This window comes from Mus musculus, chromosome 13, assembly GCF_000001635.26.
Source record: "Mus musculus strain C57BL/6J chromosome 13, GRCm38.p6 C57BL/6J".
NCBI lineage: Eukaryota > Metazoa > Chordata > Mammalia > Rodentia > Muridae > Mus > Mus musculus.
Window position 1 is genome coordinate 16,140,155 of NC_000079.6, and position 125,920 is coordinate 16,266,074.

The 125,920-nt window shown below is 38.8% G+C and overlaps 1 long non-coding RNA gene across 3 annotated transcripts; it reads right to left on the reverse strand.

Annotated features, from left to right (window-relative positions):
• Positions 1–11,406: 11,406 nt before the first annotated feature.
• Positions 11,407–121,195, reverse strand: Gm31711. Of its 3 annotated transcripts, XR_382099.2 has the most exons (9): positions 120,933–121,195; positions 116,234–116,406; positions 102,425–102,498; positions 97,471–97,529; positions 83,669–83,748; positions 78,105–78,176; positions 73,308–74,225; positions 71,647–71,726; positions 11,407–11,669 (listed from the first exon to the last, which is right to left on the reverse strand). It is a non-coding gene; the product is annotated as a predicted gene, 31711 (long non-coding RNA). The 3 variants fall into 3 exon arrangements; XR_382100.2 differs by lacking the exons at positions 11,407–11,669; positions 71,647–71,726; positions 116,234–116,406 and having other exon boundaries at positions 73,925–74,225; XR_873146.1 differs by lacking the exons at positions 11,407–11,669; positions 71,647–71,726; positions 97,471–97,529 and having other exon boundaries at positions 73,925–74,225.
• Between the last annotated feature and the right edge of the window lie 4,725 nt (positions 121,196–125,920).

Here is a 125,920-nt window from a genome sequence, read left to right on the forward strand (position 1 = left end):
ACTTGATTCTGAACAATAATAAAAACATCCAAACTGTGGATTCAGATTAAATGAAATCTAGATATAAGTTCATGTTTAAAAGTATTTGTATCCAAAAGAGAATTGAAAAGATAATGAACTCCTGGGGTATATGGTTTTACACCTAGACTTAGTGGCTTTGCACAGGACACCCATTTTACTTTCCATTTCTCATGAGCCAGGAGTTCAGAGTTTGGGGTTGGTGGTCCTAGCTCACTGTTTCTCTGCCCCTGAGATTATTGTAAAGGTGTTAGGGAGGGCTCAATGCCATCCCAAAGCTTCACTGGTATTCGGAGGATTGGTTTCCAAACATTTCATTCCTGTGGCTCATTCCTGTTTCTTGCTATTTAGTTTCTCTTTGGTAATGGACCACCCAAATTGTCCCAGGGCTGAAAATATATTGTAGATGCAAGCACTGAAACTGAGAAAGTCTCCCAAAAGCCTGAGTAGCTTCTTCATATTACAGGGCAGAGTTCTACAGGGTTATAGGACAAGGCAAAGCTGGCAAATACAGAAGTGGATGCTCACAGTCAGCTATTGGGTGGATCACAGGGCCCTCAATGGAGGAGCTAGAGAAAGTAGCCAAGGAGCTAAAGGGGTCTGCAACCCTATAGCTGGAACAACAATATGAACTAACCAGTACCCCCCCCCCCCAGAGCTTGTGTCTCTAGCTGCATACATAGCAGAAGATGGCCTAGTAGGCCATCATTAGGAAGAGAGGCCCCTTTGTCTTGCAAACTTTATATGCCCCAGTATAGGGGAACGCCAGGGCCAAGAAGTGGGAATGAGTGGGTAGGGGAGCAGGGCGGGGGAGGGGGGCGGTATAGGGGACTTTCGGGATAACATTTGAAATGTAAGTGAATAAAATATCTAATAAAAAATTGAAAAAAATAAGACAAGGCAAGCAGAGGCCACAGGGCCTTATAAACTGCTCTTATAATTCACAGCACTACACTATTTTAATCTGTTAATTAAAAATTCTATGAACAATTAAAAAGATGACTACATTTGAAAACAAATGTGATAATGTATTTATCGACACATTTAAAAATTGTCCCATGGCATATACAAGTAAAAATTACAAAAAATTGAGGGAATAAACAAATTAAGTAGAAGGAAGGAGAATTTTGTCACCCTTTTGACTTTTTAGCATCGATTTTATTTATGTGTATGGGTGGTTTTTTATTTTGTGAATGAATATCTATGCACCATATGTGTGTCTTGTACCTGAGGAGGCCAGAAGAATATGTCAGGTTCTCTGGGAGTGGAATTGCAGATAGTTGTGAGCTGTCCTGGGGGTGCTAGAAATAAAACCCAGGTCCTCTGGAAGAGCGGTCAGTACTCATATCTGGTGAGTCATTTTTCCAGCTCCTTTATCATCATTTATATAACACAGAATTGTAGGAAATCTTCCACCAGCTCTTCGAGAATTGAATCCTGTTATCCAGATTTGATGTATATGTGGAAAAACCACAGGTTTCAAATTGTTCAGTATCTCTTTAGAACCTCATTTTCGAGGTTTGGGGCATTCCATTACACATTTGTGTTCACGGAGTTGATACATCAAATCTCTCCTTAATTATGCTCTGGATCTGTTGTGTGACCTTTTTAAAATGACTTTCCCGTCACCTATCTACTCCTGAGAAAATCAAGTTCTGATGTATCTATCCCTTTATGGCTCATGGTTTCTGTCACATTCAACACTGCTAAATACAAAGCCACAAATATCTATTCCTCAATTTTCTTTCTAAGTGTTTAATTCTTGCAATTAGGTCTTTGATCTATATTAAAACTATTTCTGCATATTCTGTGAAGAAAGTGAAGAAACAGGATTTGATTTTGTTTTGGTTTTAATTGCATATAGCTTTGTCTGCATCATTTGTTGAAAACCTCTGTTCTTTTTCTGTTGAATGATGCCAATGTTCTTTACGAAAGTAAGTTGGCCACAGGCATATGGATTCTTGAGGGTAACCTCAGTTATGTTCCACAGCCTTTTCTATTCACCCATGTCAGTACCGTATTGTCTCAATTCCCAGTGCTCTGTAGTCAGAGAGACTACAATCACTGGTTTTTAAAGTTCAGAGCGAGCTCTCCCATGTTCTTTACCTGTTTGCAGATTGTCTTGGGTATTCTGGGACTGTAAAATGTCCATGTGAATTTTAGAATCAGCTTCTGGATTTCTACAAATAAGTCTACCAGGATTATGTTAAATCTAGAGGTCATCTGTGTGGGAATTGCTGTCTCACCAGTGTTTTTTAATCATGGAACAGTGATGTTTTCCCATTTCCTTCAGTCTCTACTTTCCTCCAGCAGAAAATGTTATTTTGCAAAGCAGGTTACAGCAGATTGCAAGGGCTCCTTTCATCCCTCACAGTGATTCTTTGCCTGGATCGACATGTGGTTGTGGCAAGGGATAAGGGATGGGATCTTGTGAAAGAGCTGTCAGGTCTATCTATTACTTTGCCATGTGTGGGAAACCTCCTCTCTGAGACTAGATGCAGGGTAGAAGCTACTTATGCAGATAGTAAAGCTGAAGCCAAGTTAATGTCACCTAGAAAATAGGAGAAGACTCCTGGGACCTAATAGACACAGAATATTTATGTGAACAAAAGTATCACACTTTTAACTTGTTTCAACCACTATTACCTTCCCAATTCTCCTAAACAGCCCTGATGTATACAGTTGTATACAGTACATAGATGTACATAGTATTCATGTACTTCGAGTTTGAAATACATGGCTTTTCCGGTTTATTTACTTCAGATATATTTTAGGGTTTTGTGCCTGAGGAAGACAGTCACACAAATAGCAAGCACTTGGACTTGGGAAAAATCACTCACGTTGTTGTGCCTTACTCACTCAGAAAGGAATGGTCAGAACTTGGTTTTAATGTGAAGTAGCACTTCTTTAAAGAAAACTGCATAGTTTCCACTTTCTATAATACTCTAAGGGTTTTTCTTCCCTCCTTATACATATTTGGTTTCTAAAAATTGCTTCCATCCTGATATTCTTTCTGTAACAATATGCATTTTTCTCTATCTATTCTGAGTGTCTAGCAAATTCCTTCAATTTGACTGTCCACTCACTAATTGAACATGGGAAGTCCATCTATCTTCTGAAAATGGCTTCTGGTTAAGGAAATATATTCTAGAATTGGAATTGTCCGTGCTATACACTGTCCAGAACTTTTTGAGTCAGCTCTGAATGTGGTTCCTCTGCAGTTATTGGTTCTGACAAGTTTTTTTTTTTTTTCAGGGAAGGAAAAGTCTGATGGCATCTAGTATTTCCATAATGGATCATTAAAGGAGATAGTGCCTCTCACCTAATAAAGGACAGGAATGAATACCCAAACAGAATGAGTCTTCTAGACAATTGTCATTCAGAAAATATGTAGTAACCAGACCTTGACTTTCTTGGTAGATAGAGAAGTATAAACAAGTAGTTACAATTTAAGTCTCAATATTTAGTTGTTAGTGGAATCCTGTCTATTTAACAGATTGGACTCAGATGATTGCTACCGTTTTCCACGTAGGAAGAAATTATGTATGATTCCCTTACTGGTTGCAAAGCCTATTCTTCTTTCTAATTGAGAGCATTAATTAGCCATTTCATCTCGACAGCAAAGCTTTGGAACAATGCTTTTATCCGAGATCCCTTAAACACCAAAAATCACAAATAAAAAAATACTTTAAATAATAATTGTGACATCCCATTATAAGAATCCTATGACATTTTAAGACATTTTCTAATGTGTAATAAGAATATTTAAAAGGTAATAAGAATTTTGTGCAGAGATTATTATAGAACCCACTTTGAGATACTGTGCTACGAGCTAGAGTTACTACATGATACACGAGGCTAAGAAGTTATTGATAAACTAGGCCTTCTGGTTCTCAGCCCACAGACAACTGTCTTCTTCTTTTTTTGTTCCTATAGATAGCAGAGAAAGGAAGTGCTGATGTATCTGCCTCTTCTTACAAGGATATGGGATCCATCATCCGCTAAGCTAAGACAGGAATCCAAAGCAGGAAGATTGTGGTAGGAATTGAAGCAGAGGGAATGGAGGCATGCTGCTTATGGACTTGCTCTTCAGGGCTTGGTTAGCTTATTTTCTTGTACAACACCAATCTTTTCAGTGGTTGCACCATGCTCAGTGAGTTGGGCCTCCTCATACCAATCATTAATTAAAAAAAAATAATGCCCCACAGACTTGGCTATAGGGCAGTGTGATGGGAGGCAGTTCCACAATTGAGATTCTCTCTTCCAAGATATGTCTAGGTTTATGTTACAATGAGAAATAAAATACCAACCAGCTCAATTGACTCCTTGTTAACTTGGTATGCAAATACATGAAACATGAGTGCATAGCACACAAACACATGGCACACGAACATATAGCTATTAAACATTCCTTTATTGTTTGTAGCCAACATACCATGTTAACAAATTAATGTAAAACATAATATAATATTAAAAATCCAAGTTTTTAAAAATTTCAAATGCTTTAAAATTCAGTTATTTAAAATATCCAAAATCCAAAAATCTAGTCTCTGAACTGTGGTCGATTGTCTAAAAAATAAAAAAGTTCCATACTTTATTCCAAGAAAAAAGAACCAGAGTATAGAAAAAAGAACCAGAGTATAGTCATAATCAAATCAAAGCAATGCCAAAATTTAAGAGTGCACATGTTCAGGACTTGACATTTTGGATCCATTCATGAGTCTTTGGACTCTAGAGTACCTGGCATTAGCTGCTGCTGTTTTTGATGGTCATACTACAGTTCTGGCATTTCCAATCTCCTGGAGTCTATACTACATATCACAGTCGATAGAATAGACTTACTTATTTTGGCTCAAACCTCAACTTTTCTCCATTTCCACTTCCAACGAAGGCTATACTTTCACCAATCACCTCTTTTGCCTCTCATAGTGCTAAGCATCAGCACCATGACTCCGTCATGTATCCCAAACTGGAATGATATGAAACACTGCTATAGTTTATCATGTTTAGTTGCCTGTATGAGCTGCAGCCTTAGTCCCCTCTGTACCACGGCTTCTGTTTGATGACCTTGATCAAATGTTTCCCAGAAGATTTTGCCTCAATGATGCTGGTCTCTTCTTAATCACAGCTGATTTATTAGCCTTAGCCAACAAGCTCAAGTGTCCCAGTAAAGCAAAGGTTTTGCTTTACTAGTGTTTTCTTGTTAATCACAGCCAATTCTTCAGCTGATCTGACAACATGATTCTTAATTCTCATGTATCACAACGGCACTGATCCTCCTGAAGGGCCTCTGAAACTCTACAGTCAGACATTCATCATGTCTACTGTTGCTCTCAGCATTATCTTCCATGTTCCCACAATCGCTCATTAAAGTTTCTAACTGAAAATTTCAAATGTTACCTATAATCCCCCCCATACAGTCATGTTTGTCATTTCTGCTGCCAATTTCTATTTGACTTTGCTTTCTGTCACTGTGATAAAACATCACAACCAAGAACAACTCGGGGAGTAAAGGGTAAATGTAGTTTCCAGCGTATAGTCTACTGTCAGGGGAATCTGAGACAGGAAAATCAGGAGGATCCTGCAGCAGGAACTGAAGCAGACAGCAGGTAGGAATGCTGCTTCCTGTTTTGACCCTCATGAATTGCTTACTTCCCCTGTTGTTCTTACACCAGCCTAGGGATACTTGCTCAGGACATATATCAATGCCAACTATTAGTTAAGAAAATTTGTCATAGACTTGAGTAGAAGTCAACATTATGTTAGCAGTTCCTCACTGAGCATCCCTCTTCTTGGGTATGTCTAGATTTGTGTCAAGTTAAAACAAAACAAAACAAAACAAAACAAAACAAAACAAAACAAAACAAAAACAAAACAAAAACCAAAACCAAAACCAAACGAACAGCATGTCATGCTTATCCTCTGGGGTAAAAGGCACCCCAAGTTCTCAGTTGCCGGGCCATACTGATTGCTTCTAAGATCTCTTCTTAATTTAGAATGAACTTTCAGTCACATACCTAGGGTTTGGGGTACTTAGAAAAGCCCTTTGGCATAGTCTTCTTTAAGACACCCTTTGAGACCATACACAAATGCCTATAGACTGCTTGTCTCTTCCCAACTTCCAGATTTTTCTGGTTTTTATGTTTCTGTCACTATTTTCTAGTGTTTTTTAAACCTCCTCTGAGGACTTGACAATAATCAAGGACAAGCAGTATGTTTCTGACAAGATAACAGGTACGCCTCCATGCTGTGCAAAGCCCTTGACTAAAGTGAATCCAGAATTTGGGAGTGTATGAATGAATGTCCTAGAGAAGCTGCAGAGAACAAAAGCAAGTTAACATCTGACAAAATTAGTCCTTGACACACTGTTTATTTAACTACTTATACTCGAAAATATGCAGATGAAGCCCCTGCAGCTTGAAAAACTTGAGTCACCTCAGAAGCTCACTAGACTTCTTAGCAGACTTATTCTTCATCTGTCTTCAGAGCCCTGACTGCTTCCAGTAGGCTACACTGCCTTCCCACTAATTCCTTCCTCTATTGCTAAAGCAGCCTAGCTTCCCAAAGGAACTTGCTTTATTCTGTGTTTGAATAATCTTAGCTCCTACTGGCTTAGGCTGTCAGCAGCAAAGACCTCATCTTCCCTTACATACAAAGCAGATCCCATGGGTAATTCCTGGCACAGAATCCTGGCTAGTGTGGTCATGGCCTGGACCAGAAGGGAAATACTCTAATTCTTATATGAAATTCATCAGCTGTTAAGTATGTCCAATTTTTCCCCTAATAGTCTCATTAGGGATCTGGAACCTGTCTTCAAAAAGGCAACATCATTCACTACTGGCTTTTTGAGGGATTACAGTATACATAGAATGGGAATGATGGCCAATTGTGGTCACATTCTCAATTTAAGGAGGAAAGAAGAAAACTAAGCCCTGGGTCTGTTTTCTTAAGATAAGAGAATTCTAAGAATTGGTTTGTTTAATTATATTTTTTATAGTTCCAAATTCAACATTTGCATTAACATAACAATTCAGAGTAAAGTCAAAACATTTAAATTACATTTCTATGTAATACAGGAAGGGTCTGTCATGTGTGCTAAAACAGGAAAGAGAATGAATGGAGTGTTCTAGTGATTTCTTCAGGTGTATTTCTGGCAGAGAGTTTGGTATGGCAATAATGCTAGAAAAAATAGTTTGTAGTCACATAAATTTTGTTGTTTTAATAGTGGAGGTCCAGTGATGGGTAGAGGAGGCGATGATTTAGTGGAGAGCAAATGAAGTGCTGAGTGCATGTTTATTGTTGATATGAGCATGGCCATGTCAAAGATCAAGGGTCGCAGACCCATGGGAATGGCAAGGCCTTCAGAGAGTCAAAGATGCAAAAACTACTGCCTGATCTGCCTGAATACAGATGGTCACAGTGTGTGTATAAAGTTTCAATACAGCTTTCTCCTCTCAGAAGACTTCAACCTCATACTGCTCCATCACAAGGACTCCCTACTGAGAGGAGGTAACCTGTCTCCTCCTTCAGCTGTGTATAATGAACAGCTGAGTGTCCAGACTGTTGAGAAACTACTTACTGCTGGTGCATCTTCATCAAAGCCCATATCACCACTGATCCCCAATTTTTCTGTACGTCTGTCAATTCATTCTGTTGCCCTAGTCAGGCCAACCTCAACATTGTGCAGGTTGCCAAATAATATTATCTGTTTTTAGCTTTTCAAAGAAGAAATAATAAATACAATGTTTGTAGTGAAAGTATATGGGAAGGATGGAACTACAATGGAAATTAGGACTTAGTTGTAAATGGCTTTAATGGAGCTGAAAGATGAATGGGTCCTAGTACATATACAGTACTCAGTACACAGTCCATTTATCTTAGTAATTTTAGTCTTTCTTGTGGCTAAGTAAATCATGTAACTTATGTCATTTCTATTGTTGCTTCTAACTGAGGTGGTAAGAAGCTAGTAAACTTCTTTCTTTCCATCAGTAGTGACAGAGGATGTGACAAGGATGTGACTTAGGCACCACAAGGATGGATCTTAACTTACCAATTGAAGGTGATCATAGAGCTTGAATCAGATTTATTTTAACCCACAACAAGCACCTTTTACTATATAGGCCATTAAATTTTTCAGACTTGACATCTGAAGCAGCTAGTGTTAATTACACTAATGAATCTGTATCTTGAAATCAGAAAAACTGTTACAGATAAAACTAAAAGAGATGGAGGGTGGTGTTGACAATGAACAAAAACGGTGAATGATGACTCTGGTCTATTAGCATGAGAAAATGACAATGGCTATAACATTGACCAGCATAGATGGAAATGAGAGGCAGAAAGAAGGTGGTGTTCAATTTGTAGTGCCTGAGGAACATCAATCAAGTGTGAGAGGGATTAATATAAGGGAGGCATTGCAGCAATGATGGCTGAAGAAGAATGTGCATTTTCTGTAATGTAAATATCAGCCATAAATTGCCTACTTGATATTAGCAGGGATATCATGACTTATATGAATTCACAGTGCGTTGAATTATGGGTGAGAAATGACTCTATATAGACATATCCATTTTTGTATCTGTCTACCTACCTACTTGTCTATCTAATCTATTTATACCTATCAATCTATGTATCTATGTATCTATATCTATCTATCTATCTATCTATCTATCTATCTATCTATCTATGTATCTATATCTATCTATCTATCTATCTAATCAATAATAATTAAAGAAGAGGTTATACATTTGAAAGGAAGAGGAGCAGGTCACATGAGGAGTTGGAGTGGGGAGTGGGTGGAATGGAAATGGTGCACATATAGAGCCAATGTCAGTAGTCCTCATTTTCAGTGGTCAGTCACCACATCGTTCTTCCAGAGCAAGTGGAGTGAGATAAGAAGAGGCTCAAAGAGAACGGTCTGCGGGTGAAATGTGCAGAAATAATGTCCTCCAAGCAAAGCGGAAGAGGTAGGTATGAAAGGGAAACCAGGATGATGTCGTGATGATGTCAAGGGAGGATAAAAGTTAGCTCAAGATCGACAGCAATGCCATATACTAAAAACAGTATTTTCTACAAGATAAGTAACAGCCCTAAACTGCTTGTTTGGTACTAACCATGGCATCATGACTAATGTGAATTAATTTGTTAGAATATAATGTCATATGTAAAGATTAAAGGAAAAGGTGACATTGTTTTTGAAGAATATAAGTAGCCGTTTAGTTTTGTCAGATGTCTATGGGGTAAATTCTTATTATAGGTATGTTTGAATGAGAATATATTTTAACAATGTTATAAAATACACTGTGTGTATTGTGATATACAAATATACATACTCAGTGTATATTAACACATGTGCTAATACACAAATATATATTTACTACTCAGTACATATTACATATGACTATTTTCTAGTCTTTCTTGTAGTTAAAATGATCATATAACTTAGGATACTTTTATTGCTACTTTTGACTTGCATTAGTTACTATCTAAAATGGCATATATATATATATATATATATATATATATATATAGACTAGGCCTATATCTAATATATCTCTATACCTCAATCATAATCAAAGAAGATGTTACAAGTTTTAGAGGTGGTGGGGTGGGTCACATGGGAAGTTGGACAGAGGAATGGGAGAGGTTGAAAGCACTGACATATAACATTCTCAAAAAATTAAATAATTTCTTTTATTGAACATTTCAATAAAATAATTTCAGAGGCATATCTGGGAAAGCATATTTGAATCTTAGAAATAAACAATACACATTTTTAAAAGACCAAACTTATCTAAGGGCCTGGGGAAGGATAAATACCAGTATTATGATTTAAGGAATAGTTCACTTCCTGAATCTAAAGAGGTCTTCCCAGAGGACATGGCACTGGTTTTGCATTTAAGAAGACAAGAGGAAGCCAGGTGTGGTGGATCAACACACCTTTAATCCCAGCACTCAGGAGGCAGAGGCAGACGGATTTCTGAGTTTGAGGCCAGCCTGGTTTACAAACTGAGTTCCCAAGGCTATACCGAGAAACCTTGTCTCAAAAAACAAAACAAAACAAAACAAAACAAAACAAAACAAAACAAAGCAAAAAAGACAAGAGGAAAATGAAGGTTGAAGACTGTAAAGGGTAGCAAATAGGTCACAAACAGGAAGAGGCAGAGGCTCAGTATGCATGGCATGTTCTGCACTATGAATTAATATCCAAGTTGTGGTCCATGTAAGTAGTGACCTGGGGGAATTTTTAACAGGATGGTTCATATGTCAGTTAGCTCTCGATCATTATGCAAGACATAATGATCAAGTGACTTAGCAAATGACCTTATACATAGACTTTTATTTCCGCTCAGTTTCAGAGGTCTCACCTTAGGATTGGCCTGGCTACTTTTATGCTTGTGGCGAGGCAGCAATCACAGCAGCATTACACATCTGTGCAAACTGGCCTCACTTCATGACTGGAAAGTGAGAGGAAGTAAAGGCTAAAATTTCTACCACCTTCCAACAGCTGGGGACTGCACCTTTAACATCATGATCCTTTAACAACATTCCAGATCAAAACTGTAGTCAATTCTTAAGTCTATACATCTATAAACACTAGACACGGAATGGGTGTGAGATCAGATGTGTAGGCCAGGGAGGTGTGCATAGAGCAAGCCGTGACTGTGAGGATGAGGCCCTTATCTCTAACATAAGGCACATGTGGAGGCTTTTGAACATAGGGATAAAGATGGAAGGATGGTGTTGGAGGAATTTCTCCAGAAGATATATTGAGATTCCACTGAAAGTCAAAATGGTAGATATAGAGCTAAGAATTAGAGGACTATCGCAAGTGTCAAGAGTTTAGTTCCCCAAATCCTCACTCTGTGGCCGTAATATTGGGGCTGGGATATGAATAGATTAATAGCATCTAGGCTATTGGTCAAGGTTGAGAAACCTTATGTAAGTAGGTGGGGACAATAAGAGCTAGTTAATCATCTGGCTAGAAATACAGCCACACTTGTTTTGAAGGTGCTATTTTGGAAAAGGTAGGAAGTCCAAATGGAAACATGCAGTTGGAAGGCACAGTCATGGGACGGAGTTATACAGGTTAATTGCATTAGGGCTGTACACAAAGTACAGAGATGAGATGGGCAATGAACACTCAGAAAATGAAAAGCAAAGACAGAAGACTCAGGCTTGTGGGGTTACTATATCTAAGGGCTGGAGAGGAGAGTGCTGTTGCTTAAAGAAATGGTTGGCCAAAGAGAAGGACACAGAATGGGCAAACTTTCAGGGAGATTTTTGCTTAAGGGTAAATGGCAACATTGCCCAAGTACTGGAGAGACTCCCAAGCAGAAAAAAAGCCTCCTCGAATCTTTATTTTTAGAGGCCCAGTTTCTGGGCATTAGCAGAGATAGATTGCTAAGGGTCAGGACTGCCGTGTGCTTCTTTCTGGAAATGGCCTTCTGGAGATGATGAGGGGTGACCTTCAAAGCGTTTCCCCACAGAAAACTGCCTGATCTGCTGTGAAACAGTTGGATACAAAGTCCTTGGCCGGGAGCTTCTGGGGAGCCAAGCAGATGGCAGTGCTGATTCCTGCAGCTGCAAACAGCTTCATTTCACTTTGTTTCCAGGAGCCAGAGGAGTCTGGAATGGTAACAGCTGTCTACCTGTAGGGACACAAATGAAATCCAGGCTATCAAACCCTTGTATGCAGAGTAGTGACTTAGCAGTTGTCCAAGAGCTTTCTGGGGTACCAAGGAGCTATCAAAAGACCTTCATGTTCTATACATGGTGGGGGTTTTCACTCATTCAAAATAAAGCGACCCTTCACAAGCAAAAGACATAAAAAAAGACTCTTGGTTTGATTTCCCTTCCTTCCTTCCTTCCTTCCTTCCTTCCTTCCTTCCTTCCTTCCTTCCTTCTGTCCTTTCCTCCCTCCCTCCCTTCATTTTTTCCTTCCTTCTTGTTTTCAATATTGGTTTGTTTTATTGTGTGCATGTATGCATGAATGCACACATAAGAGCTACACATGAATATATGTGCCACATGTATATGGGAGTCAGAGAATACCTTTTGCCATCTTTCATGTAGGTCCAGGGTCTTGAACTCAGGTTGCTATATAATTTGGAGATTTCTATTTGAAGAACTGCCCAGAAATATATTTTTATTTTTGCTAGAAATCTATAGCTGGATGCATGGACTTTCCAGGAAGGTGTGTTCAACATTAACTTGAGGCATTGCCAATCCCAAGTCCTGCCCAGGCTGGTGTAGGATTCCTATAAATATTTGAGGCAAACAACTGCTTGTGAGAATTAGTTGGTTTGCATGTAATGCTACAGGAGATGGAAGACAAGTTAGACGTTAGATAACAGATGCAGAAGTTATTTTACTCTAGAGTTCACTCTTAAATGAACCATTTTCTGTCAGAAGCTAGATTGAAAATAATTTCTGCTTATTCCCAGTAGTCCCTTCTATAAAAAGAAAAAAAAAAAGCACAGAGTTAGTCTTGACCCTCTGAAATCGATCTCAGCAACTTCTCTGAAATTATTCCCAGCATTGAGATAAGTAATGGGATTTAGAGGATCCAGGAGATCTTCCTTCGGGACATTTAATTTTTAATTTTTACTCTGAGCAATGGGTATCATTTGTAGGAATTAATGCACTGTGAGTGCTTGTAGAATGGATAGCATGGAACATGCCCTGGCCTCCATTGGCTATTCTATATCCAAAGCACACAGCATATAATGACTTAACACTGACAACAGCTTAACATGTCTTATCATGAGATTATGTGTGTTCCTTCTGCTCTGTGTGGTGGTATTACTTGCAGAGCCCTGGACTCACTGAGGTAATCAGCTGAGGTTAGAATGTTTAAGATTTATCCATTTATATTTTGATTCACCTTACCTGGGTGACTCTCTAAGAGCTAGAGGTGAACTATTCTCTCTCTCTCTCTCTCTCTCTCTCTCTCTCTCTCTCTCTCTCTCACACACACACACACACACACACACACACACCCTCAGTATTATTATACTTCTTTCACTATGTCTCAGACTCCAAGATGAAAGGTCCTTAAATTGGCCCAGTGCCCGTTTATCAAATTACATGAAAAAACTATCCAAATTGAAGCAAAAGCATAAGTGAAACAACTACTGACAGACAACCCCCAAATACCCCTCTCATTAGGTTGAAACACATAGGAAGTATTTTTGATGAGTTAGTCTACAAAACAACAACTATTAGTAAATTAAGAAAGAGTATCCTGTTTCTATATACTTTCCAGTGGCCTAAATAAATACTGATTGGATGTGGGACTTGAACTTTTCTCCTGTTTGTTTCCTATATCTGAAAACAAAAGAAGCTTCCAGCCCTGCTTTTGGGTAATAATTGATAGAATTTGTTGGTATGCTTGGAAACATGTATGGTGAAACAGAGTAATAATAATTAAAGTTAAAGGGGTCGGGACCACACAGGACTCTGCTGCTGGAGCTATGGGTAGAGTCAGAGAGATGTATTCACTCTATAGAGATAGCCCCTGGTCAGGATAACTTTAATGACTCTATAGCCCCCCCCCTTTTTAACAAAAAAACTATGCACTTAATTTTATTTGTATGATTATTTTGCCCATATGTATGTATGATCTTGTCTCTGTTGCACACAGAAGTAAAAAATGGAGTTACAGATGGATGTAAACCATCATGTGGGTTCTGGGAACCAAACCCAGGTCTTTTGAAAGAGTAGTCAGTGCTCTTAACACTAAGCTCTTTATCCAGCTCCAACATGGGCTCATACTAAAATTCATGAATAATTTTGGCCATTGTCAATATTTGAGGTTCCAGTTTGACAGCCAACATTTAGAAAGATGGAAATCTCAGCAAAGAATACAATTCTATTATTATTATTATTATTAATCTTTTTTATTAGATATTTTCTTTATTTAAAATTCAAATGCTATCCCCTTTCCTGGTTTACCCTCCAAAAAACTCCTATCCTATCACCCCTCCCCCTGCTTACCAACCCACCCACTCCCACTTCCTGGCCCTGCATTCCCCTAAACTGGGGCATAGAACCTTCACAGGACCAAGGGCCACTCTTCCCATTGATGACTGACTAGGCCATCCTCTGCTACCTATGCAGCTAGAGCCATGAGTCCCACCTTGTATTTTCTTTGGTTGGTGGTTTAGTCTAAAGGCAGAGTAGGGTCACCAGCATGGTCACAATATTTCCCATAATGCAAATCTCTTTCTGGAGGTTAAGGTGTGCTGTGGTTGAATGGGATTTATTCTCCAGAGACTAGAATGAGGGAAGTATTTTCCTTAATATGACAGTGCTGAAGTGGTGGAATCTGAAAGAGATAATGGTTATGTTGTTGGACAACACTGCTCTCTGGAATAATTACTGTAATTCCTCCAAGACTCCAATCAGTCCCAGTAAGAGAGAATGCTTTTAAAATATGATTCACATTCATAACTAGCATCTTTCTGTCCCTTTGTTACCTGTATCATCATTGATTTCACTCTTTTATACACACAATGATGCCATCTACAATATTATAAAGCCCAGGAATCTATTCCTGTGCCTAAACTAAACAAAAACTAATTTAATTTTCAGCCTCTAAAACAGTTAATTAAAGACACTCACTTTATTTTGGACAATTCAGCCTCTGTTATTTTGTTGTAACCATAGAAAATGAATTACTGTTGGTGAAGAAGAAGTGACAGGCACCGTAGCTGGGCTCCAATTACTTCCTGGAGTTCCTGGCAATGTTAAGAAAGGGGAGGCTATAGGAGTTCAACCATATCCCAAATGGATATGAAATCATGTAATACCATTGAAAAATATTCACACACATAGCAACATGGAAGACAAAGACATACCAGAAATTTACCCTTGTCTAGGCCTCTAAGCATTTGAGACAATGTGTGTGTGTGTGTGTGTGTGTGTGTGTAGGGGGAAGTGTGGCAATGTGCCCAGCTGGCATTTGATTGTTCATGTGCCAGGTGAGCAAGATACTGAACAGGTGGAGGTTTGGGTACCTGGTGGGCGTGATTCTTATTCTATCATCTCAACTTAACATGGAAGTTTCTTTTCCAGAATCTCAGAGCATCATCAATAAAAGTGGGTGAACCTTTACTAATTTCTTCTTAAGGGAGTGATTTAGGAATGATAAGCAAGGAATCACACAATACCACACATCCTACTTGGCATATACTGTGGCTCTTTTCTATGAATAAAACTCCTTTCCTACTACTGTGTCCAATGCTTAAAGATGTTTGAACTTTGTTTTTCCAACTAAATGAAACCAAGCTGCCATTCTGTGCTGGATTTAAATCTTTTCTCTCTCTGATGACTCTTGACTTTTACTTTTACAAGAACTCCCTTCCCTTAAATATAAAAATATATATTTATGACCACTGTCTTGATATTGGCTAGATGCTGGGTTTTGTTTTTTGTTTGTTCGTTTGTTTTTGATGGTCTGCTCTATACCCCCAACCTGATCCAATTATTATATCTTACTAAACATGCCAATTCACAAATATGTTTCGTACAGATTTACTTTGCATTCACTTTCTTGCATGGCTTGTTTTGAACTCTCTTTTCAGGCCTAGAAATAGCAAGAATGACTGTATTGTATCATTTGAGAACTGAAGAGCCAACTCAACCAGTGCAACAGTGTGGCCAGAGACATGAGATGATGTTAAGTATTAAAATATTGGAACTTTTAGGGTGCCATAGCCTCATACCTTGGCTTGAAACAGAGGAGAGATTCCAAAGACACACGGGGAACCCGTTGACAACAAAATGGAGAAACAGATGCGCTTTTCCCCACATAGGTGTGAGAAAATGTGTAGAGTAGGCATGGCATAGATTTCATTCCCAAACTTTATAACCATCTTATATCTTCTGCTCAGCAAACCATAGCCACACCACATGTCATTTAGGTAACCTCAGGAGCTTACTGGGGTTGCAAAGGAGAATATGGTTAACCCTAAGCAGAAAGTTCTGGCTTCAATCTCCCAGCGAGTCCTGTCTTCTCACCATTTATTCCTACTGAAAAGGAACTGCTCCAAGGAGAGTGTACAAACTCACAGAAAACTCACAGTCACTAAGTCCAACCAAAGATTAAGTTGTGTTTAAAATAAGAGTAGTCCACTACATAATTATGTAACTGAGTTTTATATCAGAAGTATTCAATGGCCATCCATAGTGCAGTGGGAAAGCATAATTATGGTCAAATTATAGTGTGTGTATATATTTTAGTTCAGCATTCAAGATCCCAAAGAATGCTCCTGGATAATTTTTGTCAGTGTTATTATATGTTGTTTATAGAGTATCTAGTCACAGTAACAATAAATAGCTGGCTGACTTCTAATGAAAGCAACTATGTACAGAAAGCCAGGAAATAACCACATGAGCTGGGGTGGATTTCATATTCTAGTACATGGCATTACATGATACACTAACAGATAAGAGAATGTATTGATCATCATTTATTTCAAGCTTAACAACCAGGAGTAGAAGACAAATTACATGAACATTTTGAAGGTGCAATCTGGAACACCAGCCAAGTAGATCTCCTTTCCAAAAGGATTATTCTGCCCGTTGATTCTATTTTATCCTCCTTTAGAAACTGCTTATTCATTTTTCAAACAGTGAGATCCTTTAGGTTGCTATGTGAGTTTTTGTCAGTATACCACTGACCACAAAAGGCTGCTCCCTAAATTCCAGTGGCTTACCTCAACCAAGACATAATCCTTGTTTACACAATACCCACTGTGTGTCATGTGGGGTGGTCTTCATTCTGGGATGACATTGTCTTGAGCACACAGCCAGAGAAGACTCACTCTCCCTTGAGATGAAAGTGTGGTGGGTCTCATAACGTACCCACCACAACTGGTCATGTGGGTCTAACTTAGCTATCACAGAGGTATGTTATCATAGGAAGCACATGAAATATTTTTGAATACTATGCCCTATGGTTTGGATATGATCTTCATGTCCATCAGGGATTCACTCTAATTGGAAACTTGATCCCGCATTGCTGTTATTGGGAGAGAGTGGCTATGGGGGATTTGATGTAGCCCTATCCCCAGGCCTATGCTGTTCCACTTAGATGTCAACCTCTGGAAACACAAGCTAAAGAAACCTCTTTTCTTCATGAGAAGCCTGTTGAGCATTTTCATCACAAAAGTTGCCCGACACAATCTATGATTGCCACATTTGTCATCTATTTGTAAGTTCTCATTTCTGATGTGAGAGAGGTGCTGAGTGAAATATAGTGTATGCAGGTCACAGAACTGGAAGCTGAAGGAACAGTGAGAAGACAGAGATACTACAGCAACACCAACACAGAATAGTAGGAATGGAAAGCAAATATATGAAAAAGTCCATATAACCCAGACATCAAGGAGGGTAGCGGGGTCCTATGAAGTTTGGATTTAAGGGTTGGGTTTGTTCTTCAAATCATTTGAGGAAAACCACTTAGGCTTTGCTTCATCATGCTGCCTTTGCCTATTTAACAGTGTAAGGCTAATGGCTTCATTTTGTCTCTTTCGGGGCTCGGGCTCTGAACCCAGGTCTGGAAATCCTTGATGTGCTCATTTGCCACACAGCTGCATCTTTACCTTAAAAATGATACAGCTAAGCAGAATCCAACATCATTTTTCAAGGTGGGTCCATTCCAAATGTCTGTCTTGGTTAGTGGCATTTACTTAATCAGGTTCTAAGGTTAGACCGCTCTTTAGCAGAGTCCCCTGTTTACTAACACTAAGGTCCCCTACATCCACGGTTTTTATACTGTTTATTTGACTGGCAGGTTGATTTGATTAGTGGAGCATATCTTTCTTTTGATGCTCTTCTTTACATCTTCTACTGTTGGAAGACATACCCTCATCAGCTTAGCAGCAGAAGACTCTAGAAACTGCAGCGTTTAGCTGTAGTCTGTTCTGCCTGACATTGGCAGATTGGCCTTCATCTAGTCCTGCATTTAATGCCTCTAGGACTGTTCAAAATCACATATAGTGCTCTCCGTAGTCCTCCCTAGTCACCATTCACATGTTATGACTACTTGTGTCCCATCTTGTATAGTGCACTGAATTTCTTATTTTTCCTGACTCTGCAGGCTATGTGAATTGTTCATCTTGGTATATTTAATACCCATTAGCCATGTATTTCATATACTGTGAAACCTTAATGAATGTATTTTTCATAGACAAAGGCAGGTGTTCTGTAGATATTAAATGAAGCAGGAATGGACCAGGGATAAAAATACTTCTAGGACCCAAATCCTGAGCTAGGGAAGTTCAACATGCTTTTATGTTTGAATGATGCAGATATTAAATCTATGTGGTGCAGAGCAGTGAAAGTTGGTTAATTTAGTACCTTAGCCTGGTTACCTTCACTGTGAGATTTTATTGCTCCTATAATTGAATAAATGCAGTTAAGTGTTTTATATACAGATATCCAGACTATCACAAACATCTAATGTATTGCATGTGTAGTACAAATGGAACACTCATTCCTTTCCTTATTCTAAATAAAGTATTGTAGTTTTCTTCCCATAAGTTTTGGTAATATCATGAAGACATTGCCTTTTGGCATTTTTGTGTACTCCACAGACTCTACTTGCTGCATTCATTTCTCTTTTATTCACTGTGGAGTTTTTAAATTAGGAATGCAAGTTAGTCAAAGCCCTCTCTTTCTTCCTTCCTTCCTTCCTTCTGCCCTTTCTCTCTCTCTCTCTCTCTTTCTCTCTTCCCACTCTAGATTTTATATGCTCCTCCTGACCCTCCCATCCACCCTATGACTGTTCCAAATCCCATTCCTCTTCCCCAACCCCCACCCTCTACCCTCTACCCCACCCCTCTACCCTACCTTACCTCTAAACATCCTGGGGCTTTTAGTCTCTTGAGGATTACGTGTATCATCTCTGATTAAACACAGACCCAGCAGTCCTCTGCTGTATATGTATTGAGGGCCTCATATCTGCTGGTGTATGCTCCCTGTTTGGTGGTCCAGTGTTTGAGAGATCTCGGGGTTCCAGATTGATTGAGACTGCTGATTCACCTACAGGATAGCCCTCCTCCTCAGCTTCTTTCAGCTCTTCCCTAATTCAACCACAGGGGTCAACAGCTTCTGTCCACTGGTTGGGTGCAAATATCTGCATCTGACTCTTTTAACTTCTTGTTGGGTCTTCTGGAGTACAGTCATGCTGGGTCCCTTTTTGTGAGAACTCAATAGCATCAGTAATATTGACAGGCCTTGGGACCTCCCCTTAAGCTGGATCCCACTTTGGGCTGTCGCTGGACCTTTTTTCCCTCAAGCTTTTCTCCCTTTCCATCCCTGTAGTTCTTTCAGACAGGAATAATTATGGGTGAGAGTTTTAACTGTGAGATGGCACCCCCCCCCCATTTGATGCCCTATCTTCCTGCTGGAGGTGGGCTCTTTAAGTTCTATCTCCCTACTGCCAGGGCATTTCATCTAAGGTCCCTCCCTTTGAGTCCTGAGAGTAACTCACCTCTCAGGTCTCTGGTGCATTCTGAAGGGTCCCTCCAACCTCCTACCTCCTGAGGTTACCTGTTTCCATTCTTTCTGCCGGCCCTCAGGGCTTCAGCCCTTTTCTCTCACCCAATACCTCTCTTGCCCCCAACACCATCCACATTGCCTCCTAGGTCCCTCCCTCCCACCCCACTTGTTAATCCTTTCTTCTCCCTTCCAAGTGAGACTTGGGCCCTTTACCTTGTTCACCTTTTTTTGAGTTCTGTAGACTGTATATTGGATATTCTATACTTTTTTTCTAATAACCACTTATTAGTGAGTACATACCATGCATGTCTTTTTGGGTCTGCATTATCTCACTCAGGATGATATTTTCAAGTTACATCCATTTGTCAAAGCATTTCATGAACTCAGTGTTTTTAATAGGTGGGTAGTACTATATTGTGTAAATGTAGCACATTTTCTGTATCCTTTCCTCTGTTGAGGGACTTTTGGGTTCTTTCCAGATTTTGGCTATTATAAATAAGGCTGCCATGAACATAGTAGAGCATGTGTCCTTATTACATGTTGGAGCATCTCTGGGTATATGCCCAGGAATGGTATTGCTGGGTGTTCAGGTAGTACTATGTCCAATTTTCTGAGAAATTGCCAAACTTATTTCCAGAGTGGTTATACCAGCTTGCAAAACCACCAGCAATGGAGGAGTCTTCTTTCTCCACATCCTTGCTAGCATCTACTGTCACCTGAGTTTTTGATCTTAGTCATTCAGACTGGTGTGAGGTGGAATCTCAGGATTGTTTTGATTTGTATTTCCCTGATGACTAAGAATGTTGAACATTTCTCGTAATAGATTAGTAGTATTCAACTGCATAAATGAACCACATTTTCTATATTTATTCTTCTGCACATGGGACATCTTGGTTGTTTCCAGCTTCTGGCTATCACAAATAAGGCTGCTATGAACATAGTGGGACATGTGCCCCTTGGCATGGTGGAGCATCTTTTGGGTATATTTTCAAGAGTGGTTGTACTGGCTGGTTTTATGTGTCAACTGGACACTGGCTGGAGTTATCATCGAGAAAGGAGCTTCAGCTGGGGAAGTGCCTCCATGAGATCCATCTGTGGGGCATTTTCTCAGTTAGTGATCAAGGGGGGAGGACTCCTTGTGGGCAGTACCATCTCTGGACTGGTAGTCTTGAGTTCTATAAGAGAGCAGGCTGAGCAAGCCAAGGGAAGCAAGCCAGTAAGAAACATCCCTCCATGGTCTCTGCATCAGCTCCTGCTTCCTGACCTTCTTGAGTTCCAGTCCTGACTTTCTTGGTGATGAACAGCAGTATGGAAGTGTAAGCCGAATAAATCCTTTCCTCCACAACTTGCTTCTTGGTCATGATGTTTGTGCAGGAATAGAAACCCCGACTAAGATAGTGGTATTGCTTGGTCATCAGGGAGATCTATTTACAATTTTCTGAGGAACATCCAGACTGATTTCTCCAGTGGCTGTACCAGTTTGCAATCCAACCAACAATGGAAGAATGTTCCCCTTTCTCTACATCCTTGCCAACATGTGTTGTTACCTGATCTTAGCCATCCTGATTGGTGTAAGGTGGAATCTCAGGGTCAATTTGATTTGTATTTCTATGATCACTAAGGACTTTGAATGTTTCTTTAGGTGCTTCTCAGCCATTTGAGATTCCTCTGTTGTGAATTCTAGGTTTAGTTCTATACCCCATTTTTTTGATTGGGTTGTTTGGAGTTTTTGGTCAGCTTCTTGAGTTCTTTATATGTTTAGGATATTAGCCCTCTATCAGATGTGGGGTTAGTGAAGAATTTTTTCCCAATCTGTAGGTTGTCGATTTGTCTTATTGACTATGCCATTTGCCTTACAGAAGCTTTCCAGTTTCATGAGGTCCCATTTATCTACTCTTGATCTAAGAGCATGAACCACTGGAGTTCTGTTTAGGAAAATTTCCCCTGTACCAATGAGTTTAAGGCTCTGTCCCACTTTCTCTTCTTCTAGATTCTGTGTATCTGGCCGTGAGCTTTGTTCAAGGTGACAAATATAAGTCTATTTTCATTTTTTCTACATACAAACAGTCAGTTAGACCAGCATCATTTATTGAAGATGGTTTCTTTTTTCCATTGTATATTTTTGGCTTCATTGTCAAAGATCAAGTGTCTATAAGTGTAGGTTTTATTTCTGGGTCTTCAATTCTATTCAATTGATTGACACGTCTGTCTCTCTATCAATACCATGCAGAGTTTTTCTTTCTTTCTTTGTTTTGTTTTGTTTTTTTATCACTATTGCTCTGTAGTAAAGCTTGAGGTGAGGGATGGTGACTCTCCCAGCTGTTCTTTTATTGTTAAGAATTGTTTTCACTATCTGGGTTTTTTACCTTTCCAGATGAATTTGAGAAGTTGTTTGTCAGCTTGAGATGTTGTCTGGTAGAATATTTGGGTATCCTATGTATACTATCATATCATCTGCAAATAGTGAAATCTTTATTTCTTCTTTGCCAATTTGTATCCCCTTGATCTCTTTTTGTTGTCTTATTGTTCTAGCTAGCACTTCGAGTAGTACATTGAACAGATAAGGGGAGAGTGGGCATCTTTGTCTTGTTCTGATTTTAGTGGGATTGCTTCAAGTATCTCTCCATTTAATTTGATATTGGCTGTTGGTTTGCAGTAAATTGCTTTATTATGTTTAGGTGTGGGACTTTTTGATCTCTCCAATACTTTTAACATGAAGGGGTGTTGTATTTTGTTAAATGCTTTTTCTGTATCTAAGGAGATGATCTAGGTGATTTTTTTCTTTGTGTTTGTATAGTGGATTATGTTAATGGGTTTTTGTATATTGAACCAACCTTGCATCCCTGGTATGAAGCCTTCTTGATCATGGTGAATGATGGCTTTGATGTGTTCTTGGATTTGGTTTGCAAGACTTTTATTGGGTATTTTTGCATCGATATTCATAAGTGAGTTTGTTCTGAAGTTCTCTTTTTTGGTTGGGTCCTTGTGTGGTTTAGGTATCAGAGTAATTGTGGCTTCATAGAATGAATTAGGTAGTGTTCCTTCTTTTTTGTTTTATGGAATACTTGAGGAATATTGGTATCAGGCCTTCTGTGAAAGTCTGGTAGAATTCTACACTAAATCTATCAGGCCCTGGGCTTTTGTTGGTTGGGAGGTTTTGATTGACTTCTATTTTCTTATGGGATAAGGGTCTGTTTAGATAGTTTAGCGACTCTTGATTTAACTTTGGTATGTGGTATCTGTCCTGAAAACATCCATTTCATCTAGATTTTTCAGTTTTGTTCTATATAGGCTTTTATAGAAGGATGTGATTATTTGAATTTCTTGTGTTTCTTTTGTAATGTTTCCCTTTGCATTTTTGATATTGTTAATTTGGGTACTGCCTGTGGGCCATTTTCTTAGTTTAGCCAGTATCTTGTTGATCCTGCTTTTGGTTTTGTTGATTCTTTATATTATTCTCTTTGTTTCTATTTGGTTGTTTTCAGCACTGACTATTTTCTGCCTTCTACTCCTCTTGGGTAAGTTTGTTTCTTTTTGTTCTAGAGCTCTGAGGTGTCCTGTTAAATTGTTAACTTGGTCAGAGAAAAAGAAAGAAAGACTTCCTGGAATTTAATTAAAATGTTGATACACCATACCCAAATTTATGGGACACAATGAAAGCAGTGCTAAGAGGAAAATTCATAGCACTAAGGGCCCTGGTAAAGAAACAGGAGAGATCTTACACTAATAACTTAACAGCCAAATCTGTTCTGTAGCTCTCCTCTCTTTTGTTGTTCTTGCTATTTTCAATCTCTGTTCCTTTAGATAAAATAAGCCAAGGTAACAGAGAAAGCCCCAAATCATGTACGAGGCTCACATGTGCTAAGTATGAATGCACATATGAAAATGCTTAGAAGCAATCATCAGAACTTTAATGTTGCATACCCAACAAATGAACATTAGCAGAACAAATGTGATCAAGACCTTTCCTACAAGAAAACTCCCATGTGAAGAGAACCATCAGAGTGCCCACTTTCACTTTCCAGATTTTGTTACCCAGGATCAGTCATACTCTGAATATATTAAGTAGAAAACTATAGTAATAAGAGTTGTATGCTTTTAAGAAAAATTACGTTGAAACGTTATTGTAATGCTTCTACTTACTATTAGTCATTGATATTGGAATGTGACTTCCCCTAATTTACAGCTTATACTGTATCATAGATGGAGTATACTTCTGTTCAGGTCTAGCTACAGCTCCTAGCATCTACTGAAGCCTATAATTAATTTGAGGAGCAGATCATGGTAAAGTATTTTCTGTAATAATACCAAAAGAAGAGAAAGCATATGAACTGGTCAGTGGTATGTTGTCCATGAAGAGAGAACCAGGTCCTGGATCTGGAGCCTCTGCTTTGGCCGTACTCAGCCTTACCTGAAGATAGCTCTGTGACCTTCAGCCACATAGTTATCTGTAGTTCTCTGTTGTCTTTTAAGAACTATAACAGTTGCTTCCACACTTTGTTGTTCTATTTCAATCTGGACATACACAAAAAATACTTAGGTCAGATGGCCCCAAGATAATATGATGATTGTTTTGTGTGCTACTGTCGCATCAGAAATATAAAGGGCAACTTAAACTATTAGTATTGTAACATTCAAAATTCAAGAAGTGTTGATCACAAATTAGAGCTTCTAATTAATATATCTCATACTGTCCTAGCTTCTGAATGGATCACTTTAAATTTAGAATAATCAGAGAATAGGCAGAAAGAAAGAACTGGAAATATGTAAGAATGGAAGATGATAGTCATGTGAATTATTATGAAGTATATTTCAAATTGATGCTCCCTGGTTAAGAAAGAAAAAGTGCTCTGATAATATAAATGTGGGAAAAGTGAGAAAGCTGAATATTTCCCTTGTCTTAGAGTTGGGGGTGATAGTAATATTTCTAAAGGTTTTACACATTTTAAAAACATTATTTCATCATTGAATTCTTTAAATGCAGGAACGTTTATTCTGTTGACGGATATATCCCACACACTAGCATACAACACATCTCAGTAAGTGTGGCTGTGTCCATTCCAAAAGAATATATTGAGACACGTTGAGAAGTAGTATACTTTGATTTCTTTTAGAAACCTATGCTTTACAAATGAGCTTAGTGTCTCACTAAGCCCTATTCTGGGTAGATTTTGTTCTGTCTGGTGCATCATAGGGTATGGGGGAGGGAGGGTGTGGGGAGTGGCATTGGGCTAAGGGGTTGACTGTGTTTTGGAAGTAGGAGGTAGATTTTGAAAGACAAGTGTCTAGAAGGCAAATATTATCTGTGGTGTTTTCAGCAGACATGGTTGTCATCTGAAGTGCTGAGCAATCAAAAAGGATTCGTGCGCAATGATGTCCAACTTATTTCATTTTCTCCTTGCAGTGGCGATCTGATCAGTCGCATCCGTAAAAACTGCAGGCACCTGGTAGCATGAAGAGGAACCCTCCAAAGATGGTGAATCAATGCCACCAAAGCAGATCTCACGATCAAGGCAGCAGACTTGTTCTCAGCAGCAACAGCAAAATTCCCCACTTGTAATTTACCTTGTTCGCTTCAGGATGTAGAACATGGAAAGAAAACAAATCATTGCCCTCACTCACGAGCTCCCTGCTTATCTGACATCAGTTACACACTGCAAACACTCTTTTACCCCCTGCCTGCTGACTCCCATTAGTTCACAATGTAATTTCACAGCCAGTGCTTGGGGAACTTTCTGGAAGCATTTTAGGCTGAAATAGTGAAGTAGAGGGTGGCATGGGTCTGCTTAATTTCAGAATATTGAAGTGTTGGAATTACAGTGCGATGACAGGATTCATCAGAAGGATTTATTTCTTTGGGCCAGTGGCCTAATGAATTGGAAAATATTTTCCTATGTCTTCTCCTTCAGCTCTAAATTAAAGTGACACTTTTTATTAAAAAATGTCATTTTTACATATTAATATATGAATTATGGTACAGTACACATGACAGTAATGTCATCTGGGTGAAGCATGTAGTGATCTCTTGCATTGATTTTCATTTCACTTACAAGTGAGACCATAGAATGAAGAAGTATCTATGGAAAGCTTTATTATGTGTCTATGTTATCCAAATACACAGTGTAAATGCACAGGGATTTTATGTGACGGCTCATATATACATCTGCCTAGACTGCAAGGATATAATTGCCTAACGTGTACTGTTTTGTAGAACAAAGAAAGGAGTAAAATAAAACCAAGTCCATGTTTTGTTTCAGGCTCACAGTACTAAGACTTCACCAAAAGGCATATTTAATAGAGCTTGCTGGGCAGCTTAAGTTAGCTTTGGTTTTGGTCCAGTCAAAGAATGATGTGGAAAAGGGCATCTACCTTCCTTCTGAGATGCATTTGGGAGTTTTTCTAGATATTCTCGGTATACTCTAACAGAATGCTACAGCTGCAGAACCTACATCCATCTGCAGTTAAATGACCTTGTTAAGTGTACAAGTCCCCTCAATAAACAAAACTATTATGCTGTGGCAAACATAAACTCTAAGTTACCTGATGGTACTAAAATAACACCAGAATTAAAGATAGAAGCCAATCCGGAGAGGGAAAGAAAGGGTGTAGATTGTGGTTGGTGGGGAAGTAGGGAAGATCTGGGAGGAGCTGGTGGAGGAGGGAAAACTATAGCCAGAATATATTGTATAAAAAAGTATTTTCAAATAGTCTACAAAAGAGAATAATTAGTTGATAAAAAGAAACTAGTTGAGTGATAACTTAATATAGATTAATACTGAATTATATATACAACATATGAATGTTTACATATATGTTTACTAAATTACTCCTATAACCATTTTATATCTATGTATCTATGCTCATTTAGCTCAATTTTATGGATTTAGAAAAAAACAGTTCAGAATTAGACATTAAGAATAGGATTAATATAAAGAAGAAAATGTTATTTCTTTACCTCTATTGAATGCATATATGGTAATATTTCACTAACATCAATGATACAAATTTCATTAACAAAAGCAATAAAATCAGTGGTACATATATGATGAATGTTAATCAATCCAAAACTCAACTAAATTATTATAAAATGGATGACTGATATTTTGAAATTAATCAAAGCACTAATGAGTGATCTTTAGTTTTCACTGTTCTTAGTATATTTAGGTTGCTGCAATAAAGTATTGTAATTGGGGTAGTTTACAAATCACATAAATTTATTTCTCATAGACTAAGAAATCTAAGCTCAAGGCAGCTATAGATTCGGTGTCTGACAAGGGCCTGCTTTGGTGGGCAGCAGTCTCAGCTTTCCATGGCTGAGTGAATGGATTCTCTGGGGTTTCTTTTATAAAGACATGATGGCAGTTGAGAGTATCCTTATAAGAAAGCTATATTAGTGAATGAATTCACCTTCCACACTTCCTGGCTACTACTAGTTCTGTCACCTCAGAATAAGGTTTCAGCATGGATTTTGGAAGGACAAAAACATGTAGACTATAATATATTTCAAACTACCAAGCCTTCAAGCTATCTGTAACCTTTGTCATCCCCGATCCTTCATCTGCATCCGTCCACCGAATATGGTGCTTGTCATCTGAAACTTACTATGATTGCAAAATTCCCCACTTTGACTCTTTGAGCCCGCCACAAATCTACTGTCCCAGTGCCATTTGTAAAGTTGGAGACATCAGTTCCTTCACAGTTAGTATAATGATAACCTTCTATCAGCTCCCATGTCCAACAGTTCCTCAAAGTCCAAAAAAAAAAAAAAATGCTCAAGTCCTAAGTCTATACCAGCATGGTGGCTTGAATAGGAATGGCTGCCAGGCTAATATATATGAATGCCTGGTCATTAGGCACTGGTGCTACTTGACAAGGGTTAGGAAGTATATAGCTATTGCACCAGCAAATAACAAAGGAAAAGACACATTGTAAGCAGAGAAATCCATGTTAACTATCCTGAGTGGGTGGACAACAGTGCTTGTGAGGAAGAGGGAGACAAGAGCTCTGGGAGAAAGGGTGGAACGAAGATTGCTGGTGCAATAGATTTCCCAACCTGGGATGTTAACCAAGGCAGCAAGGAGACATGGGAATAAAAGGGTGTAATAGCAACACAACAGATAAATAATAATTAGTGCTACTCAGCCACAGCGTTGGCAAGGAGTGGAGAGGGAAGGATGCCTGTGATGGTTTCTGGTTGTCTCCATGCTGTGAAGAGACACTATGAGCGTGGCAACTCTTATAAAGGAAAACACTTAAATGAGGTTTAATTACTGCTTCAGGTGTCTAGTCCATTATCATCATGGTGTGAAACATGGTGACATTCAGGCAGGCATGGTAATGGAAGTAGCTGAGAATCCTGCATCCAGATCAGTAGGCAACAAGAAGATCAAGAAACTAGGCCTGGCTTGAACATTTGAAACCTCAAAGCTCACCCCCAGTGATACACTTACTCCAATCAAGCCACACCTACTCCATGTAGCAGCATTCGCTCATTTTCTTAGGTTCCTAATCATGCATCTATTATACTATATTTTCATTCCTAACTAAACAAATATGCCCAGAGCACTGAGCATATTTGGAAGGGAGGAAAGTAATAGAAATGCTTACTTCATTACGTAGCATTCCACAGGTGTCTGAGTGAAGAAATGATCTAATGAGTGGTCTTTTAGCTTTTTTTTAGATTTTTTTTTGAGATGGTAATGGTGGTGAGAGAAATATGGTATGTAATAAATACAGCTTTTGTTGCTTGTTTGTTTGATTGATTAGTACACGAGTCTAAGGAAACAGTATCATCCAGATACAACAGGACTGTTGTACATGTGAATTCAAAGAAATCATGTTAGCACGCATAGCACCTACACAGTTTCACACCGGACAAGGTCTCATCATTGAGAAGGGGAAGTGGATACAGGTTCCTGTCCCAAACCAAGAAGTTACCTCCAATTGCAAAGGAAAAATTAATTTTCTTCAGCAGAGTATTACTGAGTGTATTAAACACACTTAAGGGCAGGTCCCTTGTGCAGGAGTAAGTGCCAAAGCAAAACAAAATGCTATTTTATAGATATTTTGTCTCACATTGCTTTGTATGAGCATGTTTTATTTTATTACTTTTTGTCTTGCTGGTTATTTGCTTGTACATTATGGTTTCCAACTTTCTGGGTTTTGTGGGTTTTGCTAGTGTGTGTTTCTTGAGTTTTATCTTTTTAAAATTGTGTGTGTGTGCTTTTGTAAAGAGAGAAAGAAAGAAAGGTCATGGAGTTGGGTGGATGAGGAGGTGGAAAGGATCTGGGAGGAGTAGAGTCAGGGATAGAAACTATGATCAGAATATGTTGTATGAATTTTTTTTCAGCTAAAAGAAGAGAAAGATCTTGGAGCTGGAGAGATACCTCAGTGGGTGAAATGCTTGATTTGCAACACTGAGGAGCAGAACCCAGTTCTCAGAACCCCCTTAAAAATGTCCCAAGTGGTGGCTTGCACTTGCAGTGTCACTGTAGGAAGACAGGACGCTACTTAAGGAGCATCGCTCACTATCCCAAGCTTCTCACTGACTTCCTGGCTACTGAGAGAGCTGTTTCACAAAATGTTTGATGTTACCTGGGGAACAATACTGAAGGTTGTTCTTTCTGCATCCACCATGCTCCCAAATACACACAGACATACACAGACACAGACATACACAGACACTGACACACACACACACACACACACACACACACACACACACACACACACACGACCTTATCCATTTTTGTCAGATGTTGATTCACATACACAACACACACATAGCTTAAAAATTTATAAGATACAATTTGCAAAACACATGAAACTGAAGAAGAACGAAGACCAAAGTGTGGACACTTTGCCCCTTCTTAGAATTGGAAGCAATCTCCCATGGAAGGAGTTACAGAGACAAAGTTTGGAGCTGAGACGAAAGGATGGACCATCTAGAGACTGCCATATCCAGGGATCCATCCCATAATTAGCCTCCAAACGATGACACCATTGCATACACTAGCAAGCGTTGGCTGAAAGGACCCTGATATAGCTGTCTCTTATGAGACTAGGCCGGGGCCTAGCAAACACATAAGTGGATGCTCACAGTCAGCTATTGGATGGAGCACAGGGCCCCCAATGGAGGAGCTAGAGAAAGTATCCAAGGAGCTAAAGAGATCTGCAACCCTGTAGGTGCATCAACAATATGAACTAACCAGTACCCCGGAGCTCTTGACTCTAGCTGCATATGTATCAAAAGATGGCCTAGTCGGCCATCACTGGAAAGAGAGGCCCATTGGACACGCAAACTTTATATGCCCCAGTACAGGGGAATGCCAGGGCAAAAAAAAAAAAAAAAAATGGGAATGGATGGGTAGGGAAGTAGGGAGGAGGGTATGGGGGTCTTTTGGGATAGCATTCTAAATGTAATTGAGGAAAATACGTAATAATAAAAAATATTAAAAAAAGAAAAAAATTTATTACTTCATTTTATCTTATTTTATTATTCTATGTGTATGGGTGTTTTCTTGGCATTTATATTTATGTACAAGCTGTGTGACTTATGCCCACAGAGGCCAGAATAGGGTATCCTCTGGAACTGGAGGTGTGGGCTGCCACATGCTGAAAATTTAGCCTGGTTTCTTTGGAATCACAGCCATTGTTCTTAATTGTTGGACTATCTCTCCAGCCTCTCTCTCTCTACATACATTCAAAATTTTGTAGAATATGCTTTCATCATATTCATGCTCTTTCCTAACTCTTCCTAAATCCTTGGCCTTTCTCTTTTCACCCAACTTTATGCTCCCAATTTAAATTGCTCACAAAGTTTTGGATGTGTGGCCTGTGGCTAGAATGTGACAGGCTTATTAGGGCTTCATTCATAGAGAGCCCTGGCCCTTCCTCTCTTAACAGCTTACATTGATTCTTGTTTCTTTGCTTATTTCTTTGCTTTAGAGAGGCTCTCTCTACATTGCCCTGGCTGTCCTGGCTCTCATGTAGACCAGGCTGGCCTTGAAGAGACAGAGATTTGCCTGACTTTGCCTCCTGAGTGCTCGGATTAAAGGTGTGTGCCCCCAAGCCCAGCCTGATGGTGATTTTTAATCAGATCAGTGAACCATTGGCTTCTTTTCTTATGTTCTTCATGAGTCTCTTTTTTTTCTCTTTGGTATTTGTTTTTAATAAATTCATTAATAAATACTGTATTTACCTAATTTTCATGATTTGGACCCTTCCTTCAACTTCTGCTGTGCTGTCCAGCTCCTAACCCCTTCAAACCTTGTTGTGATCACCAAGACCAATTGCTACTTACTAGGTTCCTATCTGCTCTTCCCCTTTTGTTAACCCTCTATTTTTTTTCTACCGTGCTCCTCACTAACACTATTTGTTAAAATCCTCTTGTTACTTAGTGCTACCTCCCATTATCTTTCCATTTTCTCTCTTCATTCCACTCTCTCTTACAAGACAGTGCACCCCTGCCTCTCCTGTGCTCTTTAGCTGGAAGAGTCCACTGAAATCTGTGTCCTTCAACCTCAACAAACCTCACTAGATCATACATACAACGTTTTTAACTTCTCAGAACTTACATATGCACTATTGAGGTCGAGTATGGCTTCTCAATGGAGAATATTCATGGTTAGCGTCCAAAAGACAATATCAACTGATAACTTAATATGATGAGTTAATTCACAGGATTAAACAAATGATTGTCTCATGTTTTATTTTAACGAAACATTCCCCCCCCTGTGGTAGCAATATCACCATAGATTTTTATGGCTTACACAAGAGGCATTTATTCCTCATAGCTCTGGAAGCAGGGAAGCCAGCTTCAGACTGATAAGAAGGCCATTTCAGTTTATAAAAGTCTGGTTTCTGTTTGTATTTTTATATGGCAGAAGGGAAGAAACAGAGTGAAGCCAGTACTCTTCTGTTTCTCTTCATAAAAACCGAAACCCCACTCTTCAGAGCTCATAATCTAAGCCCTTCCCAATGTCCCAATACAAGCACCAGCTCCCTGGAGATTATATTTCATCATGAGGGTTTAGGGTAGGCACAATTGTTAAGACCATGACAGGTTATTTTTTCCATTGGTTCACATACCTAATCTGAATACAAAACATGGACTTTCAACCACTTTAGTCAGTAGCATCCTTCTGCTTGGTCTTCAGAGCACGGTATATAAACTAGTCTATAGATATGGCCAGATATGGATTGACTTTTTTTTTTTTTCCCGAGACAGGGTTTCTCTGTATAGTCCTGGCTGTCCTGGAACTCACTCTGTAGACCAGGCTGGCCTCGCACTCAGAAATCTGTCTGCCTCTGCCTCCCAAGTGCTGGGATTAAAGGTGTGTGCCACCACCGCCCAGCATTGATCGACTTTTATATCTTCAAATTAAGTTTAAAATTTAAAAACAATCCATCTTCATGTACATATCCAATTTTTTATGAAAATTTTATTGAAAATTCTGTTCTCTTTCTAGTATATGTTCTTGGAATCCTTGTCAGAAATTAGTTTGCTGTGTGCTTGTAGAATTAGTTCTAGGTCTTCTATTATACTCCATTGTTCTCTGAGTTGATTCCTATCTCCAGGGCATGGTGCCTTGTTTAGGACAGTCCTGTAGCATGTTGAGACCAGAAATGGTGATGTTATCAGATTTGTTCCTTTACTCAAGAGTATTTTGACTTATATGGAGTATATTTTGTGGCCCAATATGAATTTTCTGTGTTGTTTTTATGTCTGTAGAGATTGGTATTTTTGAAGTGTATTGTAGTAAATTTGCAGACACTTGTGCTGTAGCAGTACTGTGCTAGTACTGTTCTAGTCAAGAAACACACCCATCTTTCTATCATCATGTGTGTCTTCAGTTCCTTTCATTATCATTTTATGATTTTCAGTATCAATCAATTTCTATATATACTATTTATTTTGTACCTCTCATGAATAGGAATATATTTGTACTTTTGTTCACAGGAAGTTTGTAATTGATTCATAAAAAACATCAGTGATATTTGCACACAAGTTTGTATTTTCAAATTCTCTAAATTCATTTAAGAATTCTAACAGTCAGTATATATAGGTTCTCTGTATCTAGACCCAGAGTATCTCCAAATAGATGCTTTAAATTCCTCTGTTGCTATTTGCAAATTTATCTTTCTTTTTCTTAATTGTTCTGGGTGAGACTACAATTTAGGGCTGGAAACTTCCCTATCTCTTGTTCTCGGTAGCTTGGCAGGTTGTGAATCTCAGTGTTAATTACTTTAAACTAAAAAGCTACACTCAAGAAAACAAATAACCTTAATAAAAAGGAGGCATAAAATGAAAGTTTTTAAAAGATAAAACTGGAATGGCTGAGAAACACTAAAGAACAGTTCAACATCCTTGGCCACCAGAGAAATGAAAATTAAAATTACTTTGAGATTTTTGTCTTAACTCAGTCAGAATAGTTAAGATCAAAATCAAAACAAGCAAAACAAAACCAAAAAACGAAGAGCAGCAGATGTTGAGGAAGATGAAGGAAAGGGAACACTTACTCGTTGCTGGTGGGAATAGAAACTGGTAGAGCCACTGTAAGAATTAGTGTGGATGATCCTCAAGTGGCTGAAAATATATCACCGATCGGATCCAGCTATAGCATTATTGGGCAGGTTTATTCACTTCTAATTTCCTATAAACATGATCCAAAGATCTTCAACTACAGGGTGATAAAGATGGTACAATTTGTTCCACTCAGTAATGGATAAATTCATTGGATAAATGAGAGACAAGCATTGTACTGCCAGAAACTCAGCACAGAGGAGAAAGATACTGTGTCATATATGGCCACAGAAATCAGTCCTGAGACTAGAGTGAAGATCCAGTACACTCTAATGGAAGCTCCAACCTGACACATCAAGAAGATAAGGTAGCCCTTGCTCCCTGTAAATCGGTTGTATGAACAATTTTATGGACTAGCAAAACTTGAGATCTACTTTTCAGAGTAAAAGAGGAACTGCATTTTGTATCCTCGATAAGGAAAGTTGTTTGGCTGTAGGACCTCCTTACTGGGTGCAAACTGAGATGCGAACTGGTAGTTAGGTCAAAGGCTGTTTGGTTTTACTAGATTGTACTTGTCAATCTTCCTAATGCTGAGACACTTTAATACAGTTCCTTTTGTTGTGGTGAACCCCAACAATAGGTTTGTTACATTGAGACTCTTAATTGTAATTTTGCTATTGTTATGAGTTGTAATGTAAATATCTATTATCTGATATGAAATTTCCAAAGGGTTTGCAACCCACATGTTGACAACCACTGCACTAATTAGTAAAAGCCAATAAAATTTGACTTTTCTTTCAGGTTTTACATCACATACACTCAGCTCCTTGAAATGAATAGTATTTTTACTAACTGTTGAAAAATTCATGCCAATCATATGATATATTTTGATTATATACCGCCACCCCCCCTATTTTCTTCCAGATCCAACTATCCTCTCCCAACTTCATACCCTCTATTTATTATTATTTGAAGTAATCCACTGAGTCCAATTTGTGTTATCTATGTTCTCCTGGGCTTGAGGCCATCCATTGGAGTTTAATTGACCTGTCAAGAATCATACTTTTAAGGAAAACTGACTCTTCCTCTTCCAGCAGATTTCTCTGAGCTTCCTCCCCCTGACTACACGCTAGAATGTTTATTTGCTTGCATTTGCTCTGGTTCAGTGAAGGCAGCCACAGCTGCTATGAACTCATGAGTACAATGTTCCTGTCTTGTCCAGATGAAGTTCTTTCACCCTAGACCTCCTTGACTTCTGGCTCTTGCAGTCTTTCCATTTTGTCTTCTGAAATGCTCCCTGAACTTTGGGAAAGAGGAAGAGATGTAGATAGCCAATTTATGTCTAAAACCAATTCTCTACACTTTGGTCAGTTGTGAGTTTTTATGTTAACTGTTTCCCATGGCACAAAGAAACTTCTCTGATACATTTTGAGATCTATGAGTATAGAGATGGGAATGTTGAAGAAAATTTGATACTATGTTAATCTATCAAAATAATTGTAGTAAACCTATTTTGGGTTCCTATGAGATTCTCAGTCACCATTTCTTGACCAGATTTACCACATCAGGCATGCATTTCCACCTGTGGAATAGGTCTTAAAAATTCAACTCAAAACACGTTACTCCCAAAAGAAAGTGTCTAACTATTGCTTCAATGGGTATATCTTTCCCTGATGTTTGTAGCTTATAGGGCTCACCACTGTGTAATACTTTATCAGCAGCATAGAACCTTCTCATGGTGTGAAAGCTAGCAAGGTATGGGATAACGCCTCTTGAGCTGTTGGTCAAGGTTGTTGAGACCCACCAAACATTACAGAACATTGCCAATGGTCTTGGTTGTCCAGTAGAAGTTGATGGTAAGACCATATTGTTGAAGATAGCACACACTTTGGTGAGAGCATGGAGAAATCAAGTTTTTAGACACCCACAGATTTCCTCTTTCATGCCTATTCAACTCACTTGGAAGTCTGGAAGCTATGTCTCAAGACTTTTAAGAGTGAATCACACTGAAGTCAGGGGCAGGGATGGTGGGGAGGATTCAGGAATGGTTTTCTGGTCTTGGTTCTGCATGTAACAAGCTTTAGTGATCTCACAATTTTATGACAAAGTCTTTAAAACAAGTACATTTTTAAGTAGAATATATTTTCATCTGCCCTAGAATAGTCCTAGAAAAGAGGGAGGGAATTCTCCAGGGTCTGCTGTGTGATGCTTCTTCTCCCTCAGCCATATTCCCCTATATGATTAGTTTAACTTTAGCCCAATTGTAGATCTCCACATACTCATGAACGGGACTAACAGGGCTGTGAACTCTAGTAAAAGCTTTGTTTTCTTACAGCTTCCGTCCAATCCTTCTTGATGTTTTCCATTGAGTGCCACTTCCATAGCATGGTAAGAAGACACTGACATTGTTGACACTTAGAAAAATCTACTTTCAGCCACTTTCTCTACTTTCACACTAAACTTGGAATCAGCTTTAAAGCACTACGCATCTCCATAAATTGAGTTTTACTTTATGGTCTCTGCTGGCAGCAGGAGACACAGATTCTGCCCTTTAAACTTTCTCTTTCTATGCATTCAAAATTGCTAGTGCTTCCTAAAATTGTAGCATCTTCTAGTTCCCTTTTTAAAAAAATTCCCTCTGTTATGGTAGAATGTTTTCTTAAGCATTTTTGAAGATGGGTTGAGCCATACCTGCTCTACCCAGGTATCCTTAGGTTTCCTCACCCTACCTACTCCTTTTCCTGCTTCTGCCAATTGTTCAGCCTACCTCTGACTCCTGGGCATCTGGAATTGAGTGAAAGGGTTCAGTCTTCACTTTCAGATAGGCTCCAGTCCTTGGAGTATGAGTCATTGTTCACTCTCCTCTGTCTGGAGACCTGTCCAGCTGGCAGGAGTGACAAATCCTCTTGTCTCTCACAGACCACCTCCATGTCTAAGTCTGTACTTCCAGAAGCCCATTGCTTAGATTACAGGATAAAAGAGTTAGAGGGATTAGAAAAAAATCACAATGCTTTGCATTCTTCTAGACTCACCTTGGAAAAATGACTTCTATTCTCTACTGAAACCTTGCTGTTCTCTTTTTATAGACCCCCTGGGCTGATTCAGAATGGCTAGATACTGCTTAGCAGGCTCTGTGGAGGCTGCCTAATCTAGTACATCCCTCTGGAATGTAGCTGCACTTAAAACATCGTTAGAGTAAGCTTAAGACTTTAGCTAAGTTTTAGACAACCGGAAACACTCCATTCCATAATCTGTTGTGATGGCCAAGAACCAGATGTCTCTCTGTAGGGCATTTCATGAGCCACTGGCCTTCCTACTTGATTGAAATAAGACTAAGCAACATTCAAGGAGTTAGCAATCTCTCTTACAGAACATTTTCTCTTTCTCCTTCCAAAGAGCTGAGTAAAACACTGGAAAAGAATGACCTGTGGTTTCAGGGAGGGAAGAGGCAATTTTGAGTCAGCAAAGTAAAAAAGCCACTGGCAGCTGTTCTACCACTATAGCTAGCTGTTTGAGACTCTCCTTCATGTTTTCTGAGGCAGCAAGTATCCATTCTTACCATAAAAATATCTATTCTATGTGGGTTCCAGAAAAATCTAAACGCTGTTAATGTTATACAAAGAACAACAATAAATGTTATAATTCGACTGTCATAGAATTGGAGAAATAAAATTAAAGGACAATATTCTTTAAATTTACTTTTTAAAGTTTTTACTTGTATTTTTAAATTAAAATATAAATTTTCATTTTCTCCTTTACCTCTCTCCACCCCAATACATTTCACGCACCCACTTCTTGATCCCTTTTAAATCATTACCTATTTTCTTTAGTTATTATATAAATATCTTGCTTGATCACTTAATGTTACTTATATACATAAGATTTTTAGTGCTGATTACTTAATATTAGATAGTTAATTAGGGGGCTCTTCCCTGGGGAAGACCATTTTTCTCCCTTTCAGAATCACTTTGTTGTTTGTTGTAAAAGAAAAAAAAATACATCTTTAGAATTCTAAATGTTGTAGTCTTTCAGAAAATAAAGCCAATCCAGTAGTCTGTGCAGTCAATTTCATCTCTATCTTCAGAGGAACAGTATTCACAAGACACAGCATTGGTTTAGGAACTGTGTTAGTTAACTTGTTATTATCACTGTAACACAATGCCCAGGAGAAGCAGTTTAAGTTGGAAGAATTTATTTTGACCCATGGCTTTAAATGTTTCAGCCCATGGTCCTTTGGCTCCATTTATTTGAACCAGGAGTGAAGCTTCACACCATGGGAGGAAGGGGGCTACAAAATAAAGTTGCTCATCTTGAGGCAGCCAGGAGACATAGTGCATGCCACAGGAAGAACAGGGCAAGACAAAGTCTAAAGGACATGACCTATTTGTTCCAGTTGTACCTGTCTCCTGATGTTCCCAGTACTTACCAAAAAGGTGCTACCTATTGGAGATTTATACCTTTAATATGTAAGCTTGTGGGGACATTTCCTATTTGAAACATAACAGACAAAAATAGGTGGTCAATAAATATTATGCATTGGGTAAGTTCATTGCTGTAGTTGAGGAAGAAATTTGTTAAAATACATTGGCACTCCATTTCATAGCTTTTGTGAATAGAGCAGCAATGAATGGAGCTTATCAAGTGTCTCTCTCTCTCTCTCCTTCCTTCCTTCCTTCCTTCCTTCCTTCCTTCCTTCCTTCCTTCCTTCCTTCCTTCCTCCCTCCCTCCCTCCCTCCCCCCTCCCTCCCCCCTCCCTCCCTCCCTCCCTCCCTCTTTCTTTCTTTCTTTCTTTCTTTCTTTCTTTCTTTCTTTCTTTCTTTCTTTCTTTCTTTCTTTCTTCTTTCTTTCTTTCTTTCTTCGTTGAGAAATCTCACTCTAGGATGCATTGAAATTTACTCTAGCAAACAATGGACTCAAACTCATAGCTATTGTCCTACTAGAGTCTCTTAAATTTTGGATCACTAATGTTAGCCACCATCATTAAAATGCTATTTTAAATTTTATTTTGTAGCGGTTGTAATCTTGAATACCTTTGTTTGTAGAAATGGAATATATGGCCTGTTTTATTTTGTCTGGTGAAAATATCACAATTCTTTGTGTTCATTTTAAGGTCAATATCGGTAATCTAACTCTGAGAGACTATTAAGTCATTTTACAATTTGTGAAAAGTGAAGACTTGAAAACGAGGTAAAAAGCTCAGGAGTTTTTTTTGTTTGTTTGTTTTGTTTTGTTTTGTTTTTTTGTTTTTTGTTTTTATCCCCAAGACAGGGTTTCTCTGTATGGCTGTCCTGGAAATCACTCTGTAGACCAGGCTGGCCTCGAACTCAGAAATCTGCCTGCCTCTGCTCCGCTCCCCCCCTCCCCCCCGAGTGCAGGGATTAAAGGCCTGTTCCACCCTGCCTGGCTAGGAGTTATTATATATTCATCAGCATCATTTATTTTCTCAAAACTTAGAACTTATAATCTGAATCTTTCTTAGAGATTAGAGATTTAAATATTGCATGCAGTGGGTTAAATTCAGATGAGTGCAAGTTCTTCTTACTCAGAACAAAAGGTGACTGTAAGAAATGATGGGAAAAGTCGGCTTGATGACTGGGCTTGATCCTGGGACTATTCTCAGGAAGATCAATTTAGGGAAGATGCAGAGGCCTTAAGAATGTAGCAATTGATTCCATGAAAGAGGAGCAGCCCTTGGAAAATTTTCATACATGCATCCAGTAATAGTAGTGTCTTTCCTAGTACTTGACTCACTCAGAATGAAGCATTGAGTAGCAAAAATCATAATAACAAAAATGATCCCAAGTTTCATAAGCCAATCTCACTAATATTTCCAGTTGTAAAAGTGTTAGAATTCTTAAACTTTTAAACACTCATAAATTCAAGAAAAATGAGCGTAAGATTTCTACGGAATATTTTAAGTGAATACCAAATGTTAGTAGAATGTTTTTCTAGAACTGCATGAGTCACGTGACCTGGAACTCCAGAGAGAATTTCAGAACCAGTCCACCTACTTGCCTGCAGCCACACCACTCATTGCATCAGTCATGGAAACTTTGTGGAGTCCTGGAAACTGGAGCTACAGACCCCCAGAACCAGTATTTTCGTTGGTCAGGGATTCTACCCACAGCTCAGATTAGAGAAGTATGTCTGTGACTCCAAGTAGCAACTTATAGAGCCAGCACACCTGCCTCTCCTCCAGCTATCCCACCCACAACACTGCTCTGAGGATGTGTGGGGTCCCACAACACAGAACCCAGGTAAGAAACCGGGCATCATGTAGGGAACCCAGAGCCAGTCTACCATGCCACCCTCCAGGATGCTCTAGGACCATATGGCATCCTGCACATGGAATCCCACATAGGGACTCCAAAAGTGTTTTCCACCACGTCCACTTCTATACTAGTATGATGTAGCATTATGAGTTCTTCTCCCACCAAGCACAGCCTGTTCCACGACTGAACTCAAAGCACCATTCAGCTGATTCACAGCCCATACACCCACAGGTTAGGGTAACAGTAAAGATTCATACACCCACTCCACAAACACGAAGTCATCCGTATCAAGAAACCCTACCCCAGGTGTCTAGTTCCTATCACAAAAATACAACATGAATAACCAAGGTACACTGTCTTCTCTAGAAACTAGCACATCCATCATGGTATTCCCTGAGAAAAGCAATTTAGTTTATATAAACAATGGTTTCAAATACTAATTATAAACACAAAGAGGATATGAATAACTGTATGAGTAAATACCATGAAAGCGCAGTTGAATTAAACAGTGAAAACAATCCAAGATATGAAAATAGATTTAGAAAAAAATTAAAGTTCTTTACTTATTCTAGCTACTAATCCTCTGGAGAGTTTTAGCTGGTAGAGAGGTTTTGTTCCGTTCTGTAGGTTGCTTCTTTTTCTTGAGTTATGACTTTCTTTTCTGTGGAAAAACATTTTAGTTCTGTGAGGTCCCATTTATAAATTGTTAGTACTGATGCTTGTGCTATTGGGTGGCCTGTTCAGATAGTCCTTGCTTGTGACAATGAGTTTAAGCAGATTCCATATTTTCTCCTCTATCAGAGTTAAGGTACCATGATTTTTTATTTATTTATTTTTTATACTTTTTATTAGGTATTTTCCTCATTTACATTTCCAATGCTATCCCAAAAGTCCCCCATACCCTCCCACCCACTCCCCTACCCACCCACTCCCACTTTTTGGCCCTGGCATTCCCCTGTACTGGGGCATATAAAGTTTGCAAGTCCAATGGGCCTCTCTTTCCAGTGATGGCTGACTAAGCCATCTTTTGATACATATGCAGCTAGAGTCAAGAGCTCCAGGGCACTGGTTAGTTCATAATGTTGTTCTACTTATAGGGTTGCAGATCCCTTTAGCTCCTTGGCTACTTTCTCTAGCTCCTCCATTGGGGGCCCTGTGATCCATCCATTAGCTGACTGTGAGCATCCACTTCTGTGTTTGCTAGGCCCCGGCATAGTCTCACAAGAGACAGCTACATCTGGGTCCTTTCAGCAAAATCTTGCGAGTATATGCAATTGTGTCACTGTTTGGAAGCTGGTTATGGGATGGAACCCTGGGTATGCAGGCTCTAGATGGTCCATCCTTTTGACACAGCTCCAAACTTTGTCTCTGTAACTCTTTCCATGGGTGTTTTGTTCCCAATTCTAAGAAGGGGCAAAGTGTCCACACTTTGGTCTTTGTTCTTCTTGAGTTTCATGCATTTAGCAAATTGTATCTTTTATCTTGGGTATCCTAAGTTTCTGGGCTAATATCCACTTATCAGTGAGTAGATATTGTGTGAATTCCTTTGTGATTGGGTTACCTCACTCAGGATGATACCCTCCAGGTCTATCCATTTGCCTAGGAATTTCATAAATTCATTCTTTTTAATAGGTGAGTAGTACTCCATTGTGTAAAGGTACCACATTTTCTGTATCCATTCCTCTGTTGAGGGGCATCTGGGTTCTTTCCAGCTTCTGGATATTATAAATAAGGCTGCTATGAACATAGTGGAGCATGTGTCCTTACCGGTTGGAACATCTTATGGATATATGCCCAGGAGAAGTACTGCAGGATCTTCCAGTAGTACTATATCCAGTTTTCTGAGGAACCACCAGACTGATTTCCAGAGTGGTTGTACAAGCTTGCAATCCCACCAGCAATGGAGGAGTGTTCCTCTTTCTCCACATCCTTGCCAGCATCTGCTGTCACCTGAATTTTTGATCTTAGCCATTCTGACTGGTGTGAGGTGCAATCTCAGGGTTGGGTACCATGATTTTTGTTGAGGTCCTTTATTCATTTGGAGTTGAGTTTTGAGCAGGGTGACAGATAAGGATCCAGTTTCATTCTTTTATATTTAATTTGGTGAGCACCATTTAGTGAAAACCCTATCTTTTCTCCAATGTGTATCACTGCTTATGCATCCACTCCTGTGGTAAAACATTATGATCCAGGAAACTTATAAAAGGTAGTATATTTTATATAAGTTTCCAAAGAATTAAAGTCCATAAGATGATGAAAGGGTGGAATCATTTAGCAGTCATGATGGCTGTAGTAAGTACCAAGCTGACAGTCTCCTTTAGAACCACACACAGGAAAGAGAGGGAGAGGGAGGGGAAGAAGAAAGGGGGAGGGAAGAGGGAGGGGGAGGGGGAGGGGGAGGGGAGCAGAACTAGGAGAGAATAAGTATATGTACTAGGAATGGCTTCAAATCCCACCTCAAGTGACATACATCCTCTAACAAGGCCATAGCTACTAAACTTCCCCTGGCTACTTGGGATCTGTGTTCAAATACTTGAGCCTATGAATGACATTCTCACTCGAACCATCACAGCTTCTTTGTCAAAAGTCAAGTAGCTATAAGAATATGTCTTTCTATGTGGTTCCTCAATTCTATTTCACTGATCAAAAATATGATTTTTTCTTTTTATTTATTTCACTCTTATACAATACACATTGACCAATTTCTTCTTCCTCAACTCCTCTGAGCACCCAGAACTTATGTCAGTACCATGCTGCTTTTATGACTCTTGCTTTGTAACATAACTTGAAATCTAGCAATGTGATAATCCTAGAATTTTCATTTTTGTTGTTATTCAGGATTGCTTTGGCTGTTATTTATTTTGTGATTCAATATTAAATATAAGATAATATATTCAATTTCTGTGAATAATTTTATTGTTATTTAGATGGATATTGTTTGAATCTATACATTGCTTTTGGTAGAATGGCCTTTTTTTTAACAATATTAATCTTGCCAATCCATGAACCTGGGAGGTATTTCTGTCTTCTAGTATCTTCTTCAATTTATTTTTGAGTGTGTTAAGGTTTTCATTGTGTAAGTCTTTCACTTTTGATTTTATTTTATGTATTTTTATTCCTAAATATTTTTATGTAACTGGTATTATTCCCTTGATTTCTTTATATCTATTTGCTGTTTGTATATGGGAAAGTTCATTATTTATATGTGCTGATTTGGTATTCTGCTACTTTATTTAATGTATTTACCAGCCGTAGGAATGATCTTTGGGATCTTTTAAGTACAGAATCATATAATCCACAAATAAATAAACTTTGGCTTATTTCTTGCTAATTTGTACCTACTTTGTCTTACAGGAAAACAGTTTTTTCATTCCAATCTGTTTTTAAAACATTCTCAAAATTTTTATTTAATATGCATGGAAGATGCCTGTAAGTCTTTGTACTACATATATGCCTGGTTACAACAGAGGCCTGGAGAAGGCATTGGAACCTATGGAACTGGAGTCACAGGTAGTTGTGGAGAACTACATGGATGCTGGGAACCGAACCGGAGTTATATGGAAGAACAGCCTGTGCTCTTCACTGCTGAGCCATTTCTCTCTGTCTCTCTGTCACTGTGTGTATCTCTCTGTCTCTCTCTGTCCGTATGTCTGTCTGTCTGTCTGTCTCTGTCTCTCTGTACCTCTGTGTCTCTGTCTCTGTCTCTCTCTCTCTCTCTCTCTCTCTCTCTCTCTGTGTGTGTGTGTGTGTGTGTGTTCAGGTTACATAGTGAATATAAAGGCCTAAAGTGGACACAGAGAGTATATTTGATCACTCTGAAAAGCCAAATTTGGAAGTTTGTATATGGGAAACCAGTCTTAAGACTGGTTGTTGGAAGTCTTCTTTAGATTCTGCTCCTAGAGTCCATCTGCATGGTCAGTTTAGCTGACACTCAAAACTGAGTGAGCTTTAGAAATGATAGCTGTGGTGACAAAAACAAAAAAACAGTGGACAGGACTGTGTCCATATAGAGAGACAGGTGTGCAAACATAATAATTTGAACAAACTAACAGTGGAATGGAGCAGAGCAAAGTTGGTGAGTCAGTTAGATGTTCTCATGGTGAAGGTGTTGCAATTCCTCTTCACTCTGTTATGATTGATGAGTGCTCAGGCCTAGTGTTCCCGATATGATTTTATTGTCACCATGTCCACATGCAATCCTGAATTTCATAAATTCATTAAGTAACAACCTCTTTGCTTTCAGAAATAAGTTATGTATCAGCCAGCTCCACATGGGTGTTAGTGGACAAATGATGACTGTCTTAGTTAATTTTCTGCTGCTATAATAAAACACCCTAAGTAACTAAAGCAACTTATAGAAGAAAGTTTATTTTGATATAAAGTCTCAGAAGGCTAAAGTCCACAATGGCAAGGACATTATGTCAACAGGTGGCAGACATTGTGGCAGAGTAGTAAGTAGAGATATTTCTTCTTGAATAGCAAATAGAAGTGGAAACAGACTTTTAATATCAACCCCTGGTGACATACTTTCTGCAGCAAGGTCATACATCCTAAACCCCCTTAAATAATACAAAACTTGGGACCAAGTATTAAAAAGACACTATCCACTTGAGGACATTCTCTTTTAAATCACTACATTGTTGTTAACACATCCATCAAAGTGCAGAGTCATCTATTTCTGCATTTGCACTCAAGGTGGGGTCAAATGCTACTTGTAAAGTGGAGTCTCTTAGGGCAAGGCATAGTCTGAAAACCTCTGCTTTATGCAATACGGAATAACTTAGAGCAGGATACTGCCTGATGTCAACGGTTAAATGTTAACATTGAAGAAGAGTAGAAGAGAGACATATGGAAACTGTTTATGCTTGTAAATTTTGTCCAAAGCTTCCTCTAACATATTTTAAGTTTTGCACAAAGATTTTTTATGTGTAGTAAGCTATATCCTAACATCTTTCTTCCTCTTATGAGCAGCTGGGTCTAAGCCAACCAGGAACGGTCAACTTCAATAAGACAGTCAAAAACTGAACTCAATTGGCCTGATTTTGTATCTCTGTTATGCTTTCTGTAAATCATTTCCTTCTCTTAGGTTTTAAATAGCTGATGGTATATTATAATTGTAAACTTAATAGAATCTAGAATCATTTAGGAAGAAACTAGAATTATTTGGAAAGAGAATCTAAAGGAGAGATTGTTTACAAATTGGGTTGGCCTGTGGGCAAGTCTGTCAGAGACTGTCTTAATTAGGTTAATTGTTGTGGGAAAACCCAGATCACTATGGGAGGTATCATTCCCCAGGTAGGGGATCCTGAACCGTACGTATATGACTGGAGAAATTAAACTGGACATATATAATCAAGCAAAAAGTGAGTTTATTATGAGTTTATTTCTTAATGAGTTTATTTCTCTCTGTTCTTTACTATTGATATGATGTGACTAGCTGCTTTAAATTTCTGCCATCTTGAGTTCCCCACAATAATGGAGTGTATCCTGGAATTGAGAGATAAAATAAGTTTCTACCATGAGTTTATTTTTATTAAATATTTTATAACAGCAACAGAAGTGGAACTAGCATGATGTAGATATAGAGAGTAAGGATCTTACCGCAACAAACTCGCCTATTTGCTTATAATGACTTAAACTATTTTTGTGGAAGGAATATAAAAGCATTTGGTACTTGGGCTTGAAAAGCAGTTGAATGCTGTGAACAAAGCTTAATGAGTGGATTCTTAAGTGGGAGTGTGGAAGATAAGAATACAGGAAGAAACACAGACAGTTGAGACTAAGGGGACAGAAAGGAACAAAGACTACCAGGAAGAGAGGCTATTTTTGAGTTATTTCATGCTATTTTATTAGGAGTATGTATACTGATCCTTCTGAGGCTTAAGAAATAGCTGCGATTGTTAGAGACAAGCATCACTGGAGTGCAGCCACCTGTGCTTCATTGGGACAAGAAGAAAGTATTTTCATAGTGTCAGCGTGTAGAAGTTGATACAGCTGTGGTCAAAGAAGCCAGACTTAACCACCTTGAAACGGCAGAAAAATTTAGCAATGTATATATTTCCCATGTAATACTGGTTTGGAAGGCATGGATTTTACAAGATTGAGCGATATCCTGGATAGTTTATTATCAAACTTTATGTAAATTAGGGGGACTCTCAACTGAGAAAAGTCCCTCCTTAGATTTTCCTATATACAAGTCTATACTGTACTTTTGAAATGAATGATTGATGTTATGTGAGCACAGCTCACATTGGTTGTCCAATGATCCTTAATGCTATAGCAAGTTTATGGTAAAAGGTGAGCTGAGTAAGTCTCTAGGAGCAAGCCAGTGGGCAGAGTTTCTCCATGGCTTGTTTCAGTTCACAACTGACCGTGGCGGGTTTTTTTGTTGTTGTTTTTTTTTTGATTTGTTTTGTTTTTGTTTTTGTTTTTGTTTTATAAAACTCAAAAATGATATTGGTAACAGGGGTCTCACTTTTCTGAACTTTAATAAAAAATATCCTTGATATTTTGCTATAACTCTGAAATTTGATTTTGGTTGTGATAGTTATAGTACATTAGAAAATAAAGTTAAGTACTTCTTCATTATCATACTAAGAACCCCTGGAGTTGTATTTTTTTAATTTTTAAACAATAAAACTATTTTGAACATCTTTCAGACCTAGAGTAGAATGTAAAATGCTGCTTGCCTTTCTTCGCTATTCTGTAATGTGGCTTCAGCCTGAACCAGAAAGGACCCACCACAAAACCCTGATGACTACAGCAGAGGGGCTTGAGTAAAATTGGTGAGGCATAAAAATTTATTATTTGAATATTATACAATTTTCAACCTTGAATATGAAAGTAAGCACGTGGACATGCTAAAATCAGTAATAATTTATAAAAACATAAAATTACAAAATAAACCACAAAATCTTTTTTCTTTAAATTCAATTACAGTGAAGCAATTAAAGGAAATGACTGTATCTAAATGTACTGCCTTCTTCCCCATGTGGATCTCTGCCAAAGACACCATCTTCCCTCTACATAAACTCCAGAAATATGTCAGGTTTAGAGAACACCTTGAGTTTATTCTGAAGCAATTATGGTATTATTTCTAAGTAAATTGTGTAGAATGAAAAAAATGAGAAAGTAAAATGCTGTGCAATGAGTCAAATACATGTAGACTTAGCTATTACTAATGAATTTGATTACAGATGTCAGCCAATCTTGACACTGATCCCACCCCTCAATTTTAGTGCATGGGAGTGGAATAGAGGCTGGGAGGATGGAGAGGGACAAAGGTGATGGAGTAAGTGAAGCTGGAACAAACAAACCAAATCAGAGAGAGTATTGTTCTAAGTTAACGATAATAACAATAGCACACACATAGGAAACAACACAGCACATGTTTCCTGGCTCTACATCAAAGAAATGGGGATTTTAAGTGTTAAGAAAACTAAAGTCCCTGGCCTATGTATACATACAGATGTGCTCAGTATATTGTGGTTCTGCCCGTTTCTTTATTTTGCTTCGTTTGGACAAAGGCACAAAGCTTTTGTAAATAGTATGCATTGGTACAAGGCAATACACACCCTGCATCAGATACAAGTCTAAGTATTCCTATGAAGGCTTGTATGGTATAGAAGAAAATGAATTAGTCCAATTCTTTAATCATCTTTCATGTTATTGCTAAGTGTGATGGTTAACTCTTGTCTAACTATTCAATGTATGTATGGACCTGAGCGCTGGTCTTGTTGGCCTTAATATTTGTCATGCCCGCTCCTAGTAATCTCCATTCCCCTCTCCTTCACCTCTGAGTGAATGGGGGCCATCCTGGGTGTCCCCTATCCTGGCAGTTCAAGTCTCTGCAAGACTAGGCACATCCTCTTCCACTGAGGCCAGACAAGGCAGCCCAGCTAGAAGAACATATCCCATGTACAGGCAACAGCTTTTGTGATAGCCCCCATTCCATTTGTTTAGGACCCACATGAAGACCAAGCTGCAAATCTGCTACATATGTGCAGGGAGGCTTAGGCCCAGCCTGTGTATGTTCTTTGGTTCAGACTCTGAGAGTCCCACAGGTCTAGCTTAGTTGTCTCTTTTGGTCTTCCTGTGCAGTTCCTATCCACTTCAGGCCCTGCAATCCTTCCTCCTATTCTTCCAAAGAGTCCCCAAGCTCTATCAACTGTTTGGCTGTGGGTATCTGCATCTGGCTGATTCAGCAGCTGGGTGGAGCATCTTAGAAGATGGCCATGTTAGATTCCTGTCTGCAAGCATAACAGATTATCATTGATAGTGTCAGGGATTGGTGCTTGTCCATGGGATGGGTCTCAAGTTGGGTTGGTTACTGCTTGGCCCAGTCCTCAGTCTCTGCTCCTTGCTCTGTCCCTGCCTTTCTTGTAGACAGAATAAACTTTGGGTTAAAAGTTTTGTGTGTGTCTTGGTGTCCTTATAACGCCACTGGGTTCCTACCTGGCTTCAGGAGGTGGCCTCTTCAGGTTCCATATCACCAATGCTGTGAGTCACAGCTAAGGTCACCCCCATTGATTCCCAGGTACTTCCCTTATTCATGGTCTCCATCTCATCATGGATATGACCCCCACCTCCTTACCCCAATCACTTGTAGATTTCTATTTATTCTCATTGCCACCTGGCCATCTCTCCTGTCCCTCGACAACCTGATTATGAACCTTCTTATTCTTCTCTTCCCCATTCCCTCTCTTACCCAGTTCTCTCCCTGTAGTTGAAACTTTTTCAAAGCCTACATTTAGTAATGGTTCTTAAACACTAACATCCTTTCTAACTCACCACATACCAGAGGTAGTGGGAAAGAAAGTTTATTATGATATGGGGGAAGAGAACCTGTATAGAAATGGCTCTTTGGAACAAATCCCATCTGCCTTGTCAGGAAATGAGCAGTTCAGGTCACCAGTCAACCGAGGCAGTTCAATCCACTCACAAACACTTCATAGATATACCAGCAGTACAGTTTAGTAGTGTTGGGATAGCAGCATTGGTGGCACAACTTAACAGGAACAGCAAGACCTCAGCTGAATTGGCGTGAGGCAGCAGGAGGAGTTTGGGTCAGCAGGGATGCCAGGAGATGTTCTCTGCTGTGCCTCTCTCAATAAGGTGAAAATCATCGAAGATGCAGGAAGCATTATAGAGCTAACTCTACCAGCAACCCCCTCACAGTATGTTGAGTCTTATTTATACTTTCTCCAAACATCATGTGTCTTCCAGGGGTCTTGTCTCACCATGTGTCTTGCCTCAGGACATGAGTCTGACTTAGCAAAACTCCACGTGAATCTGTATCAGCTGACATCACTCTGCCAACCACCCCCAGCCATGGAGTCAGCAAGAAGCGGCCAGCACACCACCAGAAGTTTTTGGTATGTTTCTCTCTGTGGAGTACCAACATTTGAGCAAGCGTCTTTGTAGGATGGTGGAGCATCTTTTAGGTATATGCCTAGGAGTGGTATAGCTGGGTCTTGAAGTAGAATTATCCCCACTTTTCTGAGAAACTGATTGATTTTGAAATGATTGTACAAGTTTGCATTCAATGGAGGAGTGTTCCCCTTGCTCTATATCCTCACCAGCATGTGGTATCACTTGAGACTTATTTTAGCCATTCTGACCAGTGTAGGATGGAATCCCAGAGTTGCTTTGGTTTGTGTTTTCATGATGACTAAGGATATTGAACATTTCTTTTAAGTGCTTCTTAGCTTCAATAAAGATTCCTCCATGGAAAATTCTCTGTTTAGTTCTGTACCCCATTTTTAATTGGGCTATTTGGGTTGTTGGTGTCTAATTTCTTGAGTTCTTTATAAATTTCGTACATAAGCCCTTTGTCAGATGTCAGGTTAGTGAAGATTCTTTCCCAATCTGTAGATTGGTGTGTTGTCCTACGGACAGTGTCCTTTGCCATACAGAAGCTTTGCAGTTTCATAAAGTCACATTTATCAAATGTTGATCTTAGAGCCTGAGCCATTAATGTTCTCTTCAGGAACTCGTCTCCTGTAACAATGCATTCAAGGATACTTCCCACTTTCTCTTCTTTGAGATTTAGTGTATCCAGTTTTACATTTAGGACCTTAGTCCACTTGGACTTGAGTTTTGTACAGGGTTATATATACGTATATATATGTGTGTGTGTGTGTGTGTGTATTTATATTTATGGATCTATTTATATTTGTCTGCATGTCGACTTTCAATTAGACCAGCACCATTTGTTGAAGATGTTTTCTTTTTTTCCATTGCATGTACATAGGTCTGTGGTTTTTTTCCCCCCCCCCAGGTCTTCATATTAAGTCCATTGATCAATGTGTCTTTTTCTGTATCAATATCATGCAGTTTTTAAAACTATTGCTCTGTAGTATAGCTTGAAATCAGGGATGGTGATTCCTCCCGAAGTTCTTTTATTGTTCAAGATCGTTTTAGCTATATTGTTCTTTCAAAATCTCTAAAAGATTGTGTTGCAATTTTGATGGGGATTACATTGAATCTGGAGATTGCTTTTGGTAAGATGGCAAATTTCACTATGTTAATCGTACTTGTCCATGAGCATGGGAGATATTTCCATTTTCTGATATCTCATTCAGTTTCTTTCTTCAAAGACTTGAATTTCTTCTCATACAGATATTTTACTTGTTTGGTTAGAGTTACACTTGTAGCTATTGTAAAGGGTGTTGTTACCCTAGTTTCTTTCTTGACCCACTCATTAGTTTTATAAAGGAGGGCTACTGATTTCTTTGAGTTAATTTTGTATTCAGCCACTTTGTTGAAGATGTTTATCATCTGTAGGAGTTCTCTGGTAGAGTTTCTGGGATCACTTATATATACTATCATATCATACACAAATAGTGACTTCTTCCTTTCCAATGCACGCTTCCTTTATCTCCTGTAGTTATTGCTCTGCCTAGAATGTCAAGTTCTATACAAAATAGATAGGGAAAGAGTAGGCAGCCTTGTCTTGTTCCCTGATTTTAGTGGGATTGTTTTAAGTTTCTCTCCATTTAATTTAATGCTGGCTACTAGCTTGCTGTATATTGATTTTATTATATTTAGATATGTTCCTTGTATCGCTGATCTTTCTAATAGTTTTAACATGAAGGGGTGTTAGATTTTGTCAAAGGCCTTTTCAGCATCTAATGAAATGATTGTGTTAGTTTTTTTCTTTCAGTTTGTTTATATAGTGGATTACGTTGATGGACTTTGATATATTGAACTATCTCTACATCTCTAGATGATGTTTTTGATATGTTCCTGGATTCAGTTTGCAAGTATTTTATTGAGTATTTTTGCATCAATATTCTTAAGAGAAATCAGTCTGAAGTTCTTTTCTTTTTTGAGTCTTTGTGTGGTTTAGGTATCAGGCTCACTTTGGCTTCATAGAATGAATTTGGCAATGTAGAACCCACTTTATAATTACAGGGAAATCTAGAAAATTTCCAGCCTACACAAACTGGAAAGATGATGGGAAAATGCTTTCTCTAGCTGGTTAGCTTGGTTTTGCCTGGGCACTTGGAGGGCATGGTGAAGTGAAGCTATATTGTTGCCAGAATGTGACACTGTTTAACTTCAAAGACAGTTATTAGAGAAAACCAAATATAACATAATGGAATGCACTTGATTGGTTGTTGGAACATAAAAAAGTTTCTAAAAGGTGATCACATAGAATCATGGATAAGGACTGAGTGATTAGACAAACATGGTCCCACCCTTAGAGTTCATGACTCAGAAGGAGAAAGTTTAACTCAATCAGAAAACTCCCAGGGGGATAAAAACATGATGGGACCTCACCTCAGGGTGCTGGCCAGAGATGAGGTCTGGAACCAATTTAAGGATCTACTTTTGGAGACATAGCATTTAGGCTGAAGGTCATTAAATGTTAGCCAGTTGAAGGGATGACAAAAAGTATAACATGCAAGAGTTTTCACAAGAGAAAAGCAGTTGGCCTAGTTAGAATTTTGTAAGAAGTTTGATTGGTTTAGAAAATATGAGGCAAGAAGTAGCACAAGATGAAGCTAAATAGGCTAAGAGAACATAGTGGAGAAATATGACTTGACACTGTTTCTGAATGTTCCAAGGTTTTGAAGAGGAAGAGGACCTGGTCAAACTCCCGTTTCACCAGAATCATAGGCACATGGTTACGAAACGGAAAATGTAGGGAGAAAAATAATTTCCAAGTGAGGAGGTGGTGGTCTGCTAGTTCAGAGCAAATACAAAAATATGGATTACAAAAAAACCAAGCAACCAGATCTACCTTATCAGTTAAATATCGTGTGTCAATGGTATAGATAAAAGTCCAACTTCAGCTTACACATGGAGAGCCACATATGTCTTAAATATTCAAATCTTTTTGAGGAACTATGACACTGGAAACATGTACTTAGCTCCAGACTTCCGAAGGCATTAATTTTCACAAATGAGGTCATATACTGTGATCCACCTCCTATCCTAGAATGTATTTAAGTGATGGGGAAATGAACTTGTTTGGCTTATAAAATTCAAGCAAATGGTTTAAACTTGCAATATAGTGACAAATTTATAGGCGGTTTTGATGTTGTGTTCTCTTGGTGTTAGACTGGATTTTAAATAATTTATTTTTCCAGACACTAATATTTCTTCCAGAACCATAACAACAATTAATAAAGTTAGACAGGCTGTAAAAATGTATATTTTGTAGGGGATTGGAGGCAGGGGAGCTAACTTTCTTTCTATTTATCTAAATGGTTTTGTAGCTGAAGGAATGTCCCATGGAATATACATAAGAAAGCCTGATACAGGGGAATCCTGAGTGAAAGAATAATAAAGCAGTTGGCAGCTGGAGGGCCTAACAGGCTGGTCCCAAATCTTCTGTTAATACTAAAGTGCTGGTGTGCACGGCCCTAGCTTTCTCACATGTTTCTCTACCTCATGCTCCACAGCTTGCTCTTAGGACACGAACATGTGATACAAAGTCCAGAAAAGAGCAAAATGAAACATATCACAAATTTCCATAGAGAAGAAAGCAAGAGTTTTTGCTAGATTGAAAGGTTTTCTAAATCCCTGCTCCCAGGCTGGGTGGATCCTGGATCAGAGGAAATAAGAAGAAGCTGGAGTCTAGCAGGGAAGTCCCATTCACAGCATGTCATGCAGTTCTAAGAGTATGTACCATACAAGGGACATATTCAGAGTCATGATCAGCTATTTATACTTTTCAGAACAATTGCTTATCACCAAAGTCTCCAAATATCTATGTCTGTTCTCCTTCTACCTCCATTTGATTCCTCTAGTAGAATTCAGGGGAGAAGATAGGTATAATTCTGGGCCTGTCATTGCCTGTAGTGCCCAGTTTGTTACCAGGGCTGTGCTCAGGCTAAACACTAGCAGTGTGTAATGTCCACAAACAGGCCTGGCTGCAGGATATACCCTCCTGTTCACTGCATATTCAGCCCCTTCCTATTCTTTTCTTCAGCTCTCTTTGCTATATTTAAAAAAAAATTCAGATGTCAATGAGAGCCTGCTGTAAACTTCATAGTGACACATATAAGTGTGTGTAATGTGTAATGCGCCCATTCCTCAGGTTATCATGCAATATCGCCCCTTATGTCCTTTTCAGAGTCTTATATATTTGCTCTCTGGAGGTAGTTTGAGAACACAAAGTAGAGGGAGTGGTTTTCATTTGTAAGAAATATCATTGATACATAGTGGTGCGATGCTTCTTCATGTTCTCCTACTATAACCTGGCTATCCACAATCCTACATAGAGAAGTGGTGATTGCACAAAATCATGGTAAACTCGGTGTTGGTTAACTCTAAATGTTGTAATTCACATTTACAGCATCCTGCACACTTCTAAATACTTCACAGTTCTATAAACATTTAACCCTTGTAACATCACTGTTGTGTGGTATGCTTGTCTCATGCTTTTGAGGTAAAAGGCTTTGCTCCACAGCATATAAATATCAGAGGCAGAGCAGCCAGGTAACCATGAAATGGGACTTCTGGCCCTAGAGCCAGTATTTTCACTTGCTACAGTGTAGTCTGAATATACATACCCAGAGCTATAACCTATTGATTAAGATGGAAAGACTGCCTTTCACCATTTTCTCCTGAAAAAGGCATTAATTACTGTTTTGTGATAAGTTCTAATAATCTATTTTTCCATTTATACTGTATAAGTATGAGTTACTTATTTACAGGGTAGAGAGAAAAGGATGAACAGAACACAGAAAGGAAGGCAGAAGATCACAATTAGTAGTCCTAATTTATGGAAGTCAGAGGTCCCATAGCTGTAGCTCTGTCTAAACCACAGTGGCCCAGAGGGCTTGTTATAATGTAGTTTAATTATCTTACTTGGAGTTGCTGCTACTTCATTGGATCTGTGGTGGGACCCCAAAGACCTGTCTCCCTAACTAGTACATAGGACATGCTGGTTCTGTAATACTGGCTCAAGAGGTTGCCTGTCACTTTTAAACCTATGACAAGAATCTTCTGGATAGAACCCTACTAGCAGCCACTGCTTCTCTTCCTTCCACTGGGTTCCTAGGTTGTTTTTTTAATTATTATTATTAATTATATTATTATTATTATTATTATTATTATTAATGTGTAAATATGAGGTTTCTGAAGAAGATGAGTCTGTTGTGAGTTCTGAAACTTGTCCAAGAGCACTTAAACAGTTTGTTCTCAATGTGTCTTTTTCATTTTTTTAAATTTTTAAAAATTTATTTATTTATTTATTGATTTATTTACTCTTTAGGACAAGCTGAGTCTGAATGCTTTTAACAAGAATTCAGTGCTTTCTTTTTCTTTCCTTGAGTTTCAGATTCCTTGGTAAATGTTGAACTGAGCTATGGATCCACTTGCATTCTTCCAAGCTTTTGCAAATGAGTCTTGCAACTTAGTTCTTCATCTCATTAATCTTGGTGTTAAATGGGATTTATCTTTCCAAAAAAAAACTAACAGGAAAATTTCTCAACTTTATGTCTCTCCCATAACCTCCATCTAAAGTATTGCAGAAGGAAGAATTAGATAATAAATCCATACAAGAAGTAGTTCAAAGATGAAATCTCCCTCATGTTTTTCTTTAGGTCATACAACCATGACCTGCAAAGAACCCTTTCTAGTCAGATAGTCTTCGAGCTACTAGCCAGTTAGTTTCTTATTGATATCACATTGAATTTTATACAATACATTATACGGGTGAGTGCTCCTTCTAAACTGCTTCACTACCGTTTAACTAGACCAGTGTTTCTGTGTGGTAACATTGTCCTGCTTGTGGCTTACATGTGAACACCTCTTGCAAAGAAAAATTGAGAATATACTGCTTCCTCAGAATATTGATGATGAAGAATGGAAGACAAAGTTGAACATTCCAGCTTCACAAATTGGGTTCCTTCTCTTGTAGTCAGAAGCCCCAGGAGACTGGGGCAGAGTGGCAAGCCATGAAGTGTTGATGCTCAGCTATCCTACACAATTTCTTTGGAACATATTCTTCACAGCCTATGGTTTAGTTTCCTTTTCCTTTTCAGGTTCATTTCATGTATAGTGGATAATTATCTTTAAGGGGGAAATTAAGACTTCTTACAAAAGAGAACTTTAGAAATTTATAGAGATCTTTCAATCATAGAAAAATTAACACTGTCCCACACTATCGTTTGTGAAAATGAAAACTTCTGATCATGTGGCAGCATAAAGCCTTCATGACTTGTACATCAAACTGAGAGATATTAGGGCTGGTGTCATACAGCAAAGTGCTTCAGAGTACACTGCAGTCAATTACCTGCACATTTGACTGTATCCTCAGGAAAGCCTTTGTTGGCAGTTTGAATATGCTTGGACCATGGGAAGTGGCACTATTAGGAGGTGTGGCCTTCCTGGAGGTGGTGTAGCCTTGTTAGAGGGAGTGTGGAGGTAGGGCTTTGAGATCTCACATACACACTCAAGTCTGTTCAGTATGATCCTCCTCCTAGCTACCTAATGAAGAGAATCTCCTCCTAGCTCCCTTTGGATCAAGACATAAAACTCTGCTCCTCCAGCACCAAGTCTGACTGCATACTGCCATACTTCCAGCCATGATGATAATGAACTAAACTTCTGAAACTCTAAACTAATCTCAATTAAATGTGTGCCTTTATAAGGGTTGCCTTGGTCATTAATATCTTTTCACAGCAATGAAACCCTAAGACAGACTTAAAGGTCAAAATATTTCAAGTTTATTTGTCAGTCTGTATGTGAGCACCTGCTGCAAGTTTTATGTTATGGTAATCACTATTGGAGCACAGAAAAAATAAAATAGTTGTTTATATCCCTTAAGATTCTTGCCAGCTATACCACTCTTGGGTATATACCCAAAGGATTGTAATTGCTGTTATATCCCTAATAAACACAAATTGGAAACAGCTTAGATTCAGATGGATTGGTGAAACTATATAGTGTGAGAGACCTTGGAACACTTAATCCTAAGTGGGATGCTTTTAGAAAACATCTTTACTCAAGGCTCAGGGATCTGATGTGGAAGAGGACACAGGAAAGTTGTAAGAACCAGAGGTTATGGTGATTCCAGTGCAATGTGTCCAGCAGACACATCAGGACTGATGTACATAGACTCATAGACACTGTGGCACACAAGCTCTACACGATGTACATAGCTCTACATGATGCACATAGACTCATAGACACTGTGGCACACAAGCTCTACAGGAGTTCAAGGCAGATGGCGTGCCAAGTCTAAGAGGAAGAATTGAATATTGGGTATCACCTCTAAACAAGAAGCTATTTGCCATTGATACCCACTGGCAAAATGAAAAATCAGTTTTCTCCAGTGGGTTTTCATTGGGTATATCAACCATAATCTGGGGCAAGTCCTATGCCCTGGAGTTGTTTGCTAACAGCAACAGCAGCAGCAGCAGCTACTCAACTGCCTGGCTTTTTTTGTAGAATTTTTGTTTATTGGGGGAATTTCTTTTGCCTTATTGGTATTCTGCTTGTTATTTATTTATTTATTTATTTATTTATTTATTTATACTTTTGTGCTTTTGTAAGTTCTTTTTAAGAGAGAAAGAACATAAAGTTGGGTGGGTAGCAAAATGGGCAGGATGTAGGAAGTATTGGAGGTGGAAAAACATGATCAAAATATATTGTCTGAAAATTATTTTAAACTCTTGTAATTTAAAAAACGTATAATATAATTAAAAACAATAGTACAATAATAGACATCAGGGCTAGAATAGTTCCCAAGCTATAACAGAAAAGAATGAAGGAGAGAGGCTTTATTTCAATTTCGATGTTGGCTTAGTTTCTGTTTTGGCAGGAAGGAGGGAAATAGATTGAAACTGGAAGACAAATATATGCACTTTAGTCAAAATTGCATGGCTTGTGTTGTGACAAGAGTCTCTAGCCTGGCACCACCAAAATGTATTGGAGAGGAATGAAGACAAAAACCAAGTAGATAAGATGGTGTTAATTAATGGAGTCTGAATAACTGCAGCTGAATACCAGACTCAGCATTTGAATTTCCACAGGCAAAAGGAGTTACTACAGAATTCTCAGCCAGGAGATGACAAGATGAAAACTGCTTTAGGAAATAAATTAAGGAATGATATTTGATATGGGCTGGAGATTGAGAGGGCAGTCAGAGCAGATGCGGTGTTTGGTTCTCTGTTACTAAGAATTTGGTTGCTGTAAAGGCTGTTAAAAAGCATAGAGTGTTCCTCCTCTGCCTGTATTTTATATTGTGGGTGCCCTGTCCTTTTATTATCTAGGGTTTCTATTGCTAAAATAAACACAGTGACCAAAAGCAACTTGGGGAGAAAAGGAAATAAAATAACAAACAGGTAGTTGCATTGAGATTTGGTTCATAAACAAAGTCATGCATGGGGCTGTATAATACTGATGCTTCCATATTATAGTCAATCATCATAGGGAATTAGGGAAGGAACTCAAGCTCGGCTGGAATCTGGAGGCAGGAGCTGATGCAGAGGCCATGGAGGGATACTGCTTACTAGTTAGCTCTCCATGACTTGCTCAGTCTGCTCTCTTATCCACCCAGGACCAGCAGGCCGGGGATGGAAAAGTGTACAATGAGCTGGGCCCTCCCACGTCATCATTAATCAAGAAAAATACACCACAGTCGTTTCCACAAGACAATCTGATGGAGGCATTCTCTCCACTGAGCTTAACTCCTCCCAAATGACCTTGACTTAAATTGACATAACATTAGCCAGTATAGGTTCTCCTCCTTCCAGCTCTCCATGTGGCTGAGGATTCTTTATCAGCTTTCTTTGTCTGTAGCCTCCTTGCCTATTTTCCACTCTTGACTTCTCCATTCATGCCAGAGTTGCTTTGAGTCTTTCCATTTCTTCACATTCTCCAGTTTCATGACCACAGTCAGAACCATTGTCAAATGCATCCTATATTCATTGTTTATTCCTTATATATGGCTGGCTACTCTTGTCTGCATTTCCATTTGCTTCCTCGTCCTGCCTGCCTGAGAATATCAAGCACCTTAAAATTAATGTCTAAATCAACAATGGCAGTCCAAGCCAGCCTCCGCCTCTGCTGTCCTTCTTTCTGCATTAAGATATACTCAGTTTTAGGAGATTAACATCTCAAACCTTTAATTAAGGTAAATTTTCTTTTTCTCATTTGTAAAATCACAAATCTAACTAACTTTCTACATTTCCATGCCCAATCATCGTCAAGAGTTGTGGATCCTAGTTCCTTTTAATTAAATGTGATGTCTATACATATATGTAATTCTAATCTTCAGTCATTCATACTTGACTCCTTGACATGGCTAACAAAGTATCTCTTTAACCTCTCCCTTCTTGGCCTCAAAACATTTCCAACAGAACCTTGGGGCAAGTCTTTTTAGAAATTTAGGTGATAGTTTCGATACCTTAGTATTATACAGCCCCATGCATGACTTTATTTATGAACCAAATCTCTATGTAGTTACCTCTTATTCCCTTGCTTTGTTTCTTGACATGAAGTCACGTTTCTCTTTCATGATATATGTTTATACATATCTACTTTTCTCCATGAAGATTTTACAGAAGCTTCTAGTAGGATAACATTGACTTTCAGGAGCCCTGGGGTAGGTATGTATTTTAGCTTGATTCTGTAATCCTTGTGTGTAAGTTTCATTGGATAATTTGATTACTTGTCAAGCTTCATGGAGTCAGGAAGGTGTTTTGCTACCTTTGCTGTGCTGTTCCTGTGCTCAGCACTGACAGTATCGTGGCGGAAAAGAAAAGGATCCAAAGATCAGTTCAAAGAAAATCTAATGAAATGTCTTTACTTGGAAATACACAGAATCACAGAAAGTGCAGGCTGAAAATTGAGACAATTGGAGCAAGTGAGTCAGCACAGCCATTGTTTTGAGCAGACTAGAGGAGTTATAGGGTCTTTGAACTCTGATTTGGTGAATAGGTAATTTGTGAGGATGTAATATGGTTGGCGTTAGGTAAGAGAATATCTTTCCTTAAAACCTCCACAATAGTCAGTGTTACTATTTCAGCAATATTATTTATTCCTTTGCCATATGTGGCTTAACAGAACTCTAGTTTTCTGAAATAAACAAAACCAAAGATTCTGCTTCATTCTCTTCTCCAGAACTTTTATTTTGTGTAGGAGGAAATAATGTTAGCCTAAGTGGCTTATTTCAAAACATATGTGTGCAAATGTGATTCTCTCTCCTCTGCCTTGCTGCTCTGGCTTACTGGAACCGAGGCGACCTCGGCCTGACACAGCCCAAGGTCTGGTTTGTGTGATAGTAATGTTCTCTGACTATACAAGGCAAACGTAGGCAAGGCTCCTGCTCCCTAGTTATTCAGGAGCCTGTGTAATTTTCAAATCTTTTGTGTTACTGGTAATGATTTGGCAATCCAAACAATTTGATTTAAAAACTATCCCAGGCCATCTTACCCTTGTTAGCCTTATAGACGGAATACCCAAACCCAAACAAACAAAAAACCCAAATCAAACCAATCAATCTACCAACCAAGCAAACAAACAAAACAAACAAAACAAGCAAACAAACAAAACACTGCATGAGGAATGTCTTGCAGGCCAGTTAGATATGAATATAAATAGAAGATGTTATGTCATAGAGGAAGAAGATCAGGAATTTGCACAATTATAAGTCTCTGTATTCTGGACTGAGTTACTATTTCCAAGATTCTCAATATAGCTTCCTTAAACAAGAGGTATTACAGTATCCAAGTCACAAGGTGGTAATTTTACAACACATGGCAAAAATTGGTTAAGTTATCAAAATGCTTTACAAAGATAAAGTAATATATCTTTAAATTTGTCCAGTAGCTCTCCTGGCATTATCTACAACCTAACAGCAGTAGGGCTTGGAAATAGAACATTAGTGATGACTCAGTTTTTGAGGATAAACACGTGCGTCTCTATTAAAAATGTTGAATTTTCAGCGCGACTACAGGCTCTTGAGAAAACAATGCAGAGTGACAGCACGTTTTAGAGATTTTTGTCACTTAAAGATGAAATAATAATTAGAAATAGTAAAAAAAAAGGGGGGGGGCAACCAGAAATAAATGCGACAGTTTTCATTGAATAAGAATCATCTGGAACATAGGCTTAAATGACTCAGAGCCCCACAGTGATTAAATCTTCTCTACTACTCCCCATTTGTGAGTAAATGCTAATTATCTCTTTGTACATGTTCTCTGAAGTGGCATAATCATTAAACTACCAAATGAGGTTTCACAAACAAACAACCAGAGAAGTGACCCCCTAAAAGAGCTTGAGGAGAGGAAGTTGAACAGGTGTAACCACAACAGCTATGAGAAGAGGCTCATGACACAGAAACTAGTTCCCCAGCACATTCCTGAGGAAGACACAAAGTGATGTTCACCGTAACATTGTTTGGAAATTATGATAAAAATAGTTTCTCTAGTTTCCTGTGTCAAACCTCATATTCAAGGTAAAAATAAACTTTTTAAAGCAAGGATAACAACTGAATGGAACATGATTAGAAAGTAAGGGCTGGCCTCTGCGTGTAACCATGGGATGCTTCCCGTGGTTATTTTTCTTTCACATGCAGAGTAATATTGCCTTATAGACTTAAAAAAAATCCTTAAACTTTTAAAACAAACAAGCAAGCAAGCAAAGAAGAAACATAAGTCCACACAAAACCATGAAAGATGGTAGATGTAAGGGAGAGAAGGCTGTGACAGTTCTACCTGATGGCCCGTTGACTCTGACTGGAAGCTTCTGTGAAATCTCCTCTAGTGGCAAGGAAGCCACTGGCTGGGGTTTGGAGTTCTCCCAATTTCATGCAAAGTTGTATGGCTTTTAACTATTTTCTGTCACTGGATTTTTAAAATAATAATTCTTTGAGAAAAGGGTTTGAGTCTCAAGGGCAAAATGAGACACGACTACACATTCTGTAAAACCATGTGTCCTCCTTGGGAGCTATGGGGGGGGGGGTCTAGTTGGTTGATATTGTTCTTCCTGTGGGGTTGCAAACTCATTGAGCTCCTTCAGTCCTTTCTCAAGCTCCTCCATTAGAGATCCTGTGCTCAGCCCAATGGTTAGCTAAGAACATCCACCTCCATATTTCTCAGGCTCTGGCAGAGCATCTCCAGGAAACAGCTATACCCGGCTCCTGTCAGCAAGCAGTTCTTGGCATCAACAATAGTATCTGGGTTTGGTGACTGTATATGGGATGGATCCCCAGGTGGGGCAATCTCTGGATGGCCTTTCCTTCAGTCTCTGCTCTATACTTTGTCTACATATTTCTTCCCATGAGTATTTTGTTCCCTCTTCTAAGAAGGACCGAAGTACCCACACTTTGGTCTTCCTTCTTCTTAAGCTTCGTGTGGTCTGTGAAATGTATCTTGGGCACTCCAAGCTAAATCACCAACCAAAGAGGACACACGGAGGGACCCAGACCTCCAGACGCATATGTAGCAGAGGATGGCTTTGTCACACACCAGTGGAAAGAGAGGCCCTTGGTCCTGCGAAGACTCAGTGCCTCAGTGTAGGGAAATACCAGGACTGGGAGGTGGGAGTGGGTGAATGAATGGGTGAACACCCTCATAGAAGCGGGGGGGGGGGTGATGATGTTCTGATGTTCGACTTTTTCTGGGTGGGGGGGGATGGGGACCAGGAAAGGGATAAAATTTGAAATGTAAATAAAGAAAATATCCAATGAAAAAATTATATGTCCTATCTATAATGTTAAAGATGATACATTGTATTTCAGCAGAGGTAAGATGAGAACCCAGCCTTTAGACTCTCTGCCTTTTTGCCTTTTTCTGCCTTCAGGAAATAAGCACTCATGCTATAAGAAGGCATGCTTAAACAGTGATGTCTTGGTTCATCTCCCACAAGTGTAATAAAGAGGGAGAAAGAAACCAAGCATGCTGAGAAAGAGTGTTAGAGTGGCTGCTACAGTAGAAATGCTCTGTTCCGGGCTGTAGTTACAGGCTCAGCTACACCTTTCCAAGAACACATTGAATTTTATGAAGAACCTCTTTTCCAGTTTCAGAACCAGGGGTAGACTGTTTTGTTGGTAAAGTAGACTTTTGACAAAATACTCAGATATCACATAGCTCGCCTTTAATAACAGATAACTTTTAGTACATGGTATCAGGAAGAAAATCAAACCCTTCTCCCAGTTTAATACTCCATAGAACAGTTTGTAGCTCCCTTCATAGTTTTCTGTTGCAGTGATTCACAGAGGCCCAACAAATGGCCTGTGGACGCTGAATGAAGCCAGGGCTTATCTTCCGCAGTGAGGGGGATAATCTAGAAAGGCCACATGAAAGGTGCTCATATGGAATTTTACAGAGTTGCTCCATTATCTCTGAGAAACTGTAGACCTTGAACATGATCTCAATGTGTTCCTTTGGATGTTCTTCCAAAGTCTAGCACAGGAAATCTTTGCTATGTAGCCTTTACCTTCAGGTCTTGAATAGTATAGACATTATTTGGATTCTGTTAATGGAGGGTTTCATTTAGATCATCAGAACATTAAACCAATTATGAGGTCAAAGCTAGCTAGCTAGTGTTGTGAGAATATTCTGCAGTATTTCTGTCAATGGAAGTTGAAGCACAGTAGCCTTAAACAGACTAAAAAGCACTGTCTGTTCCAATGATGAGTTGGAGTAGGGCAAATTCAGCATTTACAACAGGCCATTTTGGAAACAATATGCTTTTTGATGCCATGACTGCTTTCTATTAAGTCTCCTGTTCATTAGTCTATTTTGTATCAGACTAGATTTCTTTTCACTGTTTTATTGAACTCCTTACATCTTTACATCTCACTTTCCTAACAGCCACCTCAGGAAGTCATTCATTGCTGAGATTCAGGAATGACTACATCGGATCACTAATTAGACATCCTGGGAAACAAATGAGGAACAGACCGTGAAGGCAAGCCTGCTCTGGCAGGAGTGGTGGAAGGTTTCCGGCTCCATTCTCTTATTCTCTGTGCTGAGTTCTTTCCCTGTCGCTGCTTCAGTAAGGAGGGAGCAACTTAAACAAGATCTAACGTTTACTTGAAACCAATAGTTTACAGTAAAGGGTTCCTAGGATAAATGCAGGCTTACTGGTAAATATTGGTTTAATCTTCGGGGAAAATTAAAAGCTTGTGGTTTTGGACTGACGGCAGAAAGCAAATGCAAGAGGGCTATGTAGAGGTTGCTAAAATCCCTCCTTTCTTCCAGCTCCAGGCAAGAGAAGCAGGATGCACTCCCTCATTTTCTTCCAAGGAAGGAATTATCCCAAACCTAGGAGGCCCGAGGAAAACTCCATCAGCCTTTCTCAATGGTTTCCTTAGAGCTGCTACATTCTAAGCTTTCCTCCTAACTTACCCACCCAAGGGCCTATTAGAATAGAAATCATGGTAATTTGCATTACTGCATGTGGAGACTGTGTCTTATAAACTAAACATAATAGTATGCTGTGTGGCTCCAGTTATTGCCGAGTTATAGTTCACTTGGGCATGTTTAGCTCAAGAGTGTTAAGTTGCTTTCTTTCACATATACTTTCGCTGGAGCTTTTAAAAACCTTTTTACTGATCATGGCTTGCAAATTATGCTTGTCTTGTTCAATTCTCCTATCATAAATAAGAGCTGTGTTTCCTATCAGCATCTGATTTGTTCTCCTGTTGCTCTTTTCCACTTTCTTTCTCTGGAGTACAGTCACTTCGTTAGAACAAGTGCAAACAAGAACATTGGTTCTGCTAAAGGCTTATTTTTTTTTTTTGGAAAAATTTTAATTAGGTATTTTCTTCATTTACATTTCAAATGCTATCCCAAAAGTCCCCCAGACACTCCCCCCCACTCCCCTACCTACCCACTCCCACTTCTTGGCCCTGGCATTCCCCACACTGAGGCATATAAAGTTTGCTAGACCAAGGGGCCTCTCCTCCCAATGATGGCCGACTAGGCCATCTTCTGATATATATGCAGCTAGAGACATGAGCTCTGGGGGTACTGGTTAGTTCATATTGTTGCTCCACCTATAGGGTTGCAGACTCCTTTAGCTCCTCCATTGGGGGCCCTGTGTTCCATCCAATAGCTGAATGTGAGCATCCACTTCTGTGTTTGCCAGGCCCTGGAATAGCCTCACAAGGCACATTTTTAAAAATGGGGTTCTCCTTTGAGGACCTAGAAGCAAGGGACATCTGCCCACCAAGGCCCCTTCTTTGTCCCTTGCTTTCTCCTACCTCAGACAAGTATAGTAGAACAGTGCCATCAGAGATGGGCACATAGACAGAGCCAGTGCTAAGATCTGGCCTTGGAGGTTAGATCTTCCTTTCCTGAAGCTATGCTTTTACCCAGTGAGAAGTGTTGCGAAACCAGTATGGTACAGGGCTGCATTGCAGGCTGTGGTTTTCCTTTCAGGATGATCTATCCGGATTCCACCATGCGTGAGAGGTCAAGCTAAGTGCTCTGCCTGGCTTGTGCTGCTTCTGCATGGATACAATGCAAAGATAGGAACTAAGCAGATATCCACGCCGAGGGTAAAGGATAGACTAGTGTCAGAAACCATGAAGAAGTGAAGAGTAGTCAAAGCCAACTTAGAACAATCTTAGCGATTCCTCTGCCACTGGAAGGTGGGAGTAGGGTTATTTGGTAGAACAAAAATATTTGTGTCATGTTTCCTGTGTACAAATTGTTCTGAATGTGGAGTCTTTCTTCTCTACAGCCCTTTGTTCTTTCAACTCTGTTATTTTTGTATGTAAATAAACTCACTCACATTACAGTTTCATAGGCGTTAGAGTACAAAAACGAACTATTTCCTTAATCATTCCACTTTTGCTCTCCCTCTGTCTCCATCTTCCTCTTCCCAACACCCTTCAAAACAAAACAATGACCACAATGGAAAACAATAACAAAAAACCTTCATACTATATCACAGAGAAACTATACCACAGAGAAAGCAGTACATCTCACTTTTTCCTGTTCAATTTTGACAATAAATAAAGTTATAAAAGAAGATTTAGTTGGGCAGTGGTGGCACACGCCTTTAATCCCAGCACTTGGGAGGCAGAGGCAGGCAGATTTCTGAGTTCAAGGCTAGCCTGGTCTACAAAGTGAGTTGCAGGACAGCCAGAGCTACACACACACACACACACACACACACACACACACACACACACCCTATCTTGAAAAACAAATAAACAAACAAAAAAACAAACAAGCAAGCAAACAAAAAGTAAAAGATTTGTCTCCCCAAAACTCTTCATAGCAAACAGCTTGGTTTTGTTAAAGAGGAAACCTTTGTGACCAGTACACAAATGTAGACAGAAAGGTAGATGTGCAGAGGTTATAATTCTGGGACATAAGGTGTTGTACAGGATATATAGCTGTTGTACAGGATGTATACCTGTCATATAGGATGACAAAGTCAGGTAAAGATTTCATTTTTAGGTCATAAACTGTTTGAACCAAGCTTAAAAAGATTGTTGAGATATTTCCAGGGTCTCAAAATTAAATATAAAGATAGCTCCAAAAGATACTGCACTTTTATCTCTGGTATAGAAAGACAGACAGCTAGATAGTCTGCTCCCTTGGAGACACCATATCCTGAGCCCACCCAGAATGTCTACTGCACTCAGGGTAACTGATACCACAGCCTAAGGAGATCCACTGCCCATAGGGCAAATGACACTACAGCCTGAAACATCCAAGGAGATCTGCTGCACACAGGGCAACTGTCATCCCTGGAGATCTGCTACATACACAACAACCAAGCAACTGATCTCCAGATTGTCTGCTCCTCTGAAGACACCACAGCTTGAAGGCATCCCAGGAACTCTTCTGTACACAGAACAACTGGGTAACAGACACCACAGTCTGAAGACCTCCTGGGGGCACTGTGGCATGCAGGGCAATGACCCAACAGACAGAAAGCCTTCCGGGAATGCTTCTGCACATGGAGAAACAGAATCCACAGTCAGTAGACACCCCACCCCCCACCCCCAGAGAACATCTTCACACAGGACAACAGCATGACTGGTCCCCTGAAGACCCAACAGTCTGAAGGGCTCACAGGAGATCTACTGTAGCCAGGGCAACAAATCAGCAGCTTCTCTGCCCCTCTGAAGAGCCCCAGTTGGAAGGCCCTACAGGTGGCCTGCCACAGCCAAGGCCTCAGGCCTACCAGGAGACCTGAAGCAATCTAAGGACAAAAGAGGCAGACTCCAGACAGAGTAACCCAGAGCAGCAAACACCAGGAACAACCATATGGTGAGAGGCAAACTCAAGACCATAAGCAACAGAAGCCAAAACACCTGGGAATCATCAACACCCAGTTCTCCCACCACAGCAAGCCCTGAATATACCAACACATCTGAAAATCAGGAAGCTGACCTAAAATCATATCTCATGAAGATAAAAGAGTCCTTTAAGGAGCATATAAATAACTCATTGAAAGAAATACAGGATAACACAGACAAACAGGTAAAGGAATTGAGTAAAGCAGTCCAAGACCTCAAAGTAGAAGTAGAAAGAACAAACAAAATACAAATGGAAGCAAACCTGGAAAGGAAAAAATAAAGAAATTAAAGACTGCCTGAAATTTACCAGGGAGCTTAGTGCTATCAATTTTCCTCTTAGCACAGCTTTCATTGTTTGGGTATGATATGTCAATATTTTCATTAAATTAAGTCAAGAGCGGGTAAACTATCTAAACAGGCCTGTATCCCATAAGGAAATAGAAGAAGTCATTCAAAAACCCCCAATCAAAAAAAGCCCAGGGCCTGACAGACTTAGTGAAGAATTCTACCATACCTTCAAAGAAGACCTGATGCCAATATTCCTCAAAGTATTTCATAAAATGGAAATAGAAGGAACACTACTTAATTCATTCTATAAAGCCACAATTACTCAGATACATAAACCTCACAAGCCCCCAACCAAAAAGAGAACTTCAGACCAATAATTTCGCTTATGAACATCAACGAAAAAATACTTAACAAAATTCTAGCAAACTGAATAAAGAAACACACCAAAGCCATCATTGACAATGATCAGGTAGGCTTCATCCCAGGGATGCAATTTGGTTCAATATATGAAAATCCATTAAAATAATCCACTATATAAACAAACTTAAAGAAAAGAATCACATGGTTATCACCTTAGATGGGAAAAAAAGCGCATCTTCAATAAATGCTGCTGTTCTAACTGGCTGTCTGTATATAGAAAAATAAAAATAGACCCATATTTGTCATCTTGCACAAAGCTCAAGTCCAAGTGGATCAAGGATCTCAACATAAACCCAGATACACTCAATTTAATGGAAGAGAAAGTGGGAAAGAGCCTTGAACTCATTGGCACAGGGGAAAATTTCCTAAACAGAACTCCAATGCCTCGTGTTCTAAAATCAAGAATTGATAAATGAGACCTCATGAAACTGGAAAGCTTCTGTAAGGTAAAAGGCATAGCCAATAAGACAAATTGGCAATGAACAGATTGGCAAAAAAATCTTCACTAACCCCACATCTGATAGAGGGCTAACATCCAAAATATATAAAGAACACAAGAAGCTAACCTCCAAAAACCCAAACAAGCCAATCAAAAAATGGTGTATAAAACTAAACCTAGGATTCACAACAAAGGAATCTTGGATGGCTGATAACCACCTAAAGAACTGTTCAAAGTCCTTAGTGATCAGAGAAATGCAAATCAAAACGACCCTGAGATTCCTCCTTATATCAATCAGAATGGCTAAGATCAAAACCTCAGATGACAATACATGTTGGTGAGCCTCTGGAGAAAGAGGAACACTCCTCCATTCCTGGTGGGGTTGCAAACTGGTAAATTCACTCTGGAAATCAATCAGGAGCTTCCTCAGAAAATTGAAAATAGATCTACCTGAAGACCCAGCAATACTACCCTTGGGAATATACCCAAGAGATGTCCTGCCATGCCACAGGGGCATGTGTTCCATTATGTTCACAGTGGGCTTGTTTGTGATATCCAGTAGCTGGAGACAACCCAGTTGTACCACAATAGATGAACTGATACAGACACTGGGGTGATGGAACTTGTAGAGCTTGCCTCCATCAGAAAGACAGAGCATCAAGTGAGGGATGGGATTTTCATCTCACAGTCAAAACTCTGACCCATAATTGTTCCTGTCTGCAGGGATGGAAATGGAGAGAAGCCTGAGGATGAAATGCCCAATAGTAGGAAGAGGGAAGTTATAGAACCCACCTCCAGCATAAAGACAGGGCATCAAGTGAGGGATGGGGTTGGCTTTGGAGCACTCACAAAAAGGGACCTATCATGACTGCCCTTTGAAAGACCCAACAAGCAGCTGAAAGAGTCAGATACAGATAATTTGCATCCAACCAATGACAGATGCTGCTGACCCCTGTGGTTGAATTAGGGGAAAGGTGTAAGAAACTGAAAAGGATGGCAACATTGTAGGAGGACCAGCAGTCTCAATTAATTTGGACCCCTGAGATCCTTCAGATACTGGAACACCAACCAGGAAATCATACACCAGCTGATATGAGTCCCCCAAACACATATACAGCAGAGGACTGCCAGGTCTGTGTTTAGTCAGAGATGATGCACCTAACCCTCAAGAGACTGGAGGCCCCAGAGAGTTTAGATGTCTGGGGGTTAGGGGTGGTGGGGTGGTGGTGACATTCTTGTGGAGACAGTATGGTGGGGAGGTATGGGATGTGGAACTGTCAGTGAGTGAACTGGACCAGGAGGGGGAATAAAATCTGGAGTTTGAAATAAACAAAGAAAGAAAAATTAAAAAAAGAAGGAATATTTCCCACCACAAGGAGAAAAAAAAATTGTGACACCCAGACATGGGGGAGTAGATGACTTTCCATGGGAAGGGCATTGGTGTTTATATATGACTGTGAAGGGAGATGGTGACCAGCAGAATCTTTGTGTGTTTGCCTCATGTGTTGCTTGAGGTCAGCCTAGGAGGTGTTACTGTTAGCAAGTTTGCATCCTCCTTTAAGTAACAAAGGGATTGCCAGATGAGATATTCCCACAGAACCTTGATTACAAAGCTGAAATGCAAACTCAGTACTTACCATTAGCCTGTTGCTGCCTTGTAGAGATGGCATTTAGTCATAAGGAGGGTGGGAAGCATGCTTTTAAAAGAAGTCATGTCATAACTATTTATGGATTATGACTAGGAAACTAATATTAGCCTAGATAATTCTATGGGCTACTCCTACCTGTTGACATGCTCGAGCCACCTTGACTTTTGTGGCTCTGCCCTATCTCCCACTAGCTCCAGAGAAGAAGGAATATTTTTAAAGGATCTTTTTAAGATTTTAGAAGAGTACACACATACTAAAGAAGGAAGTCACAAAAGGGGGTGACTGTACTAAATCCATTATTTTCTATGACAGAAATTTTAATAAGAATTACAGGTTTTTTTTGGTGGGGGGGATCTGGATTTGAACTTGCTGAGTTCAAGTTGCTTGAAAGAAACCTTTCTGTCTACTACCAGGCTGTAATGAGTACCCCTTGTTTTCTGGTTCCTTTCATTTGAAACAAATTCAGGCCCAGGAGGAAGTTTTGTCTTTATGGCAAGTTTGAGGGAATTTATTATAGAATTTAGTCTTTGTTGCTAATCTTGCTTCATTTCACAAGAAATCCTTCCTTGAAAAGATGCTTACCCTTCTTCCCCTTTTAGAAAGGACACCTCTCCTTCTCCCTCCTCGCTCTCCTTGCGTCTTCATATTCTCTTACTCTTTCCTCCTCCTTTCTTCCTGGTCCTCTCTCCTTGATTCCCTTCCACACCTTTTGATCTTTCCTCCTTTCTCCTCTCTCCTTTCCTCCCTCCATCTTCCTCCTCTTCCTTTCTACCTCCTTCTCTCTCTCCCACCTCTCTTTTCCTCTTCTTGCTCTCTTCCTTTTCTCTTTCACTTGTTCTTTTCTTCTCTCTGCTCTTCCCCTCTAGCTACCTGATCTTCCCTTCTCTTTACCTAGATTCTTCTCTTTCTTTATTCTCTTTCTACACTTTACTGAACAAGCAAGGTGGCCCTTTGTTCTGGAATGTTTATAGCCTATAGGCATTTGAAGGCCTCACGGGTAAGTCCTCAGCTAAGACTTCTCATTTGCTGGACTGCTTTTTATCAAGTTAGAGATCCTGTTTGAGAAAGTTCTAGAAGGAAGTATGCTCTTGATATCTGGCAAGGAATTTCTGCTGAACTTGAAAATGAACATACACCACTCCCAGTGGCTCTCCAGGGAATACTGGAAGGCTTTAAAAGCTGCCACTTTAAGAGATTGTAAAGGGGTTCATTAGGAGAAGGCTCCAGACCTATGCTACATAAAGTCCGAAGGCTGAATGTTCACAGCAGGAGTGTCCTTGGTCAGAAAGTGAAGTCAACCCAGTGCCACCTCTGGGTTTGAAGTATTGCAAATATCTCTCAAATTATTCACATGCCAGAGACACCCGGAGGTAAGATCAAATTCCCAAAGCAGACAATCAGGTCTTTTTTAAAGGACAATAACATTAGAACAACCAGCATTTGTTAGGTACCTATGCATCAATGTAACAAAAGACTTAAACCTGTTAAAAAGCAAAACAAACAAAACAGAAAAAGAGTAGGTACGGAATTTCCCCAAACTCATCTCCAAAATATTCATATGTGAATTTTATCACATTCTCTTAAAATATTTTATGTTATTAGTTATTTTATTCATTTACATTTCAATGTCCTTATGTAGGTCTCCAGCAGGTGTGCCCCAGATTAAAGGTTTCCTTCTAGGTTCCCCCTCTGTAAACCCCCTATCCCATCCCCCTCCCCCTGCTTCTATGAGGGAGCTCTCCCACCCACCAACCCACTCCAGCCTCACTGTCCTAGCATTATCTTACCTTGAGGCATCAAGTCTCCACAAAACCAAGGGCCAGATAAGGCAATCCTTTGCTACATAAGCAACTGGAGCCTTGAGTCCCTCCATGTGTACTCTTTGTTGGTAGTTTAGTCTCTGGGAGCTCTGGGGACTCTGATTGGTTGATATTGTTGTTCTTCCTACGGGGTTCACCTCCTTTAGTCCTTCCCCTAACTCCTCCAAAACTCATCTCCAAAAAATTCATATGTGGATTTTATCACATTCAATACATCAGAAGGCCCTCTGTTATACAGGATAGAAGATTGGCTCAGGATAACAGTGGGAAATGATGGCGCAGAGATTTGAAACATGTATCTTCTACCCTGTCTCTCCCATTGTATGAGCAAAGAAATGCCACCTTGAAGCTATGACTTCACAAAATTGCCAGGGCCTAACTCACTTCTGCATAGAAAGGCTGCTCCCCATTTGAAAGAGGTGTTGGCTGAAAATGTTTAAAATAAAGAGCAGGGTTTTTAGTTTTTTTTTTATCCTCATCCTTTTGATGTATAACATCTTGTGTGTGCATATGTACATGTAATTATGCCATCACACAGCAAGACTCTATACCATATCATTTCCTCTGGAAAGCCCACTGTAACCTGCCTGCAGATTGGCTAGCCCTGGTCTAAGGGGACAATCCTTTTATAGGGACAGCTTGGTCTTAAGGGATCCACACGCCCCAAGTCAGCTCCAGTTTTGAAACTCTGACAATCTCTGTGCAGAATTTAACAACTGATAAGGAGACTCCCAATAACCCTGCCATCTAACTAGACATTTTTTTCCCCTGATAGCATTAAGAGTGACACAGCCAGCCAAGTAGGATTCAGACCTCAGCAGTCTATGACACAAGGACTTTGTTATGAAAAGGGGCTTAAGCGTTCTGCAGGGGATGGAAACCAGAACCCTGATGGCATGTCACCCAGTGTCTTTAAAGGTGAAAGGTTTGGTAGGGTGGCTAGCAGGCATGATGAGGTATGTATCAGCTTAAGAGTACCTTTTCAGGCTAGGAGGCTGGCCTTCCACAGACACTGTGTTCTTGTCTCTGTTCCCAGTGCATAGTGTATGTTTCTAATGCTACAAAAAAAAAAATAATTAAAGCCAAAATACAAAAATAGAAAACTATGAACCTCACACTTACATGATATCTTAGTCTTTAACTTGCTTGGTCATAGTTATCCCAAGACATTTTTGAGACTATTTTGAAAGACATTGTTTCTCAAATTTCATTCTCATATATAAGAGCTTGTATATAAGACAAATTTGTATATAAGAAGGCTACTGATTTTTGTGTATGAATTTTGTATATAAATAATTTGCTGAATGTGTTTATCAGCTGTAGTAGTTTCTTTTTAGAATTTCTAAGGTCATTTACATATACAATCATCTTTTTCAAATAAAGACACTTTGTCTTCTTACTTGTATTTTCTTTATCTCTTTCAGATGTTTCATTGATCTAGTTATACTTCAGGTTCTATATTGAATAGGTATGAAAAGAATGCATAACCTTCTATTGTTCCTGATTTTAGTGTAAATGCTTTGACTCTCTTTCCATTTAAGTTGATGTTGGCTATGGGCTTGCTGTGAACTGCCTTTATTTTGCTGTGGTATTTCCCTTGTATCCATAATATCACCAAGACTTCTATCATGAAGCTGTATTAGGTTTTTGATAAGATCATTTCTGTATCAAATGAGATGCTTATATGGTTTCTGCCTTTTAGTCTGTCTTTATGGTGGATTTCATTTATCAATTTACTTATGTTGAACTATTTCTACATCTCTGGGATGAAGCCTACTTGATTATGGGGGATGATCTTTTTCATATGTTCTTAGATTTGGTTTGCAAGTATGTTCCTGAGAATTTTTGCATTCATAATAAAAATGGACTGTTATTCTCTTTCTCTTTTGGGGGGGTCTGTATGTGGCTTATTTATTAGGTTAATTGTGACCTTGTAAAATGAATTGGACTTTTGTTCCCCCTATTTCTGTTTTGTGGAATAATTTGAAGAGTATTGACATTAACTCTTCTTTGAAATTCTGGTAGAATTTTTCATTTAAAATAACTGGCATTTTTTTTTTCTTGTTAGAGGCTTCTGGTTAACTGCTTCTATTTCACTATGGTTGTAAATCTGTTTAAATGGCTTAACTGATCTTGATTTAACTTTTATAGGTGATATATATGGTATGATTTTTAAAAAATTTTTAGATATGACATGTTTTTGACTGTATATCAATTTCTTTTTTTTTTTCTTTTTGCACTGTTCAAGGTTTATTTGGTGATTTCATTGTCATGACACTTGAGTGGTTGGTTCCATCATCAATATGCAGATCTTACATTTTACATACCATTGCAATGTATACTACAGACACACACACATATGTGTAATATCTTACAGAACATTTATGCATAAGATATGCATAATGGACTTAAACACTGGAGCCAGATAATGATTAACTAGGAACTCATCGGCCTAGGCATGTTTGGTGAGGGTGTGCAGCACAGCAAAGCAGCAGGCTTATAAGGTAATTAAAGACTGCATACAGTTGGCAGTGGGTTTTTGAGACAGTGGGACTGCCACACTAACCAGGTTACCACTACACAAGTACTAGTTGACAGCAGGGTAGAGCTGAGGGAACTGATATTTTCACCCACATTACCTTAGCACAATTGTACCAACCACAGCTCAGATGAGAAGGAACGTGTGTGGTCTCCATAGAACCCTTGCTGCAGCCTGGACAGTGAAGTGCTAGGACACTGAGCAAACTTTAGAACTGCAGCTCCTTTTGGATTCCCCAGAGGGAGTCTGCACTCTTCTTCAGGCAGGCCTCTTCCTCAGGAGTCAGTGTCACCTTCACAACATCTGAAATTCCATTTTGTCCCAGGTACTTGGGACACTGAGGAAGACATCATTATTGATTTCATAGAGACTCTTAATCATGGTGGAAATGGGATGTACCTGCCTGGTATGTTAGGGTCTTATTTTCCATTGGACTTGGCCTCAGGTTTTCTAGGGAGAGAATATCTATGGTGTTTGTGGGTGAGACAAAGGAATGGGATAAGAATAGGAGAGGATCTGCTTCGTTGCCTGCAATAGGGGCAGAAGGAAAGAGAGGCAGCAGCGGGTGATCACTATCAAACTGGGGTTAAGAACAGGGAGTTGGAATTGGAAGGTGGAAAGGAGAATGAAAATAACTTGTATGGGTCTCTGCTCAATGTAGCCAGGGGGTATCCTGGGAGAGACTGCACATTGGAAAAATGAGGCAGCAGAAAGGGATATGAATTAAGTTTCAAAATTTAGGGACCAATCAATAAATTAGTGCATGCATTTACAAGCTCACACACATACTCATTGTGAAAGCTAGTGCTAGGTGCTCAGATCACAGGGTACTCTGATCAGCAGCAGGAGTGCAGCTCTTGATATACCATGGTTATTTAAAAAGAAGTCTGTCCACATGTCCCTCTGGCTTCTTGATTGGCTGATTGCTATACCTTTCTCCACTCTCATAGTGAGATGCTCACCAGAGAAGAAACCCATGGCAGCACCTGACACTGGATCTGTGACCTCCAAATGAAAGCTAAAAAACAAACAAGCGAAACAAATCAAAATGAGCCAAAAACCTCCTTAAAAAAAAAAAAAGTCTCCAAGGCTATGACAAGCATGGGTACTTCATAGATCTGTCTTTTCTAGACCAATCAGCCAAGCACATATAACATCATTTTTCCTTCATTCTAAAAGACTTAACTGCAAGATACATGTAACGCACAGTTTTAATACCATCTATCAAATTGGTATCTTTTATGCCCAGAGTGCAGATGCTACTTAGGTTAAAATAAACTAGTCTGAAAAAGTATATAATATCAAGCGAAATAAACATGTGGTCATAATTGATTTTTGAGGTAGAAAACACACATTATAAGATCAGGGGCACTGACGTTTGAATTTCTGCCCTACTGCTTACTGACCTTGGGAAAGTTGCTGATTTTTTAAGGTCTCAAATTTCTTGTAACTGAAGATACGGATCTGTGTCATAGGGTTGCGGTAAGACTTCAGTGAGACAATGTGTATAAGCTGTTTAGCACGTGGTGAGTGCTCATTGAATGTTTATTGCTTTTATTAGGAATGCTGTATAACTAGGTAGCATAAAATATTGATTTGGATCCTTGCTATTTTTGGGAACCATGCAAGGTTCTAAAAATACAAAGATATTCTCATTTATTTAAGAGAGATGTTCATCAGGTACCATTTTTCTGATACTAGTCTGGCCAACCCAAAACAAACTTAATGATATGGTTTGGAGATATTTTCTTGTTTGCTTCATTATGCTTTGGCTGGGCATGTTTTAACTTATATGTTTCTTACTTATATATTGTGATATCTAATTTTATATTTTATGGGTTTTTGTGTATGTGAGTGTGTGTCCCTGGGTCTGTCTGTGTTTCTGGAGCTTTTTCTTTGACTTTTTTTCTTTTCTTTTTTCCTTTTTTTTTTTTTTGTTTGTTTTTGGTTTGTTTGTTTTTCTCCTTCCTTTCTTCCTTCCTTCCTTCCTTCCTTCCTTCCTTCCTTCCTTCCTTTCTTTCTTTCTTTCTTTTTTTGGTTTTTATTTTCAAGACAGGTAGCCTTGGCTGTCCTGGAACTCACTCTGTAGACCAGGCCGGCCTTGAACTCAGAAATCCACCGGCCTCTGCCTCCCAAGTGCTGGGATTAAAGGTATGCACCACCACTGCCCAGCTGTTTGTCTTTATTCTTTATTTTAGCTACCTGATTTTTTAAAAATGGGTGTGTGTGTGATTGAAAGGAGAGGAGAGGAGAGGAAGAGAGAGAGAGAGAGAGAGAGAGAGAGAGAGAGAGAGAGAGAGAGAGAGAGAGTTGGGCAAGAGGTAGGGAGGCTCTGAGAGGAGTTTGGGAAATGATGACCAGAATATAGTGTATAAAATCAATTTTCAATAAAAACAAAGACTAAAATGAAGGAAGTTAGGGTAGGATAAATTAGTCTTAGAAGGGAAGGGACTCTTCATGGATGAACAAGATACTTAATATAGTTAGTCAAAACAGTGTGAATGTTGCACATGGAGAGGCAGCATGTAAGAGGCATGATAATGAAACATAAGTCATACCATGTATGCATAGTACCATATAATAGCATGGTATATGGCCAGGCAGATGAAGAGCTATAGGAAGGGTGAAGTGAGAGAGGATCGTGAGTGTGGGTAAAGACTTAAACTTAGGACATAAGTTGGAGGTATTTCATTCAGATCTATGTCTTAGTTGGCATTGCCTAGTGTGGAGAATATTATCTAGTATATTAGGGAGAAAGACCTCTTGAGAAGTGATGTAAAAGAGAGGAACTATACTCACAGCCTATATAAATGCAGTGGTCTCTAGATGATTTTAGAAAGTAAGCTTGTTCATTAGTTGATTACAAGAGATGAGCAAGTCAGAGGGTAAATTCAAAGCACTTATCTTTAATGATCATATTTGCTGTCCAAATAATCAACACTGTCGAGAGTAGATACGAGGGAAGAAAATACTGAGTCCTGAAAGTGTCAGGCTATAGTTAATGTCAGTTCTCACTAGTTAAAATATTTATGAATCATTTGTGATTCATAACAAAAATCAAATGGTGAAGTATGACATTAGACATAACATATGGGTTAACATGGGTGACCTGTGGCTGGCCCAGGGCTCGGGCTGCTGGGCCAAGTTGGACAGGAAGTTTGACTACACACATTGGACTGTGAGAAGCCGCAGGACCCATAGCCTGGGACAGAAAGGGAAAGGGCTAGAGGAGAGAGCCCTGGCTGGTTCCGGCTAGGAGGAGAGTGTCCCTGGCTTACTCTGTAGAGTGGCTTGGCTTGGTGGAGACTATGTTGGCTGAGAACACAGAGAGGCTGCGTGTGGGAGATTGGGCACTGCTCTTTAGAGGAAGATCTGCTCCAAGAGACAGTCCATGGTTTTAAAGCATTTATTGCTATGGTCGAGAGTTGTGATGAGTGAAACTGTACCCCACTTTCTCAGGGCAGGCCGGAGGTTAAATACTTTTTGCAGGGAGCAGTCTCTGGGAAGGAGAGCTTAATTGACAAAGCCCTTCAGACCTTTAGGGAGCTCATTAACACAGAGATTTGTCTTGAGTTCACTTGAGCTGTAGTCACATCCTCTACCTGTGGAGGTGTGTGGGGAATTGCCCTATGTGAGGGATGGCCACAGAACTATGGAGAGCTGGGGCCTCGTGTCAGGAGCCCAGTGTCTGGGAACGTGGCAAAGAACACCAGCTAGGTCTCCAGGGTTTAAACATAGCTCAACCAGAAAACGGGCTGTCTCTCACAGTCCCACAATAGCATATTAAAAGAATTTCATTGATTACTTCCAAATATGTGCCTTTATAGGGCCATGGTGTTCATTGTTGTGGATCACAGTCATGTAAGATTCCTAAATCCTTTTTTCCTTTAGTGGCTTGCATACTGCCTTCGGATACTGTGAAAGCTCGTCTTCAGAGAATAGGCTTTGTGTTTTCTGCCTCATAGGACGATTGTTTTCTTACATGTACAGAACCTTTTCAGTTTTATGAGGAAATTATCAGTTGTTGGCCTTACTTCTTGTGTGAATAAAGTCGTGTTCATAAAATGGGAAAAGATTTCAACTTTCAAGTTTCACATTGGGGACTTTGATCCATTTAGAGTTAAAATTTATTAAGTATGATAGATAGATGGAGGTCTAATAGATAAGTGTCAAACCTATCTATTATAATATTATATAATAATATAATACTATATAATATTATAATGATGATATAATAATATGATATCACATAATAATATATAACAATTATATATTATATATCATATATAATACATGATATATCATGTATAATATATGATAGGTAAGATGCACCATGCAATTACAATAATATGGCTGTGTAAAACAAGACCTGAATGATGATACCACACATTAACATCCCTAAATGGTAGATGGGGAAAATGAACTGGCCTCCACATCTAGAAGAAAAGCAGTTAATGACTGTTGAGAGGTGAGACCTAGTTTTCCCTTGCAATGAGCCTCCTACATTCTTGTTCAATATCAAATAGTTATTTAAAAACATATACAGGTTAAAAACATTAAATGGACTCAATCAACTGTTGTATGTATATAATAATAATAATAATAATAATAATAATAATAATAATAGAGTAAGAGACGATAAATTTGAGAGGAAGCAGGGAAGACACAAAAGGGACTGGAGTGAAGAGAGAGGGAGAAAATTATGTCATTATATTTTAATTTAAAATAATAGAATAAAAAGGACTTGCAAGGAAAAGTATTCAGACTGTGCCTCTACTTCAGAAAGCCAACATGATCATAAGCCCCCAACATTTAAGCTAGTACTCTCCAAAGCAAGGCAAACTTAGTGTCTTTAGGACTAAGGGCCATGTTTATGGAGCCAATTCTTATATTGTACCTTTGTATGTTTCTGTCGCTCCAACTCAAGTTGTCAGGTCTGTATAACAAGCACTTATACCCAATGAGGCACCTGTAGGCACAAGATATTTTATTGTGAAGAAATACTGGATTTTGCTAAATGTCTTTTCAGGATGTATCATTATGACTATGTGATTTCAGTACTTGATTATACTTACTTGATATGCTGTAAGTATTGGTTTGTATTTGTTGAACTGTATCTGTGTCTGTTAGATGAATCCATTATAATCTCATTGAATGATATTTTAATATATTTTTAAAATTTGATTTATTGAAGGTTTTTTTTTAAATCTATGTTCTTCAAGGAAATTGACCTTATGTAATTTTCTTAATTGTTTTGTGTATTTGTGTGGATAGCATTGACTTCAAAAATGAGGCTGATAGTATATATTTTATTTTCATTTTAAGAAATAGTTTGGGGATCATTGATGTTAACACATATTTAAAAATTTGGTAGAAATTAACCTCTAAAGAAGTAAGCTTTGTCAGATATTTATAATTTAGCAAGATCTTCTCTAGGAAAAATTTGTTTAGTGGTATCCTGTTGTCCACATGCAGTATAAAAATGCCCATTTCTGGGATGTCACCAGTAATACTGAGCTGTGGCTTTAAGAATCTCTTCCCTAAACTCACTAGCTCTAACTTTTCATCTTAGCAGTTGTCGTCATGTTCCTGTCCACTGTTATCTAGCTTCTTACCAATTCTCTCTTTGGTCCTAGTTCCAACATTTTGACCAAGGTAGAAAATGTCAAGGGTCTCTTCCTATGTAAGATTTAAAAGTCATTTTTGGCAGAAAATTATACTTGACTGTTTTTCATCTCCTTCCTCAAATGATTCTTTCTTTTGCTTTACTATCCTGCCTCCCCTCTATTTTGTAATTATGTCTAAAATTTATGGGTAAGAATTACAAGTCTAACTGATGCCAAGTCCTGTGGATTTTGGCTCCTTCTTATGACTAGTATATTTCAATCAGTGAAATCAAAAGTCATAGTTTTTCTCTTTTAGTAACTCTCAAGAGATTCTAACAACATCCTTGACAACAAATTTAAAATAGTTATCATCAGGTAATTCAAGTTTCCTTCCTTTGTTTATAAAATTAAATATAGAAATCCCTCTAAAATTATGAATACAAATATATGTATATACATATATGTATGTAACACCAATTAAAGCAAAAGTAGAGAGAGAGACCAAGATGGTACAGGGAACATTTATAGCAAGAAAAAGAAACTGGAGGAAATGGTCTAATATATTAGAATTTTCAAGAAAAATCTTAAAAAGTTATAAGGACATAAAAACAATACTAAGACAAAATAAAAAGTATAGGCTTAGACCTAACATTTAAAGTTATATTAAAATAACAGTGAATTCAAATACTGGTATTTGACATGTAATAATTCTTTGAAGAAACATAGGAATTCAGTTTATCGAGGATAGGATACCCTAAGAATGCCAGTGACTGGTTATTTATTTTATTCTTTGCTGTTGTGATACCTGCTCTGTCCACAATATTTTGTTCTGTAGCTTCAGATTCTTAGAACTCAGAGTCTAGCAGAGTAATAGTGACCAGCAAATCATCTCATTTCTAGGCAATACAGAAATGGCAGCAAAGGAAAGATGTGCATTCTCCCCCTCCCCCAAAAGGCAGATAACTTCCAGGAGAAAAGGACTGAGTGTGACACAAGTGGTCTGAAATTTGGCTGGCCAGATCAAGTTCATATCTGTTGACAGGTCTGCTTTAGGGAAAGGGCAACAGCAATCATAAAATACAGCCTCCAAAGAGCATTCCAGAACAGATATTCAGAATGCTAGGGGCATCTGGATACTTCACACATTCTGTGATGTGACTATCAGGAATGAGTTCATGACTAAAGATATTTGAGTAAATGCCAAGTTGATAGAATTGTTGGATAGGCAGGAATTTTCACTATATTGTTGAGGTTACTAAAATCAGAGACACATTCTTTTTCTAGTCTGCATAGTGAAATACAAAAGAAAAGAGTATGTAAGAAACATATCAGTTGACCTTGTAGGTGTGTTAAAGTTACCAAAAAGGAGAATTAACTGAAATTCTATATCTAAGACTCCCATAAAATTTTTTTAAAAAGTTCTACATAGAACTGAGAACCAATCAAGCAGTCAGTCAATCAAGATTTATTGATTATCCATAATGTTTTTCTCCCAGTACTAAATTGGGCATTCGAAAGAATTTCAAAATGGAAAGATAAACTCTTTAATTTTTGAAGCAAAAACTATAGCAAAGGAGCCAAGTGATATGTGGCAGATTTATAAAATAAGAACATATTTTATTTAAGTGCTAAATTGCACGGTGAAAATTGTCAGTCACATACATACCCAAAGAAGCAGGTTGCTCACTGAGCAGCTGATAACAAGATTTGAAGAGAAGGCTGGACTTGAGAGAACTCTGAGAAAGGAAGCTGTTCCACATAAAGAAAATACATCCTGCAGAAGATGGCCTAGTCGGCCATCACTGGGAAGAGAGGCCCCTTGGTCTTGCAAACTTTATATGCCCCAGTACAGGGGAACACCAGGGCCAAGAAGTGGGAGTGGGTGGGTAGGGGAGCAGAGTAGGGGGAGGGTATAGGGAACTTTCAGGATCGTATTTGAAATGTAAATAAAGAAAATATATAATTAAAAGAATCATGAAGAGAAAAAAGAAATAAGAAAAGAAAAGAAGAGAAGAGAAGAGAAGAGAAGAGAAAAGAAAAGAAAAGAAAAGAAAAGAAAAGAAAAGAAAAGAAAAGAAAAGAAAAGAAAAGAAAAGAAAAAGACAGCCTGGATAAGGAGCAGTATTTTACAGCCAAATTATTATTCTTCAAATACTTTTAGTTCAAAAAATTTATTGTTGGAGAGCTCTGTGGCCTCAAAATCAAGTATCTCTAGAACATGGCAAAGAAATCTAGCCTGAGTAAGCAGGACACAGCAAACCAATCCATTTCCTGGGACAGAGTGGCAAGCTTCTTTAATGAATATTTAGAAAAATTTAATGTGGAAATGATATTCACTGTGCACCAGATAATGGATTCTGGTGTTGGAAATGGTCAGAGATCAGAAAAGGCAGGAAAGTACTACAGAGAAAAGAAAAAGAAGGAAAAGACATGGTAAATCACTAAAAAGGCAAAGTGCCTGAGCATGATCCATGAAGAAGGGGGGGCGGGCAGGGGGCAGTGAATAAGGGTAGCACATGGCTTTATGACTGAGCACTCAGAGTTCTATATGTAAGATAGACTTATCCTTATAAGATTAGTGCAGTGCCATGAATGTAAGAAAATCTAACTGCTAACAAGAAGTCACTGATCTGTGGACAAATAAATCAGTTATATTGCACAAACATATTTCATTGTCTTTAACATATATATATACATATATATATATGCACATACATACATATATACATACGTGTGTGTGTGTGTGTGTGTGTGTGTGTGTGTGTGTGTGTGTGTGTGTGATGCATTAAAGTTTAGATGAGTAGAACAATGTAGCAAAAATAGTTTGGGACCATAGCAAAGATCCTAAACTTAAAAATATGGAAAATTATTTAGAATGAGAGTTAAGCCAAACTGAAAATATAGCTCAGGAGCTGAAGTTCTCTCATACTGTTGACCTTGTGAAGCCACGTCAGTCCAGGAGGAACACTTGCTGATCCGAACTTAATATGTCAATGGCCACGTATACCCTATTTCTATTTGTACAAGTATTTATTTCCATTTTATATATTTTAATAATAAAAGAGTAAATATACCTAGTCTATCATATATTCCACAAAAAGATATGCATAAAACATTCTTAATTTGTAACTGCTCGGTTTTCTTATTTTTATAATGTGGGGACACACACCAAAATACAAACAGGAAGTGTCTCTACCGTCTTGGCGGAGCCATTGATATATAAAGGAAAGGTTTGGTGGATACTGGGTATATGCCATCATTTTGGCTTTCTAACCCCTTTGAGAGATCCCTGGTTCCATGAAGAGGGATCTTTCTTACATTAGAATGAGGGATGGCATTCCCCTCTCTTACTCTAGAAGTTAGTTAACCCTCATGATATCATGGTCCTAAGCGCAGTAACCAATTCAGGAATTGTGCTTTTGTAAATAGCCATATTTAATGTCTATGGTTGACTATCTGGGACAAGAACAGTGCAGGCTGAATCTTTCCATGGTTACAGGAAACATCAGGAGACTTTACTGTGGTGTAGTGACTGACTTTGGCTCTAGTTACTGCATCCAACTTACTTAGTGTTTTGCTTTTATATCTATTCCCTAATCTTTTCACCATTATTGGAAGGTTTATTATATATGTTCACTAAAACTGTTTCTTAAAATGCCCAGTGCTATTTTCTGTATGAAACAGAGTTGTAGTGTTTAAAAATGCAGGATATGTTCTCATTCTTGAAGTTTTTTGGAGTTTATTTGGAGTTTTAGACACCATTCTCCCCAGCAAGAACACAGTGGAGTTTGTGATTTTGAGATATATCCACACAGGCTTATAACAGCACAAATCTCAACCCTCTCTAGTTTTTGAAATGGACTAAGCTGCCACTTCTTTGTGTGCAGACAGGAATCTTGTCACCAGTGTGGTTATGACACTGCAAATTTGCACAGGAATGGTCCAACAAAAAACTCTTCACTATTTTTATCCACAATGGAATGTAGCTCAGTGACAAATATATAAGAAGACTGTGTATTAGGAAGGAAGATGACTCCTCTCCGCCGTCAAGGACCATCTGTCTATTCACTTGTTTGTTCATTCTTGCAGTAAATATTTATTGGAAAGTTGCCTACTAGGTAAAGGGACACATTCCTGGACTTAATGAGCATGTGGTCTGGTCAGTAAGATCACAAGGAAAGCAGATACTTCTCATACAGTATGGTCACTGATGTAATACATTGAAAGCAGAGTAAAGTACAAAGGGGAAGGAAAGTAGAATTTCAGAGTCTATTGCCATTTCAAAATAAAGGACTACCACTTTGTCTTGCAGATTGATTAAGAACTGGCAGAATATTCCAGGCTGAGTGAAAGGGACATACAAAGGCCCAGCTGTATGAGGAGAACATGTGGTATTCAGAAAGTGGAAGTTAGACATGAGGGTTTGGCTTCTGCATTACAGATACATCTGAGACTGAGGGACTTTTGACGTTTCCAGCTTCTTTTACATTTTGGTACCACGTGCTTCCTTTGCTAGATAGTTCCAGCCTTACATTCTGAAGTATGTGCCTTGTACTGAACGCCTCCTGGCAAATCATCAATGCAGAAGTTTAGTTACACTGACATTTGTCCTATGTGGCCAAGGGTTACAAAGATGTTTTGGGTTTTCTAGTGGGAGTTTCATTTGCCTTTTGCCTTTTTATGTGGTCAACACTATTGTTCTTCTGAAGTCTTTTCTGAACCTGTCCTTTCATCATCTTGTAGACAGTTCCTCAGTCTTAGCTCCATGGAGAGTTGACTATCAGCTTCCTACACTGCAGTCAGTGTATTGCCAAAGCCACAAATTAATGGGGAGGGGGGAATATAAAGACCTTACCAGAAACTGATCCTATCACTAGGAGCTTGGAACCTTTCACAGTCTGGTTGGGTGGGTAGGGAGCTGTATGGTAGAAGTGCCTGAATGGATAAAGAAAGGCACATGTAAATTTCCTGAGACAGGGAAGACACAAATATATTTGCTTAATAATGGAGATATTATGCAAATAGACAGTTTATTTTTGAAGGTCAAACATTTATGACAGGTCAGCAACAAGAATTATAAACTTTATTTGGAAAATGGGTGACAGCTACATTGACTTACAAAGTTAGTTCATCTTACAATGCAGTCATAGAAGCAAGTTTGGCGAGGGAGAAAAAAGGAAAATGGATGATGGGAACCAAAGGTGACTGGGGATGTGGAGGGAAAGTTCAAGTTTTCTTCATTATCAGTGTTCTTTAAAACAATGTCTGCTTCACTATAACTCATCATTTTGGGCTAATCCTTAAGACTTCTCTGAAGCTTCTTCAGTGACACTGTCTGCTAACTCTAAACATAAACTTACTTCAGAGAGTCCAGTTTCATATCTAGTTATTAAAATATTCACAGCAAAGTCTTTAAAGGAAAAAAAGAAACAAATATACGTTTGAATATATATGTATGTACACACACACGCACACACACACACACACACACACACATTTATTCACTCTAAAAAATTAAAGGATACTCTGGACCTTAAAGTTCTATAATCAAATCCATTGAAGGAAGAAATACTGAAATTGGGTACATGCCATCATGATGGATTATGTTAACCTATCCTAAAGTATTGTCCTAAAGAAGATACTGGAAAAATGGATGTCCTGAGGGGATTCAAACAGTAAAGTCACCTGAACATATGTCTAATTTAGGTTAATCCTTTCATTAAGGAAACTGATCTTAATTGAATGAAGTTGACCATGTAAGGTGTTTTGAAGAAGGAAAAGTACATAACTCAATAATAATCAAGGTAGTGGGAGAAGGATAAATCTGAATTAAGTAAACATATAGCAGGTGGATGGGAAAATAAGGATGATGGTAAGAAGTCAATGCCAGAGCAAGTGCTTGTTATCCGGGATAACCCTGGAATACCTAGGAAAACTATATCATTAATCACATGCAGAAAAATAAATTAGATGGGGAAGGTAAATTTCTTTGAATTTCTTTGTAGATAAGATCTTTTTAAAGTAATATGCAGTTTGAATATCACACATTAAGAAAGCAAAAATAGACAATACTTGAAATCTTGCAACTGAATTTAGTTACTTTATAAAAATATAAGATCAAAGACCCAAATATATGTGGTGCTCTACTTTGAAACTATTAAGGAAATTAAAGCATATATAGAACTCTAGAATGAGGTCAAGAGGGAAAGTGAGAGAGCTTGAGAGAAGTTAAAGATATTCTAGATACAACTAGGAAACCACCTCATGACTGATAAGGCCAAGGGAGTTAGTATCTATGGGGAGAATGAGCACCTTTGGAATGAGCAGTGTTGGGGTTAAAAGAAGAAATAATGTTGAGGGCTGCCCATTAACTGAGGCTAAGGCTCTGGTGGTGGAGTGTCACCAGTCTGCATGATATTTTTTTTAATTTCCAGGACACTTAGCTAATATTTCTAGAACGGGAAAGAGAGGGATTTGGAATCTTCCAGATGTAGTGAGAATTTTTTTCAGGAATTTTGAAGTTAGAACACCTGGGACTGTCATTTAAACAAACATTAGGAACAAAGACATAGACTATTCATTTGTATAGCACATAGATTTAAATGTCTAGAGACTATATTGAGTAGAACACATACACCAGAGGCAGGCATTCCAGCACCATTTCCATATCTACTGCTAGTGTAGTGCTCATTGTCAAGTCATCACTACTTCCTCCTCCCTCTCCTTATTATAAAAAGGAAAAGTCAGTTCCTCAAATAACTTTAACAGATGAGACTTGATTTTCAATTTCATTGCACTTGTTAAGTAAACAGATCACTTTAAGGGTGGCTTAGACAGATAATTAAGGAGGTGGCCAAATGGTGTCTTAATTATCCTGAAGGACAGGGGTCTGGAAAACTGATGACTCACACTTGGTTTGGTAAGTTGGCAAGTTCTGTCGTCTGGCCATGCAGTCAATTCTTGGAGCAGTATTCTCTCTCTCTCTCTGTCTCTGTCTCTCTGTCTCTCTGTCTCTCTGTCTCTCTGTCTCTCTCTCTTTCTCTCTCTCTTTCTCTCTCCCTCTGTGCGTGCACATGCATGTAAAGCAGCCAACAAGTCGTCTCTCAGAGACATATCCCTTTCATCAGCTTAAGAAATTCTGCAGGAATCAATTAAGCCCTGCATGTTTTTCACCAGAGATGAAAATCTGGCAAGTATTACCTCTTAAGCTTCTCTAAGAAAAAAATTGCCCAGAGCTGGGATTTCATTTGCTTGTTTTTATTCACATCAGACTTCTCCTCTGAGGTAAACACCCTTTATCCTGGGTATTGGGTGTTGATCTTAAAAGAATGTCACTTGTTCACCAATTGTGAATTTAGCAGGACACATGATGACGCTGGGATAGAGAAGATCATCATTGTCACTGTCCCTCGCAAATGTGGCTGTGGTAGCCTTCATTTCCTCTTGAGGATAACTCCTTCATAAGTCTGACAGTAGGGCAAAATAACCGGGTTCTTACAAGTTTTACTAACAGTTTTACATGTACATTTCCCCTTATCTGCAGGTTATGTCTATTTTTATTTGACCCTGATGTTATCTATTTTACAATATGGTAGTATACATCAGTCCAAAAGATTCCTTTGTGAAGGATGGGATATTTTCTGTGGTTTGTATTTTCATTCAGAAAATAAAGTGCTTTGAGATATTCTGTTTAGGATAATACAGCTTAGTGACAATTGATAAATAAATACTTAAGTGTTACTAAAGATGCCATAAGCAAAACTGAAATATGGACTATGAATCCAGAAACAAATAACCTTTACATTATCTATATAATCAAGACCTGGCCAGACCCTTAAGCCCTTAAACTAGTACAGGTAGCCTATCTCTAGAACACATCTTTAAAGAAATGACGTGAACTCTGCAGAGACCTACTTAATAAAGGGCTTGTTTTGATACAGAGAAGTCATAGAAATTGTTTAAAGGTGGGCAAAAGCCATGATTAAGTTTTCTACACATAGCAGATCCAAAAGCCAATAAAATGAAAAGATGGCCAATTTATCACTAAGCCTGACAACCTGAGTTTATTTCTGGTAGTACACATGGTTGAACAAGACACCAGTTCCATTCAAGCAATCAAATAGTTGTGTTATAACATATGAAAGGGTGGCCACTGAAATGTGGTGGTTGGTGAGATTTCAGGTTTTTTTTTATTTTCCTTATATATTTTTCACACTTCTCATATTTTATTTTAGTTTTGCTTATTGGAAGAAAATGTATATTCTTGGGTTCAAGTTAAGCCCAGGAAAGCAAGTCTCTAAAAATGAGAATAGTCTATGCTTTTTGAAGTGTTTTGGTTTCCAGTGATTTGATATACTGAGAGCCCTACCAGGGCCCCAAGAGATGGACTTTTATGTGAATTGGAAACCTGGCATTTTTCAACTCAACTGTTGATGATCTAAAATCTATTTCTCATAGTCTCTCCTGCAAAAACAAATTCAGGTATCTGGGGACAGTTGCCATGCTTGGCTCATGTTGTTTTCTTCTGTGCGACCCTTCTTTGGAATACAGAGACTTCTATTTCTGGAGAATTTCAGATGGAGGAATCATTAGTAAGGACTACCATGTTATTTTTCTACCTTAACTGTAGTATGCATCAAAGTGAAAGGGACTCCAGCTTGATGGAACTGTGTGTGACTGTGTAAACTGAGGTGCCTGGACAAAGTACTCATGTGTGCATGTGCTCACTGGTCTAGAATACTCTCTGCTCAACTAGCTGTGTGTGTGTGTGTGTGTGTGTGTGTGTGTGTGTGTGTGTGTGTGTACAACAATAATAACATCTTCATGCTTAAGAAAGTGAAAATCAAAGAATAAAAACCCAGACACTAGTTGTCTTTGAACATTGACTAGCTCAATCATGTGGGCTTAGCCATCTTGTGGCTCTTAATGTGGTCATTAGTTTCTAGGACACAACCACTTTAAAGAATATTATTTCCATCATTGCTGTCTTTTTGTGTTTGTATGTGTAACTTTCTGTTTAAAGGTCAAGAAATATTTTTTTCCATTTTCTTTTTCATGACATATGAGCACTAGCAAAACCTTAGGCTTCTACAACACAGGCTTCCATTGTCAGTGATAATAAGTACAGGGTACACAACTCTGGGGAGAAAACCACATGTTTATGGGCTTTTAAGCTTTATGAGTATATTGGCAGCTCTGGAGGACCTTTGGGAGGACATGGGACACAAAGAATTATTTCTAAAAAGGTTCCACCTAAGGGTAGGCCTTCTCAGCACAGAAGAGTTGAGACACGCCCCCACTTCAAATATTTACTCCATTCTTTGTTAATTAAGCATGTGAATAGCTTTGAAATCTGTCTCCATTGTTTTCTCAAGGATATAGCTATACTTCATATTATAGAAAGATGAGTAGAAATAAGGTTAGCAAATATGTCCATATCCCACAGGGACATCGACATTTCTGCTTGATTGTTTCCATTCTGAAACTTGGTCAGAGTCTGACAAACAGCCAGTCACCAGCAACAACCAAGGTTGCTGTTTACACTTGCAAGGAGCCTTTGAGCAGAACAGTGCCACTTCTTGCGTTCCTTGGCCCTCTGTTTTATGGTATGAATTAATGGCCTTCTTGCCTTGGCTTAGAATGCTGAATTCCTCTTCTCAGAGTCACTTTTCCATAGCGACATAGTCATCTTCAACACATCTTCACTCCTACGCTGACAAGAAATAGACCAAAACCATGAAAGTTACAAAGCCCCGGAGAAGAACTGAGTTGGAAGCTTCAACCTCAGCACTCATAGGGAGGAGGTGAATGTGGTCAGTGGAAACAGTGTTGCTTCTATAGCCATGCTTCTCTGAAAACAGTTGTCGCCAGTGTACTGATGTGACAATATGGGTTCCAAGCTGCCCAGTTATCTTCTTTCCTTTCATGGCTTGGTATATCTTCTGTTTAGCTTCATTATGTCATCCATCTTGTATTCTGTGGACTTATCATTAAAGTCAGTAATTCAGCATCCACACTCCCACAGGTTGGTTCTATCCTTTTCAGTTTTGCCCACTTGAATTATCTATTCCCAATGCTAGGTTTGTTCTAATGTTGGCCTTTGGAATTGGAACATTGGGTTGGCATTCCCATCTATCAGAAATCCCACTGAGACATCCTGGGATCATCCTGGTGCAATAACTAACATTAGGCAGAAGAGACACTCCTCTATCCTTTATTATATAAACAGCCTTGGTGGACACTTTTTCTGCTCTCACTTTTCCCTGGTCTTCTGTTGTCATCTCCAGGAAACTTCTTTGCATCTGTGTTAAGACCTGGAAGAGATCTGAGCATTATTTTCTTGCCTGGCACTCCTTCTCACCCCAGCATTGTCCACATTTCATTTTCTTAACTTTCATCACTTCTTTCTGGGACCAAAGAATTGGGGCTCTGGCATTTTTCAACTCAGATGTTTGACATCATTTGTTGTAGAAAACTGCATTGTTGAGAGAAACCCTGAACTCATTAGAACCTTTGAGATGATTTAGCCATGAAATTAGTACTTTGTAAGCCTTCAAAGACATTCTGAAAGGTGTCTTACTTCAGTGTGGCTTCTTCTTGACACCCACTAGATGGTCAGAGGATGGATAAATACAGACTAATTTTAGTATGGAAGCAAATAAACAGAACAAAGGGTAACGGGTTCTAAATAGGAGTCATCTTTAAAAAACAAATTTTCAATTTAAATATTTGTATCACTAATCTTTTCTGTTACCCCCCCAGAAACCCCAAGTTGATGCTGCTTGCTAAATCATTAGTCATTGAAATAAATATTGTTCTCCTGTTTAACTAGAAGCTAAATGGAGTGGACTAAACAGAAGCAGTACTGTCTCCAAGACATCCAGTTACATGGCCAATGTGTCTGATCGGAGTTTAGCAAACCCTGAGGAGGTCACTTTGCAGTTCTTCATGGGGAAATGTATGTTTTCAGTCCTTAGAAGCTCTTCTTTCTTCCTCTAAATATGACTAAGCAGTATCCAGACATATCTCTGCATAGAAAGACAAACCCCAGACTTTACCAAAACAAGTACAACAGAAATGATTAACTCTGCATATGGAATTTAGTGTCAGCTTATCGAGTAGAAACTAATTATAAAACTCAAGATATAAAAATAAAAGCTATGGTCACTACCCTGAAAAGGCTTACCTCCTTCAAATTGTCTTTAATAAATCCATGGGGAGAAAGGTCCACCTCTACAAGTTATTTCCATGTTTACTCCCATTAAGTGAAGCCTTTGGCTTAAAAACCAGTTTATAAAATGTCAGTGAAAGAAAAAAACAGGTTTACGATCATGTGTAAAGAATATCTAGTGGGAGACACTAACGTGCTCTGCAAGTCCAAAGCGCACATTTCTTTGCTGAAAAAGCAAAGGACTTCAGTTCCTTGGAGGGCATTTCAAAAGAACTTCTTTTATCCAAGCACCTTGGGTAGTGTCTCACCTCCATTTCATCCTTCCTTCTGTACTGAGTGGGAAAGTGCCTTGTCTTGTCTTGACTCATTGCTCTCTACAGTTACTTTCAATGACCTCCTCTGTATACATGTACCCAGCTGGTCTTTTCAAATGAGTTATTTGATAATAACTATGCTCAGAATTTTCCCATCCTAGTTGCTCCATTAATTTATCCTCCTTCAGCTAGAATTGTGGACTGTATGTTGTCACCTCCCACTCACTCCTAAGTTTATTCTAATATGACATTAACTGAAGTATTGGTGATACAGTTCTTGCTGAGGACATCTGCGGAACCCGTGTTTTTAATTCCAACAAATTTCAGCACAATTCTTAAATATACTGCAATATAAATGCTTCGATTCGTTTATTTCAAATCATACCCTTTAACACATAAGTTCATTTAAAATGTCAAGTGACGATGCACACAGCAGCGATCCCTGCAGAACCTCTAACACTGATTCATATCCCCTTGCTCTGTGATTTCTGACAAGTCTGGCTTCACTTTGGTCCTAAATTCTTTTCGTGGATCTTAATGTTGCATTTCTTCTCTTCTTGCCCTCCTTCCTCTTTCCTGTATCTACAAGTGTTCATATATTTCCTGAATTTCTTGTATTTTAATTTTTCTAATTTTAGTGTGATCTGTTGTTCCTTCACTCTGTTGACAAATGTCTGGTCCTTTAATGTCAGAAAAGCATGTTTATATTCTAGCATTTCTTCTCATACCATTTCTCTGACAACTTTAATTTTTCAATATTGTCTCTGTTTTAAAACTCCAATAATGTAGCAAAAATATCAATAACATAGCTAAAACCTTTATTAGGTTTTCATCCGATTTCTATGTTTTTTATTCAAGACTCTCGGTAAATTTTTAATTAATTTAGACTCATGCTGAGATAAATATCTCAGAGAAATAATATGTTTTTTAAATTAATTAATTAACTAATTAATTAAAGTATTTGGTTTTCTTTCTGAAGTACATATTTCCTTAAAGGCAGAGTTCTTTAAGTGAATCAAATAGAGACTTAATTACCTACTCATTATATACAGTTGCTTTGTAGTAAAAAAAAAAAAATTACTACCTTTGCAGTTTAGTTCATTCTAAATCATTGTGTGCTCTCAAAGGTGTCTGGTTTTCATGAAAGATTTTTGTCTAAAAATATGACACTCAAAACAGAATCCCTTCATAGGGTTCCTTATATGCCAGTTATGCTATTATCTCAGTGTATTTCATTGGGGCTTCCTTATAGTTTTAGAGATTTAATCCATTATCTCCATAGCAGGGAGCATAGTGGCACCATGCAAGCAGACATGGTGCTGGAGAGTAGCTGAGATTTCTACATCCAGAACCACAGGAATGGGGGAGGGAGAGGGTGGGGAAAAGGGAGAGGGAGAGGGAGAGGGAGAGGGAGAGGGAAAGGGAAGACTGGTTTGGACTTTTGAAACTCTAAAAACCACACTGAGTTGACATACTTCTTCCAACAATGCCACAGCTACTCCAGTAGGGCACATTTCCTAATCCCTTTCAAGAAGCGCCACTCCCTAATGATCACGCATCCAAACAGATGAGCCAATGAGAGTCATTCCTATACAAAGCACCACAGCCGTTATGAGTTAATGACTTCAGATCTCAATCCCTAACCCAATAACAATTTTGGTTTCTTCTCACACTGTGTGCCTAAGGAATGTCTGTCCCCAAACTTTTTCAAGGAGAATCCACTGCATAATTTATGATAGAATTCTCTGGAACTTAGAGTTTCACTGGACCCTTTGTACTTCATGGTCAATGTTGTGGGGACCCAGATGTGAAATGTTCAAAACAGAGGCTTAGGAGTCATTTGTATCACTTCTTCCTCTATTCCATTGATAAAATATTCCTATTTTGGTTCAATTAGATGTGAAGTAGGACGGTGAATGAAGTCCATTTGTGAGAATGGGAAGAACATGAGGTCATTTATAAACCCAGTTTGCCACAATTTCAAAGCACAGTTGAAAATACGTGCATTTATATCCTTATATTATTTTCTCAGCACAATGGCATTTCACTTTATTTTAAGCCCAAACTACCTGATTTTCAGAAACAGCCAAAAGGTCATGTTCATTACAAAGGCTTATTAATATATTTACCCACTAGCTTCAGGGAATGCAGAACTCCAGTCTCTTCGTAAGGTGTGTATAACCAGGGTGAGAGAAACATATGAACACAAGATAGTCTAGGTGATAACAAAGGCAACATAGCATGGGCCTACTGTTGTTAGCTCTTTTCTTGTTGGTGTGACAATATGCTGACAGAAGCAACTTAAGGGAGGAAAGGTTTACTTAGGCTCATGGTTTCATAAGAATTTCAGCCCATCATAGTGGATAATGCATGGTGGTGATGGCTCTGGATAGTGTGTGAGGTACAACACTTTACATTGCTGCTGGACACAGAAGCAGACTACTGGAATGGACCCAGAGGCAGGTGTTAGTCTGCAAAGCTCTGCCCTAATATTCTTCTTCTACCTGGTGGGCTCTCAAAGTTGTGTCACAAGCTGGCAATCAGATGCAGGCCTATGGGGACTTTCTGATTAAAACCAAAAATATTTCTGAATACAAATAAATTGTATAGAACACAAATGTAGATATCATGCCTACATCTCTGTCATACACCAATGATGCACATTCAGTGTGTCTAGGTGTTTATCAGTTGTTTTACTTTTAGTCTTTTTCTTAGTTATAAAAATTATTAAATATGTAAATGTTATTAAATATGTAAGTCTGACCTGCTTATGATTAAATATATAAATATAACCTGATCATCCAATTTACACACACACACACACACACACACACACACTTTTAGAACAGAAATTTTAAGTTCTTAGTTATCTGTAGTTTTTATTTATGGGTAGAGTCTCTTGAGATTTCCCTTCTTCTATGTGTTAGTATGTCTCTTATATGGTAAAATGTTAATGTCTTCTTTAGGCAGTCATACTGTGGTGGAATCATGGGTGAAGCAGCTTCCTTGTTATTTCTAGGAGATATAGTCTCACAGCATATTTCTTGGTCCTGGCTTGTCCATCTGTCTTAAGTGTTGCTTCTTGAGCCTTAGGTATAGAAGTTATGTATTAATACAGATGTTCTCTGCATTTTCACGAGTTGTGGGTTTCTGTATTGGTCTTTGTTGCAAAGAGAAGCTTCATTGGATAAGACCTAAACTTATCTATGGGTATAGGATGAAAAAATCTTCATATATATAATATAAATATATAAATATAATAGAGTTAAGAATTATGCTAATTTAGTAAAGTAGGGGTCACAGTTCTCTTCTAAGGTCTAATAAGGCCCTTAGAAGCCTAGCCCTGGGTAGATGGCTAGGTTTCCAGTGCCATTCATGGTTTTCTTTCTGATGAATTGACTTTAAGTCCAATTAGACAGCTATTGGTTACCACCAAGCTATTACAACCTTTAAGGGTATTCTTTCTTGATGGTCATTGTAACAGTTTTTAAGTGCCACAGATTCTGTGTAAAATTATTGGTGGTTTCCTTCCTTAAAATATTGAACTTTCTGAATTCAAGGCCAGCCTGATCTCAATAGAAAGATACAGCACAGCTAGTGCTCCATAGAGACATCCTCCCTTGAAGCCAAACCAATCCAAACCAATCCAATCCAATCCGATCCGATCCAATCCGATCCAACCCGATCCAAACTAAACAAAATGTGTGTTTAGCCAATGCTGTATAATGTTTTTGGAGTTCATATGAGGGTAGAAATATGGATAAGTTTATGTGTCTTTCAAAGTTCTATGTTTTCTGAGTTCTAGTGTCCATCCATAGGGGCTTTAAAGACAGCTTCCCTGTTTAATATCCGTGTGATTTCTACTTGGTACACCTCTCTGTGCATTTATGGAATCTGGATAATAATATTTAACTTCATTAATGTTAAATGAAACATATGCATCCCGGTGATTTGCATGCTATATTTTACTTAGCCTCATCACTGGTGACTGCGAAGAGTGAGCTCTTTCCCTCTTTCTTCTCATTTCATCATTTGCCATTCTATCTTGAAGGAACAATGTGTTAAAATAAGTAAGTTATACAAGGGGCAGCAAGTGGGCATGAACAAGAGCAACTTCATCTGCTCCTCTACAACTCTCGTGATAAGGTTTAATGTTAAGTGGGACAGCAGTCCTTGCTGGTGATATCTATTTAAAGTGGGTTGGTTTTGCTCCTAGGCCTAAGATACAAGGTTGAAGAATGAAACAGGCGTTACCAGACTTAACTTGACAGGAGAACATGTCTTACTGAGAATTGTCTCCATCTTACTGACCCTGTGGCCCAAAGTGAAAGGAGAAATAATAACGGGGTGTCTACAGTGGCAACCCGTAGTGGAACATCCATAGCTAACTAATTATTTCATTTATTTCTAGGTCCTGAAATGGTTTAGTGCTTTCAAAAGTGCCTTGCTTCTAACTAGGGAGATAGTTGTTACTCCTGCGACCTCTGGCTTAAGTGTAAGTTCATGAAACATGTTGATTTTCATAACATTTCAAATGGAGCTCAAATCAGCTGTCAGTTGTTTATAAGTAATTTTCCTTATTATACAGAACTCTGTTATTATTATACTTCAAGTCAAGATGGGAGGAGGCGCCTGAATCATGCCAGGAATGAGTTAAGTCAGCTTGCTCAAGAGTAGATGGGAAGAAATGTTTGGCTCTTCCTCTGAGTCAGTCATTGTGCTTTCTCAGGGTTCTAGACTTAACATTCTCTATTTACAGACTTCCCTTCATACACCTAACACTGAAACTACAGAATTTGGGATGTGCTATTGAACAGCAATCTTGAGTTCTCAAGATTCATCTTTGTGCATTTTCCAGGAGCCCTAGAGAGATGTCTCACACATGAGTGATGTGAGAATAAAAGATGGGAGTGTTTGAAATAGCTTGTCCTTTATTTTCCAAATCGAAGGATAGGCCACCAAGGAGACATGTCACAATCTAGGCTGTCTTACGCTCATGCCTGCAAAAGTCAAATTAAAAATATTTGAAGGTGACTTGAACACAGACTTTTGGATACCATAATGTAGTGATTAGAGTCCCAACCTTAGTGGTAGTATTGGGTTCATGACTTAGAACCTATTTCTTAATATATAGCCTCTCCCTCAAGGCAACTTTACTAGTTTTCTCATCTTTGAAAGATGGAAAATAGAAAATTTAAAGACCCATTGTATTGATGCTTATAGACTGAATACTTGACACACTCTCCAATGGGTGACAATCATTATTAGCAGGGACAACACCTTTTATCTTTCCCCTTTCTGTCAACAACAGCCACTTCCCCCACAAGGCTACAGCATACTGTGGTATTTCATCCCATCCATCTCTTTCTTCCTATCCACCAGTCCCTGCTACACTGTGATTTGGATATAGTGGGCCCTTAATACAATCTTGCTAAGGAGTGAATGAATAAATACATAAAGTGTTTGTCACTTAGGAGATACTCAGTAACATAAGTGCTTTTTCCTCTGACATCAGCTTCCCTTTCACTAATTTGAATGGCAGAAAATACCCTCTCAACTTGTCATACTGTGTATTTTTGGAGGAAGGAAAAAAAATGAACCAATTCCATGAGCAGTGAAAGAGTTTAGTGAAAGAGAATTTAAAGCCAGCAATCTGGTCGATTCTGAGGGTATAAATTAAACTAGTTAAGCAGCCTTGATCCAGGCTATCAGCAAGACAACTGTCAGACCCTGGCATTTACAGTTTTCCATTCTTTCTTAAGATTAGGACATAAAATTCTAACCCAAAACATCAAAGGTTACAAAGTGAAATAGGATAACAACAAAATAATCCTAAATAGTTCAGTGTGGATTGGAACCAAAGACTGACGACTATGACTGTCAGGCTCATCTAGGTCCTATATTGCTAACAGATGGTAAGCATTTTCATGGGCTTGGGACTAGTTTAGATCAGAGTGAGAATCCTCCCCTTCCCCCAACCTAAGAGGCTCTAATTAGTACGGAGGACATTAGATCAAGTTAACAATCTGGGCTGACATCCTATTTGTTAGTTTTAGATTGAACTCATACCTTAGAGTAGCTGAATGAGCTTATTAACACACACACACACACAAACACACACACACACACACACGCACACGCACACGCACACACACTAAAAGAGTAGGTTTCTTTTCTATAGAGATCAAAATAAAGATTTTCAAAATCCTCTAGAAAAGGGCTCCAAAGATTTGTTGGATATCAAATAACTTCTTCAAGACAACATTTTGATGAGTTAAGTGTAAATGAATCAGAAACATATGGATTAAGTTTCCCTTGAAATATACAGGGGCTTAAAAATCAAAGACAAAACACTGCCTGGCCCAGGGTCTTACAGGTTGTGCCAAACCCAACACATTTGAGCAACAGTTCAAGATATTTGAGGGATCCGAGGCCGGAGCCTGCCTGACCACGCCTTGTTCCTACCGTATTGAAATAGAGAACATAAGTAATGCCTTTTATATTGCATTATTACTGAAAATTCCTCATTCTTTGTGGTTTGAAAATTAGCTAGACTAAGACTTACACACACACACACACACACACACACACATACACACACACACAAACACAAAACCCTGCAAGTGGTGTCTGCAGCACACTAAGCTCCTTAAAATCCTGAAGGCAAGTTCAAGTCGTTGGCAGACATTGTTACTATCTGAGACTGGTACAGAACTGGGCATTGGCAAGCTTCAAACAGTAAGATACTGGTGAATCTGAGACTTGTACTTCTGATTTTCCCTGTGATACCAGCAGGAAGGGTATACTGGAATAAAGAATAGTTATTTCTGAAGATGTCACACATCAATCATTACTTCTAATAGATTTCTTATCTGCTGTATATAGTAGATTTTACAATTAATAACTTGCACATTTAAAAAACTCATCACAGGAAACAATAGCTTGAAATAGATTTTATTAGTTAAATATGTTATTGCATGTTTAATTTTAATTTGAGTAGCATTGAGTAGCATTTATAATTAGTCCACTTTTATCATTTGCGATAATTAATAAAATCTTAGTACAAACTATTTACAGACTTAGTCAGTTTAGTATTGACTAGTCACATCACCAAATCCAGGAGTAAGCAAAGTGATGTGGATATCTATTTGGAAAATAGAGACAATTATTTACCTTAGGATATGTATGGTCAGTCTATCTTAAATGTTCATCTTATCAAAAATAATACACATCTGGAAGAAATATAGAAAATAGAGAGAAAACAAACAATACATTTTAAGTCATCAGTCAATAGAGTACTACCAAGAAATGAGAACTTTTTACATAAATAATCCCTTTGTCATTATGTGAAACAAATATTTAATTGCCATTGTGTCTCTAGAAACTTTGATCCCCTGAAGATACAATACACTCAGAATGGTACCAATACAATGTGCACTAATCTTAGAGAAGAAGGGAGAGATGTAAGTGCCAGGGTCTGATGGTATTACTGCTGATACTCTGCAACAAGGCTGCTTAACCAGCACAAATTAAAGCTGTAGAACCAACTATATTATTAGCTTGAAGTTTACAAGAATGTCTACCTTATTTTGTGTTTCAAGTTCTCAGACATGACAACACATTAAAACCAAGATCTAGTATCTAGCCACAGGGTTCTGAGAACCATTCCTCATGGGTACTGAAGGAGAACTCTACTATTTTGTGGTCTGAGTTTTTCAGTTACTATATTGTGAACGAACACATTTAGCAATCATTAAACAAACTGCAACTCTGTCACTGACCATAGACTAAAGTTTCATAGATCTATTACAGTTTATTTAACCAGGTATTCATTGTGAGGGTTCTCATATACTGCAAGCAAAATCCAAACTAATGGGAATATGTTTTAGGAAGACTTTGGTTTTCTTCCCTTAAATTCCTCAGAGTGTAATATTTGGATAAAAATAGTCACATGGTATTTTTGAGATGCAATCCCACATGAGCTGGTTTGGCACAAAGTGGTAACTGTAGCTCTGGAATTACCCAGAAAAGCAGTAACACTGAACTCTCCTCTACAGATGTGACAAGGGAGGGACTCCCTCTCCTGGTTCTAGTTAAAAGCGAGTGTTAATTTTCTTCCTAGCCTAAAGATGATAAAGGTGAAAAAGCACAAGTCCCCAGTGTCATCAGCCCATCCTTGACACTAGTGAGTGTCGCCAGGAACTGGCTTGTTTTGCACTCATGTTTCCCTTTGCCATTACTTATTTGTACTGGATGAATGCACATGATTTCTTCTGTTTATTTCTCATTAATTAGTGGATGTCCCTTGTATTTTACAACAATGAGACTTAGCCATATAGCTTGCAGTATTGTTTGTGATGAAATGTTTACAATTTTTATTTCAATTCTTCTATCAGTCTCTTCCTGATTATATATTCTAATTTTTGTGTTCATTATAAATGGCCATCCAAAGCTCAAGATTTCATAAATATTTGTTACATATCTATTGGATCTTTAATGCTTTTTAATATTTAACTTTCTTTGTTTTGTTTCATTTGGACAGGGTCTTGAAATATATCCTCATCTAGCCTTGAACACAAAATATTCTTGCTTCAATATTTTGAACACTGGGGTTATTTTAACAATAGGTTACATGTTGGCTTATGCTTAACTTTACAATGTTGTTTGTTTTCTTCTTTTGTTTTGGTTAATTGTATATTAAAATATACAATTTAATTAAATTAATTAACCATAAAATGTTTATAACTTTCCATTTAGACAATTTTCTATGCTAAAATTCTGGAATTCAGAAGGTGTATGAACAGACTTTAATAAGTCTTTTATAATCTCCCTCCTTTCTCTGGTCTGCTTCATTAGGTGTGGTGATACAAATTGCCTGCCTCTGACTCAGAGCATGAAGAAGGTAATGGGTGACCAGTCATCCTAATGTGTCACTGTCAGTGTCATACAAAAGGACAACATGCCATTGAGACTCTTTAATGTCATGATTCTACACTATGAATGTATACTAGGTGGCAAGGACTTGTTTAGGAACTCTTTATACTGTGCAGAAGAGAACCCTTAGTGAACACCAATGAGAAAACAGGGCCGTAGTTCTCAAATACAAAGAAATGGATTTTGCTACTAGAGATCATGAGAGAAGATTCTTCTCTAGTTGAACATTCAAATGAAAATAAAGTCCAATGAAATTCAATATAACTTCATGAGAAGAACATCTTGCCCATTGTGTTCAGACACATAAGCTATGAGGTCTGTAAGATAAGAAATGCGTATGATTAGGAGCTGCCAAGTCTGTGGTGATTAGTTATGCTCCAATAAAAGATGAACGAATCAAGCATTATTTGTTGAAAAGTTGTTTGTCTCTGGATTTTACGTTTTACTTTATGATGCATCAAGAGATTGTTTATTCAGTTTTTCAATCCAGAAACATTTAAGCAGACAGAGAGCTCTGAGGTGATTGCTTAGCAGTTATTTGGGGAAGCATTCAAGTTTATTTGGAGAAGACATTGGTAGTCTGCATGTGTAATGCTAATGCCAGTCAATAGAAAACATAAGACAGCCGCTGCTGAATGGTGATCAAAAGGCACACATGGGCTAAGTCATATGGTTTTGAGGCTTCCTTGAAATGTAGCTTATGTCAGAATAAAAGCTTGTATGTATGAGCGCACGCGCACACAATTAATGGAACACACACATGATTAATGGAATAACTTTTGAGTATTGAGCAAGAGAAACTCCAAAATTCTGGTTAAAAATAAGTATACAATAAGCTTATGTACTGATCCAGCAGCAATCATGAGTGTCTCCCCAAAAGCACTTTTTGTTTTTCTCTTTCATCTACTTTGATCACCACTCCAGTAAATGCATAGATATTTTTAAATTGTATTATTATCATTCTTTTTGTCTTATTATTATCAGTGCTGGGAGTTGAACAGTCTCACTCATGCTTGGAAAAATATCCAATACAGAACTGTACTCCAAGCCTAATATTTTATTATTTTTAATAAATTTTACTTTTAGTGTAAGAGTTTCTCCACACAACTTCTGACACCCTGACCCCAGCATATGCAGCCTCTGTAACTTTCAGCATCTTTCACAATGTATTTACACTGACCAAGCAGAATGAAGGCACAACTGTCATAGTACTGATACTCAAGTCCATAGTTTACAAGTGAGTTCATGCTGATTATATATATTAAACAGGCTTTGACGTGTGTGAAGACATACATCCACATATCAGCGTTGTACAGAATAACTTCCTTGTCTTATCTCCTTTGGTCTTGTTATTACTTTTCACCTCTTTATAGTCCTCCTCACTTTCCTTTTTTTTTTTTTTTGGTATTAAATTTTAATTACAACAGTTTTTCAATGTCTCTTCTTCTTAAAAACATTCCTGTATATCCCTGTCCACTCTCCTTCAAAGTCATGGCATTTTTCCCATAAATGCTATTGTGTTCATATCTTGTCATTGTGCTTAGCTTTGTGTTCTATTGAGTTTAACTACAACCATGGATTTAGTGTGATCCAAGAGAGCCTGGTTGACTCACTAGTTGTTATAAAACTGAAGATGACGGCTCCTCCTCCTCCCAAATCTATCAATAATCAATAGTTTAACAGGAAGGCTTAGGGTCTCATGAGCTTTACACACACACACACACACACACACACACACACACACATTGTTGACAAGTTACAGACACAGATTTGTTCGGTCCCAGTGTAACCAACTATAGCTGCTATGAATTTATGATCACAATGACTGTCTCATGTCTGGAAGATCATAGCCTTCCTCCTTATCTTCCAGTTCTTACATTCAGTTTCTGCTTTCTGCTCTTCAATGTTTCCTTGAGCCTTAGAAGGTGTGGTTAGCATGCCAAATACTTAGAATCATGTGATGGGTGACTTATGTAAACAAATGTTTTTCTGTGATTAATATGCATTCATAGTTTATTCTTTTATTTCCCTGGCTTGATAGCAATATTTTGTTCAGCACTGTATAATATTCTACTGTCTGGATGAACCACAGTGTATATATCCAGTCATCTGCTGAAAGGCATTGTTGTTCATGCTTTGAATTTGATAATTATATATATAAAGTTATGAATTATAAACATCTATGTATAAGACTTTGTGTAGATATAAGCTATCAACTTTTGTTTGAGAAAATACCAAATATCACAACATGTTGGTTGTATAGAGAAAGAATATGTCTAGTCTCATAAGAAATTGCCACTATACATATTAAATAGCTGTACCATTTTTTATTCAAGGAAAGAGAAGGTAGAGGAAAGAGAAGGGACTCAAAAAAAGAGACAAAGTGACAGAGGAAAGAAAGAAAGAACTGTGGCAGATTTATTTTATTTTGTATGTATTACTTGCATTTAGGTATGGGCTCCATTTGAGTGCTCAGTGTATGGGGGTTTGAAGAGGTTCCCTGGACCTCAAATTATGGATGGTTATGAGCCACTATGATCCCAGAGCCAATGTTGTCTGCAAAAGCAATAAGTATTCTCCACCTCTGAGCAAAAATCTCAGCCCCAAATCTGTGTTTTTTGTTTGTTTTTTGTTTTGTTTTGTTTTGTTTTGTTTTAAAACTTCTTCGCTACTTTGGCTTACTTCTTTTTCAAATTTAATTTTATATTTTATGGTTTCTTCGATAACCACCTGTCCTCCAAAGATCTCTTTGGAATTTTTAGTTCAAAGTCATTAACTGTATGAAGAACATATTCTCAGATATCAAGGTGACATGTGTTTCTAGGCCTTCAAATATGTCATTATTTCCCCTGTTAAATATTTGTAAAGTTACTGTAGGCCTAGAACTTATTTTGGATAAAGCTATAAATGTGTTAAATTTTAAAAAACAATTGATGTATATATATTAAAATAATTTACGTGGCCTTACCCTGTAAATGGATACAAAATTGCTCCTACTAAACACCATAGGCTGGCAAATAAAAAGCACAGCATTAAGCAGGAAAGGGGTTACTTCTTTCGGGGTTGTCTAGAGATGTCTCATACACACCAAGTATTGCTCTTAGATTCCCTTTAGAACTTTATTCTAAGACCCTTATGGCTGAAGACAGCTCATACTAGAGTCATAACACTGAGACATGCAGCTGGCACTCACCTGGAAGCTTCGCCACTATTAGTCAGCTATCATAATGCTGGAAGGTGATAGGTCATTCTTTCACCTTCTGGAAACTGAAATCAAAACAAACAACAAAAAAAAATCAGTAAGACAAACAAACAAACTAATCAAAAACACAAAGCTCACAGAAGACATGGAATCTGTTTTGTTTTAGCCAACTATTTGTAGGCAAGGTGTCTACTGATACTCATATTCTTAGTTTTAGGGAAGTGGTTTTCCCCCTTCATTTCATTTGTTGCCTTTGTGAGTGATAGTTTGAGGCACCCATTCTATGTACAGTTTGGGAAATGGACTTCATTACATGTTTGACTGATTTATTTCACTTTTTATTAAGAAATATGAATTCTATCAAACATGTTTGTAATCTTTTCTCTTTGTCTCTCTGTGTCTCTGTCAGTTTGTCTCTGTCTTATCTCTGTGTCTGTCTGTCTATCTCTCTGTATCTGTACCATACTGGCCCAAATTCTCTTGGCCCCATCATATGCGTATGGGCAGTGGCACAGCCTCAGGCAATGAAAGCAAATGTAGTCTTTCTTATTTATCATTAGTTTGTTTTGTAACAGTGCAAGGAAACTGCCTCTTCTTTGGTATTTCCCAGAACATATAGAGCAAGATCTGATGTTGCATCAGCAAGGAGACAGAGGCCACAGTCCAATCTCTGAAGTCTGGTGCATAACAGCATAGGTATCAACAAAGGGCAAAATTAGGAACAGCAAACCAAGAATAAACTAAAGAAGGTGAGATGTTTCTGTCTCTACTGCAGTTCAGGCCTCAGGGAGACCCTATTCATCTCATTTGCCTTCTTCCTATCTCCAGGTGATATTCTATTAGACCAGAGCTGTACATTAAGGAGGCTACATATGTCCCAACTCCTAGCTTCTGTTGGGTTAATGTGTAATAATTGAGAGACTGTCAGTTTTTCTGTCTCTACCCACCAATCTCTTTCTGTGTGTGTCTTTTTCTCAGCTTGTGAGAAGAGGCTAGTTTTGCAACACCAGAAAGCCAGCACTGAGCCCCCAGTTTCACAAGCATCAGCATTATCCAACAGCAAAAATGTTGATAGTATTTTACCTTTTTCTTAAAACTCCCTAGGTGAACTTCAGGGAACTGAATATTCACATGTACGTGTTTTGCAGAAAACGGTGTCTCTAGTGTCTTTGATTTCCTTTGATTTTTCATTAATTAGAATTTACCCTAAGTAAAAGCACTATTTTTCCTGTTCCTGCTTTTGTTCTTCAGGTTCTTGTGTCAAATGTTGGAACTTCTATCATTTCCTTTGTAGGTTTATGGATCATGCTTTTATTCTTTCTTTCTTCCTTCCTTCCTTTTTTCCCTTTTTTTCTCTCCCTTCCTTCCTTCCTTCCTTCCTTCCTTCCTTCCTTCCTTCCTCCCTCCCTCCCTCCCTCCCTCCCTCCCTCCCTCCCTCCCTCTTTCTTTCTTTCTTTCTTTCTTTCTTTCTTTCTTTCTTTCTTTCTTTCTTTCTTTCTTTTCAAGGCAGGGTTTCTCTGTGTAGCCCTGTCTGTCCTGGAGCTCACTCTGTAGACCAAGCTGGTCTCGAGCTCAGAAATCTGCCTGCCTCTGCCTCCCAAGTGCTGGGATTAAAGGCGTGTGCCAGCACTGCCCAGGTTATTCTTTCTTTATAGGAAAAAATGCTCAGTTTGGTTCATAATTCCAGAGATTTTGTGGCACAGTCACTTGGCTCTGTTGCTGCTGGGCCCATCCTGGTAAGAAGAACACAGAGAGAATGCATGATGGGGAGCGGGGCACAACTGCACACTTCATGGTAGGCAGGAGGCAGAAGGTTGGTGGTGGGCTACAAGACACAGCTCCAAGGGCATGCCCTACATGACTCATTCTTTTTTTTTTTAATTTTTTATTAAATATTTTCTTCATTTACATTTCAAATGCTATCCTAAAAATCCCTAAACCCCCCCCCCCGCCCTGCTCCCCTACCCACTCACTCCCACTTCTTGGCCCTGGCATTCCCCTGTACTGGGGCATATAAAGTTTGCAAGACCTAAGGGCCTCTCTTCTCAATGATGGCCGACTAGGCCATCTTCTGCTACATATGCAGCTAGAGACACGAGCTCTGGGGGTACTGATTAGTTCACATTGTTGTTCCACTTATAGGGTTGCAGACCCCTTCAGCTCCTTGGGTAGAGCTCCTCCATTGGGGGCCCTATGTTTCATCCTATAGAAGACTGTGAGCATCCACTTCTATATTTGCCAGGCACTGTCATAGCCTCACAAGAGTACAGGGCCCATTCTTAGCAACTGGCTTTCAGCTTCTAAATTTCCAGTATCCTTTACCTTTCACTCAACTCAAGCTTTGAACACATGAATGAGCCTTAGGAAACATTTTCAATATGTTATGGAATCTCTCTCTCTCTCTCTCTCTCTCTCTCTCTCTCTCTCTCTCTCTCTCTCTCTCTCTTTCTCTCTCTCTCTTTCTTTCTCTCTCTCTTCCTTGATTCTACACACTTAACAGAAACTTCCAACCTACTTACACTTATTTCACAACTGGGACTATACCCTATATACTTACTTTACTTTGTTTCTTACTATTTTCTGTGAAGTCTCTAGCTTGCTAAATGGATTAATAGCAGGGCCATACTAACTCACTGCTACCTACTTGGTGACACACAATTTTGATGTCTTCCACTGCTGGTGATTTTGTTTTGTTTATTTGATAGAAATAGTGTCTTGCTGCCTTTTCCACTACAAAGTCCCTCTATTTTCACTTCTATTTGAGAGATGTACATCAGACTTTTCAATTATTATTTTTAATTTATTTTATCTTATGTACATTGGTGTTTTGAGTGTTTGTGTGAGGGAATCAGATCCCCAGGAAGAGAGTTACAGAGAGTCGTGAGCTGCCATGTAGATGCTGGTAATTAAACCTAGGTCCTCTGGTAGTGCAGCTAGTGCTATTAATCACTGAATCATCTCTCCAGAACCCATTTATTATTTTTAGCAATCATATGGACTCAAAATTTCTTATTGTCTTCATTGTTCATTAGTCTACTAGAATGATCATTTAACTTAAGCGTTCATTTAGACGTGGAGATGGCATTCATATTGTCGATGCTCCAATCCTGAGCCAACCATTTCTTCAAGTAGTATTTTCTTTCTTTCTTTCTTTCTTTTTTTTTTTTTTTTTTTCTTTAGTGGAGTGGCTTTTCTTACGAGCCAAAATCTGAGAGTGAGGTCTGCTCAGATCAAATAATAGATGCTGCATCTAAGAATTCTCACTTAACAAAAATATAAGGGGTTCCGGGACTCCGCAGAAAGTTGTCTGCACAGGCAAGAGTATGGACCACAGAACAGCTTCTGGGACAGGCGAGAGCCACAGAGCTTCTGAGGCAGCACCATTTTCAGGCTCCAGACATCCTGCCACCTTCCCGGCCAGAGGACAGGGGTCCATCTGGCCCGGGAGGCTAGGATTTTGACTCAGGATCGGCGGGAGCCACCTTGGTTCCCAGACTCAGCAGAAAGCAGCCTGCACAGGTGAGAGTGTGGACTGCAGAGGCTAACAGCTTCTGAGACAGGCGAGAGCTTCTGAGGCAGCTCCATTTTCGGGCTTCAGACATCTGGCCACCTTCCCAGCCAGAGGTCAGGTGTCCACCAGCGGGGAGGTCCTAGCCTCAGGATCCGCAAGAGCCATTTTGGTTCCAGGACTCTGCAGAAAGTAGTCTGCACAAGTGAGAGTGTGGACTACTGAAATTAACAGCTTCTGGGACAGGCCAAAGCAACACAGCATCTGGGAAAGGACCTATTTTGGCCCTTCATCTTCGGCCAGGAGGAGGTCCAAATGCCAGATAACTGTGCACCTTCCCTGTAAGAGGTGAGCTTGCCTGCAGAGACTGCTTTGACCACTGAAACTCAGAGGAGAGAGCTAGTCTCCCAGGTCAGTTGATAAAGGGTAACAGAATTACCAGAGGAACAATCTCTAAACAGAGACAACTATAACAACTCCAGAGATTACCAGATGGCGAAAGGCAAACGTAAGAATCTTACTAACAGAAACCAAGACCACTCACCATCATCAGAACCTAGCACTCCCACTTCACCCAGTCCAGGGCACCCCAACACACCCAAAAAGCTAGACCCAGATTTAAAAGCATATCTCATGATGATGGTAGAGGACATCAAGAAGGACTTTAATAACTCACTTAAAGAAATACAGGAGAACACTGCTAAAGAGTTACAAGTCCTTAAAGAAAAAACAGGAAAACACAACTAAACAGGTAGAAGTCCTTAAAGAAAAACAGGAAAACACATCCAAACAGGTGATGGAAATGAAAAAAAAAAAAACGTACTAGACCCAAAAAGGAAAGTAGACACAATAAAGAAAACCCAAAATGAGGCAACGCTGGAGATAGAAACCCTAGGAAAGAAATCTGAAACCATAGATGCGAGCATCCGCAACAGAATACAAGAGATGGAAGAGAGAATCTCAGGTGCAGAAGATTCCATAGAGAACATTGGCACAACAATCAAAGAAAATGTAAAATGTAAAAAGATCCTAACTCAAAACATCCAGGAAATCCAGGACACAATGAGAAGACTAAACCTACAGATAATAGGAGTGGATGAGAATGAAGATTTTCAACTCAAAGGACCAGCAAATATCTTCAACAAAATTATTGAAGAAAACTTCCCAAATCTAAAGAAAGAGATGCCCATGAACATACAAGAAGCCTACAGAACTCCAATTAGACTGGACCAGAAAAGAAATTCCTCCTGACACATAATAATCAGAACAACACATGCATTAAATAAAGATAGAATACTGAAAGCAGTAAGGGAAAAAGGTCAAGTAACATATAAAGGCAAGCCTATCAGAATTACACCAGATTTTTCAACAGAGACTATGAAAACCAGAAGAGCCTGGACAGATGTTATACAGACACTAAGAGAACACAAATTCCAGCCCAGGCTACTATACCCAGCCAAACTCTCAATTACCATAGATGGAGAAACCAAAGTATTCCAAGACAAAACCAAATTCACACATTATCTTTCCATGAATCCAGCCCTTCAAAGGATAATAACAGAAAAAAAACCAATACAAGGATGGGAACCACGCCCTAGAAAAAGCAAGAAGGTAATCCCTCAACAAACCTAAAAGAAGACAGCCACAAGAACAGAATGCCAACTTTAACAACAAAAATAACAGGAAGCAACAATTACTTTTCCTTAATATCTCTTAATATCAATGGACTCAACTCCCCAATAAAAAGACATAGACTAACAAACTGGCTACACAAACAAGATCCAAATTTTGCTGCTTACAGGAAACTCATCTCAGAGAAAAAGATAGACATTACCTCAGAGAAAAAGATAGACATTACCTCAGAATGAAAGTCTGGAAAACAATTTTCCAAGCTAATGGTATGAAGAAACAAGCTGGAGTAGGCATTGTAATATTTAATAAAATTGACTTCCAACCCAAATTCATCAAAAAAGACGAGGGGTACTTCATTCTCATCAAAGGTAAAATTCTCCAAGAGGAACTATCAATTCTGAATATCTATGCTCCAAATACAAGGGCAGCCACATTCATTAAAGTAACTTTAGTAAAGCTCAAAGCACATATTGCACCTCACACAATAATAGTGGGAGACTTCAACACACCACTTTCACCAATGGACAGACCATGGAAAAAGAAACTAAACAGGGACACAGTGAAACTAACAGAAGTTATGAAACAAATGGATCTGACAGATATCTACAGAACATTTTATCCTAAAACAAAAGGATATACCTTCTTCTCAGCACCTCACGGGACCTTCTCCAAAACTGACCACATAATTGGTCACAAAACAAGCCTCAACATATACAAAAATATTGAAATTGTCCCATGCATCCTATCAGATCACCATGGAATAAGGCTGATCTTCAATAAAAAAGTAAATAATAGAAAGCCAACATTCACGTGGAAACAGAACAAAACTCTTCTCAATGATACCTTGGTCAAGGAAGGAATAAAGAAAGAAATTAAGGACTTTTTAGAGTTTAATGAAAATGAAGCCACAACATACCTAAACTTATGGGACACAATGAAAGCATTTCTAAGAGGAAAACTCATAGCTCTGAATGCCTCCAAAAAGAAACTAGAGAGATCACACATTAGCAGCCTGACAACACACCTAAAAGCTCTAGAACAAAAGGAAGCAAATTCACCCAAGAGGAGTAGAAGGCAAGAAATAATCAAAGTCAGGGGTGAAATCAACCAAGTGGAAACAAGAAGAACTATTCAAAGAATTAACCAAACGAGGAGTTGGTTCTTTGAGAAAATCAACAAGATAGATAAACCATTAGCCAGACTCACTAGAGGAAACAGGGAAAGCATCCTAATTAACAAAATCAGAAATGAAAAGGGAGACATAACAACAGATCCTGAAGAAATCCAAAACACCATCAGATCCTTCTACAAAAGGCTATACTCAACAAAACTGGAAAACCTGGACGAAATGGACAAATTTCTGGACAGATACCAGGTACCAAAGTTGAATCAGGATCAGGTTGACCATCTAAACAGTCCCATATCCCCTAAAGAAATAGAAGCAGTTATTAATAGTCTCCCAGACAAAAAAAGCCCAGGACCAGATGGGTTTAGTGCAGAGTTCTATCAGACCTTCAAAGAAGATCTAATTCCAGTTCTGCACAAACTATTTCACAAAAGGTACTCTACCCAACTCATTTTATGAAGCCACTATTACTCTGATACCTAAACCACAGAAAGATCCAACAAAGATAGAGAACTTCAGACCAATTTCTCTTATGAATATCGATGCAAAAATCCTCAATAAAATTCTCGCTAACCGAATCCAAGAACACATTAAAGCAATCATCCATCCTGACCAAGTAGGTTTCATCCCAGGGATGCAGGGATGGTTCAATATACGGAATTCCATCAATGTAATCCATTATATAAACAAACTCAAAGACAAAAACCACATGATCATCTCGTTAGAGGCAGAAAAAGCATTTGACAAGATCCAACACCCATTCATGATAAAAGTTCTGGAAAGATCAGGAATTCAAGGCCCATACCTAAATATGATAAAAGCAATCTACAGCAAACCAGTAGCCAACATCAAAGTAAATGGAGAGAAGCTGGAAGCAATCCCACTAAAATCAGGGAATAGACAAGGCTGCCCACTTTCTCCCTACCTTTTCAAAGTAGTACTTGAAGTATTAGCCAGAGCAATTCGACAACAAAAGGAGATCAAGGGGATACAAATTGGAAAGGAAGAGGTCAAAATATCACTTTTTGCAGATGATATGATAGTATATATAAGTGACCCTAAAAATTCCACCAGAGAACTCCTAAGCCTGATAAACAGCTTTAATGAAGTAGCTGGATATAAAATTAACTCAAACAAGTCAATGGCCTTTCTCTACACAAAGGATAAACAGGCTGAGAAAGAAATTAGGGAAACAATACCCTTCTCAATAGTCACAAATAATATAAAATACCTTAGCGTGACTCTTACTAAGGAAGTTAAAGATCTGTATGATAAGAACTTCAAGTCTCTGAAGAAAGAAATTAAAGAAGATCTCAGAAGATGGAAAGATCTCCCACACTCATGGATTGGCAGGATCAATATAGTAAAAATGGCTATCTTGCCAAAAGCAATCTACAGATTCAATGAAATCCCCATCAAAATTCCAACTCAATTCTTCAACGAATTGGAAGGAGCAATTTGCAAATTTGTCTGGAATAACAAAAAACCTAGGATAGCAAAAAGTCTTCTCAAGGATAAAAGAACTTGTGGCGGAATCACCATGCCAGACCTAAAGCTTTACTACAGAGCAATTGTGATAAAAACTGCATGGTACTGGTATAGAGACAGACAAGTAGACCAATGGAATAGAATTGAAGACCCAGAAATGAACCCACACACCTATGGTCACTTGATCTTCGACAAGGGAGCTAAAACCATCCAGTGGAAGAAAGACAGCATTTTCAACAATTGGTGCTGGCACAAGTGGTTGTTATCGTGTAGAAGAATGGGAATCGATCCATACTTTCTCCTTGTACTAAGGTCAAATCTAAGTGGATCAAGGAACTTCACATAAAACCAGAGACACTGAAACTTATAGAGGAGAAAGTGGGGAAAAGCCTTGAAGATATGGGCACAGGGGAAAAATTCCTGAACAGAACAGCAATGGCTTGTGTTGTAAGATCGAGAATCGACAAATGGGACCTAATGAAACTCCAAAGTTTCTGCAAGGCAAAAGACACCGTCAATAAGACAAAAAGACCACCAACAGATTGGGAAAGGATCTTTACCTATCCTAAATCAGATAGGGGACTAATATCCAACATATATAAAGAACTCAAGAAGGTGGACTTCAGAAAATCAAATAACCCCATTAAAAAAATGGGGCTCAGAACTGAACAAAGAATTCTCACCTGAGGAATACCGAATGGCAGAGAAACACCTGAAAAAATGTTCAACATCCTTAATCATCAGGGAAATGAAAATCAAAACAACCCTGAGATTCCACCTCACACCAGTCAGAATGGCTAAGATCAAAAATTCAGGTGACAGCAGATGCTGGCGTGGATGTGGAGAAAGAGGAACACTCCTCCATTGTTGGTGGGAGTGCAGGCTTGTACAACCACTCTGGAAATCAGTCTGGCGGTTCCTCAGAAAATTGGACATAGTACTACCGGAGGATCCAGCAATACCTCTCCTGGGCATATATCCAGAAGATGCCCCAACTGGTAAGAAGGACACATGCTCCACTATGTTCATAGCAGCCTTATTTATAATAGCCAGAAGCTGGAAAGAACCTAGATGCCCCTCAACAGAGGAATGGATACAGAAAATGTGGTACATCTACACAATGGAGTACTACTCAGCTATTAAAAAGAATGAATTTATGAAATTCCTAGCCAAATGGATGGACCTGGAGGGCATCATCCTGAGTGAGGTAACACATTCACAAAGAAACTCACACAATATGTACTCACTGATAAGTGGATATTAGCCCCAAACCTAGGATACCCAAGATATAAGATATAATTTGCTAAACACATGAAACTCAAGAAGAATGAAGACTGAAGTGTGGGCACTATGCCCCTCCTTAGATTTGGGAACAAAACACCCATGGAAGGAGTTACAGAGACAAAGTTTGGAGCTGAGATGAAAGGATGGACCATGTAGAGACTGCCATATCCAGGGATCCACCCCATAATCAGCATCCAAACGCTGACACCATTGCATACACTAGCAAGATTTTATTGAAAGGACCCAGATGTAGCTGTCTCTTGTGAGACTATGCCGGGACCTAGCAAACACAGAAGTGGATGCTCACAGTCAGCTAATGGATGGATCATAGGGCTCCCAATGGAGGAGCTAGAGAAAGTAGCCAAGGAGCTAAAGGGATCTGCAACCCTATAGGTGGAACAACATTATGAACTAACCAGTACCCCGGAGCTCTTGACTCTAGCTGCATATATATCAAAAGATGGCCTAGTCGGCCATCACTGGAAAGAGAGGCCCATTGGACTTGCAAACTTTATATGCCCCAGTACAGGGGAACACCAGGGCCAAAAAGGGGGAGTGGGTGGGCAGGGGAGTGGAGGTGGGTGTAATGGGGGACTTTTGGTATAGCATTGGAAATGTAAATGATCTAAATACCTAATAAAAAAATGGAAAAAAAAAAGAACTGAACAAAAAAAAGAACTGAACAAAGAATTCTCACCTGAGAAATACTGAATGGCAGAGAAGCACCTGAAAAAATGTTAAACATCCTTAATCATCAGGGAAATGCAAATCAAAACAACCCTGAGATTCCACCTCACACTAGTCAGAATGGCTAAGATCAAAAATTCAGGTGACAGCAGATGCTGGTGTGGATGTGGAGAAAGAGGAACACTCCTCCATTGTTGGTGGGATTCCAGGCTTGTACAACCACTCTGGAAATCAATCTGGCGGTTCCTCAGAAAATTGGACATAGTACTACTGGAGGATCCCGCAATACCTCTCCTGGGCATATATCCAGAAGATGCCCCAACTGGTAAGAAGGACACATGCTCCACTATGTTCATAGCAGCCATATTTATAATAGCCAGAAGCTGGAAAGAACCCAGATGCCCCTCAACAGAGGAATGGATACAGAAAATGTGGTACATCTACACAATGGAGTACTACTCAGCTATTAAAAAGAATGAATTTATGAAATTCCTAGCCAAATGGATGGACCTGGAGGGCATCATCCTGAGTGAGGTAACACATTCACAAAGGAACTCACACAATATGTACTCACTGATAAGTGGATATTAGCCCAAAACGTAGGATACACAAGATATATGATACAATTTGCTAAACACATGAAACTCAAGAAAAATGAAGACTGAAGTGTGGACACTAGGCCCCTCCTTAGAAGTGGGAACAAAACACCCATGGAAGGAGTTACAGAGACAAAGTTTGGAGCTGAAACGAAAGGATGGACAATGTAAAGACTGCCATATCCAGGGATCCACCCCATAATCAGCATCCAAACGCTGACACCATTGCATACACTAGCAAGATTTTATCGAAAGGACCCAGATGTAGCTGTCTCTTGTGAGACTATGCTGGGGCCTAGCAAACACAGAAGTGGATGTTCACAGTCAGCTAATGGATGGATCACAGGGCTTCCAATGTAGGAGCTAGAGAAAGTACCCAAGGAGCTAAAGGGATCTGCAACCCTATAGGTGGAACAACATTATGAACTAACCAGTACCCCGGAGCTCTTGACTCTAGCTGCATATGTATCAAAAGATGGCCTAGTCCGCCATCACTGGAAAGAGAGGCCCATTGGACTTCCAAACTTTATATGCCCCAGTACAGGGGAACGCCAGGACCAAAAAGGGGGAGTGGGTGGGTAGGGGAGTGGGGGTGGGTGGGTATGGGGGAATTTTGGTATAGCATTTGAAATGTAAATGAGTTAAATACCTAATAAAAAATGGAAAAAAAATAAAAAATGGGGCTCAGAACTGAAGAAAGAATTCTCACCTGAGAAATACCGAATGGCAGAGAAGCACCTGAAAAAATGTTAAACATCCTTAATCATCACAGAAATGCAAATCAAAACAACCCTGAGATTCCACCCCACACCATACAGAATGGCTAAGATGAACAATTCAGGTGACAGCAGATGCTGGAGAGGATGTGGAGAAAGAGGAATACTCCTCCATTTTTGGTGGGATTGCAGGCTTGTACAACCACTCTGGAAATCAATCTGGTGATTCCTCAGAAAATTGGACATTGTACTACTGGAGGATCCAGCAACACCTCTCTTGGGCATATATCCAGAGGATGTCCCAACCAGTAGGAAGGACACATGCTCCACTATGTTCATAGCAGTCTTATTTATAATAGCCAGAAGCTGGAAAGAACCTAGATGCCCCTCAACAGAGGAATGGATACAGAAAATGTGGTACATTTACACGATGGAGTACTACTCAGCTATTAAAAAGAATGAATTTATGAAATTCCTAAGCAAATGGATGGACCTGGAGGGCCTCATCCTGAGTGAGGTAACACAATCACAAAGGAACTCACACAATATGTACTCACTGATAAGTGGATATTAGCCCAGAAACTTAGGATACCCAAGATATAAGATACAATTTGCTAAATGCATGAAACTCAGAAAGAACAAAGACCAAAGTGTGGACACTTTGCCCCTTCTTAGAATTGGGAACAAAACACCCATGGAAGGAGTTACAGAGACAAAATTTGGAGCTGTGACAAAAGGATGGACCATCTAGTGATTGCCATATCCAGGGATCCATCCCATAATCAGCTTCCAAATGCTGATCCCATTGCATACACTAGCAAGATTTTGCTGAAAGGACCCAGATATAGCTGTCTCTTGTGAGACTATGCCGGGGCCTAGCAAACATAGAAGTGGATGCTCACAGTCAGCTATTGAATGGATCATAGGGCCCCCAAAGGAGGAGCTAGTGAATGCACCCAAGGAATTAAAGGGAACTGCAACCCTATAGGTGGAATGACAATATGAACTAACCAGTATCCCGGAGCTCTTGTCTCTAGCTGCATAGAGACCGAGTAAGGCCATCACTGGAAAGAGAGGCCCATTGGACTTCCAAACTTTATATGCCCCAGTACAGGGGAACGCCAGGGCCAAAAAGTGGGAGTGGGTTGGTAGGGGAGTGGGGGTGGGTGGGTATGGGCGACTTTTGGGATAGCATTGGAAATGTAAATTAGGAAAATACCTAATTTAAAAAAGTATATATGAAAAAATGTAAGATATATAGATAACACAGTACATTTAATCAGCATCATTTAATGACAGTTCCATCATTCAGACATGCATCTACTGTGTATAAAGAAATTCTTGGACATATTAATTTGGGAGTGGTTGAGGTAGCCAGTACTTTCTTTAGCAAAGTGAGGAATGTGTTTTGGAAAAGATCCAACTTGGTTCTAGGAGAGATTCTTCGAGGAGGCTTAAGGCCTCAGATCTGAACTTTGAATTTGCTTGGAAATTCATAGAATTGGAAAATTTCAAGGTGTTAATTGTATGGGGTAGAGGTCCAGGTTTTGAAAGAGAATACCAGAGAAAATAGAAATAATCAAAAGAAATAATCTATTTAAAGGGATTGGCAAAACTCATCCCATGGAAAAAGAACATAATGAAACGGACCAAAAACTGGAGGTGGGAAAGAGGGAGAGAGGGAGAATGAAGGGGAAAGGGTAGGTGGGAAAGGAAGGGAGAGACATAGACAGAGCATGTAGAGTATATTCTTCTGTCCTAAAACATGTCTGAGATTGGCACTTAGAGAATCTACTGAGTGAAGGTTCCATTGTGCCTGAACCTTGGGGAATCAAGAAAAAAATGTTTCAACTACTATAATCACTGTGACTGTGGGTGTTGGTATCAGGAACAGGTTGGCAGTTTTTCTCCAAAACCAGTCACATCACTTACAGACAACAGGAACCCACCCATGTGTTGTCATGGCAATCACCATACATTTTCAGAATATACTTGGGTCACCTCCCACCTTTACCTGCTAGAGGTTGCATCACAACCCAAATAAAAGGAAGACACTTCTGATGTCTGCCATCTCTTTCTCCCATTTGTCTTCATCGCCACCTTTGCCCTCTTACCCACAATAAATATCCCATGTGGAACTGTTTTGATCTGGTGTGGTCTGTCCAGATATGAGTCATGATTGTAACACAACAGTAAGCAGGTAACGTGTGTCTTTACATGTTAGTGTGGGCATGTGTTGATGGATACTCCCAGAACAGCTATCTCTTCTGTTTTCTCCTCACAAAACCTCATCCTAGCAGTCCTAGATTCCTGAGATTCAGGCCATTACATCTTTCTCCTACTTGAGGCCATCTGTAACCCAGCTGGCTGAAAGTTTTAGAATTTCCCATCATTTGTAAGTCAACTTTCCTAAATGATGACACTAAGCCTAGTTTGCTGACGGCAATCAATGCTAATGATGATTTTATTTTTCCTCATTATAAAAGTAGTTATTTAGAGATTGGAAAAAAATAGTCAGTTATTCCTTCTTTAGTCATCGAATACTGTAGATGCCTGTTTGATATTTACACAATATTTCCTTTAACTTTCCCTGATACTATAAAGAAAAGGTCACAGACAATACAGCTGAAGATAGATTAAAAGGTACCTTGACCTGCAAATGGAGAATTTTTCCTGAAGTTACTATTTTTAAGCAGGAATTAAAGTCCACTCTCTATGTATAAACTTAAGAGGACTTTCAGATGCTGCTGTAGTGTTACTCACCTATGGTGAAAGAGTTGAGATTTCTGCATCTGCCATCTCATACCCTGAATTTCAAACCCTTGTCTTGAAGTCTTCCTGCTTAAGTTAAATTCATGAAATATGTGTTTCTGCAGCTCACTTTACTTTCTTGAAACAATTTTATCTTCACCTCCTTTATTCCCAAGTTCATTTTCCTAGAATCAGAAATAATTGGATTTATGACCTTATATAATTTTTTTAAAAGTACAAATGAGTAATCTTATTTTGCTTTTGTTATCACCCTAGGATGTTCCTAAGATTCATGGTGTGACCTACAGTAAACTTGGATTTAGATTGGGAGTTTAGAATTAATTGTGCAATTCCATGAATGTTAATTTAGTTCAAAGAATTTGTTTTAATCTAATATAAAGTCAAAATAAAAGGATATTTGTAAGCATATTTAGGAAATTATAATCAGATTAAGAAATAAGAAACAAAGTCACAGGAAGCATAAGATCAGAACTCCAATTTCAGAAGCTATATAGATCAGTGATGCAGATGATTTTTACTGCATAAAAGTATGTACAGTAAAATTGACTCAGACACCCAATAGTTGACATAGATAATACTTGAGCTGTGCTGCAGAAACTGCCAGCCCAGTGCTGCCTCTGGCTTTTCAGAGTACTGACTGAGAAAGAACAGTTTGGAAAACACCCTTCTTTGGGATCTTTAGGATATTGAGTTGAGGGATTATTGGTCAAGTCTTGCCTTGTCTAGATGCAAAATGTAAGCACTATATAAAGGCACCCTACAGTATGGAAGCTCTGGGGTTCTCAAGCCATGCCATTTATTTTTTTGAAGCTCCTAAAGAGAAAGGCTCTTTAAGGCAATTTGGAAACTTTACTTAGATTCCTGTCAATGGATCCAAGAATTGCATTAAGAGTATCCTTGAACATCTATAATCTTTTGTTTTTTATCCTCTTTCATTCCTTTAAGAAGCAGAGCATATAATAACAGCAGAATGGCTGAGACGAAATCATGAGTACAAGGACAACCTGGGCTACATGGTGAGACTGTATATTGATAAACAGAACACAGTATAGTCTATGGCTCAGGGATTCTACTCATTGATGTGGAGAGCATGTGATGTGTATACATAGGTCTAGTGTGTCACTAACAATAATTTATTCCCAGTTCCCCCTTTTCCCACTGTCTATTCTATTCTGTTTGTGGCCAGCTATCACGATCATTCTACATCATCTTCTCAAATATTGCAAATATTTCTAGATTACTTTACTGTTTGTTTGTTTTTTTTCAATCATTCTGCTGTGGTCTGAATGAGTTCTTCAAAGCTTGTGACTAACATTTAGCAGTATCTAGAGGGAAGACCTTTAGAAGATGATCTGGACCGTGGGGTATTCTTCCATAGATGGATTTAATGCCCACATTGAAGAACTAGGTTCCTGATATAAAGAAAGAATTCACACTCATTTTTTTTCTCTGTGTTCTCCCAGAATATGCTCTTCTGCCCAGTGAGGGCATGGTACAGACACTTTCATCATATGGTGTGATTTCAAGGCTTCCAGTATAGTGAGCCTGTAGAACTTCTATTATCTATAATTTATCCAGCCTATAGCATTCTGTTATAATTGCATAAAGCAGATGAACACACCACTGATTGTGTTTCTGTGGCACACTTTATTCAAAAGTAATCATTTGTTGAACCTGAAAGGGGTCCAATAAACAACACACTGGGCTGTCATCAATTGCAGAATATCCCAAAACATGTAATATTATTAGGGCATGCTTGCAGAAGATGATGATATAATGTCAAGAAATATTTTTGTTTATTTGTTTTTCGAGTGTTGTAGATTGAGCACAGAGCCTTGGGCATGTTAGGCAAGCCGTGTGCCACTGGACAGTATTCATAGCCCTATAATTTTTTTACCCATTGAAGTTACTTTATTCACTCAGCCTCATAACTTGTTTGTTCTTTCTGTACATATCAGCTCGTGAACTGCTCATGAACCTCATGAACTGCTGCCGGCTCCACTAGGTTTACCAAGATGACCCACTAGCCTTCTTAAATCTTAATAGTTTTTCCTGTGTGGTCATCAGATAGATGGTAAGCTCCCAATTCATTGACTGATATGAATTGCCTACTCTACTTGAAAATCAAGCTGGAATTATGGAAAAATCCTAAACTTGTTGAAAATTTTAGCTTCTTCACAGTTATGCAGATCTGTCAACAATAATTAAATCAGCACACTTTATAATTTTAAAAATAAGGATTGCATCAGTTCATGAGGTAATTATTTAGTGTCCTGTAGGATCTCCAATGTGGGAGGTATTTAGACTCATCAGACCCTCAGAGTTACATGAACCTGCTTAGAAGAGTCTGTGAGGACAGTCGCCCCTGAGAGGATCTTATTGCTTTTTCTGCTTATTTCAAAGTCCCACTTGTGTAAAATTATTTACTCAGTTCAAGGATTCTGTCCTGAATGTCTATGTAATTTGTGAGTTCTGACATACAAAGAAAGGACAGGAAAAGTAAACAATTTCCACAGGCAATCAAATACTGGAAATTCCAGAGGCATCCTTAGTGTGGGGTGACGAATGAGGTCATTTGCTAAGAAACTGAAGTGGTCAAGATGGCCGTTAAGCCATATCACTTTGTAATTGCACGAATTCTGAGATTTCTTGATGTAACAGTTCTAAAACCTCCGAGCAGAACTTTCTGCCATCCTTCAGGATTGTTTGTAATGCCCTCAATCATCTGTGGTACCTTTTTTAGCTCCCATTATGCCTTCTGAATTTGAAATGAATGCTGCTCTAATATCATGGGAAAATGATGAGGCATCCCAAGTAAAGGAGTCCAAGGAAGGGTTCCTAGACTCCCTTCTGTTTTCACTGGTGTTGGAGTCTTCTCGCTGATCCAGGCATCCAGCGTCATCCCTCTCCTTCCTGCCTGTGCCCGAGATGCCCCAGCAGAAGCAGAAGAGACTTTGTGATGCTGTCTATAACAAGCAACACAATGCAGACATTTAGAATGCACATGTAGTTTTCAGTATGTAAAATCTAGAACTTTTCACCAGAACATGGCAATAAATCAGAAGGAATAAAATCAGTGACAAGCAAATGCTAGGGTAAAAATATTGAAAATGTTTCTGAAGTTATGTTGGAACATTTTTTGCTTGGATGATTATCAACAGTGTTGTTTTTCTTGAAAGTCAAGCTGCAGTTGTGTGATGATACAAGTCTATTTACTGTTTGTATCTAGAGTAGGTGACCCTGTATATTGAGTTCTATCTTTAATTTTCATGAATTAGATTCTTTTGTACCAACTCTGACTTCCTGCTTTGAGAGTCAATGATGGGTGCACTCCTGCTATGGAGTAGAGTCACAAAGAGGACATGCTTTTGTAGAAAATATTCTTAGAGACACTTCCGAAGGCAGAGATTGGAACTTCTGGAGCAGAAAGGATGTATGGAGAAGATGGCAGAGCTTTTTTCTACACATGTTCTCATTTTATTTTGCTTTTGTCTTTTGGAAGATTATATAACAGCAGTCCTTTATTTAAACCATGTAGACTCCTAAGAATTGGGCCCCCAATGCTATCAGGAATAGGGATGAACTTCAGTAGAATAAGTTGGTAGAACACTGATATAAATGTATGGTCACTGTGATCCAGGAAGGGGTTAAGTCTTGAGATGTGTGAACTTGTCCAGTGCTCAGCACAGTATGTTGCTGTGACTCTGAGGATATAGAAGAAAAATGCTGTTCCATAGTGGGGCTGCTGAACCCCATGGATTGCGTCACCCTTCACTGACCCAGACTCCTACTACAAAATGATAATAAAAACCACCAGCCCTCACTGCTTACAAAAGAACAGACTTCACTCATACTTATTAGAGCCTAGATAGCCAAAGTCAGAAATCCTGACCTACTCTCCACTCAGCCTCTAAATGAGATACTGTTTTCTTCCTTTAAGATATTCTGCCCCTGAAGTAGTATCCATGACAATACTTGTATTAGGATACAATGGAATGATTCAAGTGAGAAACAGCAGCCATCTATACATTCACGTGATCCAGGCCCTGGGCCCTTTACCAGAATAGGTCCCTCCCTGACAGAGATCCAGGGCTGGGAAGTATTCAGAGGTTGTCCTGCTTGTATCTGGGTGCAGTCCTCATGAGTAAAACTGTGCTAGTGAGCTGAACCAACAATAAGTTTTCAGTACTCTCAGCTTAGCTGGGACCTAGGATCAGTCATCCATAGGCTATTCTCAGGATGTGAGCCAGAGATACAGTTAAGAAAGTATAGGCCTGGCAGAGACCTGAAGACACACATTGCAAGCTGAACTTCTCATGTGGTTATGCTTAGCTCCTTGTCATGTAACCTCTCTAGATCACAGCATGGGGATTTTCAAAAATAACAACTGGCCTCTTCCAAAGCAATAGGTCTGAGAGAGAAAACCAGGGTGTTTCTACTGCTTTGTTCTACCAGTTACACTCTCATGTCCAGGGAGAGGCAGAAATCTGTACCAGGGAGTGTACAGGACTAATCTCAGAGGCTGGCTACCATCACTACCTTTTATCTGTTAAGACAGGAAGTTATCCCTTATAGTTAGATAATTTTTCTTTAGAACTTGTTATTATAACTTAGGACTCATACTGTATTTTGACTCAGCATTGCCCCGACATAGGAGTTGATCTAATTGGCACAGCTGGTTACTTCTTACTTGTCACCATCAGTCTTCTTGCCAGGCTGGGCAGCTTCAGGAAGGAAGGAACCAGTGCTGTATCTTGGGGAAGCATCAGCGTAGGGATGGTAAAAGGATGGCAAAGAGTATCTGAACAGGGAGCTATGTATACACTATCAGGGGAAAAGGAACACCATAATATGACTGCCCCTTATTGCAGGAGGTTAACTTCAGGCTAGAAAATGGGAAGAAACGGTGGTATGGGGGTCAAGCAGAGCCTTCTCAGGAAGGATGTTACAAGCCACCTCAGGAAGGATGTGGTATTTGATGCAACAGTAGCCACAGGATTCTAAGAACGTTCATGATTGCTACAATTATGTCCCTAAAATATCCCTCTGGCTGTATGGGATGGTTTAAGAAGAAGGTAAGAGGCCCAATTAGTTAGCAAGTTTTGTCATTGTTTAGGTCATGGTGCTTCCAGCAGGAGCAGAGTTCCCATCACAGAGAAATGGGGGTTAGGGGGTGGGCAGGACACAGCTATGTTGCTAAGAGAAGAACTAGGAAAATCTGGTAACTGGGTGAATCATCACAGAGAAGAAACAATTTCCAGCTGAGTGAACATGGTAGAAACTCAAACTTTGGTTTCTTCAACTAAAAATGACATTTTAGTGTCCTTATATGCCTCAGTACAGGGGAACGCCAGGGCCAAGAAGTGGGAGTGGGTAGGTAGGGGAGTTGGGGGGGGGTGCATGGGGGACTTTTGGGATAGCATTGGAAATGTAAATGAAGAAAATACTTAATTAAAAAAATAAATTACAAACAGACTGTATAAAGTTCTTATCACATTTTTTTTCAGTACAGCAAGGATAATACAACAACTTAAACCATAGCACCCACATTACTGATCTGTGAAGGCAAAGATAGACAGTCGAAGGACAATGACTACAAATAGACAACAGAGATTGAACAGTAAATCCAAATTAACAGAAAAGCCACTGGGCATGTGCTATACACAGATCAAGAAAGTCTAGTATAAATCAGAAATGAACATTAAAATTACAGTTTATTTTTAAATTAAAGGTGTAATTCCTTAACTACCCAGAAGGGATTTCCTTTCAGAGAAATACCACCATGCTTCACTGAGCCACAAATCAAAAGATATAGGTCTAGTAAAAGTATTCAGAAAATTAGGATGGAAGTACTAAAAATTAGGCTGGCTCTATAGAGATCCACTGGATCTATAGAATATCTATAGAGTCTGGAAGCACAACTGAATATGTGTAACACTACCAAGAATGTATTCATTTTACAAACATATCTGCTTCTACATTTTATAGAAACAAATAAATAAATATAAAATATCTTTTTATATAGTATACACACAAATATACTTTAAACACATCATATAAGAGTAATAAATCTAAAATGAATAAGATACTTATACGTTCAATGCTTTTCTGAGAGACATGACAAAATAAGCTATTTATGTGTGTCTATGTATGTGCATATCTATTTTCATGGGCACTCCCATGGTCTTTACGTCAATGTGAAGATAAGGCATCAATATTGTGTGCCCTCCTTAGTCAGTCTCTGTCTTATTTTTTGAGGCAAGGTTTTTCACTGAACTTTGCAGTTACCAGTTGACTAGACTATTTGGCAAGTGATGCCCCAGGTCTATCTGTCTCTGCCTTTGTAGCTCTGAGACTACAAGCACTGGCCACCATATTCAGTTCTTTATGTGGGTGCTGTGTCTAAACAAGAACTTTATCTACTATGACATTTCCTTGGCCAATTGGCTCTTCACTTTTACAAATCTTACTATCCTGGCAGTAAGTTCGACTGAGGATGGTGCTTCTTTATTACTTTTGATTATTTAGACTATGTTCATGTTATTGTTAAAATTATAATGGCTTGGATTTTAGGGATTTGTGCATTCCATACACATCTTCTGAGCTACACTCAGAACCTCTGTGTTGTATTTTACTTTTTTATTAAACTAATAAAATTTATTTTAAAATATACAACACAATTTCACAACAAATATTCACATTTTTAAGTCATCAAAATAATTTATAGAAGTTAAACGCCTATTAAATATACATGATATCTTCTGAAGCTAAAACTAATATGCACTCAGTTTTAAAAATCCTTTTGGAACATTAAATATGATATAAGTAGGAAAAAATCTCTTATGAGGTCCTCTATGAAAAAAAAATTGTGACAAGTTTGTGATTAGACAGAAACCATTCCATCTCCAAGGGAGAATACTCAGTGTAATTGTGCCTTCATAGAATGAATTGGGGTAGTGTTCCTTCTGTTTCTATTTTGTGGACTAGTTTGAAGAATATTGGTATTAGGTATTCTTTGAAGGTCTGATAGAATTCTGCACTAAACCCATCTGGTCCTGGACCTTTTTTGGTTTGGAGACTTTTAATGACTGCTTCTATTTCTTTGGGGGTTATGGGACTGTTTAGATGGTTTATCTGACCCTGATTTAACTTTGGTATTTGGTATCTGTCTAGAAAATTGTCCATTTCATCCAGATTTTCCAGTTGTGTTGAATACAGGCTTTTGAAGTAGGATCTGATGATTTTTTGAATTTCCTCAGTTTCTGTTGTTATATTTCCCTTTTCATTTCTGATTTTGTAAATTTGGATACTGACTCTGTGCCTTCTGGTTAGTCTGGCTAAGGGTTTACCTATCTTGTTGATTTTCTCAAAGAAACAGCTCCTGGATTTATTAATTCTTTGTATAGTTTTGTGTTTGTACTTGGTTGATTTCAGCCCTGAGTTTGATTATTTCCTGAGGTCTACTCCTCTTCGGTGCATTTGTTTCTTTTTGTTCTAGAGCTTTCAGGTGTGCTGTTAAACTACTGGTGTAAGCTCTCTCCAGTTTCTATTTGGAGGCACTCAGAGCTGAGATTTCCTCTTAGCACTGATTTCATTGTGTCTTATAAGCTTAGGTATGTTGTGGCTTTATTTTCATTAAATTATTTTGGTTGAAAGTTGATTTTATTCAATATTAGAATGGGTATTCCATTTCTGGGGACCATTTTCTTGAAAAATTGTTTTCCAGCCATTTACTCTGAGGTAGTGTCTGTCTTTGACAGTGAGGTAGTTTTCCTGTATGCAACAAAATGCTGGGTCATGTTTATCCAGTTCATGGTCATCCAGTCTGTTATTCTATCTCTTTTTATTGGGGAATTGAGATCATTTATGTTAAGAGATATTAAGAAATAGTGACTGTTGCTTCCTGCTATTTTTGATGTTATTTTAATGTTTGTGTGGCTATCTTCTTTTGGGTTTGTTGAAAGAAGGTTACTTTCTTGCTTTTTCTAAGGTTTAGTTTCCCTCCTTGTGTTAGCATTTTCCATCTATTATCCTTTGTAGGGATGGATTTGTGGAAAGATATTGTGTAAATTTGGTTTTGTCATGGAATATCTTGGTTTCTCCATCTATGGTAATTGAGAGTTTTGCTGGGTATAGTAGCCTGGGCTATCATTTGTCTTCTCTTAGGGTCTATATGACATCTTCCCAGGATCTTCTAACTTTTATAGTCTCTGGTGAGAAGTCTGGTGTAATTCTTATAGGTCTGCCTATATATGTTACTTAACCTTTCCCCCTTATTGCTTTTAATATTCCTTCTTTTTTGTGCATTTGTTGTTCTGATTATTATGTGATGGGAGGGATTTCTTTTCTGGTCCAATCTATTTGGAGTTCTATAGGCCTCTTGTATATTCATGGGCATCTCTTTCTTTAGGTTAGGGAAGTTTTCTTCTACAATTTTGTTGAAGACATTCAGTGATTCTTTAAGTTGGGAATCTTCACTCTATTCTATACCTATTATCCTTAGGTTTGCTCTTCTCATTGTGTCTTGGATTTCCTGGGTGTTTTGTGTTAAGAGCTTTTTGTATTTTGCATTTTCTTTGACTATTATGTCAATGTTTTCTATGGTGTCTTCTGCACCTGAGATTCTCTCTTCTATCTCCTGAATTCTCTTGGTGATGCTTGCATCTATAGTTTCTGATCACTTTCCTAGGTTTTCTGTCTCCAGGGTTGCCTCCCTTTCTGATTTCTTTACTGTTTCTATTTCCATTTTTATATCCCTTATGGTTTTGTTCAATTCCTTCACCTGTTTGGATTTTTTTTTCCTGTAATTCTTTAAGGAATGTTTGTGTTTCCTCTTTAAGGGCTTCTAGCTGTTAACCTGTGTTCTGTATTTCTTAAAGGGAGTTATTTATGACCTTCTTAAAGTCTTCTATCATCATCATGAGATGTGATTTTAAGTCAGTGTCTTGTTTTTCTGGTGTATTGGCATATCCAGGGCTAGCAATGATGGGAGAACTGGGTTCTGATGATGCCAAGTAGCCTTGGTTTCTGTTGCTTATGTTCTTGCCCTTATCTCTCTATATTTGTTTATCTCTGGTGTAAGCTGGTATTGCTGTAACTTGTCCCTCCTGCAAGCCTGTGTGTCATTACTCCTGGTAGATCAGTTGTCTCCAGGAGGAATTTGGGTATGGAGATCTGTGGCACAGGGTCAGCTCTAGGGTGCAGATAGAAACTGGAAGGATCCTATCCCAGGCTCTTCCTTGGTTCCTGTGTCCTGATGGCTCTGTGCGGGTCCCTCTTGGCTCAGGAATTTTAGCAGAAGTTATGGCCTTACCTGTGCTCACAGGTGAGTTCACACTCCTGGGAGGCTATCTCTCTCCTGATGGTATTTGTATATGGAAGGAGCACTGTAGCACAGGATCAGCTTCAGGTACAGACAGAAACTGGAAGTCTGTGTTGTATTTTAAACTTACATTCTACATTGTTTCTGTTATTTTTCAATTAAATGTTTGCACATATAAAATGAAACTTATCCCAGTGGCTGTTTCAAATCTTACCTCCACATGATGGGAGTCCCTTCAATGGGTGCTGTCTCTTTTGCATTTACACAGCTGATGGTGCTTAGCCTGCTTTCTCCCCTCTTCTCTTACCCATCCATCTGATCACAAGCTGTCCACAATGAGCCTTGTATTCATAACT